The sequence below is a fragment of the Thunnus thynnus genome, chromosome 16 (genome assembly GCF_963924715.1).
Source record: "Thunnus thynnus chromosome 16, fThuThy2.1, whole genome shotgun sequence".
Taxonomy (NCBI): Eukaryota; Metazoa; Chordata; class Actinopteri; order Scombriformes; family Scombridae; genus Thunnus; species Thunnus thynnus.
In genome coordinates, this window is record NC_089532.1 from 15993686 (window position 1) to 16101724 (window position 108039).

The window sequence follows — 108039 nt, forward strand, 5'->3', positions numbered from 1 at the left end:
TGTGTGTGTGTGTGTGTGTGTGTGTGTAGTTTCACACACTACGGCATCAAGAGCGTGGGAATAGCGGAAGCATAAAGGGTCTTGGTGCTATGTTGAAACCTTGGGACAAGCTTGGGACATTTGGCAATAATGCCAATAAAATGGTGGAGAGGGTCGTGTTCAATCTATGAAACATGCTCACACACACACACACACACACACACACACACACACACACACACACACATACACACTAACAGCAGTCCCAGGTAGGAGGAATACACAGTGAAAGTACACAGCAAACCTTTTTCTTTCAATTTACCACGTTTGCTTGTTTTCATCTACAATTCCAACACTTTTATTACCCGCGGGTCCTGAACACCATATAAAGGTGTAGGGGGATGCACAGTTTGCACCTAATGAAAATGTGTTTTTTTACATGTTGTTCACAGAAAATGAGCCAAGGCCAATGAGTCTCAGGTTGAAAAAACAATTCATTGCATCATTTTTCTTTTTGTAAACCTTGAAAATGGGTCCCACAGACCTGAACACCACACAAGGGTTAAGTTTTTCTATTGTTTTGGTATTTCAGTACAGATGGATGATTTTTACAAAATGATCAGAGAATGCTTGTAGGGTGAAAATCTGATACACAAATAGCATATTCACAATTTTCTTTATTAATATAGATGTTTATTTAGAATTACAGAGCCCCCCTGGAGTCAGCTGAGAAGAAAAAAAAAGATCCATGTGTAAATCTGTACTCTCGGTTTAGAAATCTGTGCGCATGGTTTATAAACCATTCATTCAAAAACCTTACGGCATTACCTAGCAGCTCCTCGACCCACTGGTCAAGCCTTCCTACAAACTCCAGACACATCATTTACCTCTGCAGAAATAACATGAACATGGGTGGTCACAGATGGTATAGGACAGAGCAATACATCAGCGAGGACTGACCTGTTCTCTGCTTCCACAAAAAGCACTCCTACATTAACTCTCTCTTCCCTCTGTGCTGTATAAATAGTTAAAGATTGAGTAAGAGCGAGATGACTGTGGTCAGAGGGTTTAGGGTTATAAGGAAGTGGGCTCTGCTGCAACAAAGAGATACAGCTGAGGGAAACAGACACAGAGTTTTGCTGAGGGGAGAGCTCAGGCCCAAATCTTGTGTTTCCGCTCTGTTCTGTCTGCACAAGTCGGAGAGGGTCACAGGAGAAGAGCATGACCCAAACACCGTCACGGTGAAGGTCCTGGAGCTGGCCGCACCAACTCTTCATAAGTTTAAACTTAGCCCAGTTAGCCGGGGTTTAACTGTTGCATGAATTAACTGACAAAACTAGCATTAGCTTGCTAATAAATGGCCAGTTTACAGTACAGTGAGGAGTAAGCGAGGTAGGTTTATTATGGAATACGGTTGTCAACTCAGACCTAAAATGAGATTAAATGTTGTTTAGTAATGACATAAACTGGAAAGAGTTGTTAGATTTGTGAAAGTAATGTTTCACAACAATAACACAACATAAAATTACAAAACTTTATGCTAATAATGTTAGACCAAAATACCTAATAATGTCAGCTAGGTCAACATAATCAGATACATGCACTTTACTAAGTATAAAACACATATTTCTCTATGTTTGAAGCTTAAAATTTAAAAAGTAATGCCCACATGTTCAAAGGATTAGCAATTAATTGATTATTTTTTGGAAGTTGTGCTGTCGCTTGTGATGCTACAGTAACTTCATGTTTACATAGTTGATAACTTTTGATTGAACAGTGCTGCAGATGTTTCCTAGTTTACACATTAAAGTCTTTACTAGCCAAGACAGTTCTCTTTCCATATTTTCCTTACTGTCAACAAATCTCATGAGCAGAGCCAAACCAAAAATGACCTCATCCTACTTACAAGTATTGTGAGTGTATCCAAGGCCTGATATGTCTTATTCCTCTGTGTTGTCCAAAAGATATTAAAAACACATCAGTGAGTCACACTGCTGCACTGGGTGACATATTCTTTCACCCCAAAAGTTACGGTCACATTAGTTTGTTTAGAAACAGCTCCAAAGGCTGATAACGGTGATCACGTTTTCAGTCTCCGGAGAGTAGTTCTGTGTACAGCAGACGCCACTGTGCATGCCATTTACAGTGCTTTGCTAGCTTGTTGCGCTACATATCACAACCTCTTAACTTTGTAATGAAGTTCTTTGAGAAAGGAAATTTCAAGCTATGATTATCGTAGGTAAAAAATATCAAGGTAAATCGTATTATCACGATAATCATCATTGTTTCTTGAAATCCTGCTATTAGCGCTAAAATACAGTTAATTTACCTCTGGTTTTTACTCACTGAACAGTTGTTGTCTGTTTATTTAAGCTTTGTTGGACTCTGCATGAGAAATAACATCAAAAACAGTTTAAACTCTAAAGAAAAGTAGGTTGTTCAAAGTTTAAGAGAGTTGACTGGAAACCACTTTAAATGCAGCTCTGTGTCTCTTAGATTCTATACTATGCAACTACTATTACTTCTACTTAATTGATGACTTTTTCCTGATGAAATTGATCAATTTATTTCTGGAGTACAAGAACTTTGTTGTAAGCATTATCTGCTGGGCATTAATGGATAAATTAAAGTTTAAAAGACAGGAAAATTTAACATAATAATAACAGTGCTATGGGCCCTTAACAGGCCTCCAGTGCTGACTATATTATTACTAACAAACACCATCAGAACTGGAGGTGACCAGTGATGAAAAACATGATGTGTGCGATGTAAATAGTAAGCTAGCTACACTTCAGTGCATTTACAAATAATGTTAATACTGAAAGTCAAGTCCAGAGTAGCTTGAGTTCGACAGACAGGAACCTGGTTCTCTGTGCTGTGATTATCTGTTTGACCAGTGGAAAACTCCTTCCTTGTGACTAAACAGAATAAAACTGCTGATTAAGGCAGGAGCACTGCTCTATGCTCACGGTGTCTTCTGAAAACAACGATAATCGTGGTAATGATGGTAATGGAAATGGTTGGCGGTATTGATACCGTTAGCATGTTTCAGCATAGTATATAGTGAAAAGGTAAATCGTCACATCTCTATTTCCAATTTAGTACAAAGTCAAGAGGTTGTGATTTAGATTTAGTCAATCACTAGTTTGAAACAAGCTCGTTACAGCTAATCATTGATTTACGAATAGCTGGTGCAACCCAATCCTGGGGTCTCATGTACACACTTGTAGTACTGTATAGTACTTTGGATGAAATGTCATCAAAAGGGGAATATTTTATGTAACATAACATGTATATACTTTATGGACTTCTCACCCATGTTGGCTTAAAAGTTGAAATTTAAAGTTCTGAAGTCTGCTGAAGGAGATCATGTGAAATGACAAAAAACACTAGAACAGCCACTAAATGAACCTTGTGGTGCGATTGTTTTGTCAACTGCTGTTTCTAAGGTCAAGATTTGAACTTTCAGCATTTTTTTGGATAAATATAATGACACTGGTATTTCTCTGTTTCACAGCAGTATTAAACAAGCTTAGTTTTGGTCTTAAATTAAAAAAAACCCCAACATGCAAGAGTTAAGCTTCCTGAAATGAAATGCAACTTCAGAGCTGACCGTTTGACACACGCTTTCTCCAAGACACACACTCACAACCATATTACCACAGAATCCAAGAAGTCTCAGGTCAAGGTGGTATCATAACCTTGTTTCAGGTCTCATACACATTCTCAATTCCCCCTTGGAATAGAGGAACCAAACAAACTGCACTCTGGGATTGAAACAACACCAGCTTCATCAGTTTAGTCGCTGAAACTCCAGTTAGAGGTGATAAGCAAAGGAAATGACAGTACATTGTTCCTGCACCTGTCACATCCCTAAAGTAACTGTGACTCTTTGGTCATTAACACCAAATGTTAATGTCGATAATTTTCTGGGACATAACTCTGTGGTCGATAAAGCAACCCCAACTCCTAATTTACACACAGACACAACCTCACCTCCCTTCTCTCTGCTGCATAAAAAAAATCAGATTTCAACAATCATCTTCTAACAGTGCATTCGACTACAAACCACACTGTCATACTCCCTGTGTGAAAGTGGAGATATGCAGATATCTGATTACGGGGGTAGAGGCTTCTAGCTGCAGTGACAGCTGTGCCGCAGTGATAGGTGGGCGACACAGCAATGTTAACGTGTGATTGTATGCCAACAGGCAATATTGCCCAAAAGTTAAACTGCAGCCAACTTTTCCACGCTGCCAACTGGTTGGTGGTTTTCACGCTGGCCAAAAGATCTGAGTGGTTCAACTCTAACAGAAAATAAATGCATTTTTAACAACTTTCGGAAGACTAGTCGCTTGAGTTGTTTATATTATAGATGTAGGTTATAGCATGTCTCTGTGGCTCAGCTGTCCATCCTCTACCTCCTGTCTCAGAGTTTCCAACCAGCTGTGCGTTGTGGAGGAGCAGTGTGTGCGGGGCAGAGGAGGGCCGGCCTCCAGGGAGGCTTGGAGTGGCCACTCCACGACCAGCCTGGAAGGCACTCGGGCAGCCGTGGTGCCTTTGTCTCCCAGTCCAATCTGGCCACCTCATCTCTTCCATCCATCCATCTCTCCCAGTGCTTCCTGTCTGCCTGTGTGCCTGCTGCAGCCTCTCACGTTACAATAGAGCCAGGCCTCGATGGCTGTTGCTCAGAGAGCAGAGAGAGTCCCATCTGGACCACGGGAGAGACCGAGGAGAGGCGGGAGGTGGACAGGAACTGACCAGAGGATTTTAGTGAAGGCCAAAAACTGGTTCAATCAAAGTTACTTTCTACCTTGATGCAGTAGTTCACATTTCACTCAAAAAGAGAAATGCTAGCTTTGTGATGTTTCAGGCACAGCTTTCAATGATCATAAAATGTACACAATAACTCTGAGACTGCTCACAGATACGTGACCTTCATTATTCCACATTAATTACATTGTGAATGATAAAACACAGTTTACACAACTTTTTAGTTGGATTTTTGGCAACTGCATCAGAAATGAAATAATTAGTCAATTAATCCATGCAACTACTCTATGATTCATTAATCATTTCAGTCAATTATCAAGCAAAAATGTCAAACCATTATCTGGTTCTAGCATCTCATGTGTGAGAATTTTCTGCTCGTCTTCATTATATATGATAGTAAACTGTGGCTACTTTGGGCTCTGCGAAATTATAAGGGCCATTTTTCACTATTCTTTGACATTTAAAAGACAAAGCTATTCACTGATGTAAAACTAAACAGCAGATTAATATATCATGAAAATAAATAGTTAGTTAGTTGTAACCCTGAAGTGCATTGCAAGCCCTTTAACACCACTTTATATGATATAAAGATTTTGGCCAGATTTTATAGACACTAGTGTTGTTTTAGCTGATGATGTTCGCCCAGTGGAGATCACAGTTCAACCCCTCCTGCTGTATTTACTCCGGGTGGCACCACATCACTGCTGTTTGGGGGTGTATAATAGCAAACCACGCCTCACAGGGTCGACGCTGCTACAAGAGTCGCTGCGCCACCGTGATGTGTACACTCTTCCACGCGACGGGCGCGTGGATGGAGAGCTGAGCGCGAGACTTTTCACCACTGTGGGACGTGAAGAGCAAAAAAAAAAAAAATTAAAGACTGTTCGTGAACCGGATGGTGCTCGTGTTGCCTCGAAGGACACGGAGCGTGAAACGAGTGGGATTCAATGTGTATAGGTGCGCGGTTTGTACGTGTAGGCTGGAAATATAAATATAAATCAAGATAGTGCGTGAAAAAAACAAGTAGACTGTAGCTATTTAATTCTTAATGGGACTTTAATAATGTCGGTGGTTCCACCTCAGGTTTAAAGTGACTTTATTACACTTTTTCAGGTGTTTTTTAATCTCTTGAGGGTCAATTGGTAATTTGTGACCTGTAACATTTGCATGAATTTGGCATGCGCAGTCTACTCGTCGTATCGCACAAAAATACGTTTGTAAATAACTTTCTGTGATTAAAAATAACTTTGGCACGAGGAGAAAAACGGGTGAATCATTTCAAATCAGACTAATATTTACTCAGAGAGTTGAGTGCAGCTGCAGGGAGGAGGATCAACAGTTGACCGGAGCGCAGACAGTCCGACGCCGGGGCTGCAGGGCGCACTTCAGCCGGTTGGCAGCTCCGCTTTGTTTTCTAAACCTTATCTCCTGAACCCAAACTAATAGGTTGGTGGCCGGGAAGAGAAGAAGGGATACTAGAGGTTTTATTTGATTGAAGAATGCCTTTGAGTCCGGAGGGGCAAAAGAAAGTTTTGACAAACTTCAAAAATGACTTGTGGTTGTCTCTCTCTCTACTTGCGCGTGAGCTCAGCATGGGAGAAGTTTGGATGTTGGGTCACAAACTTTTTTGTTTTTTTAATCAGGTTCTTGCTCCTGGAGTGTGGTAGGCATTATGGTGAATGAATAAATAAATCCACATGGCCATTCATGAGCTCTGACACCCATTTACAGAGTGAGGTTGGTCATCATGCTGCCACATCTGGAAACAAGTAGAAGATAGAGCTCTCTCTCTGCACAAACAACCTATTTAAATATAGATTTGAAAGATTTTGACCTCTTTTGTGAGACCTATTCATGAGTGAAAACATTTTGCAAGTTGATTTTTTCCCCTCACTGGTTTAATAAAGATCTCTTAATCCTAAACTTAAACCTTAGAGGGTTTAAAACAAATTAATTTTAATGTTTCTTTTAGAGAACAATATCTCTTATTTATATTGTGTATTTCATACATAAAATGCAGCTCAAAGTACTTGTAACAAAAGGTGAGTGCTGTTTATATGCACCATGAATGGAAGATTAGGACAATAGTAAAAGGAAAGAGTTGATGAATGAGTTGATGGTGGAGAAAGTAAACTCAAATACTAAGGTAAAAGCATCAATACTGCAGTGTAAAAATACTCCATTACAATAGCTAACAGTTCTGTATTTAAAATGACACTCAAGTTAAAGTAAGCTATTGTTAAATAGGCTATTAATGGCAAAATAAAGTATTAAAAGTCAAAGTGCTCATGATGCAGATACATTGCCACCACCATGTATGTTAATGGGGTTGACAAAATATTAGAGACACTTTTCAATATAATGCACTCCATTACACCACCACCACCACCCACTACCACCTCAATAATAACAGGGGTTCCTAATAAAGTGCTCGGTGAGTTTATATTAGGCTGTATTCATTATGAATTATTATTGGTGATTCATCAAAGTGTAGCATATGTTAGTGTTGTAGTTGGTTGAGATGGACTAACCATTATATTTATAGTCCTACTGTTTGGTAGTTTAATCTGTTACAGTGCATTATATTTTAGCATTGATTTATATGTAAAATCCCAATCTGTAACTAGATCAGTCTAATGAATGGCTATCTCCCTCAGATTTTTAGTAAAAGTAATGAAATGGAAAAACTCAAGAATCTCCATTTTTAATTAAGAACAGCATTTGACCAGCAGCACCATCAGAGAAGAACCCGGTGTTAAAACATCCAGGCCCCCGGGTTGATCAGCTGAGAACCACCTCTGATTGACAACCCCGAAACCTCATCTCCATGGAAACCGCCTCAGCGGCGCCGCGAGGGCTGGCTCGAGGGCTGCTGTGAATGGGGTGACGTCACGGCGCCGGCGCCAGAGAGTCTGCTCCAAAGACCGAGCGAGAGGGGAGAAGAAGGAAAAGAGAAACAGGGAAGAGAGAGAGAGGGAAGAGAGAGAGGGAAGAGAGGTAGGAGTGGGGCTGCTGCTGCTGCTGCTGCTGCTGGAGGTGGAGGTGCTTCGCTCGGCTCTGCACCGACGTGCTCTTGCGCCAATTCATCACCTGTCTGTCAGGCATCAGTCAGGGGCGTCGTGCGAAATTTGCACAGCTGTGGGAGCGAAAGGAAGAAGGGGAGAAAATGGAAAAATCCTATTGCACCAGATGTGGACACAGACTGCAGGAGCTCCAGATTATATTAGAAATGCATAAAAAAACAAAAAAACAAAAAAAAAAAACACAGGATCCTCAGACAGCTGAAGGAGAAGCTGGTGAATATAACAATGACACAGATGGTGTTTTGCTGGATTTTGTCAAATAGGCTCCTACAAAACATTTCTTTGGCGTAGTGTTTCGGGACACAGAATCATCATTATGTGGATTATTGTAGGTTAGAGCAGATCCTCTCTTCACTGTCTCTGCTCACAATAATCCAGAGACGATCAGCCTGCTTCTTTCTACCTGCCTCTGCAGACTGGCTTCTCCTGCTACTTGTCCATACTTGTCCACGGGATTACTCCGGTTTTTTAGGATGTTTTTTTTTCTTCTTTCAACCGTATTGTCATTGTCAAAATAAACCAAAAATATTCAAATCACAACCACTTCCTCTTTACGCGCTCTCTCTCTCTCTCTCTCCATCCCCCTCTTTTAAAAAAATTAGCCTATTGCGGACATTTAATCAACAAAGCCAAAAAAAAAAAGCACATCACAACAGTCCACAACTGCTCAATTAGTAAGTGCGGCATCAAACAGACAGACCCCCACCTCCCCTCCCACCCACCCCACCTTCAGCTGAAGAGTGAAGCGTGTAATTCCTACAAACAAATGAGTCATTCAGGAAACATGAAAGTGTCAATAGTGTTTAATCACCTCTTCACGTGCTCAAATATGAAAGCCACATTTGCAGGGCCGTGACTAAATGAACTCTGACACACAACAACTCAGGTGACAATTAACACAGAGATGCACGGGACCTTTACAGATGCACCCGAACTAGTATTTTTCACAAAGTCCACGTTTAATCTGAGGTTTATTGCATAAAGAAATAAATAAATTGCAATGTTTATTCTCTGATTCATTATAAGCCTGTGCAATAAAAAAAATGCAGAAAGTTTTCCATCAACTCCTAATCACTTTTCTTTTCTAATCAGCACTGTTGCGCATCATCTCCAAAATATAGCAATAAGCTCCACTGTGTAGTGTGCTGCTGCTAACAGAAAATCAATAGCTTATCATAAAGTGCGTCAGTTTGCTTAATCTGATTAAATATTACCACATAAACTCAAATAGAGCCAAAAAAGTAATGCGCAAGGAACATTTTACCATGCGTAAAAACATCAAAAGCAGTTTTTTTAAAAAACATTTTTCTGGTGGAAATTGTTCTAATTTGCCACTCAAACATTTTCTTGGTGGAAGCTGTTTCAGTTTGCCACTCAGAAACTTCACACCGGTCCGGGCTTGTGTGAATTAGGAATCATCAGGCGCGCCTGAGCTTTTGGTCCCTATCATCACTGCTCCACACCTCCAAAAGCGCACATGGCAACCACATTTATTGGTAAAAGTAGAGGAAGATGAGCCATGATTGACTACAAATTATTGATTTGTCTTCAAGATAAGCTATTACACATATAAACTGAAACATTTTTTGCTTTGTCTCATAGATAAAAAAAAAAAATGTGTATTGATTGCACCCCTTTTGATTTTTAAATAGCCTACATTGTTTAAATAGGCCTACATTTCTGTTTGATCTTTACTCTACGTGACGAAACCACAAAACTCAATTTAAACCCTTTTTGGCGCAAATATCGGCGCGTGCTCACACCTTGCCATAGTACTCAATTGACAACCATGCGAATCATTAATTTTCTTGATCAGAAACAGGTAAGGGCTTAATTTTCCAAATTGCCCACCGGAGCTGCTGAAGCGCCCTCTGGGTTCCGCCTCCAACATGCGTTGCCACTGGTAACGCGGAGGAAAAGAGGAGGGACTTGAGCCAGAAAAGCCAATAGCAGAGCGAAAAGACGTTGAGTGACACTTAGCTCCTGACCAATCAGCGCGTTTGACCCGCCTGTGTCGCATGCCCTGCCTGCTGCCTATATAAACCACACTGACAACTTGGTAATCCAGTCTGATCGCGGGTCGTCTGGCTAAAGTAGGACTTTAAAGAAGCAAGATATCGACACAAGCAAAAAAAGAGAAAAACCCCGTCTCGCTTAACTTAACACTGACAACATGAAAGCAATAAGCCCCGTACGGTCCTTCCGGAAAAACAACGCGAATTTATCAGAGCACTCCTTGGGAATCTCTCGGAGCAAGACCCCGGTGGACGACCCGCTCAGCCTGCTGTACAACATGAACGACTGCTACTCCAAGCTGAAGGAGCTGGTGCCCAGCATCCCCCAGAACAAGAACGTCAGCAAGATGGAAATCCTGCAGCATGTCATCGACTACATCCTGGACCTGCAGATTGCGCTGGACTCCAGTGTCGCACTAACCAGCCTGCATCACCCCGCGCGGCCGGGGCAGGTTCCATCCAGGACCCCTCTGACCACCCTCAACACAGATATCAGCATCTTGTCGTTACAGGTAATTACACCGTAGCTGATCCTAACTGGAGGAGGAGGAGGAGGAGGAGGGGGGGAGGAAACGACAGACTGGTGTGTTGTGAAAGAAATGTTGTGTGTTTTATTTGTGCGCATAGCCAGCGCGTCTTTGTAGCCTATGCGTAACTCGCACAAAATGGCTTGTTGGTAAAAGGAAAATGGCATGTTTGTGTGTGTGTGTGTGTGTGTGTGTTTTCCCTTTTGTTCTGAATCAGATGAGGAAACGATTCGACCTACATAACACTGTTGCAATGCCAGACACCTCAATCTGATGCTGCGTAACGAAAAAAAAATAACATTTGGTCTGTTTGTTTGTTTGTTTGTTTTCAGTCCCCGGAGTTGCCATCAGAGCTGATGACAGATGACAGCCGGACTCTGCATCGTTAAAGCGGTAAGTAGGCTGTCCTCATGTCTGCTGCTGCATTCTGTCCAGGGCTTTTAGGCTCCGCTACAGCCTGTCTCCCAGTCTGCTGAAGCAGAATGGGCTAGAATTACCATTTACCAATCCATTTGTTCCCTGCTAATGTGACTGTCGTCTCACGTTGCTCTAAAAGGTCCCAATATGTTTTGCATGAGTATGCGCTGCAACACTGCGCGTCAGTTATGACAAGGCACAGACAGTTGGCTTGACTTGAATCCAAATTTGATCACATATGATATATATATATTTTTTTATTTAAATTGGAGCTTAAATGTGAATCAGTTAGGAGCAGAATCACAAACAAAAAAAGACCCTTTAGGACTTAACTGTGTCAGTAAGGTGACCCAAATCGAACGATTTATCGTATTAATCGAATAATTCATCTGTAATTGCTCTGCTGTGTCCAAAGACATTTCGGTGGAGATTCATTTTTTTTATTTTTTATTTTTATTTTTGCACTGAAAATAAAATGGAAGCTCCAGGCTGCTCAGGGTTACTGTATATAAGTAGTAGTCGTCAGGGTTGTATTATACCCTCTTGTGTCTATAATGAAGAGCATCTGCAACAGGAAAATAATGGCTGTTTGGATTACTGCTACTACGATGTCTGCACATAATTGGTACAAGAAGTGGGTAGGCGCCAGCTGAGCGGCAATTACGCTGATTCTTCCCCAGATTGTAGGCTGAAGTTGTGCGAAAAGTGTGTGTGTGCGTCCCTCCCTTCTCTCCCTCTCTCTCTCTGTTTCTCTCTCTCCGTGTGTGTGTGTGTGTGTGTGTGTGTACATCTGGAGCGCAGGGTTTGCTTAGTATTGGGAGTGTTTGGTTAAATGTTAAAAACTGCGGCTTCCTCCCTGGCGCCAGTCTGTCCGGATCTCTGCCCTGTTTGCATTTTCTAAAACACGCCTCTCTTTCTCAATCTTTTGCAGGTGTTTGGTCAAGACGCAAAAACACACACAGGACCTGGGGAGCAGGACTTTCCTCCCCCCCCCACCCCACCACCACCACCACCACCACCTCCACCCACCCATCCTCCCCCCCTTCCTCCAACCTCTGTCCTCCAGGCCTGGATTTTTCTTTTTCTTCTGACGCTGAAATCAAGAGACTTTTGCTTATTATGGGACAATCTTATGTGATGTGTTTTCTGTTTGGACACTTCATTATTATTTAACTTAAGATTTTTTTTTATTTGTGGGTCCTTTCTGGAAAATGGAAGGCACGTTATATTCCCGACAGTGGGAGGAAAAACGAGATTATTGTCACAAGGATTATTTCTCCCCTTTCACCCTTGTCCCCTCCTTGTTGAAGTCTTCGCTTTTTTTGCGAAGGTGGGAACGTGAATAGAAAAGACAACTTGGTTAGTTACTGTAAAAAGTTTAGTCTTGTCTTGTCAGAGTTGTTGGCACATGAAGGACTGGACGTTGTTTAAAAAAAAAAAAAAAAAAAAAAAAAAAAGGAGAAAAAAAAGAAAAGTGGGGAAAAAAGTTAAATGAAAGAATGAAACCTTGTGAACTCTCGGGAGTTTATCTTGTATAGTTGCAGGAATTTGAAACTTCTGCAAAAGTGTAATGTTGTACTTAATTATTCTGAAACTTTTTATAAAAGTAAATTGTACCTTTTTTATACAAAAATAAATCAAAAACGCACATTTGAACATGTTTCTTTTGGGGGGGGGGAAGGAGGGGGGGGAGAGTTGAGAATTCAGTGTTGGGTGTCAGTGGTTTGAGAGCAGGCTGTAATCCTGACCCCAGTGGAAGACACCAAAACCAGTGCGTAAAATCAGTGTTCCAGCTGTGCGTCCAGCTGACTTTCTCCATGACTGTATAGGACATGACAGCGCTATATGAACACCGAACATCGGACGCACTTCAAAAAACAAATCCCACAACAAAGTGTCCTTATCAGACCTGCAGTATGTGACCTATAACGGTCTAAAACACAGCGTCCCCCACCACCCCACCCCCCTCCCCTTGAGGCAAACACGACCTGAGGGCGCACAGTTGCATAAAGGCTTATTTAGGGCGAACTGACTGCACTTTTACTTTCTTACACGCTATGTAAAGTAAATAGGATTAAATGGCTTAGCGTGACAGCCGCAGCCATTAAAGCAGTGGGCTGTAGGCTATGTGTTTAAAAAGAAGTAGACAATTATGGAAATTTTAAGGTGAAACAGGGGCCGTGATGCGTAACTGACTCCAAAGTAATATTCACTTCACGAGAGCTTATTTCTTAAATTCGAACTAACTTTTAATTGGTTGGGCCTATTTGTTGCTCTCTCCAAAAGTTTGACAAAACGCACTTCTCCTCAAAATAAAAAAAATTGGTGACCTTTTCTGTCATTTGCCAAATCAAATAGCACTGCTGTCCAAATGTTTGACCATCAGCCAGGTGAAATATAAAAAAAAAAGTATTAAGAGCACCTGGAGGCAATACATGTGCTGCTTTGGTGCCAGTAAATGTGAAGCAAGCGATGGTGTAACAATTCAGCTTAGAGGGCGACATATTGAGCCGAGGAGTCCAAGACCAAAAAGATCTTTTCACGACTGCAGTGCGTAATATTCTTTAAAGGAGGCATCAACCGCAGAAAGGTGCTGTGGTGAGAGAGGCAGTGGTAGCCAGTATACTGTAGGCTACTGGATGACAGTTGACCCAGCTGTCAATCATCTCATTTACATTACAGCATCGCTTTGCAAACGTTTTCACAACATTGACCAGTAAGATATGAACCCACTTTTGATGACTTTACCCCAAGGCACCTTTATAGGATTTTTCTTGATTAAGTGTGTATAATCTGTGTAAAAACTTTACCCATGAAAACTTTCACTCCACTAGTACTTTATAAAGTAAATAAATTCTGTTTATGATTTCTTTACAGTTAAATGCAAAGTACCATAGGAACCTCCTATATGACCCCCGCAGGTACCCAAACTCCACTTTGGGAGTCACTGAGCTGAAGTTGTTAGAGTCAGTAGTTAATCTGACAGTCAGTGTCTGTGCCACCAGCCTGCAGCACGTTTGTATGGAGAGTGCGCCATCTATCGGCCAATATGAATCCTACCGATGAAGCCCACCCCCTTGCATGTCACCCTTCTTCCTTTCTCAAATTGCTTTAGATACATCATTTAATTGTAGAGTATTTTGGTTTATTTACAGGCTAATCCCAGTCTACTCAGTGCTCACTGTAGAAACATCTGATTTTCCTGCGAGGAAGAGAAGAAAATAGAAAACACAAGACTTAATTACAAGGGTCCACATAGCCAAAAATGTTTATTGATTCACAAAACAGTTTCACAAGTAACTTTGGAAAAGACAATCACCACTTTGGAGTCTAATAGTGCATGCAAAAGCCTCTTCTATCACGGAGACTGTCAACAACAAACTGCACCACTGTCTACATTTCCAACTAGTTCAAATGTTTTAACTACCAAACATCGCACCGCACAGGACGCTTTGGAGCCGAGAGGCTTCAGTAACGTTGCTAAACTTTTTCAGTTGTAGCTACATTTTCTGAGGCAACACTTTTTTTTTTTTGTAACATGAAACATTCCATCACTAAACACACCATTTCCATATAACAGCACCACATTCACATGAGAAAGAAATCACTGTAACTATCCAAAGAAATGGGATCACAAAAATATGTATTTGTGTATGTAATGTATTCATGAATGTATCTGATTAAGATGATTTTTTTATACTAACCGAGTAACTGAAGCTTTTCATTGCTTTACCCTTGATTCACAGCAACACTTCCTACTTTTTTCTTCCCAACAGTTGAACACAGATAAACTCTACTACTTTGGCACACGTCACGACATCAACAGTATAATTACGTCAACTAACAACATTAAGAACAACATCCTACGTGAACCTTCTCAGAATAACAAACCACATATGGCTTCTTAGAGGACGCTCTCTCTCTCATCTCCCAGGCTGATGGTGCGCAGGTTCTGGTTGCGATGGACGGTGGCAGCCGTGGTGTTGGCAGTGTTGCTGCTGCCGGGGGTGACGATGACAGCTGGCGAGTCAATGATGCCGGAGGAGGAGGTGGTGGACTCTGTGCCTGTGATGTTAGCTTGTTGCTGATGGCTGTTGTTGGTGTTGGAGTTGGTGGTGGTGGTGGTGTCGCTCAGGCTGTTTGTGTTGTTGTTAAGGGTGGTGTTGCTGTCGGTGCGGTTGAGGTTGCTCACCCCGCTGGACGGCCACCCCTCGTCGGGGCTGCTGGCCATCAGGCTGGCCTCGGACGGAGCTTCGGAGCAGATGGACATGCGGGCCACTGTCGCGTCCTGCAGGCCGCTCAGGCTGCTGGGGAGGAGGCCTCTCTTCTTCACCAGGCCCTCCAGCTCCAGTTCAATCAGGCTGGGCTTCAATGCTTCTCTCCCTCTTACGGCGTCTCCTTCAGCCTCCTCCAGAGAGCGGTCCGACGAGCTGTTGCTGGAGCGCATCCCTGAGTCGGACGAGTCCTTCTTATCCAGGAGGATTTCGGTGAGGAAGCCAGGCTTGGTCAGCAGCCCACTGGGGTGGGAGGCTTTGTGGGGGGACGCGGCACCAGCTCTTGCCTCTTTGTGGAGGAGAGGTGTGGTGTTGTCAGCTTCTTCTGGGCCTGAATCTTCATCGCTGGGCAGCTTGTGGTAGCATGGCCCGGCATCTTTCTTCTTGGAGCCCGGCGTCCTGGAGGATGCCGTGCTGTGGTCCAGCTTCTCATCCTCTTCGCTGATTGGGTCTAGGAGCTGGGCATCTGTCCCTGAGGCGAAGTCTGTGGCATCACTAGTCTTGGAGCCTCTCTTGGTGAAGGACTTGCGGCTGTCTTGGTCAGCTCCCTCCTTGGCCTGGGGAATGGGAAGAGGATTCAATGAGAAGGACATGAAAATATACAGTATCCTGTGCTGTTGGCTGAGAGGCCTCTGAAGAGGGGATTCCTGTCTCTCTGTTATGTGCCAAGAGAAACAAAGACTATAAGCCAATAATTAAGAAATGCAAGAAGCAGTGATCTCCCCTTTCCCAGCATAGAATAAGACTCTTAACATTGGACAGGCCAGAGAATTTACAACATTTAAAAACACAAGTTTTAGATCGACACAACATACAGGCTAACCTCAGAGCTGTGTCTACACAAGTATGGCAACAGTAAATTAAACCACATAGGGTTTTTTTTTCCCCGTTTACTGACAGTGGGAGCTTCTACTCTGATTTGACTAAACTATTTATGCTGTTAGTGATGCAGTGATAAAAACTCAACAGTTAACTCATGACTGTCCACTCACCCCTTTTTCCTCTGAGCTGCCAGCCTGGAGGAATTGTCCGGGGTGGGGCTGCACGGGCCTCTCTCCCCCACTGCCGGACATCTCCACTTGGGCCATCTGTGCGATGTACTCCTTGTAGGCATCACGATACTCAGCCTGCTGCTTGTCTGTCAGTTTGCAGATGTCATTAGAGGATTCCTGGGAGTTGAGGCTGGACATGCTCGAGGTGCGGAGATTTGTCACCTGACAAGATGAGGAAAAAGTTAGATCGGTGTTCGTGTGCATCCACTGTGAGTTTGTTTATGAATATGTTCATTTTGTAGGTAACTGCAGAGCGAGACTGCTGTAGGATAGAGTGCACGACACCTGAATGTAATTAACGTGACTATGTGGCAGTTACAATAGGGTTTTTAAAAATAAAGTTCCATATTTACATTAGTAACGGATGAAACATTCAGAATATGAGAACAGGATACGCTGAAAAAGTTACTGGCAAAGACAGCAGGCGGAGTGGCAATGAAAGCTGTGGTGTTTTCAGTGTTGGATGATTTGAATTTGAAACAGATCACAAAGTGAGATCATATAAAATAGAAGCGGAGCCAGCTGTCTACGTGTGAGTGTTGCTCGTTTCTCAGAGATTTTGCAAATTGGGAATAGGGAAGGTGAAAATAACAAACAGGGGGCCCCTTGGCACCTTTTGGTGCGCTGCAGTCTGTGTGTGTGTGTATTTTTAATTCTGCCCTGCTCTTTTCTTGCTCAAAACCACATTAATGTCACCAGCACACTGGCTAAATGTGTGCTTGGTGCAGAGGACATGTGGCCGTGTGACAGTTTTGGGTATGTAACTTTGCGATACGCAAATTATACGCTTACACCATCAATTTTTATACCTCTTATCTGTTTTACGTGTAAATGTGGGCGAGTAAAATGTGCATGCGTACAGAACGTCTATCTGATCATATCTGCTGTTGTGGTACATTTACACTGAGCTGCTGACAGAATGACTGACCGGCCAGTGTGAGTGGTTGATGTATCTTGGAGCCTCTTCCAGCCCTGCTCCACTGAGCTCTTCGAAGCTGAGGTTGAGGCTGAAGGCCCCCCCTTCATGCTGGACTCCCCCTGAGCGTCTGCTGGGCTCCCCGTGGTGCACGCTGCTGCCCTGCTCGCTAGTAGCTCGGGACTCATCCTGAAGCAGAGCCTGGCTTTCAGCATGTCTTTGTTCCATCACCTGAGAAAAGACATTGCGGTTCAATATTTCAGATCAGTCATTTGACTTTTAAGAAACAGAGTCGATGGTAAAGAAGTTTTTTTTTAAAAGTCTGTGGCAAACAAAACAAGTATGTTAGACAGCAACAACATCATGTGCTTGTGAGAGGAGAATAGTGAGCTGTTCCTTAAGTGGAGCTACTCAGCTGTCCACTCCTGCCCGACAATAACCTCCCTTCATCCAGATATCAGTCAGCCATCTTGAACCAGATGGCTGTGCTGGCTCCGTCCTGGCAGAACAACACTGGTTACATGGAGCCGTGATGCCAGTGCACTTTCCAGCTGCTCCTGCATGAGCTCTGCATCAGATGTCCGGTAAAACACGACCAATCGGGGGCTCTGGTTTGGTATTAGGAACACAGACTGACATCTGACGAAGTGGAGCCGACTACACGTGTTAGTGATTTCAGCCCCGGCTCAGCCTACTGGACTCCAGGCTGACTGACTAGTGCGCTTCTCGTAATACGGATTATAAAATCTCCTGTTCCAATATCTCAGCGCAGCACAAGATGTTGTATTACAATTTGCTGTCTTGCTTCTTTTTGGAATAAACAAGAGCTGACGTATATCAACAGGAGGGCCCTGGCAGAGCTGAGTGTCTGCAAAGTACCACAGTGAGGAGCATGTATGCTATTGTAAATCTGTTTCAAGCATTTACTCTAAAGTAATGTATGTGGTTGTTACTGTTGTTTGTGGACTGATGTTTTGTTTTTTTTAATCTTTTTTGTCTATAGGTAGCGCACTTATTCTGAGTTAATAATCCATTATATACAAGATTACAGCTTAATATTAAAGCAGGCTGTGAGACTAATAAAGTTTAAAGTCTCACCATTCCCCTGAAGAGCTGCCAGTCGCCAAAGTTCATCTCCATCTCTTTCTTCAGCTCATCAAGGTTGCACTGAGACAGCACCCGTCCGTTTATATTAGCCTGCAATAGACAAGGAAGGGACTGAATGGTTTGTTCAGCGATTGATTGATTGACATGTCTGTGAAGATTCTCAGTCATCCAGGTCATTGTTATCTAAGGAGGGTTGAATCGAGGACAAGCGGACTTTGTTGTACATACTTGAAGACGTTTCGTCTCTCATCCGAGGGCCTTCTTCAGTTCTAACTGACTTGGCGGGTAGTCCCAGGTGTTTAAACTCTTTGTTAGTGCTCCTGGCAGTTTTAATGATGGTCGTTAAAGAGTCGTTGGAGTCACCCGAGGCCAAGTGTAAACGACAATTGTTGGAGTTGTCACATGAGGCCAAATGTGAATGGTTGTTAAGTCTCCTGGGAGGGGATGAAAGAACAGCATTGTAGGTGGCGGATAAGTGGTGTCGCAGACCTCCTCCTCTGTTGAGGGATGGTTTCTCTGCTTTGACGTAGAAAGCCTCCTTCACTCTTCTTGTTAAATCTTCTTCTCAGGAGATTTTACAACTATTCACATCAGGTCTCATGTGACAACTCCAACTACTGTTTTACATTTGGCCTCAGGTGACTCCAACGACTCTCGTTACAACAGCCAGGAGCACTAACGAACCAAGTGGTATCGATGACCTTGTTAATGACCCCACGGAGGTTAAATACCTGGCAGTCAGTTAGAACTGAGGAAGCCCTTTGGATGAGAGGCGAAAAGTCTTCAAGTATCTAGAACGATGTCCACTTGTCCTCGATTCAACCCTCCTTGGATATTTATTGACATGTGTAAAGTTGGATTAGGCAAAAACAAAAAACAATTACAACACAATCAAGTGGGGACGCAGTGAAGAGCAAAAAAAGTTACACAAGAACACAGGTCAAGTACTTTGACATTTAAAGTATCATGAAACCATTGAAAAAAATATTTTCTGCTAAAGTAAGTAACTCATTATATTTAGCAGAGACTACATGGATAACATTTTTGAACGTACCTTCTTGACGGTGGAGGTATACTGAGACAGCATGTTGGGGTCGATTCCATCAATCTGCTTGAGACGCTCACACACTGCATCTGTGTTCATAGAGCTGAGCAGGACCGCAGGAGAGCCCTATACACACACACACACACACACACACGTACAATTAGAACATAAAACAACATATTCAGGGATTTTTTTGTGAGTTACGGTTACCAAAGGCAAACTGCACACTCTGTTAGAGTAACTCGTCACTCCTACCACGTTGATTAGGGCAAATCGAGCAACAATTCCTGACAAAGAGACGTGCAGACCTGTTACTGTGAAGCACACAGAGGTGCAAAACCACAATCCCACGCAGTAATTCTCTCTATCAGTCACACAGTGTAAGTGTAAAAGTAAACAAAGCTGCCACTCTATCCAAATACACTGTTACCTGCTCTTATTCTTTTTCTCAGTGTATATATAAGCACGTTAAGTGTGTGCACAACACTTAAGGGATGGAGTCTGTAAGTCTGTGAGGCGCAGCTGAGCCGAGCGGCCGTTGTGGAGCAGCTACGAGGCTTGATGTGACTAATACCAACTGCCTGTTGATGCTGTTCAAGGCCTCACAGACAGCCAACATGCTACCCGCTGGCACAAAAACTAAACAAACCTCTTCATCCCACTCCCCTCCCTTTCTTCACTCACCCCTCTCCTCTCTGGGTCTGCTTGTCTTTGTGAACCCTAGCTCTCGTTCTTTTCTTCCTTCCTTCCCTCCCTCCCTTCCTTCCTTCCTTCCTTTTGCATTCCTTCCCTCGCTGACCTCCTACTTTCTTTTCCATCACTCTTGTTCCTCTCTCCCCCATCTTTTCTTCCTGCTCCCTCCCTCCCTCCCTCCCTCGTCATCTCTGCTCTCCCCGGCTATTAACACCATTAAGACATGGCTTCAGACTAAGCCCCCCGGCTTTGTTTCTGGTTTCGAGGGAGAAGAGTGTAGAGCTTAATTGGACTCTGAGTGGTTGTTAGACAAAAAAGAATAAGCAGCGCAAACAATACAGTACACAATAGTAGGTGCCAACTTTCTGTCGTGGTGGGCAAAAGGATAAAGACTGGCACTCTGGGAGTTTAACTACTGTTCATGTCCACATAATGCAGGTTTTACTCTGGAATGAAACTACATTAGTGTATCTACTCAACTACTTCATACACACTGAGACCGAAAGTTCACTTCTAAGTGATAATATCTCTTTCTACAGCATGCTTGGAAGTAATGAATCAGTGTGTTAGCGTTAGAGATGAGGTGGAAGATGGAGAGGGGGTTGGAGGCAGAGATGAAAGTAGCCATGAAACCAATAAGTGTACCTGCTTTAATTTGTAAGGCAGCGCCTTTAAATGCTTGATAAGGAGACAAAAAGAAGCAGACGGACAAATAGTCAGACAAAAATACACACAGACATTTATAGCGGTATAAAGCCGCAGAACCTGTGAAAAAAAAAAAAAAAGGCGGGTGGGGTGTGGGGGCAGAAAATGCAGACAGACAAGCAGAAGAACACAAGCGCATTTTGAACTCATCATCAGGGGACAGGAGAGACACTGACTACAGGGCAGACAGACATTTATCTGTCTCGCAGCAGGGGAGGAGACGGCTCCTTTGCAGCAGCTCGCCAGCCACGTTAGCCTGAAAAAGACGAGGCTATTGGAAGTAGAATTATTACACAAGGAGATTTTGTTTTCACTGGAGTCAGCCGGCTTTTAGAGTCATAATCTGCAGACAGAACGGATTGTGGACGAGACACACACAGACACAAAAACCGAGTGAGAGAATGAGACATCTCTCACTCTGTGCAAGAAAAAAAAAAAAAAAAGCAGAAGTTTCAATTCAGGGCAGGCCTTGAATACGACGCTTCGATTCAGACGTCGAGCGTGTGTTCCAAGAACGTGAGCGAAAGCGCAAATGTCTGCGGCTGTGTCTGCGTTCACGCGTATGTGTGTGTTTGTGTGTGAACCCTCCCAGTGTGTGTGATAAGACTGTAATTACAGCTGGGCTGAGCTCAGGGCTGGGCAGAAGGATGGGGAAGAGGAAACAGAGCTCTGTGAGGGAGGAAGCGTCTTGGTAAGGAGATAAGCTTTACCAGCGCTGGGCTCATTGTCAGTATGTGTGCTTGTGTGTGTGTGTGTATGTGTGTGTGTGTGTGTGTGTGTGTGTTGCCAGCCCCCAACAGTTGCTCTGATGATAATCCCGGCAGCCCGAGGAATCCATACTCACACTTATATCAGCTAGGCAATTACACTGAGCTAGGCCTGCTTACATATCCAAAGAGTCACACGCAAATGAGCCGGTGTGCACACACGTCCACATTCACACATTTGCAGAAATACAGGCGCATGTGAACGCTACACAAAGAGATCAAGTGTGAACCAGAAAGGGATAAGATGGGCTAATGTACATAGAACAGCCAGAATGGGATGAAACTGAAGAAATTTATACTGCAGAGGAGAGGAGACAAAAGAGCAGGAGGGAGATATGAAGAATGAAAAAGCTTATAACATTTAAGAAAGTGATGAAGGTATAAAGGAAAGGAGGAAGATATAGAGCAAAAAAAAAGATACAGAAATACAGAGAGAGAAGTGAGATGGCGAGAAGGAACATTTCATTAATCTATATTTAAATCTTTCATACAGCTCCTTTAAACGCTTGCTGGCAGTGCCCTGATAAGTGGCTTTGTGGAGCAGAAATCTGAGTAGCGTTATCATTAAATTGTTCTAATAGAAGCTGCTCTCTCTTGAAATGTGTGAATGTCTGGGTGTAGAGATTCAGGTTCGTTTCAGTGCGACTCCATGCATTCCTGAGGTGGGTTAACAACACTTTTATGTCCATTTTAAAGAGAGTGTGATGTGTTAACTCTGCCATGCTACGTTTACATATGCTATAGTTTGTGCTAACCAGCTTTAGTGGTCATAGTCATACCGGATGCAGCTTTAAGTATATATTGTAGTAGCAGGTGTTATAGTGAGCAGTGGGTGTGATAGTCTATATTTGTTCTCTCAGCTTTTGTAAAAACCACAGCCGTGAATTAAATAGTGACAAATGAGTCAATGTGCATGCAACAACTGCAAGTTTCCATGCATCAAAGGTCTGCAAAAATACAGGCGTGCATTTTTAACATGCTTATGTTACGACTTAACATAAAAAAATGCATTTAAAATCATTGGTTAAAACATCGGCCAAATAAGTAGGGACTAGCTACATATTAGCAAATCCCTAATGCTACACAACTGCGACTGCATGTATATGTGTGCAGTGTATGCACTCATATGCCTTTTCATGTTAATCAGGTTACCATGGTGGGGTCAGAGAGACAGGAGGGGAGGCCTTCTCTGGCATCCTCTGCAATAACATCCTGACATGGGCACAGAATGGAGACAAAGGTTGTGTAGAGAGAAAGGCTGAAGTGGGTTGAGTTAACCGGCCGCTTTATTTATGGAATAATTTTCCAGTTCTTTACTCTGGGTCTGGACATAGCAACAGCGGTTGGGCAAAGGGGCTGTTGCGACACTAAATTCGTCAGGCGATAATGGAAAGTTTAATGATAATACATGACATCACAATGAGGAGAAGAGAACTGCAGGATGAAGGGAGAAAACGATGGAGGAATGAGGAAGAAAAAGAAGGTGTTGAAAAAAGAAAAGAAGGTCAGGCTTTGTGGTGAGATATATGTTCATGCGGTAGGTTGACACAATGGACCTGATAGCATACTTAACTACCTAAACAATTAAATTTAGAAAATGTATAATAAAAATGGAACAATCCATCTCTTAACTCATATTATCAGACTAATTCACATGAAGGAAATGACAGAGTTTCAATTTTTTTGGCTATTTTTTAACAGGAGACAGAGCAGAGCAATAACGATTATTTCAGATTTATGTCATCAATCAAATCACACATTGTTGCATAAGAAAACCGATACACCAGCTAATGTATCTGAAGCTGTCATCATCTAGAGCAGGACGTAGGCACATGTTAGATGGATCTAGCACTACTTCATTACTTACAAGTCCATTGGTGCTGTCCTTAAGTTGACCGGGTGGTTTAATGGAGTGACGGAAGGATGAGGGGACATGGTGGGAGTAATGCCTTGGCAGGTGATACACATGATGGGGGAAATAAGGCTATGAGGGGAGAAGGAAGGAATGGGGAGGAGAGGAGGTAAAAAAAAATAAAATGAAAATCATATGAGGGAACTCAGGCGAACACAAACAAAAATGTCAGGAACTGTTCCTATTGTCGCTATTAGATAGTTGTCATGGATTCCAATGTAAATACTGAACAACATTCATTTGGTTCACCTTCAATTTATCAAGACAATCACATTTTCAATTGGGCTTTTCTACATCAATATGAACACCCGATGGACTCTAAAGTAGTAAGTTGAGGACTGATCTCAACAGTATCCCCTGTCCTGCCTCACCCGGTTGTAGAAGGGGTGCTGCGGACCAGTCATCCCACTGAAGTAGGAACTGTGGGGCTGAGGAGGCAGGGATCCGGTGAAGGAGCCTGCTGGGGAGCAGGCGACGGAGTGCTGGCCATAACCTGATTGTGGACGGGGCACTGCCTCTTGCAGGGGCAGCGTGGGATAGGTCACTCCTCCCATGTGCATCTGCTCCCTGGCCGCACGCACATCTAAGAGAGGACAGAAACGAGGGGGGGAAAAAGAACAAAAAGAAAGAGAGAATGAACTGTTTATCTGCGATGCTGATGATCATGTCTTGGCGATGACTATAAAGACCCTTCAGATCCACCCACGCATCAAAAATGTAGCTTTATTCCGTCATCTCCAGAGAGTTTAGACAGTTGTGAATCCAGAGAGAAAAATACATATCAAACAATCGTTGTACACAAGAGCAAAATTCCTTGATTCTGAAAGTACTACAGGGAATACAACAGAAACACTGTTCCTGAACATGTTCTTCTTATCCAAAATAGAAGACCAACAACTGAATTTTGAAGAGAACAGCCGCAGATGTTACAAATACAACAACCTTCAACTTTGAATTTCAATCTAACTTTGATTTCTATTACTCAGTTTTCTCACAAAGCAGCAGGCACGTTGATATTCTGTTTTTTTTTTTTTAAGAATGATACGCCAGCCACGTTACGACTGGCACATGGAGCCCCTCGCCGTCCCTGACATATAAATTTACCCATGTAAACAAACCGAGCAGACCACGTGAACTCATAGACACTATCTCATAAGTACTTTGCCACGATTGTTTTCACATAAATCAATTTGACTACGAGAGGAGTGGAGTGGGAGCTGAGTAGGAGCTTTGGTAAAACCTCCCAAATTAAAGTTAAATAAGCCCGGGGACAGAACAGAGTGGCTCTGTGCGGCTGGCCAGAAAGTAAGAACCAGAAACAGAAGCAGGCACCAGAATGTCTCCTGGTTATACAAGTGGCTGCTGAATGACACGTTGAGTGAGACCCAATCCAGCCTGTGAACACAATGAAAGCCTTATGATGTGAGTCAGGCTCATGGGCGGGTATCACTGACAGCACTGCCCACTGGCTGGCCACAGGACACTGGGCACCAAGTACCGACTGACCACGGAGGGAGTGGAGGGAACGGGATGACTGGGATGGAGCATTGCTCACCTTCCACTCCCTGGAGACACGTGTGGAGGTAAAAACACCCACACACCTTTGAGCAAACACACATACGCCGGTAAACACATGTTTCGTGGATAGATATACACACCTACACACATTTAGCTAAGGAAACCTCCTTACAGACTGGACGTCTGGTTGTAGAGCTTGGTCAGCTGCGTCCTGCGTGACTCAACGGAACAGACTCATAACACTATGATGCAGCAGCTTCACACTAGGCGTCATTGACACTCCTGTATGGGCCGAACGGACGCTGACGCACGGTAGCAAAAGTACAGCGCCCGCTCTGGATTACAGTTTAAAAGGGATGCAATATTACGTCACCCTAACTACAAACTGTGAAACCTGGTGTACCAGTAGAAGCAGACTGGCGACAGCGAGTGAAAATATTGTGTTGATCCCACAGTGCTGTAGATGCAACCTACTTGACATTTGATTGTTTGGGAATGAGAACTGAGCTGTGGGTTTCTGAGAGCCCCTGCAGTGGGTGATTTTAGAGCAGACCCTGCTGCAATGTTATGAGTAATGTCACTTCCAAATGTGCTGGCACATCACGTAGAGCACAGTTCTTCTTGCCTCTATGTATCTCTTATGTATCTCTGTATGTGATGACTTTTGAATAAGAGAAGTGGACCTTAAAGATTTCTAAATCCATCAGTAAGATTTTATTCAGAGCAGAACCGAGACTTCCTGAACCTTCAGTCTTAATTGCACATCAACAACAGCCTTTTTAAAGTGACGGCATGCTTTGACTGACGGATGTTTATGTGTGTCTGTGGGTTTTAAGTGCATAGAGGGTTTGTCACAGATTTGAAGCTTAACAATTCTATACTCACTGCACTCATTCAAAGTGGATCTGGTTTAACATGTCAATGCAAAACTCAGCATACATAAATGTAAAGCTCAATTGAATAAAACCTTTCATTAATAAGTGCAAATATACACACAAGTGACAAATTAAAGGAAAAACCTATATCAATGAATGGAAAAACATAACAAATGCAGATGCCTCCATACAGGGCACAAAAGGTCAGTGAATGGTTTGATGAGTATAACAGTATAACAGTGTGGAGTTCCAGAGACTTGAAGAATCAATAACAAGGTACAACTGAAGCTGTTCCAGCAGTTCATGGTTACTGAAACACTTTATGTATGGCTTCCTCTTCATTTGTCACCATCTGTACAATTTCCTGAATATGTACGCACCTGCAATGATCTCCCTGAGTTTGGGGTCCAGGTTGACAGTGCAGGGCAGGAACATCTCCACATCTCTGGCAGTGAGGACGGGTGTCCTGGAGGAGAGGAACACCTCGAAGCTGCGGATGTCTCCGTCGATCTCCAGCAGTGGCTCCACATCTTTGGTGGTGGGGATGTTCTTGGAGAGTCTTCAGAGGAGAAAAGGAAAAAGAGAAATGGATTTTTGTTAGAGTTACAGTTGTTATTTTTTTCTTTACTATGATTGTCTTTATTTAACTCTTTACTGAAGAAATCCAAATGGTTATTAAAGGATAATACAATAAGCTGTGCATCCTTATTCACTTTCAAATGGCACAAATATGTCACCACTTGTCGGTTTACACTAAATTCTGACAGATGGATGTGTTGTACAAAACGCAAAAACATCACATTCTGATGAAAAAAGAAAAGAGGAAATAGCAAGCAGTACTGTTAAGATTGAAGAGATATGCAACGGTCATCATCATCATGAGAGTAGAGAGATAACCGGATTTAGAGAAGGCAAGATAGTGAAAGGGGGGGATGTTCGAGGACAGATAGAGTGAGGGATGTTATCTTTTCTCAGCAGAGGAGGAAACCTGAGAAGATGATAATCAGGGTAATTTAGCAAGCAGCAGACGGAAGCGCGTCATGATGCGCTGCTACAGTTAACATGATGTTTGTTATCAGAGGTCCTAAGTAAACACCGTGTTTGGAGATTGTTCCATTACTGTGTGATAGTTTTTCCTGTGTATACCGCAGAAAACACATCATATTAACAACGTCAGATTAAAACACACCGTGTTCAGTTTATAGAATATTATTTTTTAAAATCATCTCTGGCACCAAACTATATAAATTAAAGCTTAAACCAGTAGTTTAGCCGTAGAAACACTTCTGCAATGATGAATACTGAAGTGTTATGAGGAAGTAAATTCATTTTCAACTGAGCAAGGTTAAAAAAGATATCAGTTTAATCAAGGACAGTGTAACATGTGGCCTGGGCTACAAGGGAAGCAAACACCAACAACTCAGAGCAATCAGTATATCTCATTAATCCTATCATTCAGACATGAAAATATGAAAGTCGGAGTGACTTATGACACCGGCCATTCATCACCAGAATGTGCCGCTCTTATCAGATGAATGAGGAGACTCCAGTAGGGAGCAGACATTTTTCTCATCTCTGCCTCCATTTCTCATTCTGACCCTTCATCATTTTCTCAGTGGATGCTTTTCTCTCCCTACATCCTGTGTAACCTCCCCTCCTTCCAGATCAACCCAAACTCACCCTCCTCCCCATACATCACCCAGTCTGTGTACTGGTATGCTACGCTGGGAACACAGCCTGACGAGACAGGGTTTTTCCCTGAGCCTGATCTGTTTTTGAGAGTGAACACAGGCTGGCCTTTCTGTGACTTGATTGGATGATTAGTACCATCGCTACAGCATGCTAGCTAAGTCAGGGTGAGGTCAGCATCTGGCGAGGGCTCAGCACAACACACTGTTAGCTAATAACCCAACTATCAGCTAACCTAATCCAGTTAACGTACTGGCCAAAATGGCCCCGTCAGCCTGGAAGAATCCAAATCCAGTGAGGTTCTCATACCTGAGTGGTGGGTGGACAAGTTTACATCATTTCCACTGATAATATCCAAAGGGCTTACAGCGAGTGAGCAGGTAGGGAACCAGTTTTGTGTTCAAGGACATTTTGACAGGACAGATGGCTGGTGATGGACGCATCTGCTATAGCAGGGCTCGAACCTGTGACCTTGTGGTTGCAGGATGTCTCTGACCAAATGTACAAGTCTGGCAAGAAATGCAAGTGGAAGGGGGGGGGGGGGGGGGGGTGTCCTTGTAAGACATTCTGACATGCTAACTTTAAGACAGTGACAGTGAAGAACTCAAATGTGTAGTCATCACAAGTGTTGACCTCAAAAACACTCTCACTCAAAAGCTGTAAATCATTGACACTAAATCAAACTTTTTGCAGCTGTGCTCCACACTTACACCTCTTTCCAATCCTATGTGACCCGCCTATAGAGATCTATGTCTCAGCAGACAAGTCCAGGTGGGTCACCCTAACTATCCACTATCCCCATCCAACTGCCAATACAGACACACATAGACAGAGAGAATTCAATGAGCTGTGAACGAGGAGGACACAGACAGAAGCACAGCTGGGCTCCAGTGGACAAAGCCCTCTCAGTGTTTCTTCCATTAGAACCTTTAACAAGACCCAAAAGGTCAAGGAAGCTCCATGTTGGCACACAGATGAACCTTGCTCACGTGACCTATGCTGGGAAATCAGAGTAGGACTCTGAAGGCGCAGATGTTACCTGCGTGCCCATACATAAGCAGCAATGAGTGGCACCAGTGCTGAGTCATTCAACAGTGCTGAAAACAACTGTCCAGTGTCCTCCGCAGACACCTGGACAGTGAGGATGGGGAAATTCAAAAGCGTAAATGACAGCGGAGCGTGTGTTTATGCGCATGTGCGAGTACATTATGTGTGTGTGGGTGTTTGGTTCCTTTTCCCATGAACTGTATTAACCCGTATACAGACTGAGAGAATCCTGTGCTTTTCCCCATTTCCAGCTGGCTTACTGCTGTTTATTTGTGGGTCTGCAGACACAGACCAACAGGAGCCGGTGACTCACACACACACACACACACACACACGCACATAGACACACACACACACGCACACACACAGACACACGGCACTTCCTTTTGCTATACAAAGAACACCCTCCAAAGACTTTCTAAGGAATCTTGAGTCTTTTTATAGGCCCATCTAACATAACTGGATGGTGTGTCCACACAATTTAGTCATTCTGTGGCAAAACTGAGACTGAACAAGCATGAATCTGAAACTAAAACTTACAAAGTTGTAGTAATCACTTTTAGCTACTTCAGATTTGATCTTTCATACATCTATTTAAGCCTGTCTATAGTATACATATATATACACAGTAATAATAGTGATTTGCTAACATAATAGTCATTTGATGCTAATATAAGAACTAATAATTACAACTGAAAGTTTGTAAAGTTTAAGAACCCTCAGCTGTCCTCAGAAAATTCTGCCCAGTGCTACAAGATACATACAATTTCATCCTGCACAAGCATCATCCAGCACATGCCATCCAACAGCGATGGCGTCCAAGATGTTAGCTACAATTGTGCATATTTCGCTGACCTGCGTGTTTACTCTGGCGTGCTGTTGTACCACTGCAAACAGTAGCACAGACAGATGCAACTTCCAAAGACAACTAGGAGCTGGTGAGCAGAACAAATCACAGGCATCCATCACAGAGTTGCACCCTGACAGATGGAAAAGAAAAAGGAGAAAGAGGGAGAGTCAGAGATCCTTTCCTGGCGTTCCCAGCTGACTGGTCGGACACTGAGTGGAGCTCACACTTCAATACTGGCCTTGTCGGGTTATTGTTAGAAACCAGAGAGCACCAATCAGTGGAAGGCAGGAACAGAATTACTGGAATACTGATAAACTGACATCTGATAATCCGTTTGAGTGATTCTAGCCAACGTACTGAACAGCATCATGTTACAGGACAAACAGTACATTCTGATCTGACGAAAAGCCAAGTGGGATTGAAAGGTAGTCCACATTAAACTTTGTGGCAGGCGTTACGGTTTTTCATTGTTACATGGCAGACAGTACCCATTAAATGACAACAACAGTTTGTCAGTGAGATGTAACCACTTCAAATGACATCCTTTGCAGTTAACTACTGATGAGTTGTTGGCCTTGGCACTAAGCAATTGACACTCAAATCACTTCAGACTTAGTCATCCTCACAGCGAACAGACGAGACAAACAAAATGAACAAAGCCATTCTTATCAGCAATCAATCGCTAAATGACAAGATGGATGCTTGAGCTGGAGTGCCAAGGAAGCCGGCGTGCTACTTTCAAGCAGACCAAGGACGGGTGAGATAAAGGCCGTCAGGCATCCCGGCAGCCGTTCCTGCACAATGGGCCCATTGACAGGACCCAGCTTATAGCTGCAGCAGTACAGCCGCTTAGGCCCGACTACTCTCTGTGTGGCAAGGCCACTGGGAGCTTTCTGAGCTTATCCAAATGCCAATAGGTCCCAAAGCTGACTGGAGCATAGCCTTTCTTCTCCTCTCAACCTCCCACACGCTGCAGCTGACGGGAATGGGCAGAATTCATCTCTCTATCCCTTCCATCCTCTCTTTGGGTACTGAAAGTATGAATGTGCCACTTGACTTTGCTTTACAGCCGCCCTCTGTGCTTACAGACGACATGCGCACACATGCCACAAAGAGGTGGTCTTGCTGCCAAACATTTCCATAAAGGGGCCCAAAGACAGAGAGAGATGCCTGCAGAACAGACAAACCCCTGTGCAGACTGTGTTTGAGAAGCTCAAGAGTGTCAATGTCAGACACTGTGAGACCAGCACAACAGTGTGTGGGTGAAGAAGTTAACCAGGCCCGGGTCCGGCACATTCCTCTCCTGGTCAGAGTCATGTCAGAGCTGCTGGCAAAGTGTCTGCCAAGCGCGTGGATGAACTGAGCGAGGCCCTCTGTGGGAAAACAGTGGACAGCGGACAGACAAGCAAGCTGGCGCGTGGACTTGAAGCATCAATGCTGAGAGAGGTTATTGTTACAGTGGAAGCTGCCAAGGCCTCCACCACCCAAAAGGCAGAGGGGGAGAGCAAAAATATGTTTTCACTTTAGATGACGCCATGTTCTTTGTTTCCTTAAAATCCAGACGCATTTTCTTGATTTGAATCAAATGCTTCAAGTAATGTGGACACCCTCTGTCTCTGCTTTCCTCTCTCACTCTAACCTTCTCTTTTTCTCGCTTCCTTGTCTTGGCAGTGCCAACTGACGACTTTCCATATACATTCGTGGCAGAGTTTAGGCCAATAATTGAAACTCTCTAGTACTAAGCTGGACCTGTGCATCCCAAAGCAAACCACAGAGACAAGCAGGCTAATGGGAAACACACCAGGCTGATAAAAACCGAGCAGCTTTGGAGCGAGCGGCCTCTCGGTGAGACGGGCTCAGGACTCCGTGGTTCCCTGAAATGTTGATTAAACTCATGTGTAGCGCCGAAATGGAGCCTCCTTGTTCCAGACCCCAAAAACCTTAACTGAACCCTCCACTCAGGCCTCATTCTTGACAAATAGTAAAACACTAAACCTCAACTTAGTGATTTATGCGCAGGAGGAGAGTTTGGAGCATCCTTGGGCCATGGCAGAGTTCGTTCATTGTGACACTAATTGCCACCACTGAGTTCATATCAGCGCATGTGGTTGTTTTATAGCTGTAAAAGCCAGTTGATAGTCCGTATGATGCTGAGTTAAGTGGGGTGGATTGCTAAAGTGAAGACAAATGTGCTCTTCTGCAGAAGATAATACATCTGGAATAAGTCTGTTATGGACTGAAAATCCATACAGTGAGTGATGAATATGGCAAATAAAGCTGGGGATTCTCAGACTGAACCAGTAATCCTCCAGTCAACTTCACTGAGAGGGATGCATGCATCAGAAATAAGATGAGAGAGGGATAGGAGAATCAATGAGCGGGTGAGCATGTAGCGATAAAGGGAGCTAGACAAAGAGAAGGAGAAAGGAGAAACGTGTTGAAAAGCAGAACTGAGAAGTAATCTTTTACAAAAGCTTTCTTGGCTCTAATTTCTGTCTGAGTCAGAGGCAGCGAGGAAAAGCCTCTTCCGACTATTAAGAAGTTTCTTTAGAACCTGGAGCGCATCGTTCGAGAAGACAAATCTGATAACTAAATCCCCAAGCTACACAGTGGTTGGCAGCGTGATCACGTGCTTTAAAAGCAAAGAATGGGGAAGAAAAAGACACTCATAATCCCTCCCAATATAGGCTGGATAGGCTAAATCTTCAAATCGCCTTCTTTGGGCTTCCTCACTTGTCTACTCATTCTTTGGCATTTCAGAGTGGTTTCTACACACAGACCACTCTGGGTGTGTGCCTGAGTCTGACCTCCATTGACTTTTGAAGAGCCAGGATGTTAACATCAGTTAAGGGCCGGATGTGTTTGCGTATGTGTGTGTGTGTGTGTGTGTGTCTACATATCTGTGTGTGACTATCAAGTGTGCCTGTGGCTCCCGTGGTGGCTGAGTGGCGAATCTCGCTGTCCACTTAAAGGTCAGTGCTGACCCTCTTGCAACCCTACGCTGCTATTTATAATCAGCCCCCCACCTTCCAGCAGTTCCAGCACAAAGAGACAGTGGAGAGAGTGGAGAGATCAGCGATAATGCTCAACGCCACAGAAATACCAAAGTATCGGGCAGACGTAACCTTCTCTGGTCACCACTCCTTTCCTTCCATCTCAGTGTCTCATTTAAATGTTAATCCGACCCTTTTCGTCACTGATGAATGACTCTATGACTAAAGAGCAGTGGTCAGTCAGAGGTGTAGCTGAGGCTTTTATTGCATTTGAAATGATTCTTTATGCTTTGTATGAAAAAGGAACAGAGCAGTTCTCTTGTTTCAGACCAATTAGACTAATCCCTCAACCTCGGCTTACAGGCAGAAATGAAAAGGGCTTTAAGGATTTTCTGACAAAGAATGCGGCATGACGTTCTTTCCGTCCTCACATGGTAGCCTACACACACGCAAATACACAATCTAAACTCACCTTGCACACACACACACACACACACACACACACACACACACACCTCCTCCTGTGTCACCTGCATACACTGGCTGCGGATGCCATGTTTTGTTTTTTTTTTTCTTTTTACATTTTAAGCAGCTCAGCGGGGGTTGAGTGGTGGTGGAACTGGCTGTGGCTGATTCATGCCTTAGTCACCACCGACAAACACCTGAGGGATGGAGTAACGACAATGCGAACCAGACCAACACACACACACGCACACACACACACACACTCTCAAATGGAATCAGCAGAGGACCAGTTCCACTGTATAAACAGCCATGTAGGACCCAGGGGACATGCACATGAATCTGTGTGTGTCCACCACCTGGACTATCTCACTTGGAGCAGCCGCATCACCTGAGGCTTGGAATCCACCTGAGACATGAAAACACCGATGGCGAATCCATCTAGCAATAATCCTGTGGGTTTCTGGTCTGATTCTCTACAGCATTCATACACTTTGAATCATTTACTTTCTTTTATCTCCTGAGACCGGGACTCTCTTTCCGTCTCACCCTCTCTTAATGCCCTTTCTTATCTCCATCCCTCTCCCTTTCTCTATCTTTATCTCATCCATACCACACTTTCTTTTTTGTTTCTGTCTGTCTTTATCTAACAGACAGTCAGGTGGCCTGTCAGCACACTGGTATGTAGACTCAATACTTGTGTCCTATCAGTGATGGAGCCAAGAACTCTAGTGAGACATAGGTGGCTTCACATCACAGAATTTACAAATTCACACACATTTTTTTTTTTTTCAGCCTCTTGGCAAATGGCAGTGCAATGAGCGGTCGAATTACCAGTTTTACTCTGTCTTTCACTGAAATACCTCCTGAAGGGATTTACTGCGGGGACAATGGGCTCCCTCAGAGGACACGGAGAGAGGGGAAAACCATTTCTGAGCGTTTGCCGTGCATCTACATTGTAAAAAGTGTCACGACTGCGACAGGAATTCACATGAACAATAGCCCGCGTGGCAAAAAATAAAGACTTTTCATTTGAGGGCAGGAAAAGTTTAGTATTCATCATCAGAAAAGAATAGGATCTCAGCTTTTTTTTTTTTTTAGCGGCCAGATATTTAAGAGCTTATTAAAGGATTCCACATAAAGGGAATCACCCACATGAGCTTTGGAACGACGCTTTTATCCCGACACATAATTGCAACCAAATTACAATAATTGTGCCAATTAAAGTAATCCTGAATGAAGAGAGCATCATCTTAATGTTTCAGTACTTGGGATAAGGGTCTCTCTAATTAAGACTGAATTGCCTGGCTACATATTCATTCAGAGTGCGATTAGAGAGAAAAAAAAAAAAAAAAAGTTTTGAAGTGTCCAAGAAGTGCCTGGCTCTAGGCACATGTCTGCGAGAGGGATTGTTTGGTAGGTTCAGGCCAACAAAACAAGATGGAAGAGAGGATGAGGGAAAGAGAGGAGTAGTTCATTCTTTACTGTGACAGAAAGAGTGACAGCATAGAGTGCATCAAGATTCAAGAGACAGTGACACTGCAATGAACAGCCTTCTAAACACTACTACCTTACCTGACAGCAATTTCTCTGCTGTGTTCTACTTCCTGCACTGTGTGAACACGTGTGTGTGTGTGTGTATGTGTGTGTGTGTGTGTATGCGTGTTTGTTGAACGCAGCCTGCATCTCAGGGTCTGATTAATTACACTGATTCTCAGAGGAGTTGGGGGTGACATATGTTCTTGCACTGGTGTGAGAGCTAGGTGTGTGTGTGTGTGTGAAAGTGTGTGTGTATATATGTGTGTGTTGCATGCATACCACACACACCGGTTTTATGTGTGATTTGAGGTGAGTGTGTGTGCATATATTCAAATGCAAAAGCTTGTAGCGGCAAGTAGTATTTGCTTGTTTCAGTTACAACATGCGTGCGTTTCACCACAACTCCTGTGTGTGTGTACGTGTGTTCGAGTGTGTCTATTAAGTGCAAGCCGTGCAATATTTTCAGCGTGCATCTATACGTGTGGGTGTGTGTAATGAACAGAAGATTCAGGTGCAGCGCCAGAAACACACTCCTAAGTGCGGCGGGGGCATCCTGGCACAGACAGGGCACCAGATGTCAGAGCAGAGCAGGAACCTGCTCAGTGGACCAGTGACACTTTTTTTTTTTTTTCTAGAGCTGAAAACGGGATCTGGGCGTCCAGGAATAAACTCTCCGTGGGGCCGACTGAGCCCACCCCCATACATCGTTAGATCCAAATATGTTAACCCTTCACTTCAACTATTTCACCTTCAAACAAATCACCACTGACAAAAACTGAAAATCAAATTGAAGTCACTGACTGATACTGTTACTGAATGCCTACTCATAAAATCATTTAACCTGAGTAGCTACTGCACGTGCTCTGAGATACAGGAGCTGAGTGATAATGTCACCCAATATCGGATTCGCTTGAACTTTCATTTCAGTCCATACAATCAAATCTCATCAGAGCTTTCTCTCATGTTTCTTGCCTATAGTCTCCATCACTTGTTAGCCACTGTTTAAATAAAGAATAACAAAAATAATGTTTGCGTAGTGTCCACCCAATTTTCTATAACAGGCAGGCATATGTGTGCACCACTAGCACCACCACCGCACCATGGCTGTGAGACAAAATAGTGAAGGTGAGTAGACTCCCAAAAACATAGTTAAGGTTACAACTACAGCTCTCGAGAAGAATCCAGAACCTGTACTTGCTCAATCACTTGAAGTCACTCTACATAAGAGCTTCTGCTAAATGGCTAAATGTAATGTAATGACTCTAAACAACATCAAGGAAATAAACGTACAAAAGTGCATTAACAGTGTTTGGAAATGGTGGGCTGCTTATAGCAATAACCATGAAGCAGGAGAGAGCTAGGTTAGCTGTGGTCATTATGTCTCTAATGGCAGCTTAAACAAGGAGGAACTGACTCCTGAGAAGAGACGATACTGAGAGGAAAGAAATGATATAGTTAAAAATGACAGTCACAAGGCTGCGGGCACCGAATTCAATTTGTGAGTTATCAAAAAAAAAAAAAAAAAAAACAGCATTGGAAACATGGATTTAGGGTTGTTAATTTGATGGCTACAAATATGAGGGTTGGTCCAAAACACTTTGTTTTGTTTTCTGTTCAATTTCCGTCAGTGTGCTGGGCAGGCCACGGCTCTGGCTCGCTGCTCGAGGTGTAATTTGTAGTTTTCCCTGCAGAACTAGTGAGACAAACATTTTAGCTACGCTCTTTGTGTGCTTGTGTGTGTGTGTGTGTGTGTGTGTGCGTGTGTAAGCTTGATTGCTTTGAGCCAATATCTCCGACAGACAGTGCCATCCTTGTTACGCAGTCTTTTCCCCCTGCTACCTTGCATTAGTCTGGGCAGCCCCCGGTCTTACCGTTAATGACAGAAATCGCTGAGGTTATTAACCGATTACACATTCTCCATCAGATTAGGAAGGCTGTACTGGCCCACTCCTGCTTCGGGAATTAGAGCTGAACATTTCTCTTCACGCCGTGTCCTACAATGACACTTCACAGCCCTTCATGGACGCTTGTTATTGCCAGACAAGTTGCTAAAAACAGCTTTTGAAAGCGTGTGTTTGTGTGAGATATGAGAGAAGGTGGGCGAGTGTTTCTATTTTTTGTTTTTTTTTTCTAGGAGTTCAGTTACCTGCTATAAAGAGTGGCTGTCATCTTCATCACTGAGAGGCACTCATTCAATATTTTCCTATGCTTTAGTAGTGTATGGGTTAATTTAGTTTTGATTTAAAAGGCTAGGTAGAGCATTACGTCTAAACGGAGAGAGACTGTGGCAAGGATCAAACCTGCATTTTATTTTTACCTTTAAAATCATGGAGATGGAAACAGAAAATATCCTCTTAGACCCACCATATGTCATTTATCCATCCATTATCTACAAAATATAGTACTTCTGATGCTCTGTATACTGTGGCCTACCGAGCTGTAGGGAGCCTTACAAAAGAAGAGAGAGGAAGAGCGTGCTGCCTTGTGACTGAGATGCAGGGCGACAGTTGACCTATAAGGGGCTGACTCACCCCCATGTTCACTTCACCACTAATATATTCACTTAGTAATGCTCAAGGGATGTGCAGTTCCACTGTGTAAAAATGGCTGAGCACAACAACTCATAAACATGTATGCGTGTTAAAACACACACACACGGAGCACACGCATGAGGTCAGAACTAAGCTGGTCTTTTGATAAACAAAAAGATGTTAACTATAAGATCCAGGAAATAGTCGCTAGTTGAATTGAAGTTACGAAATTAAATGTATGATGTGTATAAGTGTGTACAAGTGCTGTGTATATACACTCAAGGAAAGCATGGAGAAGAAACGATCCATTTCTCAGGCAGACAGACAGTCGGGAGAAGGGGCCTGAGGTTCTGAGAGGCCAGTCAAGTGCCTATCCATCGCTGAGGGAAAAGACCGAATAACTCATTCAGAACAAAAAAGGGACCTAAAGAGCTTCAGATTGTAAGAAAGAGGAAGAAAAGAGCAGAGACAGAAAAAGATACACAGACCAAGGCCTGAGTCTTATCAGGGCAAGATTAGTGCAAGAGATAAGGCCTCTAGGCAAGGCGTTGTGTTTAGCCTGTTTGAGGCTTCCTGTCATCATCATTAAGGCCGCTTCTCCGACGGCCACTGCGGAACAGAGCAGCCATTTGGAAAGGAAGAAGATAAAGAAAGACAGGACCGTTGGTCAAAAACAAGATGATGGCTATATTAGGTGTAATGAGCAGTGTAAGCACAATACTCATGCTGTGGTAGAGGCACTTGAATCCAGGCCTTTCGTTGCACGTAGAAACACTGTTGAATTTTATGGCTTCCCTTTTATTAATAGCGTATAATTATATCTCCCAGTTTTATTTTCCACAATAATTATGGTAGATGTATGGTTATTTTCTTTTGGGTGTCCACTATACTTAAACATAGTGTAGTGACATATTTTTCCACTTAAATTAACAATTATAAAAAGGCGAAAATCGTCACATCACATCCAGCAAAATAATTGAGTTACAAGCTTCTGGCTGAGGTGCTTCTCATCTACAATCTTGTCCTCCCTCCCCTCATATCGCATCCTTCCCATGTACCACTTACACCGTATAAAAACTGGAAGATAATGCCTATTGTCCTTTGAAAACCAAACAGCAAAAACCTAGTCTAATGAGGCAGCGCTTCGCCGTGCAATTGGGGGAGGGAGGGTTGTCTCCTGAATCTAGCTAGCTGACTGGCTGACAGTAACTGTCTGTGACACTTCCCTGCCGCAGGAGTCGTAGGCGCTAGTGTATTGTGACAGAGTGCAACCTTTAAAGGCCAGCGACTGATGCACAACAGCGCCCAAACCCAGCGACTCAGCCTGTGTCGGTCTATCTCGTCTTGTCTGCGGTGAGAGCACGCCTAAAAGCATTCGTGGCCACACACATACACTCTTACACTGTACACACACCCAGTGACAACGCTTTTCCTTTACTGCTTAACCAAAGACGTCTGAGCTTAATGTGTCTCTTGTTTTTTTTAAAGAGACGTGTCCCTTCATGGAGTCCGTGCTTTAATACAGTCATCATTTTCTCCATGCATTATAATAAATTACTAAATCTGTCTGTCAGATGCCAATTAGTGTGGCACTCACAGCCATTAGCAGTAACTGTGCAATAAAGGAAATCAAAATACTCTACTGCCACCTGCTGGTCAAAGTTACTTATATCACAAATTCACAGACAACAAAAAATGAATTCTTGCATCTAGCTTGATGTCATCAGGGAGGTCAGGACACAGGAGCACCCCTGCAAGGATTCAGTGCTCTCCTGAGAAAAATCCCAATCTCCGATAGGATCATTCAAATTTTATCTTTTGTTGAAGGTGGAGGTTTTAAGGAATGTTATGCTGAAAAGAGAAGGATGGGGGGGATAATTAAAACAGAAGAGAAGGAAGGAAGACACTTGAAAAATAAAGAAAGAAATAAAGAAGGAAAGCATGCAAGTATATTGAGGTAGGCTGTACGTCTTGGGGATCAGGACACATATTTATCAAACATCTCAGAATTCCCCCGAGGAGAGAGAGAGAGCGTGTCGTTGCTGTTTTATGTCACTCTCAGCTGCAAAATATCATCATATTATATGATGTTTTCTGACAGCTGCAGTTAAGAGTATCAGACGAGGATAAAAGTCAGAATGTAGTAAACATCACCACTTTTTAATGTGTGGGTTTTATGTGCACAGGTTAATTACTTTACTGGTAACTAGTTGCCAAGATCACAATATATGCAAAAAATGGTGCAAAAATAGGTTGTTTACAACATGCTATTTACATAGAGGTCTGATAGTAAACAATAGCAGCCACTCATGGCTTCAAAAATTCAAATGTAGGTCTGTATTCCAAATCAATTAGTAGCCCAGGTGATTATCCTATCAGCCCTGTCTATGCACATCATTTTACCATGCCTGTAACAGTGACACATCTTGCATGTATTGTGCAGTATTGCACACGCAACAGTGCTGAAAACCTTGTACTTTATGTATCCTATTGGTAGGGAGAATGTATTTTGTTAATGCTGTCCAGTGTTGTGAAATACACCATAACAATATGAACACCTGTCTTAAGCAGGAGACATCCAGCCAGATACTAAATAAAAATAGGCCTACTCTCACTGAGGAAAGTTGTTGTGCGCATTAGTTTTATGAGCCGCTGTAAGTGTGATCAAAGTTTGATTTATTCCGGCTGAAACTGTTCTGACTGAATTACCACTGTTGTAAAAAACTTAACATTGGGCAAGGACAGCATACAGCATACATTTCTTGTCAAAACTGTATCTTTTAATAAGCTCAACGTCATCACATCTTTCCTCTCATGGAATATCTGTCTGAACGCCATCTCCTGGAGGAGGGGTGATGTGTGTGTGTGTGTACCTCTCATAGATGGTCTTGAGAGTGACCTGGTCAGACACTCCATCAGTCTCTTCCAAAAAGAGGATGATCCATGACGTCCTGTAAGGCCACTCCTCTGTCAGGTTGATCCACGACGCCAGCCGATCCCAGTTGAAGATGATGTGATTGGCTCGCAACAGACGACCTATCGACAATAGAGCAGAAGATTGAGGGCTTTAGCAAGTCACTGGTCTCCTCATTATCCCAAAGTAACTTTCTCACAAGTGTGCATTCAGATGATTGGATTATTAATCGACAGAGATAAAGTGGTGGCACAAAGGAGAAGTTATTAATTCACCAGGGTGTGTCAGTGAGATGATGTTATTCAATGTGATATTATTGTTGTGATATGGTTCATGTACATACTGTCACACCCTTCAAGGATCTCATCTACACCATATCTGACAAGTGTAACATGCTATGTCTCAATCTCACACACTAATCAGCTGTAGAAGTTTGTCGTCTCAACTTTCAAACAAGCTGGTCAACATCAAACTCTTTGTTGTCTTGTGTCTACTGTTTCTCAAACTGCTGATCTGGGTGCATCATTTTTAAAATCCTATCTATCAATCATATCATTGATTTAATTAATTTAAATTCCTGCTAAAGCTCAGAAGCAACACTTACTCCACAATAAAATGCTTGGTTAAAGGCCCTGCCTTTGCGACCACATGTTGGCCCTTACTGGTCTAGGATAAAATCCCATCTGAGCTTTGCTTTTATGGTTCTTTCCTCCTCCATCTACAATAACATTTCTCCAATAGCTGACTTAAGTTAAAAAAGCAAAGCATTTAGAACAACTGAACCATCCAATCATCCAATCCCCTTAACAAAATGACTTAAATTAAGGCTAAACAACTTAAATGTCACTGTAAAAGCAAAATGTCTTTGAGAAGAAGAGAACAGAGCAGGATGTGGTTTATTCGTTACCTGTGATAGAAACAATATTGAGCAGCCTTCTCATGGTCTGTGGGCTGATGTCACTGAACCAGTCCTCAGTCACCAGCAGCTTGGTCAGGTCGAAGGACATCTGTCTGGTGATGGTCCTCTGCATCTGGCGGCGCCGGTATGTGTCCTTAACAGACAGGAAGAATAAAAAATAAAAAAACACAAAAAGAAACTCAAGTTAGCAGAAAATTGGAAAAATTTGGATCCATCATGTGTCCAACTGGCATGGTAAGATGAACATGTCTCCAAGACTATGGTTTCACTTATCGTTTCAATGCAACTTGCATCATCCAAATATTACATGAGCATTACTTAGAACATGAAGTTACAGAATTTGACGCTAAAAAACAAAAGATCAAGAATCTGAACAGTAAAACACATAACAGCAATAATCTCCTTGTCACAAATGTAAAACTACAGCCACAGGAGACATAGAAGAGTCATATACAGTACAGGGAAGAAACCTAAAGATAATTTGCAATGACATGTGAAACAATAGCTCAATTTTTCTCCTGACCCTGGCAGGGATTTGAAAGCTTATGCATCATCACTGCTGCAAGCTGTGCATCATGAGATGGGAGAGCAGGCGTTTCAGGGTCACCATGTGATCTAAGGCCATGTCATCACAGAACCTTATGCTTGAATGGACTGACAAATATATGGATGGCTAGGCCTCATTTTCTCATATCCTTGACTTCCTGTGAAACCTAGCAAAACCATATCCATGTTTATCTGAACTTGCAGCATATGCAGCGGAATTATACATTTGTGGGACTATTTTGCATTCAAAATGAAATCATGGTACATTAGCATATCAGTGGTAGTACAACTTTTTTCTGTATCATAAATAAATTCTTGACTAGTTATTGGGTTAAGAAGTTATTAAGATAATCCTGTAACTTAACCCTGTGAATACCGTGTGAGTGAAACTAATTAGACGCTATTTTATTATCACTCTCTTCTTCTATCTTTCCTTCCACATCATGTCTTCATGAGCAAAACATATAATTCTTTGTGACTGCAAGGAAGGAAAAAAAAATAAAAATCAAAGAACCACTGTCCAAAGCAGAACAGTCATGACACACAGGCTAGCTATTGACACAGATCTACCGGAGAACATCTGTGATGATACCAGACAGCTGCCATGGTCATGAGCCAAGGCGAGGCTTTTGGTTGACTTTGAAGTCGTAACGCCAATCTCATGACCTCTTTCTCAGAGAGATGAAACATATGGCCACCACTCAGTCAGGGCTGAAAATGTCTATCATACAGATAGATTTCCAATATACATTCAGTGTATTCACTTTTTCAGTATTGACACAGCTTTCTTGATTAGCTTTGGTAACAGTTTTCACTGATTTATTTGAAAGAGGAACTGCTGGTTATAAAATGGTAATATTTTGAGGGAATGTTTCTTTTTTGTTTCTTTCTTTTAATTAGTTTCCTTATAAGGGTAATTCGTTTAATTACAATAAATGGAAATAAGATGGTAGAGATACTCATAATGTCATCCACAACTTGAGAAGCCACATGAAAATGGAGAGCCACTAATTCATTTTCCCCTCCTGCCCTCGTTTTAATCTGCACTTGTAGAAAGAGGGCCCTCCTGCCAAGAGCTAGCTAGTGGTGACGGGCAAATAAAAAGAGCATGCCGCCCCATAATAAAAGGGCCAACACCATTAATTGAGGGTACTAGATAAATCTGAGGTACAAACAAATGTCAAACAAATAAACAAGAGAGGGAGGCGGGAAGGAAGGAGGAGGAGGAGGAGGATGGGGGTAGTGGTAAGGTCTCGCAGGAGGGAGGAAGGCATCAGCGACAGCAGCAGAGTCACTTAGCCTCCTGCCAGCAGACCTGGTGCCAGTGTTTTGTCACAGGGACCCACTGCTGCTAGGCCTTGTCATTAGGCTGTGGCAACACAGCAGGAAGGATAAACAGCCATTACATCAATTACACCAGGAACCTTGGCTGCACACCGAGCACCTCTCTCTTTCGGTCTCCGTGTGTCTCCTTCTGTCCTCTGGCCTCTGCACTGCCTGCCAACACCACGCCTGTACTGAACATCCCCTTTAGGGAGGAGGCCGAAATGAGAGAGCAGTGAGCGTTTCTGAGACAGCATCTCCCACCCTCTGCAGGCTACGTGTATGTACAGCATTCACCGTTTCCTGTTCAAGTTGTGGTGAACTAACGGCATTTTCATTTTGTTTGATTAATGTCAAGATATTGAGCATTCATTTCCAGCCTAACGATATTTCCAGGTAATATCAGTGTTGCAGGAAATGACCGTGGTAGAAAAACACATTTATTTGATCTCATTCTATAAACAAAACAACTGTCTCCATTGTAATTTAGTGTAAAAAGCTTCTCTGCAGTTTGTCATTATTGTTGGAGCTTTTGTTTTGGTTGTGGTGGGTTTGGGTGGGGTCTGAATAGTATCTATTTAGGGTGACAAGCAAAACGTACTATACATATTAATTTTGTTACATCTAAATTGGATGACTATTAATGTCAAATATGACATACTGCTATCAAAGGAGGGGAAATCTTTCTTTAAACTTCCTCTTCTGTGGTTTCTCCCATTTCTTCCTAAATGTGCAAAGGTTTTCATTGTCTTTAAATATTGTTTTTGTGGGCCTATAAACCCCAACAAGACACTGTACGTGATATTATACCATACAAATAAACTTGATTTGAATAGCTGTTACCCTGCGGTTGAGGGCGGTCTTGCTGCCAAACCTAGCCTGGTCTTGGCCCAAGCTATTCTGAGACATCTTCCTGTCCATGTCTTCATGCCATCCTGAAGAGAGGGAGGGAGAGGAAGAGACAAAGGCATTTAAAACAACACCAATGCAACAAAAACTCTTATATATCAACATGTATTGTGGAACAGTCCTTTACCCTCAGCAGGCAATGCGTCTCCGTTGGTGGGGGATGCCGTGCAGAGCTTCTTGGCTGTACTGAGGCCTGTGCTGTTGAGGAATACAGGCAGGTGGACGATGTTTCTCATGTAGTCATGGCCGTTGATGTTGGAGTCTCTCAGTACGCTGTTAAGGTTTTGGTTGATAGCTTTGATGATAATATGAGGGTCACTCGCAAAGATGGAGATAAAAGGGCCTTTGGAGAAGAGCACTCTCACCTGGCAGGAGAAAAGAATGTGAAAATCATCTGTTAAGTGTGTGCTGTTTTTGCCTTCATTTCTTTAATTTAAATTAAATATGTTTGTCAAGCTATGATACTGTCCTTTCTACTATATTGCTTGTAATGGGAAAACAACTTCGTATTATGCTCTCAGACACAAGGTTGTGAACTTGTGATGAGTGATGTAGTGTTTTTAGCACAATAGATCCTTCTGTGAAGTGTGTAGTACCTTAGTACCAAAATAATAAACAAATAAACAGCTCGCACATTGCAGGGCTCCAATGTCCACTTATTTATTGCACCGAGGTGAGGTTTCAAGCAGCATTGCTCTTCATCAGACTAAAAGGTGGAATAAATAAGTGGACATTGGAAGCCTGCAGTGTGTGAGCTGTTTGTTTACTTCATGTTTTGCTCACTTTCAGCTCAGCACCTGTCCTCTTTGGTTTGGATATGCGTGCATACTCTTATTCGTTTACAATCTAATCAACAACATGACAACTAGCAGCAACACTAAGCTGTAGAACTTAATGACTCCTGTGAGAGCGGACTGTCTGCAGCACATGGTGTTGGGGATTTCCATTCTGCTAACTAAGGGACATTGTCCAAGTGTCACAGGACATTGATTTGTGTTACATGCATACATGGCTTGTTAACCCCTGGCCAGCACCCTCGAGCTCGCCCCACAGGATGATGAATTTCCATCTCTGCAGCAGCTGTCAACACCGTCACATGATGTCTGCATCTTTAATGCACTTTAACTGGTTGGAAAAGTACACAGACTACATTAAAAAAGATTTAATTTGGTAATTTGTGTAACCCACAAAAAATTATTTCAGAGTGTTGTATTTGAATCTCTTTGGACACAAGATGGTTTTAGAGTGACTGGGAGGCGCTTGCAGAGATGAGAAGATTACATTAGCACACAGGAGGTTGCCATCTACTCTGGGATTACTTCACCAAATAATAACATTTGGCTAAAGGAAATTCTATTACCGCAGCTGGGAGGAAGAATCTAAACTTGGAGGCGAGCTGAGGCAGCTGGGAACACCAGGGTTGCCACACACCACCGGAGATGTGTGGGCTTTGTGTGCACAGGTGAAAGACCCACTGAAAGTTAAGGCTGCGTGGCAGCTGCTCTACAACAGTTTGTCTCATGGAAATAAATCTTCCTGAGTGACAGATGTTGGAAAATTAAATTCTTTCATATTATCTTGTTATCCGTCAAGAGAGAGCTGCACTCATTATTTATGTGCCACGCAGAAATGCAGGTGCAAACACACACCGTGTCCAGCATCTGCAGGACTTTGTCTTGTTCACAGGCGTCCAGCCCGTCGATGATGACGGCCATTCGCGTCTGGTTCTGGGTGAAGCCATCGATGGTCTTGGCCATCTTTGACATTAGCTCCACCTCATGTTTCAGAACCTGATGTGAGACAGAGAAAAAAATGTCATGGCTTGAAACAATTTTTACAATGAAAAGACACTCTAATTATAAAATGTATATCTCTGATATAATTACTTTACTGTTTCAGTAACCTTTAAAGGACCAGTGTGTAGGATTTAGAGGCATCTAGGAGTGAGGTCACAGATTGTAACCAACTGAATATCTTCCCCTCCCCTTCCTCTTCCAAGCGTGTAGGATAAACTACAGTGGCCGTGAAACTCAAAAGGCCCTCTCTAGAGCCATGTTTGGTTTGTCCATTCTGGGCTACTGTAGAAACATGGCGGTGTAACATGGCAAGCTCTGTGGAAGAGGACCCGCTCCCTATGTAGATATAAAGGGCTCCTTCTAAGGTAATGAAAACACAACAAATCTTATTTTCAGGGGATTATACATTAATTAAGCCATACTTATGAATATTACATTCCATTTCTGCCAAGTCCGTTCTGCTAGATGCCACTAAATTCTACATACTACACCTGTAAGTACTACCTGGGTGTTTAATGCTAATAACAGATCTTTCTAGCAAAAGGTGGATACAGTATATAAAATCAAAGAGATTATTTTCATTTCATGAGGAAATTGTTCAGATTTGGACGTACAACTTCATAAGCATAAGTAATCCGCCTTAATCATGACACCAGGATGCCTGGGTATTTTCATCCATCTTTGATGTGGTCTAAAGTACATTTATTTTACCTTCATAAATCCTTCACTCTTGAGTTTGTGCAAGTTGTTGGCAGCACTATGTAGGCGTTTCCTCTGGGAGTTGAGGACGGAGTCAGCCACCTGCCACCAGGTTCTACAGTTGAGCAGTAAGGCCAGGCCCACCACACTGGCCATGGCTATCAGTACTGCATTCACTGTCAGGTTCTCAGGGTCCACCTGAGGAATTAAGAAAATTATTATGATTATGTGTCAGGAGATAGTCCACTGGGAAAGTCCCCTTCCCCTGAAGTCACATTTGTCCATATATGAGGTCTCCCTTCCCTCTTTCCTCTTTCTCACTGTCTAAATAAAACAACTACAGAAACAGAATTAAAAGTCTATGCTTCTGATGGGAGACTTTCTTTGGTAAGAACACATTTTATGATTAAAAATAAACAAAACACAGCACTTAAAATTCTTTATGTAATAACATAACATGATATATTTATCATATTCATATATTATGATTTCCATAAAATATATGTGCTCTGGCTGTTGGCTGTTGTTAATTGATCGAACCCACCTTAAAAATAGCCAGCAGGGCCATACCGGTGATCAGGCAGCCCAGCGTCAGGGAAAACAGGACAAAGGAGGGAACACAACATGTTTTCTTCCACTTCTTACCTAGAGTGTGGGAGGCAAGGGGTAATGTGAGGGAGATATAAAAACTGGCTAAACAGTTTCTTCCATTACGCTTTCTGCTCGTAAACAGCATCCTCAACAACCTAACATTGAATTGATGCGTGTAAACATATCTTATAAGTAATATAATTAAGAGGCCTACTTAGTTGCTATTAAACTAGGATACATTTTACTAGTTTCACTGTCATCATAAAGTCGTGCCAAAAAGCAGTACTTATTATACTGGTACCAGCTCAAAACCACTATATAATATTCCAATTTATCAGACATTGACCAATAATTATGTCAGATGGTATTTCCATAACTATCTATCTAAAGTGTGACTGTGTGTGCTGGCTGAAGTGTCACCTTGGATCTCATCATTCTTGAAAACCCTGAACAGCCTGGTGGCCATGAAGCCAAATTCCCTCTCACAGGCATCTGAGAGCGTGGCAATCATCTCTGCCATGGAGGTTTCCCCTCCAACACTGGACAGACGATTATAATCCGTGAACAAGAACCTGTGTGAAATGTGGGAAAGAGAGAGAGAGTGAGAGGGGAAACTAATGCTTTCTCTCACTCAGATAAACAACCTGTAGATGGGACTACATATTTTGTGTTGGACCTGGGAAATTGATATTGTAATATTCTCAAAGCAAACTGTGACTGTGTTGAGTGTATTTCTGTATGTGCGTCATTATCACCTGACAGGCAATGCGCGGGTGGTTTGCTCAGGAAGTTCAGGGGGGTTGACAAACATCAGTTTGAGCAGGAGCTCCAGGTAACCGACTTGACGGGCCAGGCGGGTGCTGATGACCCATGCCCAGTTCCAGCTCTCCCTCTCGCGTCGGCTTCCAAAGTACACCAACACTGGAGAAAGGAGAGCAGGTGGTCAACTGCTTAGAAAGTTAAAACATAACATCCTGTTATCTTCAGCCAGTCGATGTTTAAATTCTCTTCTCAAACATTAAAAGGTTATTTTCTTAAAAGTCAGCAACAGTTTCAGTTGAGAAACTTGAGTCATCACCTTGGTATTGGTTGTACAATGGCACCCTCTAGTGAGCTATGCAGTTTCAAGTATCTTGTAGAAAAGATTCACTTTTTTTATTAACCTTTTTCAAGCTTTTTTTTCTCAGTAATCTGAAGATTATTTTAGGTGCCACCGCTCCGCACTGATCTTATGTTTGTTTAGGTTTGACACCTGATAAGCAGATGGGATTGCAGGAAACTTCCAAGACATGTACTGATATTAGTTTGTTTTTAATTTTAAAAACTGAACTCTATCAACACACACATATTTATATAATTATTTGAAGCTCCCTACATGCTCTTACAATGTAATACAGAAATACTGAAATTCATATGGCCTCTTGCTTTGGTCATAATAATTTTTGGAAGTGCTGGTCAGAAATATTTAGAAGAGCAATCCTAGACTGTATATAAATAATGGACATAGCTACATCGTGACATCACCCATTGGTTTGTTTGTTGACTCCCATTTTGAAGCCTTGAGTTAGGCATTTTGACCGTCATCATCTTGGTTTTTTTAAGCCAGAAGTGATGAGAAGTGACCATATTTGGATGAGAGCGTGGAGCTGGGGAGGAGCTCCCACCTACAGCACCTCATGCAACGCCATGGTAGTGACTTGTCAATCACAAGGTAGCCACACCCTAAAGCTTTCCCTGCTTTATTGTCTATTTTACTCTAAATGGGACCATAATTTACAAAATGAACATCATGCTGTATTGAAGAAGACTTGAAACTAGCGATTGAGACCAAAAACTCATTAGGAAACTGTTTACTGAGGTAATAAATCAAGTGAGAAGTAGAGTCATTTTCCCATAGACTTCTATACAAACAGACTTCTTTTTGGAGCAAGTGGAGTCGCCCTCTGCTGGCCATTAGAGAGAATACAGGTTTAAGGCACTTGTACATTGACTTCACTTTTCAGCCCCGGAGCTGCCTGCTTAGGTGCGATATACGACATTCAGCCCCACTAGATGTCTCACTAGAGCACCAGCATCTCAGACCAAAACAAATGTGCACTTTGTTTACTCAATAAAGTTGGGAAAAAAAAAGAAAGCGGCATCTGGACACACTGCTCATGACACTCAGATAAAACTGTCAGACTAGGCAGTGCTGATCAAATATGGATCAATATTCTGTTACTGCATTACTTATTTCTCCAGTCAAGGGAGGGACTCTCGTTCACTAACATGCATGCTCACATGCCACGACATGCAGAGAGAGGCTTCGATTACAATAAACACAGAGGAAACATGACTTCATTCGCTGTTCAGGACACCATTACTCCACTACATCGTTCTATATCTTACATAAAACACGAGACATTTTTACATAGCAAATAGTTGATTGCTAACATCTACTGGGGCTGAATGTCGTATATTGCACCTTTAAGAACTCCTGCTCTACATCTCTTTTGGGCAGCAGGGTGGCATAGTAACAAAGTTCGAGTGGAGTTTCAGCTCAAAGAATCTGCTCTGCTGAGGATGAGGCTGAGGCTGATGCTAAACCGGCCCTTCACTCTGACCATCTTGTAGAGCAGGTCAAACAAAAGCAGAAACTTCTCCCCCGTCATCTGTTAAGAATCTGATTTGTAGCAAGTCTGTCTTCTTTCTTACCAAAGAAGATGTAGAGCAAGGCAAGGAGGCTGAGGGAGACAGCGATTGCCAGCTTGTGATCAACAGTGAAGCCCAGGACCACGGCCACTGAGCCGCACAGCAGCAGGGTGAGGAAGACCACCAGCCAGGAGAACTGGAACAATGGCTCTATCTGCTGGCCTGCAAATGTCTTCATCTCATCTGATGGACAAGTGGAGAGGAAGGAGAAGAAAATCATGTCAAATATTTCAAGCCTTGAATTCTATTTAACATCAAAACGTTGAGTTGTGGAAGAAACTGAGGCAAGTAACTATCCAAAAAGCAAATTTCCACAATTCTGTACTTTTCATCCTCATATAGGAGACTTTTCTAAAGCAGTGAGGTTACTTACCCTCCAGCTTCTTAAGAAGGAAAGATTTGCCGCTGCCCCACTGAGCGTACAGACCCACACAGATGGGCGGCTGCATGGTGGGCTCGCTCAGGATGTCTGCTAGAGCACTGCTATACAGGTCATAACCCAACATGTCCCCATCTGACTCAGAGGGGGAAAGGTGCTCTGAAAGAGAGAGGGATGAGATGAGAGAAGAAGAAGATTAAGTGCTTAAAGTAGTAACATTTTTTCTGATTCCTGAACAACAAGGCTATGAGCTTGTTTTGTCACACAATTTTTTTTCTGAATGACAGGGAGAAACGGGTCGTACTGGCTCCAAATATCTGTGTGAGGATGCTTTTCTGGTGGGTGCAGTCGATGTTGTATGGTGTCTCTCCAGCCTTGTTTGGGCGGTACAGCAGGCGGCCGTCTTTAGGGTTCCTAAGCAGCAGTTCAGCCAACTTTCGACTCCTCCCTCTGATGGCAATGTGGAGCGGTGTGTCACCTTTCTATGTAGGAAAAAACAAAAACAAAAAACACAGGAATGACTAATTGCTGTTCACTGACAAACTGAAAAGTTACTTTTTAGTATTAATTATATTATTAATGTCTCTCATTGATCTTAAGATATTGGACAGAGTTCCAAGCGAAGTATAATGTGCTGATAATGGTCTGGTAACTGTAACTAGGCCATATTACATAATAGCTGAAGATGACAGCTGAAATTACAATCAAACATTGAAAATGATCTGTGAATAAAAGATGTTTGTGTACAAGGACTGACATTTTTTACTCAGATTTAGTACTTTGGGGATCATGAATATCTGAAGTGTCTTGCTTTTGAAAAACAATTTTAGTACATCTTTACAAGTTCGGTTCTGCAGCTAATGTGGCAAAAACAAACCTGCAGACTGCAGAAATCATACAAAGCCATTGAGTTATTATGATGAGGGTTTTCTGTAGATGTGTTTCTCGTTAGTGTGTTTTACCTTCTCCACAGCAGACACTTTGGCCCCTTTATCCAGCAGCAGCTCCACTATCTCAATGTTCCTCATTTTTGTGGCTTTGATAAGTGGGGTCTCTCCCTCCTAAAATACAAACACACACACACACACACACAACATATCATCATTTCTATTCTTAAATTTATTTTGAACATAAAAGTCTACTTACATTGGACCTTTAATTTCTTTTGTAGATATTTTTAATATAGCAAAAAGAATGTTAATTTTAATTTGATCACAATACAGTATATGAGAAATAATTGAGAAACATGATACTTTAGAAGTAATGATCAAGAAATTCAAAGGATTTGTTCCATACCTTTGTGCAGCTCTCAGTGTCAGGGTTACACTGCAAGATGTCTCTCACCATGGTAGCGTTGCCTTTCTCCACTGCCCAGTAGAGGGCAGTCTTTCCATCCTGATGTGGAAAGGAAACAACAAGGCGAATACTATTTCAGCTTTATCTTAGAAAAAATGAACTGTTTCAGAAATACAAAAAGGCGCATGGACAAGTGTTGAAACAGCACAGCTGTGAATGCAGGACATTTTTAATAAAGCACAGTATACACATAATGAGTAGCATTATGCGTACTGTGTCAGTGTGTGTTTATTTGTGTTAAAGCAATTATATTTGTGTAATTCTAACTCATAGATTAAAGTTCACTTTACCAAAAACAACAGATCCAAGTAAACAGTATTGAGTTGCAGTGTGACAGTTAACAGTAAACAAAAGAAGGCCTCCTGCTGGCTTTTAAACATCAATAAGGCAGCAGAGATAGTGGGAGAGGGGCTCCTACCTGTCCCCTGACGTCAATATCTGCATATTTGTTTAGCAGAGCTCGGACTATCTCCACATGACCTCCTCTCACTGCTCCAATCAGCATTGTCTCCCCACTCTGGAAGAGAGAGACAGAAAGGGAAAAAAAGGAGGGAGATAGGTATTGTATTTAATTCACATTGTATTTCATGTCAACCTCTTTACAACATCTTGTCAGTGTCAAACAGCATGGTGGCAACGCTGCAGTAGGGAGGCCTCACCCTGTCTGGGATATTGACATAAGTGCCGGCATCCAGCAGGTCCTGTACAATCTCTGTGTGTCCCTCCTTGGCAGCAATGGCCAGGGCTGTGTTGCCATCCTTGTCTGTCATGTTGACGTTGGGGTTCCTCTTCAGCAGTTCCTTGACAACCTTTGTGAAGCCGCCTTTCACTGCCACGATCAGAGCTGTCATTGAGTTCTGAAACGATAAAAAAGAAGACATTTAAATGTGCACGTTTGAGGTTCCATAACATTTCAGTATTCCAGATGTTATTCTCCACTTGACTAAGTGTTGTTCAATAATTTTAGTTAATTTCAGCAGCTCTGCTAGACACTACAATCTTAATTACACCTTATTATTGACATCTCATTTAGCAAGCCCAATCACTCAGATATTTTTCCAGGCACTAGAGTCTCTTAATCACATATAAAATAATTGCTCTGCGACATTAGCTACAACAGTTTCATCTGATTATTGATGCTACATATCAAACTATCACATTATTCAGTTTGTATCAGCACAGATGTAACATGACTCCAAGGAGCACAGATGCGCTGCGTCATAGATGCAATCAATTATTTAAAATTGCAGTTTACTAACGCGCTAGTGGCGCTTGGCAGCATTAAATCTTGATTGTGTGAAAACTGAACTGGCGAGAACAGGCAGCTTCATGTGTCGTAGCACCCACAATGAACCCGGAATGCAATTTGACTTGCTGGGCTGTTGAGATACCTGTTCAGTCTGCCAAATAAAATATTTAACTGTTTAGAAAACACTGCCAAATATAATACAAAGTCAAATGATAGTGCGTACAAAGCCATGTAGGACGCATATGTGTTTTCACAGCAGACTTGTCATGGTAGGAAAAGCACAGGTGTTACTAATAACGTTAATGATGGCTCTGTTCTACTGAAAAGTCCCAGCAAGCCATGACGGTGTGACAGTGAGCCAGCAGGCACAATACCAGAACCCTGAAACTGAAGCAGTTCGATGGAATCAGTCGTCATTATTTTCATCATTTACACATGGGCTTTTGTTACTATGATATGTCTAAATGCCTCCCGTGAAAAAGGCCTTTTTGTCATATATATTTATCAACACCCAAATACTAAAATAAATAATTTTCCATATCTTTCCAGATTTCAAACTTTCAAAGGTGTTTCGAAACTTTCCAGAAATATCTTGAAACCTGACAGTAAGACCAACAATAATCTAGATTATCACACTTACCTCTCAATATTGTTTTATTATTTTATCAATAAAAGCATTTTAAATACCATATATATCTTGACTATGATTAACATTCTACAGGAAAATCAAATCTACAGGCCATGTAACAGCAACAGAACATGTATATTGTGTAAAAAGGCCAAAAGCTCTAATAATGTCAAAATTTGAGACATCATAATAGTGCATAATAGTGTTGGATATCGATTGAACGCAACCATTCACAGGATATCTATAATCTACTTACTGCTCCTTCCTGGTCCACATCAGCTCCATTGGCTAGAAGATGCATCACACACTCATAGTGACCTTTCCTGGATGCCCAGATCAGAGGGGTGGTACCGTACTGCAAAGAAAGGACATAATGAAACAATGAAAGAGTGAATGAAACATGTGGAGAGAGATGAACAACCAAGGGACATAAATGTAAAAGAGAAATAATAAATAAAAGAAGAGGGTAGAGGGACGTGAAGGATTGGAGGGTGCACATGGACCATGACATTCAAACCTTTTAAGCTTATACAACTAACTCCATCTTTGACGAACATCTGTCAGTATGTGGTTACCTTGTCTGAACAGTTGACCTTGGCTCCGTACTGTAGCAGGAGATGGACAATCTCAGCGTGGCCTCGACCTGCTGCCCAGATAATGGGGTAGACGCTGTACTGTTGGGACAGCAGACAGGGGTGAAGTCATGTTGACAATAACTAATGATCGGTGTCAGGCCTGCGGTCGTAATAATGCTTTAAGCCACCTCACATGACTGAAACAGCAGATCATGGGGTAGGTATTGCACAGCGCAGGTGAAGCACAGGGTTGTGGCTGTGTTCGCATTTTTGTTACTCTAAAGTTGTTTGCTGATATTTAAAACTAATGTTTATATTAGAGCTGAAACCCTGTAATATATTTACATGTCGCAATCAGAATAAAACACATCATGTGAGCACTTTTACAATAAACCATTCAGAGACTATTTTTAGAAATTAGATTAACAAACTGATTAACAAATTAAAATGTGTCATGTGCTGTGTACATACCTATTATTTGTGTAATTTTCAATGCAAAAAATTAAGGAATAATAGATACCATTGATGATATTACTATGGGGGGGGTACAGTGTGTTCAGTCTTAGTACCTGGCCAGTGATGTTAGGGTTAGCCCCTTTTTCCAAGAGCAGCTGTGCCACATCTGTACGACCTTTATAGGCTGCCCACATGAGAGCAGTCCAACCTCCCTACATTGAAAACACACACAAAACAGAGTTGATTTGTATACATTTTATAGAAAAAATATGCAGACAAAGAGAAGAGAGGGAAAAAAATCACTTCAAAAATTGCCATGTACATATAGCTATAAATATAGCTTTATTATAATAATATTTAAGGGCAACAACAGTTTTCAGTCCCTCCAGAATAGATAAAATCTTAGCAGAATTTGTGGTGGGAACATGTGCTATTTACAGCTGGTGTGACACAATTTCCAGTGAGTGAACAGTATCACACTGTGTGGTTTATTATAATCCCACTGTGATGACTAGCTGTGATCTGTCCTGTGCAGCTTAGACACAGCCCTCACTGCAATGACTCAGTTGACGTCCTGACTCACCACCTAAAGTCACAGACGCTAAGAATTTAAAATCAACTCTACCTGTCTTATCATGCATGATAAAATACTGAAGGAAATAGAAATTTTATAAACCCTTTTCACTACTTAACAATGGTTAGTGCTCATTAGGAATGCATTTGTAGCATTTCTGGCTGCTGGAAATGCACATTGCCTCTTGAGCTGGGACATCTACATCATAAAAATATCCATCATGATCACCCTCAGGTAATAAACACATGTATCTCATTTGCATTTTGCCAATAGTTTACTCATAAATATACAGAACAGCTGCTACTTGACGCTTGCAGACTGTCTGTCTGTCTCTGACAGGTCTGGATCCTATGAGCAAATCACATCATTGCTCCATGTGGAGAAGACCAGAGCTCAGTAAATAGGATTACTACTAGAGAGGAGCCATCAACCAATCGATAATTTCATTTTATGTCCATTTCAAGGCTAATGGATCATATAGTTCAACTAGCGCTGCACTGAATAAAAAAACATTTATGTATATAAAATCAAGACATCATAACTTTATTATATTCTAAACTGTATAAAGGCTACATATTCAGAGTCAACATAGAGCCCGAGTTTGAGCAGTCAGTCAATCTCTGAAGTTTGATGTTTTGAGTATATTTAAAAGATCAGCATGGTGTCTTGTTGTCTCATGTTGTTCGCTATCACTTCTTTTTCTTATACATATTAATTGTTGATTCATTTTAGCACTGAGGATACATTACTATCGCCAGTTTTTGCTCCACCCTGCCTACTTAATCTATTTCACTTTATCTTGATCTTACAGTGTACTGTATTGATTTCTGGAGAACATGATACAATATCAATATGTTGCATAATGGCATGTAACAATTCATTTCTCAGATACAAAACAGACACAAAATGTTTTCAGAAGAATTTATAATAACGTTCCAGTAATTCTCTGGGCTAAATCTTCTTCCCCACCACATCACTTATTTTTTTTTGTCTCCATCTATATCCTCACCATGTCTCGGTGTTCCAGGTTGGCATTGTTCTCCAGCAGTTCCCTCACCACCTCGATGTGGCCCTCCTTAGCTGCTGAGATCAACGCCGTCCAGCAGTCCTGTGCACAGAGACAACCTGTTACCGTGGGAACTCCCATCATGCTCCAATTCCAGTTCAAAGAACAACTGTCCTAGCTCCCCGTGGTACGGCTCGGGAACGGTCAAAGTGCTGTACCTACCAACTGGTCGTACCAGGTGCTCATGGGAACAGGGTGCCAGGAGGGGACAGACAGAAGAGTCAGGAGAGTAGAGTGTGAGAGACAGGAGCGTAATGCTTCACCTTCTCTTCTTTGTCGAAAGTGAGCATAAGTTTGAGTGTGCGGTGTGTAATAGCAGGTTACATGTACGTGAGTTAATGTTAATGAGAGGTGTGGAGTGCGAGCGTGCGTGTGTGTGCCAAAGTAGGAGGGTGTATGCATGCGTGAGTGTGTGCTTGTGTGGGGGCTGGATTCTGTAGAAAAAGGGTGTTGGCCAGCTAGTGGATCCTGTCATTTAGTGGAAAGAGTTAAGTTAAAAGTGTGTAATGAGTTGTCATTATGGCTCGTAATAGCTGTGGACTAAGCCTGTGTGTGGCGAGTTCAGCAAGATGGAACATCAAGGCCACTAGTTGAGCTACATCGTCTTTGTCAAACGGATAATGCGGTTTTAAATGACCACATTGTTTTTCCACCTGTGCCTGGACTCTCATGCGTTCTCCACAAATAAAGCCATAAATCCAAAACGCCACATGCACCTGCGTGTGGGGGTGTGTCCGTATGGGGCGGTTTTAGACCTACGTATGTGTGTGTGTGCGTGCTTACAACATCATCAAAGTTAACGTTGGCTCCTCTCCGGATGAGCTCTTGCAGTATCTCCAGATTGCCCTGCTCTGCCGCCACCATCAAGGGAGTCTGTCCGTTCTGAAATAAGCAGAGAGGGAAAAAGGAAAACTATTTGAAAACATGCCAACAATTAATTATGCAGTTAACTATCTGAAAATTCATCAGAAAATTGACAGATGGTGATATCACTTGATTTGTGATTCTAAATGCTGCACAGCAATATAATAAATGACCACTTTATGCGAAGTGGCAACATTATATTTGAGCATTCTTGTGTTGTTAAATTTATGTTATGTCTACTAGCTAGGACTTTAAGATCCCCTCCAGACATGTCTTATGACATATAAAAATACTTTGAGTAATAAGTCCATTTCATGCTTGTAAGGTACAACTCAGATTTTCAGTGTGGGGAAACAGCCTTCTAGTTTCAAACTCTGCACATACATCACTATGCATAGTGAAGGTTGAACACTCAAGTGAAGTAGCAATGATCAAAACACATTTTTGAGTGGAGGGGAACTTTAAAGGAAGCTTTAAAAGAAGTGGCACTGTGGCAATAATCCCATTCATGCCTACTAAAGAAATAGCCCTTTCAAAAGGGTCACAAATACATGTTGTTGTTTTTTTAAAAAGGTAAGTAAATTCCTTAAAAAAAACTGGGAACTGTATTTTTTAATCAAATGTTACTCAAAAGGAGTAAATAGTGTATTTGCTGGGGGGCTTCTTCAGCTGCAGAATAATACACATTTGGTGCTCTAGTGGGTATTTATTTTAATTTGTGAGATAATAACCTAATGTGTACAGTGTATGTACGGGTTAACAGCTAATGGCTTACCACATACCCCTCTAAACTGTCCCTTTGTTTCTTTCAGGGTACATTACATCAATGTGAGGTTTTTCTTAATTTCTATAAAAAAGTATTAAACTCCTTTAGTAGTTTTCAATGAAACATGAAATCTTCCAAGGGGAGTGAATACTATTTTTAGGCACAGTAACTCATTCATGACCAAACTAAAAGGAAAATATCAACTTTAAGAGGCCACAACACAATTTTTCATAGTGCTTCATACTATTTTGTCTTATCTTTGCAAATGGCTTTCAGCCTCACACAACAGATTCTATTATCCCTTTTCCCACAAAAATTTGACGCATGATCCTTAAGAGCCACCCATTACTGCGTACTCCTCCCTGAAATAAACAACCTGAGTGAACAGGAGGGTTGTTGTGACTTACATCGCCCCTGCTGTCCACATCTCTGAACTTGTCCAAATGTGCTTTGATGGCAGCCAGGTTCTCCTCCTCCACGTAGCCGAACAGACTCTGGACAGCCAGAGAGGTCATCTTCAGGGAGGTGGTGGTATCCATGGCTGAATGCTAACCACCTGTACACCACTGTAGAGGAAGAGGAAAGCCAGTCAGTATTCACGATAGGCAAAGGAAACCTGTGGTATCTATCTGGACTGCACGGCAAAATGTAACACACTACCAAGAGACGAGAAGAGGGTTTAAAGAGGGTGTGGTGTCATTGAAACGATGCTAGGAGAAAAACAAGTGCTGTCCCAAACCCAACTCACACGCACAAACTCACCCATAAAAACAAAAAAAGAAAGTTAGCCAAGCTGTAAACATCCCGAGATACAATCAGAAAAGATGACGTACTATCTTAAAAAAAAAAACATATGCAAGTCTTTAGAGAAAAAAGGAGGATAATGCACTCAACATGCTCATTACACGAGAGCTAACAGAGGCGTTTAGTTCAGTTCAGTTACGTTCGCATGAGCCTGCCTGCTCATGCTGAAAACATGAACTGAAATTTGTCTGCTCACTATAATGAAGGCAGAGCAATCGCGACGCTTCGCTCAAGAAACTGCACTAAGTCATCAAATACCACTGAAGACAAACAATAGTCTGTAAAAGTTCATCCTCTGAAGTAATGATGACTTGGACAATTGGTGCACTCGGCTGTGTGCTCCAATTATATCAAGACTAAAGCCAGTTCTGCCTTTCTCCTTTTACTTAAATTGGACTTAATGAAATTTGTGTAACCGAAAAAAAAGAAAAAGAGTTAAGTTCTGCATTAAAGTGCAGCACAATTTCACTGGAATTGCTTTAAAACGAAGTAGCAGGATCTGCATCTGACAAATCAATACAGACAGCCCACTTTGGGGAGATTATCTGTAATTAGGCTCCACCCTTCTGGAGACTTATTTTAAATTCAGACTAGCATGGCCAAGATTTCTTTTACTCACATCACTGTCCAGGCAGCAATCTAACTGCCTCCAATATTCAGACAAGATCTCCCCAGAACAATAATATAAAACACAACTACTTATATTGCTCCACCTGAAAACATCAAAAATGGTTGCTTTTGCTGGAGTAGGGAATCAGCCGATCGATAAAAAACTCATCAATGATTCATCAAGTTGTTCGCCAGACTTGCGTCCGGCCACAGCGACACTAAATTAGGCAGCTGCATTCATTGCTTGCAAGTTGCCTTGGCAATGGGTTTCACACAAAGATTACCAAACACGCTGCTCAATATTTCAACATAATCCTTGGGACAAGCAGCTCAGGCTCGGGTCAATAAATGCTAAAATGTCACATGCCTGTTGGGCTGTCAGTAGCACAAAGGCCCAAAACAGTCAATTGAGTCCAATCAGAGTGGCCGATCAATGCATATCCTCATCTTTTTTTTCTTTTTTTTCTAAAGTCAGACTACATTTCTTTTGTCAAGGATCACCTGCCTTCCGTTCTCCCATATCAGACAGTGTCAAGCATAAATGGAAAAAAATCCTTTGTTTACAGTGAAGGCAATAGGAGCCTGTTGACACACCCTCCTCAGTTCCTTGTCTCTCAGTACAATAGGTGGACAATTATACCACACAAGAACCAATCAGTAAACCTTAAGCTCTCCCTCTCTCTCTGTTCAGCAATGGTCCGATGGGAGTTCGCACACATCCTTTTAACACAACATGCACCCAGTAAAAACCCAGCAAAGAAAAAACACCAACCAAACCAGTAAAAGCCATGAAAATAGTGACACAATGGAATAAAGCCAGTATGAGAGTGTCAAAAAAAGAGGGACTAAACAGTGTTTAAAGAAGAAGCTCTTACCTCGGTGTAGGGTGAAACTTATATTTGGCTGTTCAACACCAATCTTTATCCCTTGCTTACTCGCACACAGTATCAACAAGCACTGCCAGGCTCACGCTCAGCATCCCCCCCTTTTACTCAAGGCTGAATATTAGATGAGAGGGCTGGCCTACGCCCATCTCTCTTCCCAACACAATAGACACACGCAACTAGATTTCCATTCATTACATGCACTGGCTTGGCACCACACGCAGATGAAAAGGGGAGAGACAATTAAGATGTTGGCCTAATTTGTGTCATTTAATTTTATGTGGACTGCAATAAAGCAAAAAAAAAAAAAAACCCAAAACATTTGGTTGATATTAAAAGGAGCTGTCACTGGTAGATTATCACCAGTTATAGCCAGAATATTAAATGAATCCTGGTGCACTGTGTCTTTCTTTAAAGATCCACTACTACTGGCCACAAGGACCCTCCAAATCTATGAAGTTGCACTGCAAAATATTGACTAATTCAAATAAACATCACAATACTTTAAAGTGAAAGCTGATATATTGTCAAAAATGCTTCAGCCAACTATTATTTTCAATACTCATTGATCTGATAACTTTTTTCCCCAAACCAATGTAAATTTTTCAAAATCCAAAGGTATTTTATTAGAGCTGCAACGATTAGTCGATCAACAGAAAATTAATCTGCAGCTACTTTGATAATCAAATAATCGTTAAAGTCATTTTTCAAGCAAAAATGCCGAACATTCATGGCTCTCAGGTGTGAGAATATGTTGCTTTTCACTTGACAAACTGCAACAAGTACATTTTTGCTGAAAAATTACTTTAAGGATTAATCGATTATCAAAATCTTTTTAAATAATATGTAAATCTACTAATTGAGTGATTGACTAACTGTTTCAACTCTATTTTAGAGAGATGCATTTGTTTAAAAAAGAAAAAAAGGGGCCCATAAGAATACATTTTGAAAGAGGAAATCAATAGTCAAGTGGATGTGTTAACCAAACAGCTCAAGGCATTGAGCACCAGAGCAGCTTATAAAATTGTGTCACATAACTGTAATACAGAAAAACACCATTTTTAATTATGTCAACATACAAATCCCTGAAGATATCTTGTCTGGTGTCAAGATATAAATATTATGTCCATACACGTAATCACTCAGATCTACTATAGGGTCAGATATGGTTCAATGTTTATGTAAAAACACAAACCACTGGATATCATGATGAAAAATCTACAAAACTCCTTGTCAGCTTTGCTGTTATGTGAACATGTGAACTTCGCAGTCAAAAGGTTCTCTAAATTTAACCAGTCAGCTCTTATGGCTTGTCATGTGGGTATGAAACTGCTGAGGACTCAGCTCTTTGACACATACCGGGGTCTCTTCCAAAAAGAAGGTTTACTAAGCTGTCTGGAAAACTTTAAAAAGCCAAACCTGGAGCTGCTCTTTGTGAATCAGCCTTTGTTCCACATTTGAGGGTCTTCTGGGTTTTAGTCAGCAGAGTTGTTATGATAACTCTGTAAAGCTGCTGTTTGGAGTAAATCTCTGGTCACAAGAGTGAGAGTCAGCCAGGGCTCAGTGTCAACAACAGTGTGATAAACATACTGTAGGGTCTATACAGCATGTTTCCTGACTCTATCTGCAACTTTAAATACTATTTCATACCAACAGGTGTGGCACATCAGCCGCTCTGCGTGTCCAAAAAAAAACATCTGGATGACACACATAGACTACACATACCACATGGCCTCAAATATGGCTAGATCAATAAAAGTCAAGTATTAAAATACTTTGTTTCTGTTCTCAGATAGATGGGTTTTGACAAGGATGTTACAGAGAGACAACTTCCTGAATTTGACACGAATTACTAGGAAGCAACAGCAAAAACAGTCGCTAGCTAAACTCCTAACGGCTAACAAGCTAACGCAGAGTGGCTAGCTCTCCCAACGGCTCTTTATACTTTTTAAGTTACAAAAAAAAGTACAGTAAACAACCTGAAGTCCTCTTACCCAGGCTGGGCTTCTCTGAAAACGTCTGAAGTTTGATTCCGGTTCGGAGAGTCAAGAAATACCGCTTTTTCACATCATACTGTGGCTTCTTCTCTCCTCTCTGTGTGTTTTAAAGAACAACGTTAACCTGAGCCGACGCTGCTACGGTGAAGTCAACAGCTCCGCCTCTTCTCTGTTACAGTGGCGTAAACATGTGGCGGAGCAGAGGGGGGCAGTATCAGGAACCCCTCCCCCACTTTCATAAGATTTGCCTGGAAAAACCCCAGCTGACAGGATTACTGTTGGCAGCCAGTGTTTAATTTTTTTTTAATTGGTTGTACTGTAAGTTGGGAAGGGTTAGTGAGACTTATAGCCTAATTAAGGGTTATAAATGTATTTTCACCCTCTAACCTCTACATTATTGCTAATCTCAAGATATAAACAGATATCTTCATATGAATGCAGATATCTGTAGGCAAGGAACAAGATTTTGAGATAGGAGGCATTTTGGTTTCCATTTCTGTCCAGGCGATTTCTACTGGAAGCCAAATTTTTTGTTCCTAGGATGGCGAATCATGACTCACCCCTACTCTGCCCCTGACTGGCTAGTACTCGTTGCTCTTATAATACATCCATTGGAGCTACCTGCTTGGACCTAAAACACCTACAAAAAGTATCCACGTTTGTTTGGTTTTAAACTGATAACTGAGTGTAAACTGGCTACTTGTGAAACAATCTGATCGTAGACCTCGTCTCTCAACTCCAACTCCATTCTCTGGAAGCAAATTGTAGGTCTGCAAGACCGCCAAAAGACCTTTCTCAAATATCAGCCATTGCCCAAAGGCTAAAGATAGCCGATGGGTTCCAACTATTGCTTACATATTATATTTATGAATTGAATATGCATTAAACAATAGATGAGAAACCCAAAATGACTGTCAATCTATCACGATATACTGTATGTTGCTCATTCATATCCCTCAAATATCTTTTATTTGAGCCAGCCAGTTTACACATACATGAATAACAGAAACAAATACCTTTATAACAACACTTGGTGGCTCTTGTATTGTATTCTGGACGTAATGGTTTGAATTATGATAATTCAGTGTATTGACACTAAACTACAGTTGTTCCCTTTTCCCTTTACTCCCTTATGTTTGCAATGTCTGGGAAATACTACTGAAACTCCTTGACGCTGTGGTGATGTAACTATTGAAGTATGTCATAGTGGTAGGGATGTTTTATGTCGCAGCAACATCCTACTGTAAAGTACGTCATTATAACAAGATTTAAAATGTTGTTCAATGGCCTAAAATTCACAAAGAATTTTTTTTTAAAGTTTCATCATAACATTTCAACAACCCTTTGCATGGCAGACACATTTTGACCTGTCATAGTAGGAAAAGTACAAGTGGTACTAATAACACTAACGATGGCTCGGTTCTACGTAGTGAGCCAGTAAGCACAATGCAGGTAAAGGGAATCCAGCCATAATTCATTTTATTATTTACACCTGTGCTTCTCCAACTGTGACATGTCAAACTGTCTTCTGCTCTATTGCAATCATCAGTGGTGAGTTAGAGGACACTTAATGTTGACAAAGGTGCACCTGTACAGTATTGTGACCAGACCCCTCAACCTTTCAGCAACAACAGCGTTACAGCATTGACTTAACTCTTTAAATGTCTTTTAAATCTTTGTTATATTGTAGTGATCCTGTTAGTAGAGATCCTCCATGCTCTCTGTGTGAGTTTATTGTGTTTGAAGTGTTGAATGCTAAAATTTAGTTCATGCCAATGTTAATTTTCAGTATTAACAACAACAAAAAAAAGCACTTTTCTTTTCAAACATTTGTACCAACATTAATTTCTATTATTGGACAAAAAGACATTTATTTTCAAACATCAGTGTTAGTGTTTAAAAATAATTTCTCTTTATTTTGCCACATAAATCAGAATTTTAATGTACTGTTATACAAATCTTTCAATAAATTTCCTTCTGACACAAAAATAACCATTATGTTACACAGGCGCACACACACATACCACATGGACACATGCGCACACACACACACACACACAAACAAACACACATACGCAGGCACACATGCACACAAAACAAAAATGCGCCATTCATGATTTGGCACTTTGGACATATGGAGCAGTTTGCATTGATCTGCTGGTTTGGGTGGCCATGCAGTGCAATAATGTTTGTAGAATGACATCCCTTTCCCTTAGGTGGGCCGTACTCGCCTAAACTGGGCCCAGGCTACAAATATAGTTTACTTGAGACCACATCGACATCACATGAATACTGGTACACACACACAGTTATGGCAGGAATATGCAAATGTTAGAAAATCTTAAAAAGAAAATGAAAAACAGGTCCATACTTCAAAACTCACCTCTGCTGCTTTGTTATTATTTTACCTAACACAAATGCACCAAACTCGACTCAAATGACTGACAGTTGTTGTTTTTTTTTGTTTGTTTGTCTTCCAGAAATAAAATGGACAAATTCAAAGTCTGTATGATACTGTGGGCTCGAATCCCCCAGACTAATTCCTGGTTTAACGGATATGTAAAAATGTGTCATTGGACTCTGTTTAAATAACAGTGAGGTGCATTTTAAGTTGCCTGCACCACATTTCCACATTTCTATCTACTAAATCCATAAAATATATCACGGTGCAGGAAACAGTCACAGGTGGTGGCTGTCTTAAAATTCTCTGTGTTGTAAACTGATGATTTAAAAGGCTTTCAGTGAGCCATGGACCAAAACAACATGAGGAACCAGTGTCTCTTACACCATACAGTAAATGCACCCTGAAACATCCCCTATTCTAACATATGTGCACACAATATGAAATAAGACCGTTTACCACAACAGCTGGTCTACGTCTTTGAATTTGTACATTATTATTATTATTATTATTATTATGTCACATACATAAATATCAGATTTCCTTGCCGACAAATGCACATTGCACACTTACATAATTTGTAGCCTGAATACAATATGTGCTTTTTTATGTACTGTGCATCAATTTTGAAAACTTCTATTCTACATTCAATTGGTTTGTGATAATTACGGCTACAAAATCTTTTGACAGTTAAAAGTCTTGAGTGAACGTGGCGTGAATGTGATTAGATCTCTGTTGCGGTAATTTTGTTCAACAGTGATGTAAACAATCCACTGTCTTTAACTTATTATTTTGTCATTTCGGACTTGCATTCATTTAATAGTTTTGGACACATATGTTACAGAGGCAAGACATTTGAACACAGAGGAAACCTGTGGTGTGAAAAATACGAACACATAAAAAAAACAAAAAAAACAAAACAAAACACAAATACCCCTGAACCCAAAGTCAGAAATGCTCTTTAAAAAAAAAAAAAAAAAAGAAGTATTCTAAATCACCAAAGAGTAAATAATCTCCCTTTGAAACACACATTTATCTGAAACTGATGAGTGTTTGTCAAAAAAGAAAAGCAGCAGATATGAAAAATATAAAAAGAAACAGAAATCCATTTAGTAATTCTTGAGTGGCTTTCCACTGCTGGAGATGGACGAGATCTGAATTCCACTTTGGGACTCTTTATAGGTTCATTACATCAGGCGAAGTCAATTCATCCCAGAAAGAAAGCGTTAAGAATGGTGTTCAAATAGTGTTGTCACAGACATCTAAATACAAAACACGTACAATGTGAATTCTTCTTCGAGTAAGGATTTTAAAAAAGACATAGAAATCAAACAATATTTTGAGGATCCTAAGGCCTGTTTGAAATTGGCAGCTGATGATAAAAGGTTATGTTTCTTTTACATGGACACATTTTCCTTTTCCAACTAACAAGAGGCTTGTATCCAGACAATGACAAAAACCCTCCACATACTGCACTTCTATTCTGTTTGTATAAACCCGACACCACACTGGTGTTAACTGCGTTTGGGTTCTTGCAGCGTGCCATCCAGACTTTTATTTCACCTGCTGAGTACATAGAGGGTTTAAGGCAGCTTGGAAGTCAGTTTTTCTTCATCTCCACTAATACAATGTAATGTAACCACTATCATTCGTTAGTTTTACACCATGGCCATTGTTAAATCCTGGTCTCTTATCCGTGTAAGAAGTGTGATCGCGGTCATCCTTGCTACTGGAAGTTTTGACAGGACGTTGACGTGTGTTTTCTGTCTGTTAGGATTCTCAGTACGTCCAATATTTGGTTCTTTGTCAGGTAAACAGACTCGCCACACTCCAGTTCTCAGTGCTTTCTAGTTCGTCTCAGTGTTTCTGCTGCTGAAGGGGACTGCGCGTCTGCGTCCTGAGCCTCATGTGGCTTTGTCTTTCTGGTTGCAGTTGTTGTCTGTGCTGTTGTGGTCAGTCTGGTTGTCCTGTAAGCCGTCCTGCTGCTCTTTAGCCTGCCGGCGTCTCGATTTGACGGGCAAGGCCACGACCACCAGCAGGCACAGAAGATGTAGGCAGAAGTACCAGGACCTGCATCCCAAAGAGAGACTCATTTAGTTTATTATAAGTTAATTGTTAATTGGAGAATGAACACAGAGCCACAGGTCAGTTTTTTTGGTTTCTTTTCATGTAGCAACATCATCAGGTCAAAATTGAATTTGTCCTTTAAAAACAATGATATTCCTTTTAGACTGAGCTGTATTAAGTGCAAATGTTAACATGCTAATATGCAGTTTCTCTATGATCAAAGATTGCAAACATGGAAAAGAGCTTTGAGAAAAGTTAAGGGGTTTGGCAAATATATATGTATATATATCTATTATATGCATCATAATTAAAACAGGCAATGTAAAGTGGCTAATTATGTGTCATATAGGCAAAGAGGAAAAAAAGTTTAGTGTAGTAAAACAAAAAGGCTGCCGAACATTTTCAGAAATGAGACAACTTTTTGTGTTAAGCTCACCTAAATGTGGAAATAAATCCACCATATCAAACTGTTTAATTTCTCCTATTATGTTATGGACCTAAACCATAACCACAGATGTGAATATTTTTCAGCTTCCACCTCCCTGCTCCTTTAATGAGTCTGTTTTATTTTGCCTGTCGAGCAGCCACGTTCTGATTTAACTATAGCCTTCATCTGAACGACACTGGCCATTGTTGGGTTTTTATTTCATAGCAGTGGCCCGGCAATGTCAAGGCCGCTCGCTTAATTTCCTCCTCATCAATCCTGCGAACCCTACGCTCATTAAGCTGTCTCGTTAACTGTTACAGCCGCACAAGAGGGAACCAGGCTAATGAAAAAGTGTTCATATTTCTACACTGTGAGCAGGAACTTCATTTGCGTGCTTAATATTACAATTATTTTAAACAACAAGGGTGTGCACAACTTGCTCTGCTAATTACTTCAGAGAACAGCAGAGGCTGTTGTATTCTCTCTGGTATTCTGACACTTTATTTAAAAGAAATCCAGAGTCAGTAGTACAAACCGAAGCCGTGCGGCATCAACATCAACACATACGTACCTGTAGAATTTGAGTGAAGGTCCCACAGCAAGTAGGACAAATGGCACCACTGTGTAACTAATGGCAACCTGTGTCCATGCCCACGTGATGACATCATAGATGCACTTGTATGAGTCGGAGACCAGGAAGTGCGGTCTGATGTTGTGCCTTACCTGTAAGAGAAGAAAACATAAGATCTCAACATAATTTTCAAATCTGTAAACTTTAAATTGCACTCCGCTCTTTCTACTGTAACGTCAACTATGAGTTCAACTGACCTAGTTCTCAAATCTTTTTCCCTGCCTAGTTCTCTGCTTATTATCTGCTCATCTCTTTTTTTCCCCCTCTCTGTCTTTTTCCATCTAATAACTCATCAGAGAAATCGATATCTGAAAAGGCCTATGTGGCAGAAGCCAGGAGTTTTATGGTGGAACTGGGTCAGTGGTCTCATTGTCCTCCTTTAGATAAAGAAGAAGAAAGTCCCTGCAAGAACTCACCTACACAGCAAATTTACTGTGCTGGCGTTTCAGTTAATCAACCCTTCCCGAGTAGATAGTCCAGAATTACACAGCGTTTCCCCCCCTGGACCATCACCCTTCATAAATATCCTTGTCTACTTCTTTCACAAGACTAGAGTGAAGAGGTCTGGCTGAGCAGAGATTAGTGGTAATGGCCTCACACTTAAAATGAGGTATAAGCGGTATACTACTTTATCATTACACCCTCACTCTCCATTAAAGGATTTCGGTGTGTGTTTGTTGGTCCGCTAAGTAGCTGTGGTAAATCTAAAGAGCTCCTAGACTCTGGCAGGAAGATGGGGAAGCAAATCAATCAAATTTACTGGCAAAATTTCCTGGAACAACTATAGGATGAACCCACTCTATCATGATTGCTATACAACAAGAGTGTACTACTCCACTGTAGATTGATAAACCTACATATATGTGGCTGAATTTACGATTATACATTTCAAGATCTCTGGGCTGGGAAGAGCTCAAACAGCTGTATGTATAGACAGAAACAGTTTGTGTACTCACTGCACGTGCAGCCATGGTCATGGCGATGCCAGTGAGGAAGGTCAGGTAGTAGCCGGGGTACACCCCGTGCCACATGGCTGACAGCAGGAAGGTAGCAGCAGTAGGGTTTATGGGACAGCGCTCATAACACACCCTGGGGAAAGAACCGACATGGCACACGTCCAGTATTCAGTCAAAACATTTCACATGACTGAGCAGAAACAAATGAAAGGTTATATTCTTGACTAGGAAAATCCATAACTGGAGAATATATATATACAAAAGATCATGGATTGCAATAAAACTCATGAGATTCTTTAATGAGAAAATTCTAATGTATGTTTTTTAAATAATCTAACCCAATGAGGCTTGTAAAATCTTCTGCAAAATGATTATGTGGCATTTTTGGAATCAAACCATTCAAATGATGGTTGCATTCAGACATGACTGAAATCAAAACACTTTTTAAGATAACAGTATAAAACATGCATCTTACAGGTCTCACACAAATTGAGCAAAGTACAGTATTACAACCCGTATGCTTTTACCTTTTGAGCCAAAGAGCAGTCTGGATATTCCAGTTGTCCAAGAACATCTTAAAACTGGTGGCAAACTGAAATCAGAGCCGCAACAATACACCTTTAGACAGCAGTTGTAAAAGGGCATTATCAAGATATAAAGTGTCTCATAAAAATGAGTCAAACCTCAATGTCCAGAATTCTGAGATTTGATATCAGGTCCCACCGCGGGGAGCCATCTTTGTTGTATCCATTGAAGCCAAATCCTGCTGCGTTGTTAATAGCATCAGCTGCAGGAGAAAGGTACAAATGTTTCTGAGTGCTATGAAAGAAACAGCCTCAATGTCTTGAGAACGCATTTGTTTGTGAAGCAATGGGTGACACAACATTACATGCATTTGTCATTGATATGTAACAATGGCTGCAGTTCTCGATTGAACACTAGATGGCGCTGCAATGTCAAGAAATGTTGTGAAATGACATATAGACAAAGGTTGTGACTGGTTAAGTACAGTACAGACTGAAAAAACTGGAGGAATGTCAAGATTTGATTTTCCGACAATAAAATAAAATACATATCTTGGCCTGGACGTCATGTGAAACTCACCAAGTGTCCAGACAAAGTAGTACTTTGGCCTCAGAGCCAGCATGGCCAGGTAAAGGTAGATGACTTGTAAATGGAAGGGTGTGGAGTTGACGAAGTTGTCGTCTATGGAGTGCTCCACTGGGATCAGCTTACACAGCGACAGATAGATGGCCAGCGAGATGGCACACGTACACAGCTTGGAGATGACATCATTCTGAGAGGAGGTGAGAGGAGCGAGCGTTTTAAAAAGAATCAATTCTGTTAAAACTCATTACGCTGCATTATATACAAAAGGAAACAATAACTGCTCGATAAGAGAAGTGATACTTTTACTTTAAACACTCAGTTAAGCAGACTCAAGGTTAACTCAAGTCCTTCAGCTTTCTCTCATGTTTTTTATATTTAGCAATGTCTGTGTTTCGCTCTGTTCATTCCTCATTTGAGATAAACACACACATATACACGCTCAAATCTTGGGAGTGTAATTTAATTATTAATGCATTTTGCAGTAAGAATTCATAAGTAACCTGGAGGTTTAGACATTTTGCGTCATTAAATTCTCAATAATGTTTTAGTTTCTGTTTCTCTAAAGGAAAGTGAATGCATTATAATTACCCTGCACCCTTGTAAAGCTGCTCTACTAAGGGCCTTTTTCCAACATTACAGAAATATGCAATTAAAGAGAATTACATAGTTTAAAGTCCCATTTCGTAATATCATAACCACTCAATGTATTCAAATACTCTCTTTGAGGGTTTCAAGTTACCAAAAAAAAAAGCATTTTAGAAAGCTTTCTGGCCACCGTAGCACAAAATATTGCCCCTATCTTACCTCAGTGTTGGCAGACTTCACCTGCTGTACGCCCTTCTCTTTAATGTGGTAAAAAACTGTGATGTGGTTGCACTGTGTGTGTTCATTGTAAACCCTGTCTGCATACCAGATTTCCTTTCTTCTTCAAACTGATTCAGCTGAAAGTAACTGAAGCTGAATGGGACTGAATTGTGCCTCTTACAACTACACTGCATCTCTACAGCTGCGTGTTGTACCTTGGGCGAGGGTTCGCTCTGCTTGTACTTCCCGTTCTCCTTGCCGTTGGCATTCTCATGGTGGCGTGGCTGGTAGCACGTGCCTTCAATGAAAGCCATGTAGTCATTATAGGAGCATGTGGGCCCTGCCAGGATGCCCATGAAGTTACAGTTGTAGCTAAGGTATTCCAGCAAGCTTGGCATCCGCCTGAAGTGCAAGAGGGAGAGACGAGCATAGACATGTCAGAAAAAAACTTGTGTTATACTATTGTATTGTGTTACATTAATAAGACAGTCCACATTCAAATGTTAAGGACTGAATAAATCCAGGACATCATGCTTGTATGGACTGTGCCTTGTGATTTGATTTAAAATATAATAGTGTAACAAATACCAGGGAATCAAATTATCTTCCGAGCTACTAGCATGTTTTAATCTATCTATTCCATTTCAGCCCATTGTTCTATTCTATTGAACTCTCCAAGTAAAGACGTAAGGTAAAAAACAAGGGCAGACAAGGACAGCAGACACACAGCAGTTAGTTTATACTAGTTCTGTTTATACTACATTGGGTGTCTGCAAGTGTATGACACGGACCCTTACGGACATGGGCAGATGATGAAATTCATGTCACGCACAGCCCCCTTCATGCTCCCTAGCAGCCACATAGATGCACAAAGAATAATTTGGGTTTTATGGTCTTTTGCTGAATCATTTCTTTCCCCACAAAATCTAACTGCCCGAATGGGAGCTTTTGTTTTTGCCTCGACTACTAATTCCTCACCTTCCCCGTAGCCATCTCAGAGATAGCTGTTGACTCACAGCAGCCCAGCGAAGGTTTATAAAACAAAGATTTAATGCCTTTTATTTGCCTGCCTTATAAGGACACTGGCCAGTTCAGCTCATGATCACTGCATTAACTCTGCTTCACAGAAAACAAATATTCCCTTCTTTTGTTTAGCAATTCCTGCAATAATGATATCAAGATGTCAGTCCTGTCTAATCTCTGTTTTGTTGAACTACTGTATGTTATCAACATATTAACCAAGTCCTCCTTTTTACCTCAGCTGCACTGACATCTCCATTAGAAACTGTTAGAGAAAAGAAATCTGCAGTTGTAATAATGCAGGAATGATGGAGGTTAGGGCATTCCTACGATACAGGTCACATGAGAGCAGTGAATGTGTGATTTCCTAGATACCAAGTTCCAAATTATTGCTTGACAGCACCAAAGAGAGACTGAAAGTGGGTGGGTGGGGGTGGCGGCAGGAAATGTGGTGATTTCCTATGCAGCAATATAAGCAATGACCCCTTTATTAAAATAAATAAATTCAAGAGCATCATTTCTCTCAGATTGAGCTCATGGGAAACCTGAATGCAAATTTAACACAATGACAACTTTTTAATACAAACGCAGACATCCTTAATTGACATCAACTCATCACCTAGAGCAGTAAAAACATACCTGAGTCACATACCTGATAGCTAGGTATTTCTGACTGGGTGTCAGCTGCCCATCTCGCTTGGTCAAACCTACAGACAGACACACACACTTTGTACATTTAAAAAAATACATTTAATCTATATTCATCATGTTCTGAAAAGCAGTTTCACATGCGTTATTTTGCCAAATCTTCAAATTCAAGTTCACGACGATGAGAGGTGCTGATTCTCAAGAGTCGAGTGGTATTGCAACCAACGCTAGCCGGGGTCAGGGGTAACTGGGGTAACTGCATAGCAACGTGCAGGAAAGGGCATTTGTGAATGGCCCAGCAAAGTAAACAACACCGGCTTCCTTCTGCTGAGTTAGCTCAGGACGATGAATGAGTGAGAGCGGGAGAGCAAAGAGTGGCGAGAAACAATGACGCAACAGAAAGCGCAGGCCGCTGTGTACATAACCTCGCTAAAAATCTAACACAGGTTGTACTATTGTTCTGGCAGCACTTTTGCATTGGCCTTGTACTGATAAACAAAGAGGAGGTGTGCCATCTTGGCGCGTAGCCAGGTAAACATTAATTTTAGGGGTTACTGAGAAGGTTATTAAAGGTCTGCTCTATTCTTTAGACTAAATTTGTTTTCATAGTTTGTTCTCTTTTATTGCATACTTACAAAAGACCCTGAGCTGCTTGTGGCTATGCAACTCATTAGACTGAAAAACTCATGGCCAGCTCTGGCATCATGGGATACATATTGAGCATAGATCTCTTCTTGCGAGGCGATGTTTAGTTCAATTCTGCTGCTCCTCTGATCCCAGCCAAACAAATGAAAAGATGAATTTTGACGCGTGAGGCTTCACATATTTTGCCATATAAAATAGACATAACAACATGCTGTTCAGTGTGTGTGTGTGTAAGAGAGAGAGAGTATAAACAGCAGGCAGGTATCAGAGTGACAGTTTGCTGAGGATGGGGATTACAGTCTTAGTTTCTCATTAGAGTCACAGTTGCAAGGAGAATCAGTGACCTGAACAGAATTTAAAAGACTATGCAATTCCGTGCTACATACACATGCATGTAACCACACACGCGCGCGCACACATACCAATACACAAATCATTATTAGACCGCTGATTGTGTTCAGCGTAGAATATCCTGAGGGGACTTAAGACTCCAAGTGGGAACTAAAAAGCTGTGAGTGACTCTCATCATCCTCTCAATCTCTAAGCCTCTTCTCGCCACAGAAGCTCGATCACGCTCGTTTATTTTAACCTTGGTGTCAGGTCTACAGCTTTATTTATTGCTCATTAGCACGTGTGGTTTTCCTGTTATGGTAGCAAACTCTCCATTCGCTACAAAGGATTGCGTCAATCCAGGTCAGCTAGTGGAGCAGCGACTGGACGCCGTGCACTTCCGCTTTGGCAGCTCTGCCTTAAAAATCTGAGGGTCTGCTGGTATTTCTGTGGCAAAGGATTGTTGTGCGACACACATCCGGGCATGGTTTATGTTTTGCTAATAAATAAATGTCTAACACTACGCGCTGTTCGTTTTAAGTCAGCCATTAAACTGTTCAACAGAGAGGGAGAGAGAGGGAGAACATAGTTGGTCATTGCTCTATTACATAACTGTGTTGATGCTCTCTTTCTGGTTCACTAGTCCATTGTCAGAACTGACTACTGGCTTGGAAATGTGGCCCATGAGATCTGTTTTTAAACTCCTGGGAGAATTGAACCGGCATTTTCACTTCTGTCACGTCTGCCAGTTTTTTGTTTTTTTGCCTCACAGAGGATGCACACACTGGCACACACAGACACACACACAGACAGGAAACACACACACTTTGAGAGACACACTGATGCTCGCCTTACCATCATGTATCTCAAACGCCAAGCTGGTGATCTTCTGTGTTATAACCATCATGGGCCTAATAAGGACAAGGACAACATACAACCAGCTCATCACAGTGTTTTGACTTTTTCTTCACATGATGACATTTTTCTCCCCCCCCCCACATACTTAACCTTTTATTTGTATGCTTATCTGTCTTAGTTTATAAGATTTATCCTGTTAAACTGATAGTCTCCATTCATTCAAACAGAACTGTTGTATTTTATATGGCAGGGATTTGGAAAGTTTTTGGGTGCATGATCAAACTAATGGCCTTAGCTGCCAATTAATCCATTAATAATAGTAACAGTATGGGCTTCAAAATTGGAAGTTTCCTCTACAATAAGTGCAGGTCTTTTTTATTCTTCAGCTATTTTTTGGCCCTGATTCAGTCAGAGAATCACTCTGCTACACAGCCTGCTTCCTACTGACAAAATTCAATCATTCTTAATCATAAAGCAAGATATATAAAGAATTATCTAACCTGATTTCATGTCCTTTAGCCTGTATTTAGATATATACAACGTTCTGCATCAGCAAGTACAATTTCTTGACTAATTTTATACATTAAAAAACTGTTTGTGGCAACATTAAATTAAAAAAACAGCATCAAGTATAAGCAACAGGCCAGAGATTGTCTGGTTTTTAATTAAAATTTCTTTCAAGTTTTGAGGAAAATTACAACTACCTGGTCCTTGCTATAAGGGTCACACTGACATTTTGAAAAAAACAAAAGTGAATTTGACATTTTCAAGAAAAACAGGGACAGAAGATGAGGTAGTTGAAAGAGTGAAATCTCTGCCCTCGCAGAGGCAGTATGGGTTTGCATTGGGTTGCTTAGCAACTAGCCACCCCCACCCTGCTGGGACTGCAGGCTGTCTGCTTGAATTGTCAGACAGTCTGGAGGAGTGGGAACCAATGGCAAGCAACTATAGTCCCCATCAACGTCCTCCTGCGGACACATCTGAACAATGTGACATGCTCTTGTTTCTGTTTAGCTCAGACTGGTTGAGTCATATCCAACGTTCCCCTGACGCTTGACGTTAACTTCTCTTTTAAGCTTCATTCGTAGTACATCTTGCATTCGAAATGAACACCAAAGGAAGCTTTCAGTTTTAATTAAAAATCACAAATGTTGTAGTGAGCTAGTGTGTTGTTACAGTGTAACTTACCCTGTGAAATCTGCAGAGTACATGCCGTAGTCAAACACATAGACTCGCGTGATCTGACACAATATCAGATAGCCAAGAGTCACCATGAAGCAGTACCTGTGCAGAGAAATAAAGAAAAGACATAAAAAAAAGAGAAGAATAAATTATTAGAATTTGCACATAGCTAAATAATATGTAAAAATAGAAACAGCAAATTTGAAATCTTGCTGCATTTCTTCCAAGTTTAATTTTTAATCTCCAAAATTTGAATCTACACATCGATATGAAGCATTTGTTCTGTGGAGAGAAAATGAACATTGTCCATCGCATTAGCAGAACAATTACTTTGTTTCTTTACAGTACAATACAAAAGACAGTGGCCTCTGCAACAAGGCAGAGAGTTATGGAAAGGGGACGGGGGTCAAAGATTCGACAAAAGGCCAGAGGAGGCTCCAATAATGTGTCAATGTCCGTGGAGGAAGACAGAGGACAACACAACCTTTCAACAGAAGACAGAGTAGCAGTAAAGCCTTTAGTACAAAGCTGTTGTAGAGATCAGCCCAAGTCAAAGCTAGCTAACTAGCATCCCCCTGCTGCAAACAATAAGAGGATTGTTCTGTTCTGAGAAGGAATACAACACATCAGCTAGAGCTAGGCTGCGTCAGAGGTAAGACACAACGAGACCTCTTGATTCTGAGAGCCTACTGTATCTGCAGCCCTAAGATGCAGCGAAGACAACATCCGATCTGATACTGCCGAGCATTTATTAACACAAGATAACACACTTTCAGTGCTCCAATATAAAATATTTTAAGACCTTTAACACTACTATTAATCACCAAACCCTTAGAGAATGCACTGCGAAGAGAAGATAATCATTATACAGTGCACAATATTCTGCATCTTGCACATACAGAAGAGTGTATGGCTCTTAATGTTCACCATATTCCTAGACCAGCTCTGCAGCAACAGGGCTCATTTAAATGCAGCATGTATACATTCAGTGATACTAAGTGTGTGTGTGTGTGTGTGGAGGTGAGTAATTTATTTTTGGACCAATGCAGGGCTTCTATACTGGACACCCAAAATACAAGCGGTATTTAGCCAACATTGTCCAATAAAGCCTACAGTCTTTCTACATAGAATGTTACTTATATGTGTTTCCTATAACCTTGTTTAGTCAATTTAAGTAATCTAGGCACACTTGTGAAACCATCACATTGAACAATGGTGCGTGAACTTTTTCACATCCCCCTTCAATCAATATCTTCTACAATTCCATAGCTCTTTTCACTTTGAATATGTTTTTTCTGTATTTCTGATATTTCATATTTTAAATGTAATTTTTTATTTCTATAGTTATATCACCCATCTAACTCGCTCATGTGTAAGATGGTGAATCTTTTCAGTCTCAAGGTTACATCTGTGGTTGGAACATCTTATCTCTGGAACAAGTTGGGAGTATTCGGTGATTTCCAGGCACCTCCAGACAAATGGCATAAATTTGTACAACTCCCAACCCAAAGTTGGGAGAACTGAGAGCATTTCCTGTCATGTAGAGCTGTGTTTTTCTTCAAGCTTCAACAAACTGAGACTTCTTGGCTGAGGAGTCTTTCCACGACAGCCCCAGTGCTCATTACTGGACAAATATTTATGGATGTTTTTATTTTAAATGGATTTACAGTAACACAGCTAGCTAGTTACTCCAGTAGTAATCAAAGCCAAAAGCTAATTTTGTCAAGTCAAACTTGAGAAGTCATGAGGGATCCTCAGACCTCACTTCGAGAACCATTCTAGAAACCTGGCTTGCATAGCTGTCTCAAATATTCTGATGCCTTTAAGTGATCTGATTCTAAAAAAAGGCCTCAAAACATGCCACTACTTAAAGGTCACATGGCTCAATATCGGTTAATTGGATTCTTAATGGGACATAAAAAAGCAGAATTAAATTCAACGTGCAACCAGGTATATCAGGGTTCAAGTGCCCACAACTTGGAACCAAAAGTGCACAGACTTGGAGCAACCAAGATACCATATATAGCTTCAATGGGTGGTTTAATATGCAGTTTGTACATTCAGGAAGGCTGAGATGCCCTTCTGCACTGCACACTACCAGGATCCGCCCCAGCATTGGACCACAAAGGTTGTGAAAACATTTCTCAATTAATCACCTTTGTGTCTCCTAGCTTAGGTTACTTCTTCAGATTCTTTTTCTCATTCACTGATGTGTTACAACTTGTAGAAAGGCAAATCTGAGCCAGATCGGTTTCACTTGCTTACAATGCACTTTTCTCTATTTGACATTTTCTTGAAGCCAGTGACAAAAGGTTTTCTGTTGACTCTACAAACAGTTTTAATCCTTTGCAAGATCCCCGTTTCGCTAAAAATCATCTTGCTCTACTGGCAGCACACAGCTGCGGTTGTCAGTGTGTATATGGGCTATATATGCTATAGCAACTATATCTGCAGTGGGCCCACCAGGGATCCTGTCTTTATCCTCATCTGATTTGTGTTTGTTTAATTCACAGAGGGGGGTGTTTCATTTCCACTCAAGGCTTTGGATGGAGACGGGGACTAAAGTAGGCTGGCCTCCCACTGTGGGACAGGAGTAGACAGGTCAGTGCACAGACAGGAGCCGCAGGTATGGAAATACACTGTACATGGAGCAATGAAAACAAAACAAAACAAAAAAACAGGCTTTAAATAACCATTTGAACACTCTAAGGCCTCTCCCTAAGGTTGTGTACACATTGTAAATGCCTCGAAGCACACTTCATGCTTGCTCAAATGCGTGCACAGATCCAGAGGAAATTTCCATCTGTTCAGCATGCGACTGCGATGCAGTAATTCAGACACTTATCACTGTCAGGTTCACAGTCATGCTTTCACAACAAAACTCCTATGAATTCCAATTAAATTGCATGCTTATCTCACACATCCAGTAATAATTTTGTATATTTTATCCTCAATTCAGGTCTGCCGCCTTAGTGAAGATAAGTTGGCTGGAGCTGAGGACGACATCAGGGTGATAGCAAATTAAGGGGAAACTTCCTCTTTGATGGTTACAACCACCATCACATGCAACCGATGTCTAGGGGTTGCAAACAGACACTGACCTAAAAAAATACCAGTTTGCCATGTAAATGTGTCAATTTGTTTCACTAAAACAGAACATCCTCTACTAAAATAAAGTGCAATAGTTTACAGTGATCCTTTGAATAGAAGATATTTACATTAAAGCTGCAACAATTAGTCAATTAATTGATTAGTCAATCAACTGAGAAAACTAATCAACAACTGTTCTGATGATTGATTAATCAATTTGATTTGATTATTCCATTAAAAGCATTTTTTTAAGCAAAAATGCCAAACTTGATGGTTTCAAATGTGAGAGTTTGCTGCTTTTTGGTCTCCAACATGATCATAAATGGATTCTCTTTGGGCTTTGGACTGTTGGTCAGACAAAACAAAGCGTTCAGTGACTGTACTTGGCTGTAGGAAATCAGCACTTTGGACAGTTTTTTTGGTGTTTTACGGATCAAACCGATTAATCAAGAAAATTATCAGCAGTTTAACTGATAATGAAAATATTTGTTAGTTGCAGCTCTAATTTACATGAAGCTTGTTGGCATGTCTTTGATTCTTAAGCAGTTTGAGTTACTATAATTTGGTTATGGTTCTTAGCACCTGTATCAATTCAAGAGGTCACTTGCATTATTGTCACAGCCTTCTTTACTGGTTACACCACACCTTATTGTCTTTTCTTTCCTTATTGTCAACCAGCAGGCAGCGCTGTGTTCACACGTGAGGCGAGAAGGAAAGCCTCCAGAACATTCCCTGTTTGCTCAACACACTCAACAGGTGAGCTGTCAAAGGATGTGGGGGAGCGGGAGACTGAGAGATCTGGAGCTGTGAGAGACAGAATGGTATGAAATATGACGCCTATCACTGAACAAAGAGTTTCTAGTCGGTGTAGAGCCACAGTACAACAGGTTCACATTCACGGCCATTCCCGCAGTCCAGGAAAAAAAAAGAGCTTTTAGCAGCTCCATAAAGCTGTCACACTGCACTCACTGTACACTTTCCCCTAGGGGCTGGGTGTCTGGTGAGTGGGAGCCTTTGAGACGACAAAAAAAAATAGGGATAACACAAGTGCTGCCACAGTGCACTGGTCTTGGGAGTGGTGTACTGTACATGCTGTACAGTGTTTCTAAAGTTTGTCCGAGCCTAACCGTTGCTACTGCGGCAATCGAGTCTTATAATAGGAGGTTTTATTAAAAGGGAAACGCGTATATATTTGCATTGCTCTGATTCATTTAATCTCTATCAGCAGTATTATCTTTAGCAGGAGTCTTAGCCCTTAGTGTGTTGTGTAATAAACCATAAAGAGGAGGGATGGCTTACAGGGAGATAGAGATGAAACATATAGTAACAAAAAAGATGGAGAGAACAGGACAAAAATGAAGAAACCTGACTGAGAGAAAGGGGACAATAAGGCAAGTTGGGAGTAGTTCAAAGAGCAAAGGCCACTGCGTGTGTGCTGTCTCAAAAAAGCACACAGCTTGAGTTAAATCTCAACCTGTTGCTGAGATAATGGAACATTTGTTATGCAAAACCCCAGTGGGTTTACAGCAGTGGGTTCAACACCCTCTGCAAACATGAACATGTCAGCGTGTCCTATCTCTGCGGCTCTCCTCCTCTCTGCCCCCGAGAACTGCACCTTCAGCCAGGGGCTGGGTGAACTTTATCTCAAAAATGCAGTAAAAGTGGGTTGGTTTGGCTTGGCCACAGTTTTTAGTTTCATCATAGTTACAGTAAGAGGGACCGGACGCTGCACATCTACCCACTTGCGCATGCAAGAGGCAGAACAGCTGTTACGTCTGTAGAGGGTTTAACTTCCAGGAAATATGTGCTCTGACATTCGATGTAAAACATTGCTGGATGCTGAAATGTCACATTTTAGTCTGGCTATACATGTCCTTTGTTATAGGTCATTGTCAGTCTGTCATTGTACTAATGAGATCTTTCTTTCTGAGAGCGGTTGCTATTGTGATTAATGTTTTGTTAGCATCTATTTAGAGTGCTCTCCCCAAGGGGAAACATCAACTGTATACACCTGCACTCATAACCTTGAATTCTGGTAAAAATAATATCAAAGACAATGTGTGTGTGTGTGTGTGTGGTTGTCTTGATGAGCCGTGGACACAGATGGAAGCCTGGGAGGCAGAATCATCGTCATTGTGACCGAGGCAAACGAATAAAGACGCATATAGGAGATTGATTTGACAGCGCTGACAGGATCTACAACTTTGTCAAACGTCTTTGTCTTGCATCGAGTTGCCCTTTAAGGCGTTAGCATTTCACTCATGCGGGAAATGAAGAGGCTGTTTGCAATTCTGTGCGATTGTGACATTTCTGGGAACAAAAGGGGGCAAACAACAATTCGGATAAATCTTTAAATTAAATTTTGCATCTTATTTGTACTCCACAAGCTCTTACTTGTGCATGTGCTCCAGGCCGGCGAAGACAATCACACTGTAGGACAGACCACTCTGCACCAGGAAATGAAGAGAATACCTGCGGGGAGACAGACAACATAAATAATAATGTACATGATCCTCCCATATTCAACTTTTGACATTTGGTTTCTTGGTTTGTCATCTACTGGAAAACTTCCAAAGACACACGCCTCTTTTGTATACTAAGCTACATTAGACTATTTGCTCTTGCCATCCACATCCTGCTTTGTCATCCCTTACTGTCATTAGGAAGAGAAGAGGAAATTACAGCATTATGAAATCATAGTCACACCATCAGCCATGTGAGGCAAGACCATTGTAACCAGAAATGTGTCATTTCCAGTCAAAGGACTAAAAAAAAAACCAGCCTGACAGGATAGTGATCATCAGCATCACACTTTGTTTTTAATTGATTCCCATGCCTTTCAGCCGCAAGATTCCTTATATCACCATTAGGAGGGAATTGTCCGTGCATGTGTGCGTCTGGAAGACTTAAATCCACCTCTCTCTCTTCCTGTGAAGCACACATACACACACACACACACGGTTCAACAGCAGCAGCAGCTAACAGATGGGCCTTTGAAGGGCGCAGTGTGTGATGCTCCCGACGTCATGCCAACCCCCAGGAGACGAGAGATGCCACACTGTGTTAGTAGTGAGTCAACAAAGAGGGCAAGGGCATCAGGGCTTTGCAAGAAATAAGGAAGCATAGGCCGGGTGAATTAGATGAACTGCTCAGCAAATAAAATGGTTAAGAATGTAGTCATGCCTAAGGGAGGGAGAGGGGGAGATATCTAAAATTCTTACACAAAGGGACAGTGTCAAGCCTGACCTGTTGGTTTGGGTAGTATTAATCAAACATGACAATCTCTTCATATATCTACACAACCTAAAGCAAACTCTCTGCCCTTTGATGGAGGAAAATGTTCCGACTGTTCACCGATCTCTGATTGTTTTCTCCAGTGACATTCAGAAATGAGCTTGTCTGTCTGACGGAGAGGGAACACATCCTAAAATAAACCAACACTCTGCAGCATCTGTGTGGCAGCTCCTCCAGGGCTACGGCCAGGTGCCCTCTAAGACAGCACAGTGTGTATGTGTGTGTGCAATGAAAGTTTAAATTACTATGTGTGAGTGTGTACATGAGAATAAAAGGATGCAAATGCAAGCATGTGCACAGATGCATTCATGCATTACACACGAACAAGCTGTATTGGCAGAAGCTGATTAGAATCCTTATAAGTAATAAACACGTGCATGGCTCTACTCTAAGTTAATGTGACCTTACTCTATCTGACAAGTTTATCTAATAATTTGACATATTCCTGTAATTACTGTATAATTTATATAGGTGAACATGTTTAAAATACTTAGCCCACAGCATTCAGCCAAGTATAATAAAATACCCTCTGCTGGCTTTATAAAATATACCTGCTAATAGATATTTATAGAGGATTATAATGCATTAATTACTATAACAAATAAAAATCTCTGGCAAGCTTTCATGGACATAAACTTTATGTATTGATTCTTTGGCCCCATTTGGACAAACAGGCTGTCATGTCAAACTGACAGGATGAATCATATTTTGTCATCAAGTTGGCCAGTCCATCTTCCTGAACTCTGCAATTAATTATTGAATTTACTCGTCATTTGATATTTGTGTATCTATTTGTATATACTATATCGTCATTTTTACAATTCTTGTTTCGTTGCCCAGTGAACCAGCAGCCGATCACAGCTCAGTGACTACAGTGCAGTCGTTTTATTTTCGAATTCTATATTTCAGTTCCTTATTTTTACGCACATTCATGTATTTCTGTTGAATTGCTAAAAATAGAAACATCTTCTGATTCCAGAAATGAGCCGAGAGGAGGTTTACGGAAGGTTTCAGGTTCTAACATCTTAACCGCCACTGTATATTTATTTACCTCTACTGGATATTCATTTTTTTTCATGTTAAAATGAGATTCATGAAAATGAAATAAAAGAGAAAACCAAACATTTACAAGCAGAATCTGAAACATTTACCTTTAAACTACAGTAAATCAACAACATAAGATATTTTTTATCAAGATAAAACATTGAAACAAAATTATTATTATTGTGATAAAACTACCTACTCATATGAAGAGAGAGCCAACTCCTTTTTCATGTAAATTTATTTCGAAAGATTACAGATTTCCTGTATTGATGACAGATATCAGTGTCTTGTTTCTAATTCAGGAACATATTACACTACATCACCTCTCCCGCGTAGCCACAACAAATGATATCATCCAACCGCAGCTCTGTGTTAGTCGTACTATGTACATGAACCCGTCTGTCTGTAGGTGATCAAATAAAGCCCTATCACCCATTACCTGATGACCAGGTAACATTTCACCTGGTTAGCATTTTCCTACTCGCTGGCTGCCTGTCAGGCTAATGTTTCCTATGTTTGCTCACACACACACACACACACACACACAGCAGCACTTTGAGAGGCACTGCCAGAGGTACAGTGGGTTGTCTATTACAGGGTAATAGCTTTCTAATTGGATATCAGTTACCACCCGATCGACCCATTTGCTTTGGCAAGGATGAAGGGAATGAGGATGGAGTGATGGAGAATGAGAAAGGGAAGGGCAGAAGTGAAATAAGAGAGGGGAAGACGATGGCATAAAAAGGAGAAAAAAAGGTGTAGGCAAGACAATTAGTGGAATAAAAGCAGAATAAGACATGGCAAACTCACACTTATTACTCAAAACATGTCCTCGTTGTCCTCAATAATACAATAATTAACACTGAAATAGGCAATTGTGCTCCTTCATATAAAAATCCACCTTAAAATACTGTTATTAAATAGCACATAACTCATTTTTTTCTTCAGTACCGTATATTTCTCATTCCAACAGGCAACCTACCATATGTAGAAGAAATTGATGTATAATGTTAATTGGCCTATATTATCATTTCAGACCATTTAAGTAATTACTGACTACTAATTATTAATTAATACTGTTTAAAATGTTAATTTAACAGTTAATTGAATTCCCATTAAATGACACAAGTAAGTCATGCTGTGCTCTGTTTTGTTTTCTGTTTCATTTCAAAATTAATTACTCAACATGTATAAACAATCTAATTTCAAATCGATATAAAATATGTTTTTCCTCTGACAAATTATCATTTGCACTTTGTGCTCGGGATACATTCAATTATTATTCAATGTGCAGACAGTGTTCACGTCTATCTGTTCAAATCTAAGTAACAGGAGCTCTAACTAGCTGTTAATGTACAAGCACAACTCCACAAATTCACCATGATGCTAATGCTAGTTTGCCAGCAGACAGTCAGGGTTGGTGTTCACTGAATGTTAGCCCACTCTGACATGCCATTCCCTCTCTTATTCAATCCTTTCACACTCAGTCTTGCTTTCTATGATTATATCAACGACCTTTATGCAGTGCAGTCACAGAACCGGTTGTGTTTTGCCCTAGAGGCTTAAATGGAAAAACTTCTTCCACTAAAAGGCACTTTTTTCCACCTACATATAAAAAAATGCATTTTAAATTAAGGCTGCAACTAAAGATTATTTTCACAATCGATTAATGGGATCATTTTCCCAATTAATGATTACCTACTTTGTCGATAAAATGTTAGAAAATAGTGGAAAAATGTGTTTATGTGTTTATGATTTCCCTTGAAATTGCTTGTTTTATCTAACAAGCAGCCAAAAATATTCCATTTGCTATCATATATGACAAAGAGAAACAACAAACCTTCACATTTGATAAGCTGGAATCGGCTTAACTTTGGGAATTGTTGCTTGATAAATTTAAATTTAGAAGAATAATCTATTATCAAAGTAGCTGCCCATTAAATTTCTCTCAATCAACTATCCGATTTCCCCTCTAGCTGAAATGCTCACATGCATTCCCTGTGGTTTATTGAGAGGCATTCTGGGAAATGTAGGAAATCACTAACTGAAGCAGAAATGGACAAAGCAGAAGTGGCACATTTCATTACATCGTTCATTACAGAACATTTCATATCACAATTACTGAAGCATGAGAGCGACAATATCCTTTCAAACAATTCAGCAGCATATGAAGATGTATTTACAATAACATCGAATTGGGTCACGGCCACATTCAGCAGAAAAAAAATCATTGGCAAGTATCTGATACACAATAATGTGGGGAGGAAAAGAGGAAGGAAGGAAGAAGCGAACTATAACCGGATAGTGATGAGAAAGAAAGAACTGCGGGATAAAACAGCTGACAGCAGTGAGTGACTCACCAGCCAAAGCAGAAGAGAGCCAAGTAGAAGCCCAGCAGAGTGGCCACCACATGTCTGATGAAGGGACTGGTCTTACTGGGGTGGAGGTAGATCCGGAACCACACAGCCATTAGCAGGGCGAACAGCTGACCCGCCACAAAGTTAACCTGCATGTGAAGAGGGGACACAGCACGACAGCATTGTTAAAGATTCACGAAATCAGGAAGAGAAACTGATTGCTTAAGCTGGACCCACACCAAGTTCTGTGATAAGAGCAACATTAACGTAGATAAAGATATGAGAGTGAGACTTCACATGATTCACTGTAGAATATGTTGAAATATTGTAGAGGGTATTAGCACACTGGTCACCGGCTGTAAATACAAAATAAGGTAAAGCCTAGAGCCCAGATACATGAACATAAATGTCTCATTTCTGAAAGGAATTTCTCCAAGGAGTACATGTGCTCCTAAATAAAAAATTTAGCAGCACACAAAGAAATTTAGAAGAACAGTGAAAAATGTTCAAGTAACACAGAGTTTATTAACTCTGTGTTGGGCCGACTTCTCCGCAGTTTATGTTTAACACTAAGTCATTACTATGTCTTCCTGTCTTAGCCCATTGTCAGCTACCACCTGCTGCTGTTTCTGCTGTGCTTTGCTGTGCTGTGTGTGGGTGTGTGCTCAGGTCTTTGTCAAACAGACTCAACTTTAAATACACTGAGGGCAGCCTGATGCAAGATCTGTATTCTGAGAGAATACCGTTTCTCCAAGGGGAGCATCAGTAAGAGAAGAGAAACTGAACTATCATTCACTTTTTTGTGTTGGACCGCAGACAAGAAGTTAATTCATTAATCAGGAACAGTCCTCAATGTGTGTTTTAAACTAGAGCTGCAAAGATTAGTCGATTAATCGATCAACAGTAACTGAATTGATTCAGCTACTTTGGCTCACCACTATCAGAGTGCCACTACCTTCCTCCTCCTTATAGAGGCACTGAACAGACTGGTGACTGTCGGATGAATGGCAAGTGTAGGTGACAAGGAATGCGAGCAAAATAACCAGCCATGAGCAGCTGCTGTCAGACTCAGCTTTGACAGTCACTAGAAGCAAATTCATGGCCCTTTGTAAAAGTTTCTGTGTGGTGCTTGTGTTGTAGCTAAGCTAACGTTAGCAGCTCAGCACTGAGAGGCTGTCTGGTGTGTGTGTGTGTCTACGGGAGAGTGTCAGTATGTAGCCACGGCCCTACTGTTTATCATGTTAATAGCCCCTTTTACACAGCCTGTTCAAGGCTGGAATGTTGCACCTTTATTCCGCCTCGCTGTTCTGTATAAAAGGTATGGACATGGAGTGGGGGAGGGAGGGAGTTGCTCCGCCAATAAGCCGGCTACGGAGGTGGTCACAGATTTCTTCACAGTAACTGTTAACAAAGAGCACTGTGAAAAAATTATAAATGCTTTGCAGAAACTTGCAAGTACTCTTTGACTTTTTTTAAGTGTTATGCTACTGTTTTTGAATGTATTAGCGACAGTAGGCATGCACATTGTACATATTGGTAATCAACTATGTTAATCATAACAAATAAAAGATCATTGTTGATGTAAATTCAGTTACATACATGATTATTTTCATCCGCTTTTGTGGCTAAGGGGTTAAAACATGTAAAAACAAAAGTGTGGTTCCAGCTGCAGTCTGTCTACCACTACACAAAGAGACAAGAGAGATCAATCTTTTGTAAACAATATACAGTATGTATTATTATGTTGTATTTGTGCATACATTCTATCTGACAGTTCCCATTAAAGCTGGGTGAGAGTGGGTGTTTGAGATGCTGTTTCATCCCCTAATGGCACAGCAAAGAGGCTTTACTCCAGACAATAGTGAGATTGACTGGATCCATCGAGGGAGGAACAATGGAAACCTTTTTTTGATTACTAACCTTTTATCTCTACTCGTCCGGAACCATATGGAGTAAGATAGAAAGGATGAGGCATATACATCATATCCAATTGATCTGACTAGATTATGTTAACCTTAAACTTTTTGACTGGAACACAATCATGACCACAGCCCACCTATCGAACTGTGAATAGTTATTTTCTCTTTGTTTGGCATGATTACTGTAGGTAATGTTTGCAGTGTTTGTGCGTATATGTCCTTTCACCCTGTGAACAGAGATGGCTCAGGGATAATGTTTAATGTGTCTCGCTATTAAAAGGTAACTGTTCAGGATTTGTCTGTTGGTGTTCGTAAACACACAGTATTCAAAGTTGGCTGCCCTGTCCGCTGTGGCCTCTCTGCTCTGCGTGCGTGCGTGCGTGCGTGCAGCTCAGCCCGGCCCTCGGTCAAGCAGACACACAGACCTGCAGCTCTTTATACATTCATGACACAGAGACACAGAGCAGAGCGGAGCAGAGGAGAGAGACGGAGACAGCATTGTAACCCGGTAGCTCTGCTACAAGTCCCGACCTCGCACTCCGTGCTGTTATTAGCTGGGGACTACACACCCACTGCCCAAAGGTTGATGCCCAGGAGCGAAATAAGCAAAATAATAAGAAAATACATGAAGAGGGCAGAGTCTCTGCAGATATAGACACCACCACACACTTCTAGTGGGTCATAAATGATGATTGAGAGGGATTACTTTTGTGTGAGTCTATATATTGTTTTTTCGGAAAATCCTACGTTGAATGCCTTTAAGGATTACTCTCATCATGATATATATTGTATACTGTATATATGCAGAAAGTAAAACCTTCAAGACTTGTTTTCTTTCTTTTTTTGTAAATTGTTTCTGACTTCAGTCTCCTCTTACAAATGGAAATACACAAACAAACTGAGTCTGCAAGGCCCGTATGAGTGATTGCAATGCAAGAGCTCTAATTCCAGTACAATGACGTCAACTCACATTTGTGGTTATACATGGTCCGTGACTGTACACATCTTTTGAAAACCATCTTTTTAGAGTATTAAAAGGCTGATTTGAGGCGAAAGAGAAGCAGAAGAAGAAAATCCATAGAAGGCACAAGATGGAGAGGCATTTAAATTGTGTTTTACACTCTATGCTGATTCCAATGTTTGTTTTATATCACGTTCGGTGATGCGTATCTGAAAGCACAATGGCATGCTCATGTATATAGGTCATGTTAACAGATCCGTCTGGCCAGTGCGAGTGAAAGGAGACACCATAAACGCCATCCATTATCTATGGATCCTGCATGATTAATGAGAGAGAGAGAGAGAGAGAGAGAGAGGGAGGGAGGGAGGGAGGGAGGGAGGGAGAGGGACAGATATAGACTTAAGTACGTTGGTCCTTTAGTCTGTATGGCTAACAGATGTAGCGACAAATCATCTGCTGCATTAGCCTGAGTGTATCATATCAGATGGCATTTGGCAGCGCATATTGGGGTCTTTGTTTTATCCATGTATACATGAATACACACACATACACAACACACATGAGCCTCAATAACAGGAGCTGGCCTCTTTTGTTCTTCTATTGTCATGGATGGTGTTGTTCAAGGGAGGACCAAGATGTGTATAATTCACAAATAATCCAGCAGGAGAACCTAAAATAAGGATGCGAGCTGGTCCTGATGCTACTGTCTGTGAGTCCTGTACACTAAATCTATACAAAACAATCAAAATAATCCAAGTCATGACACCGGCTATCTGGCCATTCTGTCAAGGTGTGTCATTTTAGCTGCAGATTGTGTTTCTATGGCATCTGAAAGCAGACTACCAGTCATCTACCTATCTGTTATGGATCAAAGGCAAACAACCCAACCCTGGGTGTGTGCAAATAAAAGATGAGTGCATATTGACACTGTCAGCTATTTCCATATTTCAGCCATGAAAAATACAGCAAGCAGGCTTATTTCTAGTCCAAATGAATTCCCTACTTGTGTGAATCACTGTTGTTCTGATCTTTGGTGTCACTAATCGGGCAAAAGTAGACCCAGGTTAAACCGCGAATCATCCCCTCTCTTTCTCAAAATCTAAAGTGCTTAAAAATAAAATATGATGCCTTGGTAATAACGAATCACATCAAATAAACCCTCTGGCTTCCCCTCCTAATGTGAGTCTCTTTTTCAAACAGTGTTTACCCAATCTGTAGCTTTGGAAGTCATTTCACGCTTTGATTACTTCAAGCTGCTCTTTAGGAGAAGAAGTCGTCATTGCTGGTTGGTTGAATGAAAAGCTGACTTTGCCGGTGTGTGTGTGTGTGTGTGCGCTTGCCCACAGAATGACTGACTAGCTCATTTGCAAACCAGCAAACATCCCACACGTACTATATAGACACTGATTTATCAAAGCAAACCACGGAGGCAAAAATAGCCAGGAATGTCAAATAGTTAGGAGGGTTACAGCATGAATCGAGCTAGTTTTTCTGCGCATATGCATTTGCATGGACTCTGCCTCCAAAGCACATAGCATGTATGTAGTTTGTTGGTAAAGTAATCTAAAATAGTAGGTATATATCTACTGTATATCTTGGTTTATTGCAACTACTGTTCAAGTGCATGTTTCCTTGACAAATGAAGTAGAAGTTGAACTTGACCCTGGAGAATTTCTGTCTCTGTAATAGCCCGATTGTAAGAGTGTGAAATCAGCCCCTCCCTAGATATCAACATGTTCCTTTGTAAGGAAGGAATTTCATATGGGGGACTGGAAGGGTGTGACAGAGGAACTGTATTGTTCAAGGCAACAGCAGAGCAGAGCTGTGGGTGACTGCTTGAAAGCTGTGTGGTAAAAGCAACTTATCAACTGTGAAGCGTCTATTTTTAAGCTTTTCATGTAATAAGAAGATTAATACTGCAGTGGTTAACTTTTTTTACAGTAGTACATTTGATTTTGAAGCATAAATAATGACTATAGAATAAAAGACTTGGAACTAGATGAAAACTGGAAGTGGATTCATGAAAAACTTGTGGAGCAGCCCTTCACTGAGCCTCTTCAACTCTTACTGCTAACTCACGCACCCTATTCACTTTAAGAAGTGTTGCACAGAAAAACTTGAGATGTGGAGGAATTTTGAAGCAGTTCCTCTTCCCAAACCTACGCGCCTCAGTCATCAGTTTCTCATAAATGACAAGTGAACAGAGCTATCAAACTCAATGCTGACAGGGCAAATAGAACATCTATTGCTTTCTAATGTTACCCTTCCAACAAACATTTCTGGATTTGTAAACAGCCAGTTTGTGTTATTTGATAAGATTAGTTAAACCTGCTTTTCTTTGGTGGTGGTAAGATGCATGGAAATCATGTGTGAAAAAGCCTGCTGTTGTCTCTTCATGCAGAATTGTAATTGGACCTTTTGATTACTTGCTGGTTTATAAGAGACCTTCGGTAGCACTCACTGAAAAACTACCATACAGAAAACACCTCTGATGGATGAACTGGAACACACCTAGAGACAGTAATTAAGACTCTTATTTAGTTCCAGATCATAATGATCATGATGACTGCATGTCAAAAAAAACAATCACTTTAAAAAGTACATTTACCCCTTGCAGGATCTCTCACCACTGTATGCTATGGGTCGGCGTCACTTTACATCAGTTAATTCAAGGCCCGTCTTCAGCTACTGATGTCATTGTGTTCACAACAACGTAAAAAAAAAGTATCACTTTTTTCAGTGATTTTGAATGGAGCTCTGCTGTAGTAGAGTGACATTGGAAGTGAATGCCAGCAGTTGTCTGAGTAAACAGAACTGCAGCAGTTCTATAATCTGACCGCATGCCAGTCGACTTGTTACATTTCACTCACAGATGTGATTTTACACTGACGCCACAGCACCCTGGCTGTGATTCCAGTCTTATATTAAAGATGCCTTCCACATAAATGCAAAGATTTATGGGATATGTAGCAACCACTGATGCCTCCTGGGTGTATGATATACTTTACAACAAAGTTATGGCAACTGTGGTAGCTATTGCACTGCACGACACATCTGAAAGCTTAGAGAGAATATCATTTCTGATGCCTTTTAACAAATCCTATGACTAAGTGTTTTTTTTTTCCCTCTGCCTGTTGCCAGTGTTGGGATTGTAGTTTATTGAATAAACATTTTGCAACAGACAAGCTCCTGTGCCAGGGTACATTGTTTCTTCATTCATAATACATAGATCTCTTCTTTCATTATTGATTCACTCTGAAAACAAATTTACCCCGGGGTACAGCGCTCTTATTGTTTCCGAAAGTAAGGCTGATTATCTGTGCTGCAGAATGCTTTCAAAGAGATTCAAAGGGGACAAGAGAAAGAGGAGAAACTATTTTGGAAAAATGCACTGCAGTAAACCTGCTGAAATATTGTCCTGGTGGAAAAAAATAGACTAAACAGTGTGGGGGGAAACTGGGGACGGGTTGGAGGACCAAAAATAATGAATGAACTTTAGTTGTGTCTGTGGATAAAACCAGAAAACTATGCCAATTACTAGCAAACCAGGGCTTTTAAACAAAAGTTGGGACCAGTCAGTATGGATTTTGATAGCCTGCTATTCTCACTCCTACCAAACTCCATCAAAGTGTGCTTGGAAGAGGACAGACATCATTATTTGTCACCTGTCTAAACCACAATGACTGTGTGGGCATATTGTATGTTTTCTGTTCTGTTTTCTTATACCGTTATATGTTTGTTATAAATGTTGCCAGTGCCCACAACAAAAAAAGTTAATAATGCTATGCATTTTGCTACCGTCACAGCCCTTTAGGCCCTCACAGAATGTCTAATTGTAAAAACATATGTAAAATGCATTTCTTCTCATTTTCTTAATTTGTCTTTATTGTCTTTATTGGAAAAATGAATCCTCCTGTTCTTCACCCAATCAGGATCTTACTTTGGCTGGTTACCAGGTAAAAAATATGTCAGGGAGCTCTGAATTTGTAGGTGGCCTTATCAGTACATCTTAATAAAGCTACAATCTAATGTGACATGAAAACTAACCAATCAGATTACACCTCTAAGAGGGAGGCTTTGTTTATCCATACAGTAGAGACAACTACCGCCAGCTAGAAGGTGAACGTGGACATTTCAGCGACTGTTTCAACAGAAAAAGGGAGATATTCATTCATGGATGCTAACCTTTTTCACAACTGAATTTTAATTAAATGTTACAAATTGTGAAGAACGGAAGAGATTTGGCTGAGGTGTGAAGATGAGGTTAGATGGGTGTAGTCCAATCGTCACAGTTCATCACTGGTTCATTAATATTTTCTCATCAAAACACTTTATTTTGGTGGCATTACCTTCTGTCAAAACTTATTTGCTATTGGAAATTAGTAATATTTAAACACCATTTCTAAGAGACAGGGTTGTGGCAGTGAGCACTGTCCAAGCGTACAAATAAATGTGCACTACATCAACTGTTTAAGCTCTGTTAAGCCTTTGGTTTAGAGTTGCGTTGGGTGCTTGGACCTCAGTATATCTGCTTGCAGGTCTAGTTGTTTGTTGACTGTCGATGCAGAACTTCCACCCTTTTACATGTTACATCATTTGTCTCAACAGAAAAAACAAACAACCAAACAATGAGACAGTAAACACTCCCGAGAGGTCAAATAAACATCTCCGGCACACACCCTTAAGCTTCAACCGGAGCTCTTTTCTCCCTTCGTCTTCAACACGCTTTCATCTAATCTCAATACCTGAAGATACAGTCAAACAAATATTACAGTGTGTATGGACCAGAGAGACACAGCGAGGCAGGCAGACAACATGCAGATGTTTTGATGGGTAGCAGGCGCCAGTGAGAGATTAGTGCTTAAGGGCAATAAGCTGTCAGGCAGTTCCTCCTGGCAGCTGTGGCACAGGGCTCGGCTCGGCTTTAAGAAGCTACATTATAGACTGACACACACAGACTGGCAGAGGGAAAGAGGCTGGGGGGGGGGGGAGTCACTGTGGATGCATTGGAAGACAGAGATAAGCCAGCTTCCTGAAGCTCATTCCTGAGTGAAATAAAGCGTGCACGTCTCTGTGTCTGCGTGCGTGTAAGGTAGAGAAACAGAAAGTTCCTCGGGGCAACTGTTCACCTTATTCTAAACACCACTTCCTGTATTTTTCCTTTTAATTTCTGTTTCCCTTTTTAACTTGCTCCTCCTATTGTTATGCTCTGTGTCTGTTTCTCCTGAAATGTATCACCAAAAGAAACGCTTCGCTTGCAGTCATTTCACTACAAAGATTTAAGAGCTTTTCTCCCTCTGCTTGTGTTTTAATCTAAGTCATCAGCTGCAGGTGTGCACGTTGGAGAGGAGTTTTCGGAAAAGACAGTGAGGGTGTGAAGAAAGGAAGGGGGAGAAGAGACGGATGGCGAGTCATTTTTCCTCTGGGCACAGCTTTTCCTCTTTCCTTTTCTATTAAAAAAAAAAAAAAAAAAAAAAAAAGAACAAACCACCACAGGCAGCATTAAAAGCTACACACTTGCACTGTTCACCTGCAGCTTTTGGAAATAAATGAGGAGCCTATAAAGGAAAAGTCGATCCAAAGGTCTCACATATCTCAGGGATAACAGGATTCAGGGATAAAAGGAGAATTTGCAGCTAATCTGATCAACCCCGACGACTGACACTTTCTAACCTTTATTTACCTGCCTCTGCGGGTCTGTGTACGATCACAGGTCTGGAGAAAATGCAGAGCCTAAGGTTCCCATGGGGCACTGAAGCAGATAAACATCTCTGTAAAACTGGCTTGTTGAGTCTGACCTGCTCTCTGCAGGTGCACAACACGCTCTTTGCTTAGAAAATGACTAACTCCTTCAATGAGCATCACACACACACACACCCACACACACACCCACCCACACACACTACTGGGGTAATATCACTTTTCATAAATAGTACTCTTCCCTCCCCTCCCGGAGCACGCTCCATGTTTAGCACACAGAGACTAAAATAGTTCCTTTTGCAAAGAGCAGTATAGATTCCTTCCTATCTGAGCCTTACTCACAGCGACTGGTGGGTTCATGTCTGTGTGTGTGTGTACGTGCATCTGTTTCTGTGTGTCTACACAAAGTGGGGGATAAATTTAGACAGTTATTAGCATAAAACCCTTTTTTTCCGTGTCATTAAGTCACACCGCTCCCCATTCCTCCACCCATTCAGCCTATGTACGTGCGCATGTGCACACAGACGCTTCAGCCCTGCTCTGCACAGTCTCATTTCATTTCCATCAGCTGTAGTCCACAATGACTCATGCAGATTCACAGCGCTGCCAGAGTGGAGGGAGGGACTCAAAGCCTCAGAGTTAAACTCAACTAGGGTCACACACTGTATTCTAGGAGGAAAATGGCTATGGAGCATATACGGCACATTACAGTACACATACTGTCCTCATGCTCCCTAGAGAGTACTCTCTAGTGCATATAGAAGCACACGGTTGTCAGCAGTTTTCATGCTAGGTGAGAACTGGAGAGAGCATTGATGTCTAATTCCCGCAGAGGATTAAAAAACAGCTGGTGATAAGAGTGTTTGCAAATGTTATAAAGGGTGTGGATGGAGCAAGGAGGAGCGAGACAGAAACACACAGCTTAGTAATGTTATTTCTGGAACGGGGCTGCAAAATATGGCGAAAATGCAGGATATAAGCAAGAAATTTAGCTTTCCATCGCAACAGAAGAATGTAGCCGAAAAAAAAAGCAAAGTGGGGAACGTAATGCTGCTTCATCTTTACCTTGTGAGGCAGCTGGATTCACAAGATCACAACATGACGCGTCAGGTTATGTGAACACATGCTTGCAAACACACACATTACCTGCAGCCAGACAAAGACACGGGCAATGTCATGACTACTGTAGTCTTGGCCAATAAATGCGGCACAATTGTTCATGGCTCCGAGGGACAGAGACTTTTGTGTGTGTGTGTGTGTGTGTGTGTGTGTGTGTGTCTGCGTGCGCTCAGTGCAACTAGATCATGCTGACAGTATGGGAACAACAGTATCCTTGTTCTCTGCACCAATACAACAAAGCTTTGACTTGTTTTGTGCCACTGGCAGTGCCCCCTCTATGCCTAGTCCCAAACACACACATTAGAAAAATCAAAGACAAGAAAAGTTTGACGCTTTTTGACAAGTTATTCACCTCAAGTTGCCAGTTTGTTTGCTGAATAAAATAAATGAAAGTGAAAAAAATCCCTCAAAATGCAGAACTAGACCCGCTCCTCAAGACGTTAAAAAAAAAAAAAAAAAAATCAAATTATGGGTTGGTAGCCACGGATTTATGACAGTCATAACGGCTGATATAGTGGATGTTGGAAATAATAAGAGAAGTGCCACACGGATAGGCCTGCAGCGTGGCGCTCTCCTCTCTGAGCTGATCCACAGATCCCAGTCAGGCTCTACAGTCAGGCCGGCTATTAATAGCCAAACAATCAGCCATTCCCCACAAGGCAGCCAGCAGCAGTGGGCCAGAACCAGGCTCACAATGTGAGTATGTGTATGTGTGTGGCTCCTTTCTTAAAACACATCAGCCCGACCAAAGCAAAAGAGATTAAAGGCCTGCATTTGGTCATCTGTGCTCTGAGCAGCCTATCCTTGTAGTCAATGGGGGAGAAGGATGAAGTCATGTTGTCACAGCAGGATACAATTACAACCTGATGAGTGACCTTGGTTTGATGCAGTCAAGCTCATGTACACAGTACGTTACCATGTCAGCGCAGAAACCAACGCTGAGCAACAAAAAGAGCAGGAGGGAGGAAACGAGAGGAGAGCAAGAGGCAGAGAGACAACATCTTGTATATATATAATTAGCCAAAATTCTCTGTAGAAAAAAAAATTCCTGTGTGGGCCTTGCAGACATGGAGTGCCAGCCATTGTCTGCGTACCCTTGAGTGCAGACACGTCTCTCCGTCTTTCTTTTATCTACTTCTACTGGCATTTCACGTTTCATGCATTTCTCCGGGAGCTTTGTTAGACGAGGTTTACCTGGCAGTGATAACCTGCAGCAAGGCCAAATAAAAAGGTATTTTTAGCAGATAAATTAAGAAATTGAATATTGCTGAGTAGTTATGTCATGTATTTTGATTTATTCCTGTTTCCTGTGGGTGCCCCTCTCTTCCACAGCACTAGATAATGTGCATGCATAAAAACATAACCGGGAAACACTGTTTGACATCCACTTTTCACACGCACATAACTCTTAGCAAACAACTGTCAGCAGCACAATCAGTTGATTTATAACACTTGAAACACAAACACTACTTGCACAGAGACATGGCGAGAGAGAGAGAGAGAGAGATAGGGGAAAGTTAATAGGAAATTTGTAAGAGTTTATGATGGATTTTTACTTTAATACTCTGATGGTAGGTAGTGGATATAATGCAGTGTCCGAAATTGACTTTTTGACTCATGAAAAAGCATATGCAATGTCCTCTGTCCTCCTCCCTCTGCTGCTGGTTGAGGGCGGAGGAGCTGCCGTCTCAGCCAGCAGGAATTTGCCACATTTGAAGATTTGTGGCAAACTAAGCTAAACTGTTAAGCTACATACAGACGGCTTTAAACATTTGTTATGGACAAAGCAGTTGAAAATATCTCTCTTCCACATGCTTGCGGTTGTTGAACAGGTGTTTTGATAAGTTACTCTTATCGGGTTTTTAACTCGTGAAGCTTTTATTGCTTTCTCGGTAACGAGCGTAGTTGTCGTCGACTCAAGCAAATCTTTTGTTTCACCTGGTTCACTGTCTCTTCACTGTAGCCGCTCTGCTGCTGTCCACTCTGAGTGTGTGCGTGCCTGTGTGTGTGTGTAGGAGCTGAGCAACGCTCTCGGTCAAACTCCAACACAGAGAGCAGAGGACAGAAGCAGCGTGCCCGTAAATGGCAGCAAAATACGGTAGAGACTCTCAGCATAGTTTTTTTTTTTGCTGTTCATTTGGCTAAGGCACTCTGAAAAAATGTATTTTTTATTGCATGGCTATTTTGGTACAAACATTTACCCGTCAGTGTGGCAGATAATCTTGTAAGATTTACTCACCAATCAGAAAATCCACCCGCATTTAGCGCTTGGTGGGTGTTAATTATGGACCCTGATTGTGTAATTTGTTATTCTAAATAACGTTCAATCGATGAAAAAAAGTTAGACACATGTAAAAAAACACATATGATGCACGTGTCTAGTCTTTAGGGACAAACATAAGTTATTTCCTTTGAGTCATAAAGACAGATATTTAATTACATGACTATTTTGGTACAAACCTTTACCCACTAGTGTGGCGGATAGCCTTCCAAGATTTACACGCCAAACAGAAAATCTACCCGCATTTGGCGCTTGGCAGGTGTTAATTTCAGACCCTGATAAAATGTGAAAGGCCAACGCAGCTAATAGGCAGTGAGTCACGAGTGCCGTCTCGAACTCTTGACCGAGGAAAAACTGGACAGCTGCCTGCTCTGCTCCCCCTTATTTCATTCACATAGAACAGCCAGAACTTTCCTTCTAATATCTGACACAGCCTCTAGCCAAACTCATCGCCCTCACGTCGTTTGGGCATTTCTTCAACATGGAATGTATAAAGACCGAGGTTCAAAGGGAGTTTATGTTGCCATGCATGATCAGTCTTGCTTTAATAAACGGGCTTTGGAACTGCTGAGCCTCGAATAATGAAATAGTGCAATCATCGTATCTACAGTAACTCTGAAACCAGAGGGCATCCTCCTCTTTTATTCATGCTTTCAAGCTTTTCTCCATGTGTGTTCAGTTTGTAGCTAATCGTCCGCATGTGTAAGAAACTTGAGGGTACACTGGAAAGCTACATAAGGATTGGTGGGAAAATGGTTGGAAGAACAAGCCCAATTGGCTCCTTTCAACTAATTTTGTCCCCTCCCTGGTGGGCTTCAATCCTGTCGCTCTGTGGTCTAAACTCAGAAGCATGAACTCCCAACAAAAATATAAACCATTAATGAGTACTGAGCCCCCACTGAGAACTATTATTACAGTACATTCATTTACATCCACGAGAGCCTGACAGCATTGGCGGAACGGGTTTGATTTTGTAGCTCTCAAACACATTTCACTTTTAGAGAAAACGTGAGGTTTATGAGTCACATAACACACGAGAAGATCCACACGAATACAAGCAGGACTGCCTTGAACGTTTCAGAAGCTCCAATCCCCGACAATACAAACACGCCATGCCTCATTGGTAGCGTTCAATCTGCCCACCTCCACTAAAAGGTCAGTATTACGAGTGTGGCAGAAGGCGTTTTGTCTGCTCATTAGCTCGCTGATGATCAGTGTGAAGCAGAGCACTTTAACAAGTTGGTTCAAAAGACAGATAACAGCCGTAAGCCTGTGGAAAGCAGCACCTAAATTTGACTTATGCTGTCAGTTAATACGTCCTTGTAATTATCCCTTCCAACTCTGTAAAAATAGTTCCAGGGAAGAGAAGAAACACACAATATTCACAGCTTTGGCAGCCACTACCTAGCCAGAAAAGAAAGCAGTCAGTTGCTATGATACAGCTTATATGCAAAAGTCCTCAAGGTGTACTAACTAGCATGAGGAGACAACCTTTAAAACGACAGACAACCTTTAAACAACAGATCTTTACAAATGACTTAGGGCTCTGGCAAGAATCTGCAGTCAAGCACTCAGATCTCAAAGCTTTAGAACGACTTCACAATACCAATCCACTCAAAATACGCTACTCGACACTCCACAATAATGTTCAAGTATTGGAAGCGAACGCAGCACTAAAAGGTGGATTTTTCTGTAATGTTGTAAAAGACTGTAAAAGCTAGGCTAATGTTACATAAGACTGTTAAGTAACTGACATTTGCCTGGCTGGGTGAATGTTCTGTGGTTGTTTTACTATAGCACTGCTCTGATATGTCACTACTGACAACATCAACTTCCCCAGAGCATCTGGAGTCCCATTTCACAAGTGTGATTTACAACAGGAGTTCATGACATGCCATAGCACAATACAAGATGAAGTGTCTTGGTTGGGACACATATGCATGTTCCAAACTCATGACACCTTTGATCTCTTGCTTTATTTCACACCTCACAAGAAAGGAAAAAACAAAAGAAAGAAAGTGCGGCAGTGAAACTGAACAGAAATTAAACCTTGTATCTAGTTGCCGTCTCATTGCGGTCACTTTCTGTTTTCAAAGTGGCAGCAGATACATTGCAGCAACACTGAGGTAGCGGTAGGCATGCACATGCTGGTGTCAGAAATAGCAGAAGTTTCATTGACTGGAGAGAGACGAACAGCCAGTCATCTTGCAAATGTCAAGAATTGTTGACACAGACAGATTTCGTTCAATTCGTGGTTGTGTGCTTAGACAAAAGCTGGGCTCCACCTTCTCACAGTAGGGTGGTGATGAGGCCCTGCCAAATATAGACCCTCACAATCTGAACCGCCTCAAACTTGACTTGAATCATTCCCGTTTTTTTGAACAGGCATCTGATCAAGTCTTCACTCAGAGAGCTGAGAGTTTATTTCATTTTATTCTACTTTAACTGTTGTATACTTCACGTAAATGTTGTTTTAAAAGGAGATTATACACATCAAAGTCTCTTTACAGGTCTACTGCATATGTGAATTAAAAAAAAAAAGTACAAGTCACTGTGACTCAGTGTGACATCACTTGAGTCATCATCGGTTGGGGCTGAAAACTACAAGTTTGAACATGTGCAAGATCTTGAGGTGTTAAAAAGAAGTGAGATTATCAGAAACCTGTAGCCTCCTCCTCATCTCTGCATGAGACTAGCTGCTCAAGGCTACATTAGCCTCTACTAGCATAACACACCCAAATCTCAAGACTGAAATGTTGGCGGTTAAGTTGCATTGTGCGTAATGTATGTTTTGACAAGGAAGAAGAATGTTTGGAATTAAAAAAAGAACGTTTCTGGATGCTGTTGCATCTATTTTGATCCATTTTTTTTTTAAAAAAACTGTCCATTGTGAGTCTGACCATGTTATAGTAGTGCAATGCTAAATCACTTAAGTACTTTTTGTTATTAAGTAAAGCACTTTGAATTGCCTGTGTTTAAAAATGAGAATTCATATAAATTGAATGGCATATGCCTTTAATCACAGATTATTTTGTTGCACAGGTGATCAGGTTCAACAGAATCAATGGCAGAAGGCCTGGAAGGAGAAAACATTGTGAATCAATTTTGCATTTAGTAGCCGAACTTTTCAGATGACAGCACAACTTGTACTTAGGGACGATCAATACTCAGATTGACTATTTATTGGAGCGTGGTAGTACTGAGAAGAAAGATGAAAGAGGCTTGGTGAACGTGTCAGAGTCTATCTGTTCCTGTGAAGGTGAATCAGCTGAATGCCCCTACAAGACTTACCTCAATGGAGTTACAAGTGACAGTGCAAAGTCACACTGATAAATATTCATGTCCTCTCATTCATTTGGGATGCACCTCCTTCATCCCGCTGGACTCCTGGCTGTGCACGGTGAATAAACCAGAGAGGGACAGCTGTTGTACATAAGTATGAGGTTTGTGGAGAAATTATAGGTATCAGTCCGATGTATGACTCCTAACACAAGGACTAAAATGCTATAGAGACCTGACTAACATAACTATTAAAAATGGAGTTAACAGTAAGAAATGCATACAGATTAACTGTGACAGCCCTATTATAACCAGAGACAAATCTTTAAAGCTTAGTTTGCTTGTTAGCATTCATCTTTTTTTGAGGAATATGAAGCTGTTAAAATGATTCTCTAAAAACATGGTCTCTGTGCTGATCCGCGCCATTCCATCTGAACATTAAACCACCACTCCAAGCTGAGAGTGCATGCTTTTCAGCACAGAAACCCAATCCACCCTCACAACACCACGCCATTACCATTACTAATGAGTTCGTGTGGACATTCACTTTTGTGGCGACGCCAAGCACTCGCCTGAGTATATCTACGGTGGCTTGCCTAAAGTGTTCTATCACATAAAAGCGGAGTTAAAAAACAAAAAGCTAACAACACTGTCATGGTCACAAGTTTCCTATACTATGACACAACATTCATCGAAAGGACAAAGACCTGCAGAAGATTGAGGAAGGACTATTTTCTCGGCATGTAAAGGAACATAAAACAGGCCTCATATGACATCTGATTGATGACTTAGTTTAATGGTTTGCAACACAATGACTGTATTTATTGCTGGTGGGAAATGAACCCACACCCATGGCAGTCATCCTCATGCTTTAACCCTAACAAGATGAGGCAAGAGCATGGTAAACATGAATCCCCTGAGGAAGCAGATTCACCACTTCAAAGAAGAGCAAAGTTATCTACTCTGATATTATGCAATGAACTTTAATCAGATCAATAAAGACTATTTATCTTCATCCCAAATAACGCATTACACAACGCTATTGTATTTGTGCTGGGTAAACAAGTAGACTGGCATTCTGACAATATTGACTCTTCCCTCTTGGCCAGTTCTTCCACTTCTGTGGATTACATTTTACACTCACAACAAACAAGCACCATTAAACACATGACTATAAAAATCTACGAAACCTTTTTGAAGAGCTGCCCGTTCTTGTTACCATTGCTGTGTCGCTCGTTGTCAACTGCACAGTTATGTTAACAACACGGCCAAGTCTTTCCATATTCCCCAAGAGGAATCACACATGCTTGTGTTGATTGTGCACCATAATGATGGCAGCAGCCAGCAGCACTCCATTAGAGAGAGCCGAGGGGAAAGAAAATCAATTGGAAGGATAAGACTCCCCAGAGGGCGGCCAATTAAAGACAAAAGGGGAGGTAGGGAAACTCTGACAGGACTCAAGGGCTTTAAAGTAAGACCAGCGGTCCCAAGCCTGTGAGCTTTGGGTACACTTTATGGAGTCAGCAGCAGGGGACCTTAGAGGGAAGCCAAGTTGAGATTCTTCAGGCAGAGCTACCCAAAACCCTACCAGCACTTCAAAAATCCACTCAGGGAAGGAAACGTTAACCTTAAGGATAATGAGATTAACCTGCTGATTGATGTAGAGGGATCAAGAGATATAGGAATAACCAACTTTTGACTGCTTTCAAACTTCACTTTAACTCATTTTAACCAAGGCATTCATTGAATTATAGTGTTAGACGTACATCCCTGATAGCAGGGTACTGTCAGTGGACAAAAGGAAAAGCTAAGAGTCGAACTCTCGGCGCTGTGTAGGCACAGAGGCCTACAGTACAATAGCCTGGTGGAAAATGCAGCAACAACAACAAAAGGCGGCTTGTTATCGTGATTAAAGACGTGGCCGTGGACTGTGACAAACTGCAATCCAATATGTCACATAAACAGACGACTGATTGTACAGCTGGGCAGTGGGCCTTTTATGGCACACAGTAGCGCCCACCGTCTGTTGTACGCTGTGAGCTGCCACCTGTAAGGCTGCGCTCAAGATCAGAAAAACATCAGACATTGTTGGTACATTAAAATGATTGATGAGCTACAAAGAGAGCGTGTCGACTGCTTAATTCCTCAGTAAAAGCATTCAAATTCTGCAATTAAGATTAAGACAAGAAAGAGCAATGCATCAGCCACCGCATATCATTTCTCAGTATCCAGGGATAGAGAAGTATTTGTCTAATATAGTCAGTTGAATCTGCTGACAACATCTCCATTCACTCTCTTCCCGTCCTGTTTCTACGGCCATTGCTGACACTAAAAACATTCCACCATTCAAGATCTGTGCTGATCAAAATACTAAATATTCACCAAACAAGAAAGACATTTTAAGGTTAAAACCATCATGAATGTCAGCTCATCACGTGTAGACTGTCTACCAAACGCGACACAGTGCAGGTGGAAAAGGACATCCTGCAGACCTGCACAGGTGACAACAGGAGTGACGTCAACATGATGAACACAAGCCTCATTAACTCATGTTTGTTACCTTACCAAAACAAAAAGATACATTTTAAGTTTCTAAGAGCATTTATCATCACTCCTTTAGTTTTAGCCTACATGAAGATACAAGACAGAGAAGAGCTGCACAAATAAACAGCAAGTTGTGAAGGTTTATTGTGTGAAGGAGCCAACGGAGGGATCCATCAGGAGCCCAGCTGTTGCATATTGAAACAGCTGCAGCTGTGTGAGGTCTTCACAGCTGATGCTACGACCACAGCAAGTTACTCAAGTCCCGTCTTAGAGGAAATAATTGTTTCAAGGTCAACTAAAGGAAAACAAAACTTAAGATGTTCCGGGCGGGTAAAGCCGAGTGGGTCAAACTTTAACCAGGCCTCAAACCTTAGTTTGGGCCGTTAGTACATGAAGTAACCAAGTTTCTGGCACTGAGTTTCTAGCTACCCACTAGATTGCACCCGATCAGGTTTACCACCGACCCTGAAGGTTCTAGCTAATCTGTCTATCTAGAAAACTAAATAATTGTGCGATGTGTCATATCAAATACTAAAGTCTCAAGGCGTTGAGATGGAGCATCTGCAGTTCAAAAGGAGCAGCGCGAGCCTCTGATCTGAAAGAGCAAAACTCGTGTTTAAACGTGTGTTTTTTGGCCAAAGAAATTAGCTGCTTGCTCACAGAAATGGCAGCTTGGAAAGAGGCCTGTAATTTCAGTGGATAACAGAAGTCTAAAGCAGAGGTTGAACAAGTGGATGTGTAAGCTACACAGGGTGGTAAGGTCAGATGAGATGCAGTAAAATGTCAAGGAGTTTCTTGATGAACCCTGAGTAAGAGCAGCACTTCATGCCTTTTCCCTTCACTCCACAAAGTTTATGACAAACCGATGAAGACAGCTAAGTACAACTAATAATTGTGAGCGTATCATTCATATCAGAACCCCTGAACCAGAGTGGGTGATCGTTATGTTTGTGTGGGTGCAGGAAAAAAAAAAATGCAGTGAGAAGCCTTATTTGAAGTAGTAAAATAATGTTACAAAGATGGGACAGGCTGAGTGTGTGTGTGAGAGAGATAAAGAAAGGCAGAGAAGAAGAAGAAGAAGAAGAAAAAGAAGAAGAGATGAAGAAGCATACTGTCAGTTCAGATTTCACAGCTCCAATTATAGCTCTGACACAGGCCAGTGCAAAGGCCTGTCTCCCCCATGGGATACCGTACATACAGTCCTGACAACATACAGTCCGGTGAGGGGCACACGCAGACACACTATAACAGCTTTATAAAAATGAGTGTCAATGTCTTCAGGCCACACAGATCATACAGCATCTGAGTGACTGTATTGATTTCCGTGCTGCTGGCACAATAGGGCACCCAGCTGACAGGAAGCTAACAAACCACATTGTCACAAGAGTGACACCTGTCCAACAACGTAGTTAAACCCCATCATTTTATGCTCAATTTGTACAACACCATCCTCTTTTACTCAATCAAATAGCATAAGGAGTTAAAACCAGAGGCACACAACTCAAGGCAATACATTTCAATGAACAAAGTGGCTGGCTTCTCATTTCCTGCATTCACTTCCTCTTGACTACATTTCTATGGCACAAAAGGTAAACAGCAAGGAAACAATCAAGACATGAGGTAATTTGTAGAGTTTAAACACAAGTGCTATCATTATTATAGTATATGACATGTCAAATATTGCAGGTTACAAGGCTACCAGGTCAAAACATTTGCTCTTACAGCCATCATGTAGAGTTAATAAGTGATACGCTCTACACAAGCTGAGCAGCCAGATCAATACACAAGTTTAACCTCACATATTCTTTGTATTTCCCTCTAGAGAGTACATTTAACAATTACAAAATACAGTGTCATCATTATTAGAATAATTCTATAAACACTGCTTACTTATTACAAATATTTATTGTAACAACAACACAAATACAAAGCAGAAGGCATCTGTGGGGAGTCGTTAATGTGTCCTCATTGCTCGTCTTGTTAGAGCCAAAATACGAAGGCAAATGAACTCCCTTCCAAGTTCAGAGAATATTTGTTTTTAATAATGCAGAACAGATCCTTTAACAAGTGAGTTCCCGCCATGCAACATTCCTGGCAGACGTTGGATCGCTTCAGGACGGAGAGACATAATGAGACGTTCTAGTCTGCACATGCAGGTGGGACGGAGGATGAAAGATAGTCAGATAGGTGTGTTGCGTAGCGTGAGCCTCGAGAAAGATAAGGAGTTAGAGGCTTGCCACACGGCTATGGAACCCCCTAAAAACAAGATGATACTTCTCAAGGGGTTAATTCTGATATAATAAATTTTCAGACTTTGTACAAAGACTTTGTTTTTTCCCCTCCATACGATTTCAAAAATACAAACTTTCACTGAATCACAGCTGAGGAAACACACTTCATTCCTCTCGTACACACCTACAAACTCAGGTGCGTATAATAAGGTCCAATAGGAAGAGTAGAGTGAGTCATGGGCTTGAGGCTTACGTAGCGTTTGGCAGTAGGAGGAAATAGACTCATCTGCATGTAACCCCACGCTGATAAGGAAAGAGAGACGATAAAAACAAGCGATTCTGCTGTTGATGGCGACGGGGCGAAAATGCACATGAAAGCTATGCCAGCAAAGGAAGAAAGAAGGATAGAGTATGTTTTTTGAAGAGCTTTTGTGCTTTGTAACAGACTGATGGTATCAATTGGCAAAGGACATGATAGCGCTTCCCTGGTGCTCACATTCAACTTTAAACCATCAATAAAGTTTAATTTGAGATCATGATTCACTTTAGATAGTTGCTCTGAGCTAACACGCTCACAATATCATTTATGGCAAGTATAATTTATCATGTTCACATGTTAGTTTAGCGTTTTAGCTTGCCAACATCTGCTAATTTGCACTAACACAAAGTGCAGAAGGTTAATATCATTATGCAAGTATTTTGGCATAAACACAAGTATTACAGTATTACAGCACTAGTACAGTATTAGTAGTACAAATTAAAACTTTGACCTGATGATAGCGCAATAGGAGCATTTAAGAGATCACCAAACTGAATACATGGACATCTGTGCCAATTTTCATGGCCATCCATCTGATTGTTGTTGAGATATTTCACTAAAAAACAAAAACGTCAACCTGCTGGTGCAGCTAAAAGGAAAAGTCAGGAGATCACCAAAGTCAGGAGGACTCATCCGTTGGGGACAGTGAATGTTTGTACAAAATGTCATCACAGTCTACACAGAAGTTGTTGAGATATTTAAGTCAGGAAACATCGGTACACCCACTAATAGACACTGACGTGTTAAAAACGGTGAAATCACAGTGTAGTTGGAGGAAACCACTGTGGTTAACATGGGATATTTCTAACTTTCCTCGGGAAAGCCACAGCAGCATTACCACAGACTAATCATGATCAACAGTTGAGACGACCAAGAAAAGAAAGAGAAGCAAACTGGTTTTTCATCGGGGGTGTTTTAGTCTCCAGAGAAGACTGAGCCACTGAGGTGTGTTTAAGTAGGTGTGGTGCCTGTGTGAATATGGAAATGTATGTTTACAATACAAACATTTTCACACATGAATCCCACATCAGAAAACTATCACTAGCTAAGCAATAAATCCAGGTGGACCACACCTACTAGTAACCCAAACTACCAGCCGTGTTTGACAGTGTGGGAAGACTGACAGAGAAGCTGCCATGCTTACTCTAATTACATGAGCAGTGATGAGAAAAAGTAATCCATGAACACTATGAGATACTTGTTCTTGGCATTCATTTTGACCATTTTGGGGGTGTGTACAAGTATACACGCCCATAAAATGTGATTTTACCTGAAATATGGTCATTGCTTCATAACAGTGTACCGATTTGCACAGGGTGTGAATTACCAAAGACTACTGAGGGACTTTCCAAGTGTAACTCTCAATTCAAAACGTGGTTTCATCTCAAATAGATTAAAACAAAGATTCTCAACATTTTCCACCTTGAGAAACCATTTTACAACCACATTTTTTTTCTTACATAACACTGCATTGTGTTGTCTTTTACCTTAAGAGTGAGAAAACTGTGGAAACATATCAGAATAATCACTGGGGCCTTAACTAATACTCTGCTGGGGCTAATTTCAAGTGAAATGAAATTTAACTAGTGCGTCCAGATTATCCTGGTGATCCGATGTAAAGCAGATCAAAGGATCTTTGAGGGTCCTCTGACCCCAGTTTGGGCAGCAATGGATTGAGCTCTGAGCATATCAGACAAGAGAAGACAAAAGGCATTAGCTATGGTGTAGCTTGACAGGGACTAGCTTAGCTGATGAGGAGGGGGTAGTGAAACACAAACTGGAATTTTGTGCGCCCGTTTCCACATAAACCAGCTAACGTTTGAGAAGAATAGCGTTGCGCATCATCCCGCTCTGCTAACGTTACGTCCACATATGCTAGCTAACCACGATAGATACGCTGTTTAAACATATATTTCAACTCAGACGGTTGATGAGTCAATATTTATTCCCATCCAAAAACGTACCTGGTCGAGGGGGAGATTGATAATTTCGCTGATTGGCTGCAACAGAGTGGATCCAGTGCATGATGCAGTCGTTTGGGTAGCCATGCTTGGTTGCTTGGTGTCCGTAAATCCTTTCTCTCCTTTCTCTCCCTTCCTCCGATTCACTTCACTCCCCTCGGCTGCTGCTGCGATGATAAATACACTGCTGCTGCCGCCGCTGCCGCTGCTGTTGTTGCGACGGGCTGGACAGTTGTCATCCACAGCACACATCCAACGAAGATTACCGAGACGCGGCGAGATTTTCCTTGCTCACCACTTCCTCTTTCGTCAGAGGCCCGTTTAGGAACACGACGTTTCCGAGTACCACACATATGGTGTTTTTCCCCTGTAGTAGGTGTATTTATATTTTAATTTGCTTAAATGAATACAGTTTCTGGTGTTAGCAGACTGACAAAAACGTTGAGATATGCCAAATTTCACGTTTTAAGAGGTTTAGAAAGAACTTAACGGGCGCTTCTGTTGTGAGCTTGCGCATGTTAATTTTGTGACTCAGCGTCGTGGTTGCTGGTAGTGACGGCAGCTGTTGAAAAAACGAACAGAACAGCCGTTAGTTTTATTACTATACATTAACCGTTTACGGAATTTAAATTGTGTTCAGCAAAACGCATTCACCTCTCGTAACGGTTGGTGGGAAACAAACCGTCGCCTATAAATTGGCAGTGCAGCTATAACCTATCTTGGGATTCTTTGCCCATATTCAACCAATTAACCTGTATAATAACCTGCTTTGCTAAGATACCCCCCCCCCCCCCCACACACACACACACACACACACACATGAAAAGTTTCAGGAAGACGAAGTAAGACAAAAGGGACCAGAATATTGTATTAAACATTCAATTTCAGGCTTTTAAAAGGTAAAAGGATACCTAGGTGTTCTATAAGTGTTTTCAACAGCTGCCATCACTATGACAACCACGGACGCATTCGGCTGAGAGTCACCAGTTAACACGGTCACTCGCTAAAGCGAAACACCGGTTTTTGTCATGATGAATGAAGCTGTACGAACCTGTTAGCTAACCTCTTCTTTGCTTACTCACTCATCCAGTTTTGAGTATAAGTATGCTACCCGTGTAATGAGACAACAGTTACTATTATGCCAGAGTATGTAGTGAACTATCTTGATGGCAGAGTATCTTTGACGACAATAAAAAATGGTGATAGTGTGGGTGGAGAGATGGCCGGCCCAGCCCTCCGTAATAACTATCAATTTTGACCTATCATGTGGAGAAAGTGAAAAATCCATCAGCCAATCCCAGTTTAGGAAACTGAAGGGCGGGGGGGGGGGCGGAGGGGGGGGGTCTTTGATTAACAGTCTTCAGGGCAAACAGGATTTGAACTGAGCACTGTTGCATGTGGTCCCCACCCACTCCCACATTTATAGCAATCCTCACATGAAGAAGGAAAAATGTGACGTAAGGGGGGGGGGGTATTTGGCAGAGTTCAGTCGAGGCA

General features: G+C 41.6%; 3 protein-coding genes across 7 annotated transcripts; 1 reads left to right on the top strand and 2 right to left on the bottom strand.

Annotated features, from left to right (window-relative positions):
• The first annotated feature begins 9884 nt into the window (after positions 1 to 9884).
• Positions 9885 to 12444, top strand: id2a (inhibitor of DNA binding 2a). Its single transcript, XM_067615046.1, has 3 exons — positions 9885 to 10362; positions 10710 to 10770; positions 11726 to 12444. The coding sequence occupies exons 1-2, from the start codon at positions 10009 to 10011 to the stop codon at positions 10764 to 10766; spliced, it is 411 nt and encodes a 136-aa protein (XP_067471147.1). The 5' UTR covers positions 9885 to 10008; the 3' UTR covers positions 10767 to 10770; positions 11726 to 12444.
• A 1591-nt stretch (positions 12445 to 14035) lies between these two features.
• kidins220a (kinase D-interacting substrate 220a) lies at positions 14036 to 61539 on the bottom strand. Of its 5 annotated transcripts, XM_067615045.1 has the most exons (33): positions 61362 to 61539; positions 57478 to 57636; positions 56224 to 56322; positions 55384 to 55482; positions 53914 to 54012; positions 53345 to 53443; positions 53026 to 53124; positions 51552 to 51749; positions 51311 to 51409; positions 50833 to 50931; positions 50499 to 50597; positions 49841 to 50018; positions 49531 to 49695; positions 49161 to 49340; positions 47222 to 47387; positions 46887 to 47038; positions 46420 to 46520; positions 45888 to 46073; positions 45030 to 45170; positions 43508 to 43745; positions 43315 to 43406; positions 40591 to 40735; positions 39643 to 39805; positions 26039 to 26217; positions 23637 to 23848; positions 23221 to 23337; positions 22506 to 22565; positions 20527 to 20559; positions 19198 to 19314; positions 18135 to 18233; positions 17049 to 17267; positions 16061 to 16282; positions 14036 to 15625 (listed from the first exon to the last, which is right to left on the bottom strand). In XM_067615045.1, exons 2-33 carry the CDS (start codon positions 57607 to 57609, stop codon positions 14699 to 14701), a joined length of 5214 nt encoding a protein of 1737 aa, XP_067471146.1. In that variant the 5' UTR covers positions 57610 to 57636; positions 61362 to 61539; the 3' UTR covers positions 14036 to 14698. The 5 variants fall into 5 exon arrangements, with proteins under 5 accessions (XP_067471146.1, XP_067471143.1, XP_067471144.1 ...); XM_067615042.1 differs by lacking the exon at positions 20527 to 20559 and having other exon boundaries at positions 61347 to 61539; XM_067615043.1 differs by lacking the exon at positions 22506 to 22565 and having other exon boundaries at positions 61362 to 61538.
• A 1714-nt stretch (positions 61540 to 63253) lies between these two features.
• Positions 63254 to 106879, bottom strand: mboat2a (membrane bound O-acyltransferase domain containing 2a). Its single transcript, XM_067613713.1, has 13 exons — positions 106546 to 106879; positions 84232 to 84377; positions 79928 to 80005; positions 74450 to 74545; positions 73259 to 73314; positions 71433 to 71487; positions 69976 to 70162; positions 68951 to 69143; positions 68530 to 68633; positions 68374 to 68438; positions 67847 to 67979; positions 66831 to 66982; positions 63254 to 65835 (listed from the first exon to the last, which is right to left on the bottom strand). The coding sequence occupies exons 1-13, from the start codon at positions 106792 to 106794 to the stop codon at positions 65670 to 65672; spliced, it is 1680 nt and encodes a 559-aa protein (XP_067469814.1). The 5' UTR covers positions 106795 to 106879; the 3' UTR covers positions 63254 to 65669.
• Between the last annotated feature and the right edge of the window lie 1160 nt (positions 106880 to 108039).

Coding starts and splice junctions, on each gene's coding strand:
- id2a (XM_067615046.1), top strand. CDS start 10,009: ATGAAAGCAATAAGCCCCGTACGGTCCTTCCGGAAAAACAACGCGAAT. Junction 10,363..10,709: donor TCAGCATCTTGTCGTTACAG/GTAATTACACCG, acceptor GTTTGTTTTCAG/TCCCCGGAGTTGCCATCAGA.
- kidins220a (XM_067615045.1), bottom strand. CDS start 57,609: ATGGATACCACCACCTCCCTGAAGATGACCTCTCTGGCTGTCCAGAGT. Junction 55,483..56,223: donor ACGTTAACTTTGATGATGTT/GTAAGCACGCAC, acceptor CTCTGTGCACAG/GACTGCTGGACGGCGTTGAT. Junction 49,696..49,840: donor CACACAGATATTTGGAGCCA/GTACGACCCGTT, acceptor TCTCTCTTTCAG/AGCACCTTTCCCCCTCTGAG.
- mboat2a (XM_067613713.1), bottom strand. CDS start 106,794: ATGTGTGCTGTGGATGACAACTGTCCAGCCCGTCGCAACAACAGCAGC. Junction 73,315..74,449: donor TACTCTGCAGATTTCACAGG/GTAAGTTACACT, acceptor TGTCCTTATTAG/GCCCATGATGGTTATAACAC. Junction 69,144..69,975: donor AGAGCGAACCCTCGCCCAAG/GTACAACACGCA, acceptor ACCTCCTCTCAG/AATGATGTCATCTCCAAGCT.